The 143,731-nt window shown below is 40.5% G+C and overlaps 11 protein-coding genes across 15 annotated transcripts; 6 read left to right on the top strand and 5 right to left on the bottom strand.

The window, feature by feature from the left end:
* The first annotated feature begins 38,885 nt into the window (after positions 1-38,885).
* On the top strand, positions 38,886-52,209 carry LOC128740673 (gustatory and odorant receptor 22). Its single transcript, XM_053836234.1, has 7 exons — positions 38,886-39,009; positions 39,228-39,383; positions 39,442-39,910; positions 51,154-51,299; positions 51,558-51,754; positions 51,858-52,019; positions 52,081-52,209. The coding sequence occupies exons 1-7, from the start codon at positions 38,886-38,888 to the stop codon at positions 52,207-52,209; spliced, it is 1,383 nt and encodes a 460-aa protein (XP_053692209.1).
* An 87-nt stretch (positions 52,210-52,296) lies between these two features.
* LOC128743947 (40S ribosomal protein S11) lies at positions 52,297-54,047 on the bottom strand. Its single transcript, XM_053840659.1, has 4 exons — positions 54,017-54,047; positions 53,500-53,616; positions 53,096-53,301; positions 52,297-52,486 (listed from the first exon to the last, which is right to left on the bottom strand). The coding sequence occupies exons 1-4, from the start codon at positions 54,026-54,028 to the stop codon at positions 52,363-52,365; spliced, it is 459 nt and encodes a 152-aa protein (XP_053696634.1). The 5' UTR covers positions 54,029-54,047; the 3' UTR covers positions 52,297-52,362.
* Positions 54,048-56,726: 2,679 nt separating this feature from the next.
* Positions 56,727-57,936, top strand: LOC128743946 (uncharacterized). The gene is made up of 3 exons (XM_053840658.1): positions 56,727-56,944; positions 57,037-57,129; positions 57,183-57,936. Exons 1-3 carry the CDS (start codon positions 56,905-56,907, stop codon positions 57,929-57,931), a joined length of 882 nt encoding a protein of 293 aa, XP_053696633.1. The 5' UTR covers positions 56,727-56,904; the 3' UTR covers positions 57,932-57,936.
* A 5,726-nt stretch (positions 57,937-63,662) lies between these two features.
* LOC128743377 (uncharacterized) lies at positions 63,663-64,928 on the top strand. The gene is made up of 3 exons (XM_053839937.1): positions 63,663-63,876; positions 63,965-64,057; positions 64,111-64,928. The coding sequence occupies exons 1-3, from the start codon at positions 63,837-63,839 to the stop codon at positions 64,860-64,862; spliced, it is 885 nt and encodes a 294-aa protein (XP_053695912.1). The 5' UTR covers positions 63,663-63,836; the 3' UTR covers positions 64,863-64,928.
* Positions 64,922-66,138, bottom strand: LOC128743375 (uncharacterized). Its single transcript, XM_053839936.1, has 3 exons — positions 66,012-66,138; positions 65,821-65,958; positions 64,922-65,742 (listed from the first exon to the last, which is right to left on the bottom strand). The coding sequence occupies exons 1-3, from the start codon at positions 66,082-66,084 to the stop codon at positions 64,964-64,966; spliced, it is 990 nt and encodes a 329-aa protein (XP_053695911.1). The 5' UTR covers positions 66,085-66,138; the 3' UTR covers positions 64,922-64,963.
* A 607-nt stretch (positions 66,139-66,745) lies between these two features.
* On the bottom strand, positions 66,746-68,087 carry LOC128743649 (uncharacterized). The gene is made up of 3 exons (XM_053840266.1): positions 67,846-68,087; positions 67,648-67,779; positions 66,746-67,595 (listed from the first exon to the last, which is right to left on the bottom strand). The coding sequence occupies exons 1-3, from the start codon at positions 67,937-67,939 to the stop codon at positions 66,799-66,801; spliced, it is 1,023 nt and encodes a 340-aa protein (XP_053696241.1). The 5' UTR covers positions 67,940-68,087; the 3' UTR covers positions 66,746-66,798.
* Positions 68,088-72,862: 4,775 nt separating this feature from the next.
* LOC128740672 (uncharacterized) lies at positions 72,863-78,289 on the bottom strand. Its single transcript, XM_053836233.1, has one exon. The coding sequence runs from the start codon at positions 78,287-78,289 to the stop codon at positions 72,863-72,865; it is 5,427 nt and encodes a 1,808-aa protein (XP_053692208.1).
* A 2,846-nt stretch (positions 78,290-81,135) lies between these two features.
* LOC128742810 (cyclin-dependent kinase 9) lies at positions 81,136-82,629 on the top strand. Its single transcript, XM_053839281.1, has 3 exons — positions 81,136-81,401; positions 81,464-81,806; positions 81,866-82,629. The coding sequence occupies exons 1-3, from the start codon at positions 81,232-81,234 to the stop codon at positions 82,553-82,555; spliced, it is 1,203 nt and encodes a 400-aa protein (XP_053695256.1). The 5' UTR covers positions 81,136-81,231; the 3' UTR covers positions 82,556-82,629.
* Positions 82,630-82,937: 308 nt separating this feature from the next.
* LOC128740671 (potassium/sodium hyperpolarization-activated cyclic nucleotide-gated channel 2-like) lies at positions 82,938-88,840 on the top strand. Its single transcript, XM_053836232.1, has 8 exons — positions 82,938-83,031; positions 83,085-83,689; positions 83,745-83,858; positions 83,910-84,129; positions 84,185-84,376; positions 84,435-84,574; positions 84,634-84,777; positions 88,643-88,840. The coding sequence occupies exons 1-8, from the start codon at positions 82,938-82,940 to the stop codon at positions 88,838-88,840; spliced, it is 1,707 nt and encodes a 568-aa protein (XP_053692207.1).
* A 339-nt stretch (positions 88,841-89,179) lies between these two features.
* On the top strand, positions 89,180-98,421 carry LOC128741576 (uncharacterized). Of its 5 annotated transcripts, none has more exons than XM_053837500.1 (7): positions 89,180-89,285; positions 89,403-89,510; positions 89,602-89,722; positions 89,822-90,028; positions 97,520-97,645; positions 97,719-97,829; positions 97,888-98,421. In XM_053837500.1, exons 2-7 carry the CDS (start codon positions 89,468-89,470, stop codon positions 98,339-98,341), a joined length of 1,062 nt encoding a protein of 353 aa, XP_053693475.1. In that variant the 5' UTR covers positions 89,180-89,285; positions 89,403-89,467; the 3' UTR covers positions 98,342-98,421. The 5 variants fall into 5 exon arrangements, with proteins under 5 accessions (XP_053693475.1, XP_053693474.1, XP_053693476.1 ...); XM_053837499.1 differs by having other exon boundaries at positions 89,195-89,289; XM_053837501.1 differs by having other exon boundaries at positions 89,233-89,289; positions 89,345-89,510.
* Positions 98,422-98,511: 90 nt separating this feature from the next.
* LOC128741575 (abhydrolase domain-containing protein 2) lies at positions 98,512-122,127 on the bottom strand. Its single transcript, XM_053837498.1, has 6 exons — positions 121,420-122,127; positions 107,492-107,664; positions 107,253-107,420; positions 102,275-102,455; positions 101,855-102,204; positions 98,512-101,794 (listed from the first exon to the last, which is right to left on the bottom strand). The coding sequence occupies exons 1-6, from the start codon at positions 121,572-121,574 to the stop codon at positions 101,610-101,612; spliced, it is 1,212 nt and encodes a 403-aa protein (XP_053693473.1). The 5' UTR covers positions 121,575-122,127; the 3' UTR covers positions 98,512-101,609.
* Positions 122,128-143,731: the final 21,604 nt, after the last annotated feature.

The following is a 143,731-nucleotide window of genomic DNA, read 5'->3' as shown; positions in this document are numbered from 1 at the left end:
TGGCCTGGAGCACTAGAATGGCCTATAGAATCGGTTCTTCCTCCGAAGAAAAGAAGGGGAAAGCATTTCAAAACAACCCATTGCGGATTGCTCTTCCGTGCGCGTCCGCTTCGCCACGCGGGTGGTAGCGCGGCAAAAGCTGTAACTGTATACTGACAGACACTTGAGCAGTGAATTCTGAAGAGGACCTTAAGAGAACTTCCCATTCGGTGTGCTGGGGGGCATGAAATGAGCTCCGCATCATTCAGTCTAGGTTAAGTTGGCCAGGCCTGGGACCGGGCGGCCGGTTCAGTTAAAGATATCATCACGTCAAACCGTCGAGAGCAGGCGACATTGAGGGCCACGCGGTGACACGCGCTATGAGCTTGTTCTTTTTTCGGGCCGATTTGGTGAAAGAAGTGCACACAGAACAGAGTAAGATGTTTAAAAGTTACGTAAGAACTTTGGAACAATAGGTTTTTAGCCGAAAAAAATTTACCTATTTTTTTTATTTTTATTATTTATTTTTACTACTACTACTACTCAAATTAGATTGATAGAATAAATAACAATGACGTAGTCCGTTTTTCCATATAGAACAAAATTATATCTCGATTTGACATGATCAACCGCGAAATAAAAATCAAGAAATCAGAAATTCTGACTTCTTCAAACCCACAGTGCAGCAGTTGCTATTCCACGGTTCTCAGCTCAGTGTGCATTTACCGCGGCATTTCTGCTGACTTCTTGAGAAGTACAATCTGACCTCAAGTGTTTCAATAGATGTGACCGATCTGGGAACATATAAATCAAAATTATTAAAGAAATCACTTCCAAGCTTTTTTTTTTCATTGTACATAAGAGGCAATCTGCTTGCTGGAAAGTGAGTGAGCTTGATTTATAGAAGTTATTCCGAAATTAGCGCTTCTTCTTGTATGGATTGCCTCTGGTGAATTATAACAAAAATATGAGCTATTATGTATTGTTTCTGGTAACTACGGTTATAGAATTTGGCAGTAAAACAAATACCATTGTTATTCTGTCCAAAACAGCTGTTAAAATGACTAGCAAATTCTCTATTGGTAATAACGCTACATTTCGCTCATCCAATCTCATGAGTTTCCAATAGATAAAAAAAATATATAAAAATTAATACGAGATAAAGTCAAAAAATTCACACTTTGTAGTGCATCAGACCGTTTTTAAAAAAATGTTCAATATTTTCTTCAACAATCGGGTAAGAATAACTATGCGAAACATTTGCATACGTCTGTCCGACGTCGTGCGACAAATTCTTACTGGAACTTGATTTAGGGATAATTGATTAATGATTGAATATTTATAGCTTGCTACAAATTAACCGTCAACATCCGTCAGCGGCAACGTGACGGACCGGAACGTTAGTGATGGTCCAGCTCTTTGTTTACTAATTACTAAATACTTTGTATCTAATCGTACCACTTCATCCAAGGAAAATTTATAAGTATTATGTGTGGGGCACTTATAGAGCTAATCATTATCTACAAAATTGCAGAACAAAGTATTGTTCTATCTTTTGCATTAACGGGTCACTTCCGCTTTACATCATGCGATAACACAAAGCATCGGCTGTCTCTCGACTGCCCAAACAAATTCAGTACAAGCAGAGGACTACATGAAACACTAACGAAATCCAGAAATGGTGATCTTTTCTGGAAGAACAGCAGTGATCAATTTCCGGATAGAAAGGCTGGTGAACGGCTGGATAATACGTAAGATCGGTGCTTCGCGTACCTGCAGGTATAGGCCCCACAGTGGTCCTTTACCTCTTATCTAGCAACTTCTACCACTACCTTCTCATGGCACCAGTCGGAATACGAGCAACTTTATCGGAGACCGGGTAACCAACACAGGTGAAATCCTAAGGTCGTATACCGACGGGCAAAGAGGCACTCATGCGAATACTGAGTGTAACATCGAGGAATAGCCTTGTCAGCTGTCAGCCTTGAACGGTGGTTTTCATATCAGGCATGGCGCTAGATGGCTGGACGATTCCTCAATCCAGTGCACGGTTGTACTTAAGATTAGGAGCGGCTCACGGCAGCGTTTGACGCGAATTGCGTTATGAAATATGTTATCTCGGCACTATACCTAATATGGCAGGCCCATCACGAGACTCAGTAGCGTGACACTAGTAAGAAAGGTTGTGCGAGATTTCGAAATTTACCTTAGATCTTATGGTAGTTTACTACAGTTGATTTAATGGTAAACTAATTTAAGCTTTTGCTGGATTTCGGCAAAGACGAAAATCTTCTACTCATTGAGGAGTGAACAGAGCAACAAAATGTTAATACACTTTTTGGCTGCCCATGATGTGGGACACAAAAAACTGTTCCCACTAGGGAGAACTTACCCAAATACCGACGAACAAGAAACCAATTGACGACTATCCTGAAAAGTTAAAAGCGCCAGAATGAGATCAGAGATTATGGAAAATTAGACCTGCTATTCCAAGCTAAAGATACGTGCAAGTTTCACGAGAAGGTGAACCAAACTCGTAACGGCTACACACCGGAACCTGACATGTGTAGGGACGAGACAAAGAATCTTATCACAAACAAGTATGAGGTGGTCGACATGTGGAAGCAGATCTTCGATAACACCTTAATGGCGAAGTTGTAGAAGGAGGTGAAATGGAAGTAAACTTAGGAGTGCTCATGGAAGATAGTAATATCCCAGCACCTGATCTTCAAGAAGTCAATCAAGAAATCGGGTTGAATCGGGTTTGTTAGTCAAAGCCGGCGAGGCCCACTTACCGACAGAGCTTTGTAAACAGAGAAACAAAGCCGAGAAACGCTGGCTCTACATTATGTTATTTTCAAGATTTGGGAGGAAAAGAAGCTGCCGGAGGAATAGATGGAAGGAGTGTTTTATCCCATCTACAAAAGGGGCGATCAGCTTGACTGCTGATCCCAGATCCTGTTACGCCGGTTGTCACCGATAGCACCGGGTTTCGTAGAGCATTACCAGGGGGCTATGGCCCAGATTTTTATCATCCGACAGATTTCTTGCAGAAATGACGGGAGTACAACGTTTACCTGCCCATGTACCACATTTTTCTTGATTTTAAAGCAGCATACGATACAGTTGATCGGGACCAGCTATGGCAGATAATTCGAGATGCGACGAAGGTTGAAACAAGGTGACGGCTTATCCTGCATGCTGTTCAACATCGCTCGTAAGGGGCTGATCCGACGAGCGGCCATCGAAACGTGAGGCACATTTTTTACCAGGGCTGGCCAACTCCTACACTTTGCAGATGACTTTAATATCATAGCTAGGAACTTTGCAGCAGCGAAGGTAATCTACTGAATCTGACTGAAAGCGGAATTTAGGAGAATTGGTAAAGCTCAGCACAACAAATTCAAACACTTTTGACGTTGCAACACCGCGCAGCGCTTGAAATAGTGTATTATCTAAAACCATTTCTTTGACATTAAGGTGAAATTAGTCGTCATCAATTCTGCCAACTTCAAAAGCAGTTTTTTTGTTTGAAACAACAATTCTGTTCATGAAAATGTGTTCGCTGTGTTCAGATTGGCAAGAAGAATGCAGTATTTACATTTTTATAAGCAGAACCCCGCTTTTGGGTCCCAAAACTGCCTCCGAAATTGGGCTTTCGACGAAAAGTTAATGACTGCTAGTTTCCCGTTCAACAAATCGAAAACCAAGTAATTATCAAACTGCAAGAATAGTCGTATGCTTCTAGCTACGGCAAAATACAAACAGATTCGCTACGATTGCAAAAATCCTGAAAATACTAGAACCGAATTCCAGTAGAGCAGGCTTTAGGGTAAAAACAGTACAATTTTGTTGAAATAAATTGTCGCCGACTTGGGACTGTCCCTTAAAAGTAAAAACTCCCCCCGAAAGCTTCAACCACGGTGACGATGCTCCGAAACACAGGCTTGTTATGATTACGCTATTTCCTATCCACTTCTTTATTTGAAATGTTCACAAAACGGAAATTAAGTGGAAGTCGTGAAATAATTAGATCTTCTGGAAGTTTACAATTTTTCGTTTCAGCATCAAAATATCCAATTTGAATATTCTGGCTCTCTTTACCGCTTGAGTAGAACGTGAAATGAACATATCAAACCTGGCGAGACGATTGTGCACGTTTTTCCACTTTCCAGCTTCCGATATGACTTTCAAGCGAACGAGTTTCCAATCGCCCAAAAAGAGAACCACAATCATTGGATGCAGGATGCTACATACACCTATGTATATGTAGGTATATGACGATCCGACAACTTTTCGGCTGCAAAACAGTACTGCAGCCATCCCGGAGTTGGTGCACGTCGCAGTATTGTTTTGTCTAGGCGGAAAAATGGAGCGCAAATGTTGCTGAAAAATGGCCGGTACGTGATGTGGTTACTCGACCTTCCACAAGGCTGCAGAAGATAGAAGAACCAAAATGTCGACAGAACGTAATTAGAAATGTAAGTATCGAACTACCGAGCTGCTGTCGATGACAGTGCTCATCCCCTGATGATGGGTGACAAATAGAACTACCGAAAATTGCAATCGATATACGATTTAACACGGCCAAGTTTTCCACTGTCAATAAAACCATATAAATTTGTTCTATGATTTAGTTGATTACGGCTATCATACATTTTGCGCTATTTATAGTCAAATTTTTATATCATTGGATTGATCACAGATCCAATAAGGATTCCAATCCACGTTTAGAACGTATCATTCGTTGGCAGAATTTAGTAGGTTGCAGTCAAAATTAATTTAAATCTGCCCGATATCCAAACGATGTCAGCAACAGAACCTAACGCAAACGTTTCGTTTGCATACAAATATATCCTGTTAAATTTTGTTTGCATATTCCATGAATAAAGAAATTTATTCCTTTTCCTTTCATTGGAAAAATGCAGCATTTTGCTTCGTTCGTGTTAAGCAATGGCTGATACGACAAATTCGATTCCGATGATGATTTAGATCAATCTTGCCGATACGATTTGACGATATTCAAATTAAACAGCATGCTCTACCTGTATATTTTGTGAATTCTTCAAAGTCATACATATCCGATGAGAGCATAAAGTGTTACAGTTAAATACAAAAAATATAATTTATGCTAAAGCATACCAGCTTTGTGTCATGGATTCCATCAACATGCTATGCCATGCTGCGATGGATAGATATTTAATTATTTCTCGGTCAGAATTCCAAACATTAATTAAAATAGCGCGAAATTACGCACGCACACGTGTAGGTCCATTTAATTTATTTGGAGAGCCTAAAACAGACAGACCAATTTTGAAGGAATAAGTAATTGAAAACGAACTAACATTGTTGTTGACACAGTTTCCGAAGGGCACAAACAAGGGCTCTAAAACCAATCCGAGTATTTAAGGGAAGTTTAATTTTAAATCATCATCCTCCTGCCGAAATTCATCTGCATAAAAGCAAAGCTTCATCACACCAATTGGCGACCGCCATCATCGTAATGCAATTTGTCCGTCCGATGACACAATTCAAACGGTGATTAAATCCTATGTTTTGCATCGTTTCGGATGACCGCAAACCATTAGGTTGATATGGTTTGTTAAAAACCACCTGCCACCGCACAACCCCCCGCCAAGTGTGCCGGCCGCAATGTTTCCTGTTTTGCTCCGCAACAGTAAACATTCAAGTAATCAACATATAGTTTTACGGAAACCCTCATGGATCCATCGAAATTAATTATAATTATGTTTTAATGATTTTGACGAAAAATGCCGCACCACAACGCTCATTTAATTAGATTTTCAGCCCGTATGACTGTAGGTAAATACATGTAGTGTGTCCGTGTGGCAGGATTAAGCTGGAAAATAATTATCACTGCCTGCCACACGGATGCTGGTGACCGTCCAGAAAATCGTAATCGTAACATACACCGCAGAGGTCGTTAGCAAACCGTTTGGGACTGCTAAATGAAAAATATGCAATTCTATTCATTTTACTGACCGCAAAAAAAAAATAATCACACTAATCGCTAAGCTTGCTTTCGAACTGGATAATTGCAAACTTGTTTCAGTTTCCAATGAATAGGAAAATTAGAAGTATCATCCCCCGCTATGCCATAGAAAAATCAACGACGAGTTGGGTTCGTGAAGTAATGAAATACGTAAATGTGTTATTATTTTTCATCCACTTCACGTGGTCGGTTGGCTACAACATTAGTATCAAAATAATAAACGGAAAAGTCTGTAGAATAGAAATCCGAAAAACTCCGATTGTTTATCAATTACACAATTAACTTTATTATAGCAACACGTTATGAGTAAATGTTTGCTAAAAGTCGGGTTTTTCTAGGAATTTTGTCAAGACGTAAATTATCAAGAATTCAACAGGTATAAAATCATGAACAAGATTGCTAATGCTATGCCTAGTACCTACTGCCTAGATTGTAAATTCCCGGTCCAGTCACTCTTGTTTTTCGTATTCAGTGAGTAAAAAACTTGGGGCTGAAGTGGCTGTCAAACTCATACATTTTCGATGTACCACTCATAGGTACAAAAGATACTGCGCCATTAGATGCGAATTGTCGATAATTCTACTTAAAACTATCTATGTAGCTATTTAGGGTTTATTTCTAATTCCAGTCGTAGTAAGCAAAGCCATTCTAATTTTCATCATTTTTTGGATGGATTTAATGAATACTCCAAAAGTTCTTGTGCTGATTTGACTAAAACACACTTACCTTCCGATCCGTGAACTTTGAAATCACTGAAAAGCGATTATTAAAGCATATTATTGAAATTACGCAACTGACTTTATTGCTTAAATTCGTCGTACCGTTTTAAAATCCGTCCGTCAACATTTTTCATCGTCCGAACTAAAAATCATAACAATGTTTACAAAGCTAACGCGCATGTATTTGTGTAGGATTGCATGACAAATGTTATACTGCAAAATTTCTGCAGGTCAGGCAAGTTTTCCTGGCTGTAGAATAACGACAATGCCTTGCGTGAGTTATTTTCATTTATGAATGACGGAAATTAAAACGATTAGGCGACATTTTCTTCTTCGTCGCACGAAGAAAGGTAGGATATTGTGCTGGTAGGACTTCTTTAATGATAAAAAACATTTAAATAGATCTCAGCTCACTTTGAATGATCGCGTATGATAGACAACAAACAAAAATATTAGGGAATAACTAGTTTTGCATTATGTGTCATAAAAATACTGAAATTTTTAATAATTTGTGTTGGATAGGATGGGAATAGGTAATTACGACGAAGCAGCAACATACTCTTCCATGATAATTGTCATATAGTTCTGTTACATCTTTCATCGAAACAGCTGTTGGTTGATTACTGTCAAATCTCGGAAGCGAACCAAAACAAGTTTGACGTAAGTTGTTCAGCGAATATAACCGGTAAAAATCCAGTGATGCCAACGCCAATACTTGTCTAGTAGTCAGGTGTGTTATTTTCTCACACATTATGCACAAAGTGCAACTTTTACCTTTGTCATAATGAGCAGAACTGCTGTGAACAGTTCTTAAACCCTTCCACACAAAGAAAAAAAAAGATCAAAACTCAAAGAGAAGTACTCGAAAAAGATGAAATTTACCTATAGCAGTGCTAAACCACGAGTTGAACCATCGTACAAAATAGACCGAATGGTTGTAGAATTTCTTGAAATTTTGCTGGCTGGCATAGTCAGCAGCATCAGCGAAACCTTATTTACAATAATAGAGGTGACCTATTTTTCAGAAATTTTTCCGATTTTTCTGGCCGAAAAACTAATAATTAAACCTTTATACGCAATTTTCTTTGAATAGACAATTTAAAAAATATGTTCAGAACAATTTTTTTGACATTTTGACATTTTGACATTAATATTACAACATCCTAATCACAAACGAGCGCAAGGTGGTCGACAAGTGGAAGCAGTTCTTCGATGAGCATCTCAGTGGTGATATAAAAGAAGAAGACGTAACCGACATTAACCTAAGAGTGCCTACAAACGATAACAGTGTGCCGACTCTCGAACTCCAAGAGATCCTGCGTGAAATCGGTTAGCTGAAGAATAATAGAGCCGCTGGAAAGGACCGACTGCCGACAGAACTCTACAAAAATGGCCAAGTACCGCTAGCAACGGCACTTCACTGGACAATTTCAAGGATTTAGAAGGATGAGAAACTACCGGAGGAGTGGATGGAAGGTGTAGTCTGTCCCATCTACAAAAAAGGCGACCAGCTAGATTGCTGTAACTACCGCGGCATTACGCTGGTCAACGCCGCCTACAAGGTGCTCTCCCAGATTTTGTTGCGTCGGGTATCCCCAATAGCAAGAAAACTCGTAGGGCAGTATCAGGCGGGTTTTATGCGGCTCCGTGCTACTACAGATCAAATTTTTACTCACCGAAAACTCCTCCAGAAATGTCGAGAGTACAACATGCTCACGCATCATATTTTCGTGGACTTCTGAGCAGCATATCATACAGTTGAACGCGAACAGCTATAGCAGATAATGCACGAGTACAGTTTGCCGGACAAACTGGCATGACTTATCAAAGCGCAGAGGGTCCACTATTTTGAGGTATCAAAAGTATAATTCTTATTTTTTAACCATTTTCAACCAATTAAGCGCAAAAGTTCCATTATTTGAAGATCTCGTGTCAGTAGTGGCACCGTTTCAGCGAGAATTACTCAGTAACTTTGTTTACAGAAAACATTCGTGCACTTGCCGTATTTCAACGAAAGGTGTTACGGATTATTTTTGGTGGAATGCAAACAGAAAGCAGCGAGTGGCGGAGGCGTATGAATCACGAGCTACAGGCACTGCTTGGAGAGATTTCCATCGTACACCTGGCGAGAGTTGGGATACTACGGTGGGCCGGCCGCATCGCAAGGATGCCGGACGACTGTGCAGTAAAATCCATTCTCTTCAAAACCTCCGCCACCACCAGGAATAGAGAGGTCTAACGTGCTAGACGGCTCGCCCAGATTAAAGCCGACTTGCATATGTTGAGACGCGCACCGAATTGACGACGAGTACTCGAGTAGCCCAGGACAGAGTACAGTGGAGAGGAATTCTTGATACGGCAAAAGCCACCCCGGCTTTCGGCTGGTAGAAACCAATTCTTTCCTTGGCCAGCTCAGCTTTTTGTCCAACAGCCACTTGTCTGTTTTCTTTCAGGCAATCTCTATAAAAAAAGAAAATCAATGACCACCACACCCCTGTCTGTGTCCGTGTTTTCGATCTAGAATTTAACTTAGTGAAGGCAACAGTGCCATTTAAATCTCTCCCACCTTTGTCAATCGTTCTCCGCTGATTCCTTAATGTCAAGGAACATGTATGCCAAATTTGATCAAGAACCGTTCAAACGTTTGAGAGTTATAGCGGTACATACAAACATAGACCCCTCCCTCTTATCAGAGGAAGCCCCTTTTTGTATTCCAAACACTTGTGGTCCTGTTGCACATCTGTTTTCGTTTTCTAAATTTCCATAATGTAAGAAACGAAGCCTTTTCATCGCATTAGGCGTCCACGCAACAATCTCTTTTGTCGCACAGCCACTTATATATCTGTTTGTTCCCCGAAAATCGCTATACTAGAATCATTTCAGATCTTAGTTACCTTCATTTTAGATTTTAGTTACCTGGCAGCATGTATCACAGTTTGCCAGATGTTTCTCCACGAATACTTCCACTACTCGCAAAACAGCTACATTTTCTCTGGAGTTTTCTAAATAAATGGGACTGGTATGCGAGTAGCGGCGGAATAGGGCTTTAATTCGACCCAACAGTTCATAAAGTGTTTCCCCAATGACTAAATATGCAATTTTTACTAACTAGCAGTTGCTGTACAGGTTAGGAAAGGTCAGGATACAAACAATATTAATTGATGAAAATTTATTACTAACAAAAAAACTACTAGAAATGCACAATATCGCGAGATTACGTACCTTAACACCTTCATTTTTCACATCTATATATCAGCTCACTCCGGATTCTCCTGATGTTGTCATTCAACCGAATCTCGAACGGATGAAGGTATATGCGCTCAAATGCGGTTAACTTGTGTCACTTTTGATGCTGAATTTTTTATTCCATATTTTACCACGCAACTTCGCGTACGAAAATCTCTGCTTCCACTTCGCTTGCTACACAGGTACGTATAGACGGGCGGGCGGCCGGCTGCCCTGGATAGAACGAACACCTCACGGATTAAGTGATGACGGGATTCATTGTTTTAAGCTGAAGCATTTTCGGCTACCACAACCATTATCTCATTTCCACAGTTTGGCACCTTTCGCGGTGCTGTGCGTCGCTGACCCTCCACCGCACCATACGCTGCCGCACTCAGTAGTTACGGGATGAACTTCCGGTCAGTGGAGAGAAAATTGACGACGGTTTTTCACACTTTCACTCTGATGTTTGCATCCAGCAAACACATTTACACAATCTCCTTTGTTTCGAAACAATTTTTTTTCGCACGATGCTGTTTTCACAGGACCTTGGGTTAATTTGTGAATATGGGTTTATTTTTTTTGTTTGGCACATCCACGCAAAGTGGCACTAACGAGCGGGAAACTTTTGTTACTTTTTAGTCCGATTCTGGATGGTGATAGCTTGAGTGGGGTTTTTTCCTCTGTTTTTCGCTCAGAATGTTTTCGAATTTTCTTGTGCTGCGACTGTTCAACAACAGCTCGTCGAAACCTATCGATGCATTGAAAATAAAATCACTGTGAACATTAACATATTTTACTTCGCTAATGGTTCTGCTCATCAGATAGCACGAATTGCGGTTGGGTTCGCTTAGTGTGGTATTTCTATCAAAAAGAAGGGTGGTTGAAAAAGGGGGAAACGTTTAGACCTGTAGTAGTTATAGTTGGCACTCCCTGTCGTGCTCCAATTTTCCGACGACGAGCTGCTACTAGTTTTTATTGACCCAGAGAACAGCTTCCTATCGTTAACGGTCCCCCACGAACCCATTCCACGCGCGCCGGTCTAGAATTTGGCAAAACTCGACCATGCGTTACCAATCGAATAGAAGAGGCTCCAAACCACACACATAATCAAATGCTGATTGGATTCTAATCGGCCGCCGCTCTGTTGGGCATAGGGGAGACTGCTGCAAATTGAGACTAGCTCCAGGTTGAGAAAATTCGATTCAAACCTTAATCTAAACATCAAACCTAAACCTTTGCTTATATTTAAGTTGATTTAGAATACATATATTCTGTGACTCGGGTGAATAAAAAAAAATGGTAAAAAATAATATTAGAAACCTTCTTCTTCAGCTATTGATTAAGGTTTGTTTATGTGTTTAAAAAGTTTAAAAGTGCTTTTCATCATTTATATGTATTGTGATGATATCAAACATCGTTATGATAAAATGGTTTACCTATGTTTCAGGCTAAAAAATCTAGATTTTGTATGTCAAGTTTTCTACAGCGTTTTATCCATTTTTATGCTTATACTGAAGTATGAATACTAACCACTACGCCGGGATTGCCCCCATTTATTTATTTCTCTAAAATTAAATATTTTATCTGAAATTAAATTTTTCTAAAATTCAATTTTTCGTATACGGACAATAAAAATGCCTTTCCAATGATGTATGAAAACTTTCTGATTAAGTTTAATGAACCGCAAAGAAAATTAGTCTCAACCTGCAGCATGCTCCCCTACATATAGGTAGACACTAAAACGATGCGTTTGTCACGCTGCGTTAAAGCAATCATCTAACTTAGTGGCGTAGGCAGGGCATATTTTAGTGTTCGTTGTACAATAACCGAAAAATTTAGATATTTTATTTTTTGGCAAAATGCTCATAATTTTTCTAAATAATATCATACACACATACACTTATTCTGATCCCCAGTTACGCCCTCTGAAGTACCCTTTGAAGCAAATTCTAATTCACAATTTATTAGTTTGACAGGAAAACCACGCTGTTTTACTTGCCACTGATGCCGTATGTATGTTGGGTTTGCCGGTGATGGCACACAAAACAGTCATGCGGGAATATCAAACAATCTCGCGCTAGGTATGCGTATCTACCTGCCTGATGTGCATTCTTCCGTGATTTCTCCCCGGGAAGGGTTGTTTTTACCGCCATTGTTTGTCTGCCATGTCATTCATGGATATTGTTGGCAACGGTTGGCCAAGCTAATTGGATAGATCGATGAAATTAATCGTTGCACGGTCTATCGTTAACGGGTGAATCGTACATTACGCTTCATGAACATATTTGCTCGTAAGAGAGTAGCAGCGAACAGGACACAAATGTTGGCAATCAAAGCAAAACTGCAGAAAACTATAGTAAAAACACTACAAAGCAATGCATAAATGGTGTTTTTAACAGCCGAAATAACCATATCAATATTTGCGATTAATTAATTAAAATATTTTTTTAAAGAGTAGCTCGTTTTAGTGTAACACTTTATACTAAGATTCCGCTGTTTGTTAAAGGATGTCCCCGAGCAAAGTTCCATAACATAAAAATAGCAAAACTTGTTATCCTGTGATCAAGTTTTGATAACAGGATGTGGTAAAAGTTGCAGCGCTCCAGTAGCAAATGCTGATCGATTTTAATATACCCAAAACATCATGAACCAACCAAAGTTCTGGCGTATAACAAATGAACCGTCGATTCTCGTCTTTTATTCAAAGAAAACAGATCGATAACTCCAAATAGTTCACGGAGATGATGCTCTAAATGAAACAATGAGCCGTTATTTGTTCCATCACTTCTGAAACGAAAACGATGATTTCAGTGTTGATGATCATCCACATGAAAGAAGGTCAATAACTTTCAAAGGGCGCTGAATTGAAGACATTGCTCGATGAAAATCTGTGCCAAACGCAAGAATAGCTTGCTTCTTCATTAGGAGTTCCAAGCCGTTTCCAAGCGATTGCATGCGGTGGGATTGATTCAAAAACGACGAATTTATTATTATTATTATTATAATTTTTTCTTCAGTTATAAACAACTGCTCCAGTGGCAAAAATAAAAAGCTTTTTTCGTCGCATCATAAGTAGTCATGAAAAATGGATTCATTATATCCCAAAGAACCTAAACATAAATGTCATGGAAATTTCTCGGTTACGATTCCACGTCACCTCTCAGTTGGCCTCGAGGTACGACGCAGGTCTAACAAGCCAGTTGTCGTATGTTCGATTCTTGGCTGGGAAAGGCTGATAGAGTCAATAGGAACGTAGTACTTGCCCCACAATTATTCTGTACTCTAACAACTGGCTGCAAAGTCTGTCGTATAAAAAACAGAAGGTTAAGTTTCGTTAACGAAATGTTTAGGTGCTCCTTATAAACCATAATGACACTAATACAATTGTTCTCTAAAATATAATCTAAGGTTATGTCTAACACCGAACACTATGCGAAAAACGACCAAAATACAAACAGAGGCACATAAAGTGATTCTACAGCATGACAACGCTCGGCAACCTGGTTAAAATCTACTTCAGCGTCACCGCTCAGCATAGAGTTGGGAAGACTCGTGCAGTTTCGATTAGTCGTCTTCATTCAACTCGTTCTTTGGAAATTCGTCGCCAATTTCTTCTGGTCGAACTATTCCAGCTAGCACCAAATCGTACATCAATGTACTAGAATTATCATAAATATCTCCTAACATAGTCGGAATCGTAACTAAAGCTTAATAAAGTTCGCCCACGTTGATTTTCAGTCGTATATAATGATAATAACTGACACACATACAATTTCAGCATAGAGTTGTATGGAGCGTGTCGCGCTTAATCGGATATTATCGTATAATATTTATATTAGATGAAGCGCGTATAATTATTCCTCATCACGTAATCGCCTAAAAATAGTACGGATAAGCCAGTTTCGCGCATCACATGCGATTTGCTAGCATGTATATCTGTACGTAAGGCTGATTTTTTACTCTTATCTATACCTATAAAAACTCCCATCCAAATGAAATACAAATTTCCTCACAACTCGAGAACTAATCAAGCAAATGGAACCAAATTTGGCAAATGGGGTTCTTGGAGGCAGGGATTTTTGCTATGGTGAATTATGACCCCTCCCCCTTTTAAGAGGGGTGGCTCCCATACAAATGAAATACAAATTACATCATATCTCGAGAACTAAGCAAAGCAAATGGAACCAAATTTGGCATGTGGGGGTTTCTGGAGGCAGGAATTTATTTTATGATGGTTTGAAACCCTTCACTCCTGTGGGGATAAGGATTCTCATACAAATAAAACAGAAACGTTTGCATAACTCAAAAAATAATTGAACTCAAAAATTTTTAGACTCTTCCATAAAACAATAGTCAATAACCCTCTGTCTAGGTTTATTTGTTTTCCTACACCCCTGCTACTCATGGTACTTTCCACGTAAAGGTTTTCCGTGAAATGGTAAATTTCTCGTAAGGATTTTCGCGAAATGGTATTCCGCGAAACTCTATATTCCGCGCTAAGGTCAACCGAGAATTGGCTTTCTGCAAAATGGTATTCGGCGAAATGTTATGCAATCACGGCGAATATTTAAATGCTATCCACTTTATTTTATCTAGCTAAGCAATGGAGGTAGTTTTTTTTTGTACTTTTCTGTGAAAAAAAAATGCAAATTTGTATATTAACCCCTCTAAGGTCTATATCATTTTTAGCACCGCAAAATTCACTAAAATGGCCGTAACATTTTTATCTTTCAATATTTTTTCACCAAATGCGGGAATTTTGCCGAAAATATTTTCTATTTTCATAATATCTATAGATAATGGCCATATGTCATATGGTCCCGGAGTTATTCCGGAGTTCCTTGGGGGACCGAGATATGACTTTTTTAGATAAGGTTGCCAAATATCTAAAATTTGTTTGAAATCTGTTGATTTTTGTAAACATATCATCGACTGTGGACATATCAGTTACTTTGCCGCAGTTAGGAGCCATGGTGCGCGCCATCCGGTTCCGGGGGAAACCATAAATCCGGAACCGGTCCCTTAACGGGACATTTCAGCATCAGTAAAGCATGTCGTGTCGCATATCAAAAAACATCAGCATTCGACAAAATAGCGATTGGTGATCATCTCATGTCTCTCAGAGGCCGTATGACCGGTTCCGGGTTCGAGGAGGGTTTCTTTTCTGATTCAAGCACGAAACGGATTTCGGAGGAACTTGTCCGGGACCTGGAATCGGCCATATGGCGTCTGAGAGACATGAGATGATCACCAATCGCTATTTTGTCGAATGCTGATGTTTTTTGATATGCGACACGACATGCTTTACTGATGCTGAAATGTCCCGTTAAGGGACCGGTTCCGGATTTATGGTGTCCCCCCGGATCCGGATGGCGCGCACCATGGCTCCTAACTGCGGCAAAGTAACTGATATGTCCACAGTCGATGATATATTTACAAAAATCAACAGATTTCAAACAAATTTTAGATATTTGGCAACTTTATCTAAAAAAGTCATATCTCGGTCCCCCAAGGAACTCCGGAATAACTCCGGGACCATATGACATATGGCCATTATCTATAGATATTATGAAAATAGAAAATATTTTCGGCAAAATTCCCAAATTTGGTGAAAAAATATTGAAAGATAAAAAAGATACGGCCATTTTAGTGAATTTTGCGGTGCTAAAAATGATGTAGACCTTAGAGGGGTTAAACAACCCATGCTTTCATACGTAACTGCTTGAACTCCTCAGAAACTTGCAAAACTCGAGATTGTGACAAAGATCATCCGAGATTCACGATGTATGTACAACACAGTTTAATTTGTAGCAATACAATGTTTGTCGGGTCAGAATAAGTTTAAATTAAGAACTGTCTGTACGATATAGTCGAAGACCAGGAAATAAATTAAAGTTAAAGAATTTATATTTGCCCGACCCTTTTTTTGTATGGGCTTATCACTTTGACCACAACATTATTGATCTATTGTAATGTTGCCCGGGTGTATGCTGTATTCTGCACTGCATTTCTGTGCTTTATCGTTATTGAGTAAACGGTAAGCTTATATTTTTTGTTATGCGTGCTTAAGTGTGTGAGGGTTTTACCCTTGCTTCGATGCATGTCCTACTATACCAAACCTGTTTCGCCTCGTTATAGTTAGAACTGATGAGTCCTCATGAGGTTCAAAACCATTACCTCAATAGGTCCTCATACCAGTATACTAACCATAAAAAGCTTCTTCGGGATAATGTAGAACTCAGCATGAAGGAAGGGTGATGAGGGGCCTGAGAATATACCCATGCTAAAGTCACTTTGACATCGAATGGCCTGATTCTACTTAGATTCGAACCCACGACCATTCGCTTGTCAAAGCAGACTCGGTAACCTTGCGGCTACAGAGCCCCCCCTGCCCGACCCTTTGCTTTCAGTCTGTCGTAGATTGCCTTTAGCGTCTCAAAATTTATGACTATAATATAGAAGTCATCTACGAATCCTGTGAATCGACTGGTCTTGCCAAAAATCATAACTCTCGTTTCTATATCCGCTCGACCATTTTCCCACTCAAGAGCGACTGTGAATAGCATGCAGGAGTTTCCGGTAGCTTGTCTCAACCCTCACCGCAGTTCAAAGCGGTTCGAGGGTATAGACGCCATTTTCACTGATTATTTCACACGCATATATTTGGGATCCTTTCATTTCCTCCGCAATATTTAATTTTTCTAGTACATTTTTTTTGTAATATACATAGTTTATGAAGTACTTTAATTATCAGACACATTGGTAGAACCAGAACTCACAGGAACTGACATAGTTGCTGGGTCCCAAATTTATTCTTTTAAAAAAATCTGTAAAAATGGCATCTATGCTCGAGAATGCCCCTGAGACTAACATAAAACAGATCGCTCGATCCAAAGTTGGTTTGATCAGTCGACATAATTGGTGGCTCCCAAATTTATGCGTGTGAAAAAATCTGTAAAAATGGCATCTATGCTCGAGAGTGCCCCCGAGACTAACATAAAACAAATCACTCGATCCAAAGTTGGTTTGATCAGTCGCGTCAGTTCGTTCGTATTCCGTATCGGTATTCGTGCATTATTTGCCATAGCTGGTCTTGACCGACTGTATCGTATGCTGCTTTGAAGTCGACGATATGTGGGTCCGTTGTATTCCCGACGTAACTGTAAGACAAATCGGATGGTAAAAATTTGGTCCGAAATTACGTGAGCTTCCATGTAGACCTTGTACTCTCGGTGACAGCCAGCGTAACAGGTGATCTTGTTTAGGTGACGTTTATCATTTGTCGTATCCATAGAACCACTTAATCTCTTTGAATTTAAGGTAAGATGGTAAAGGTAAGGTAAGGTAAGGTAAGGTAAGACCCTTCTCAGGCGTTTAAACCTCATCATTCTTAAGTTTTTATTACAAACATTCAGTTATACATACCCAACCTAGTAGACCAACCTCGTGTTTGCTTTGCCCTTTATAATTTTTTAAAATGGTAGTTGATTGTAAAATCTACTACGATTGTAAAAAGACGGAGGGGACGGTAGAAAAAAGCAATGAAACAAAGGTGTTTATATATAGTATCCAGTAGATTGGAACAATACGTGAAGGGGATAGAGCAGAAGTTTAGGGAAGGGAGGGTCCTAGAAGAAATGCATACAAAGTATACGGTATACATTCTGGGGGATCTGCTGATCGAACCAATTTAAAATAGGAGCCAATTATAATCGAATTTAATCACAGGGCTTGGGAAGGAGGCAAAATAGCAAAAAAAAATCACTCCGATTTGGTTTCGATGAAATCTCGGAGATTTCTTAGAATACTTGTCGTCATATTTTGGACACTCTGCTGGCCAACTTGAACCAAGTGTCCCAGCCGTCTCTTCACCTCTGTCGCATCCCGAATCACCTTTCTACTATTCTTCAATTTCTGTTTGACAATTACTCAACATATCTCAATTGGGCGGAAACAATTCATCCCATTGTCTCGGTAACACTGTAATACTTCTTTGCTGTACTGGCCGCTTTCCAAATCAGGCCAAAACTAATACTGGTCCATTGTGAGCTATAATGTACCGAAGAATAGGTTTCTCCAGGCACTCCTGCTGGTACATTTTGAAATCCATAGTTTTTTTCTGTTTTACTTGTCTTTGACTCTGTCGCGGTCCAACGTAAGTAATTTTTTAATAAAGATTGAAGAGCGTTCGGTGAGGAAGAATGGTCGACTGAATGATATTGCGAAACTTCTATGTAAGGCCAAAATATATTGTCTAGTTCAATTACTGAGTGGGATTCTAACCCACACTCTTTCGGTCAAAATATTTGTCTTGTTTGTCTGGAAAACCTGTTTTATGTTGTCCGCAGTTGCAAATACCTTGTCAAATCATAAGCATCCTTGTGCATTAATCAACAGAAATGAATTTGAACTTGCTGGGCATACCACCTCGATCAGAGGCTTCATTTGTCCAGGAAGCTGCCCTTAAGTCTTAATCCATTTTCGCGAATGTTTCATTATCCATTGTTATACAACTTCCGGGCACGTCTTTTGGCATTAGATTTGGTTGCTTACTGGACCGAAAAGATCGAAATCCCTATAGCAGACGAGAAGTCCTTGTGCCAGTTCTTTTGTTAATATTTAATTTATACCAGAATCTGACAGCCCTCGGTTTGCCCTAGTCGTTCTTAACACTTTCAAATGCAGCTTCCGATTCTTAGTTTCACTACGATGCCTGTTATGAACTTACCGATCGATAGTATGCCGATCACGGAAATATTTGAAATCACTGCACACGGTCTGTTTAGCCAATTTCAACGTCTTCAGGATTTTCGAACCTGACTTGGTGGAATTTTCGAAATAGGTGTTCAAAATTAATTAGGGGTCCCCGATTTTAATCAGTTGAACATAAATGATCGTAAAATGCAGTTTTTTCATATTTGCAGAATTTTTTGATACGAACGTCATTTTGAATCAGTTAACCATATATATAATTTTTATAAACACAATTTACTGTGTTTTCGACAAGAAAAATGATAAAATACAAATTATTTTCAAACCCCTTGCATTTTTTCAACTACTCGCCACCTTGCTCTAGCTGAAAAGGAACCCCACCGCGCTACTTCGAGCACTGATTACAGCATTTCTAAAAGTCAAGCATTCAATTTTAACAAACCATATTGTAGTAGAAATGTGAGCGCTTGGGTCATTTGATTGACCATGGTCAAAAGCTTATAACAGTGATAATTTGGGACATGTCAGTAAAATTCAGGATTGCTCAAGAGAGCACATTGGTGATTAAGATGCGTTCGGACTGATTAAAATTAGTTCCAGAGCCACAATTTTTAATGTAAAATATAAGAATTTTACCTTAGCAGTAATGAATTTCAGTGGTAACAGCTTGAAGAATATAAGTTAACAAGCAGATTAACATGCTAATATCCCCCACTTAGTCAACCCATCGCGTAATATACAAGCAATCAGTGATATACGACTAGAGTGCTTAAAATAGGTTCCTTACCCTAGAACGTCCTTGAAGCAAAATTAATCGTGACGAACTTTTCAACACTGAATAAGAGGAAACATTTTAAAACAAACTACTGTCAAAATATTCCAGGTTCGACCACTAGGAGCGCTCCCGTAAAATAAACAATGCGTACAGAGATCAATATAAATAACTCGGTATCGGTATATCTCGACTATTTTTGATCGAGATGAAATTTTGCTGATATGTTGAATACCATAAAAGATTTCATTTTTCATTGAACATTACATATTTTTGACATAGGACTACGCCTTACGACAAGGTCTGGGATAGGATGTTATTCCAAAAAATCAAAAAATGCGAGCGTCACAAAAATATTAAAGATTTTGAATGCTCTGCCAATCATGAATGTATTTTCATGGCTTAGATACCGATCGACTCACAATAGATATAGCAATTATGTGATTTTATTTATAAGTTTCTTTTTCAATCACTGAAAAAGCTTAGCTACGCCTGCAGGTTTTCCGTCCTATTTAAGTTGAATGTTTCAAGTCATTTTAGATTGAAGTTGCAGAAAAAAATGTCGCCAATTAGGCGTATTTTCAGAAAAAATACACTGAAAGAATAAAATTGTAAATTTTCTCAAAACACCACCTCCGATTTGCCTTATTTTTCTTAAAAAGATAGCTTAATTATGTCCTAAAATCTGGTACAGGGCTACTTATAGACACTTTTTTTTCTGTAAAATTTTTAAAATTTGTTGGATAATTTTAAAAAGATCCTAATTTTATATTTTTTAGTAAAACTGTAGTAAAATCAAATTCTATATGACACATTCCGCCGTGACGTTACAACGTTTTGACTTTTCTTTGCACAGTATTTATGTTTTAGCTGGGAAAATCGTTGAGAAACCCCCAAATATTATTATATATTTGGAAAGAGCATAAAATTTCCTATTAAAAGTGAACAAATTAATAGCATTTGCTTTGCCCAGATTGTTTTGGAAAGCAAATATGTAGCGTGACGTTACAACGCGCCAGAAATACGTCTTTTGGTTCTTCTGTTAAAAAACATGAAAATTCTGCTCTCTTTCAAATTTTATCTAAAGATTTTCTTCTATGATTTGATAAGAGATGAATACTGAACAACTTGCCGTTTTCAGAATTCCGATAGTTAGTGAAGTTAATTTTTAAACAGCTTTTACTTTTCGTGACGTTACAACGCTCTGCTTTGCACAGAGAGGGTCGTAGCTCCGTTGTAACGTCACGAAAAATCTGTTCATTTAATATTCGTTAATTATCGCTGTTGCCGCCCTCTGTACATAAGGGATAATCCAAAAATGTGTTGTTAATTTGTCTTTCACTATTTCGCCTACGTAACTGTGGGGTTGTTCACAAATTACGTCGCGCTGTGGGAGGGATGCTAAGAAAGTGAGACATAAGTAATAGCAACGAAACCTTAAGACATAGCATAATAATTGCTTCAGAAAAGTTTCTTCATTTAAAAAGCACTTTCTAGTGGTGAAAAAATATTCGGACATTAGGGTGTCCTCAAGCAGATACAAAAAATATTTTCTCTATTTTAAGTCAGAAATGGTTGCTGTCTACAGAAAATTTGTAGAAAAACTAATTTTAAGAAACTTTGTCGGATACTTAAGATTTATATTTCTTACATAAAAAAAGTTATAGAGCCAAACTCTTAGGGACACCCCTAAAAAATTTTTTTCGATCTAGCTCTTTAATAACCCTTCGTATGGCTTACAAATGTTCTAAGAAATTGGTAATCTAATTAAATTGCACATTTTTGTCGAAAATAGTAGAGCACTATCTTTTTCCCTTTAGAAACTATCACTGGCTTTTTTATTTTTATATGTACTCTTTAAGAGGGAGAGCAGCTATGAGCAGCTAATCTCACTTGTTTTTTTTTTGAGTTAATTTATGCTGTATTCCACCATGTACAACTTAGGGTAGAAGACTGTGGAAAATCTAAAAAAAATATTATGAAGGCAACCGTAGGTGAACATGTATAAATAAAAGAAACAAGGGATAGCTCCTTAAGGAAAAAAGATAGATTTCTACTTTCTTCGACGAAAATGTGCAATTTAACTCGATTACCAATTTCTTAGAACATCTAAAAGGCGTACGAAGCGTTATTGGAGAACTAGATCGAAAAAAAATTCTTTTTAAGGGTGTCCCTAAGAGTTTTGCTCTATAACTTTTTTCATGTAAGAAATATAAATCTTCAGTATTCAACGAAGTTTCTTGAAATTAATTTTTCTACCAACTTTCTGTAGACAGCAATCATTTCTGAATTAAAATAGAGAAAATATTTTTTGTATCTGCTTGAGGACACCCTAATGTCCGAATATTTTTTCACCACTAGAAAGTGCTTTTTAAATGAAGAAACTTTCTTGAAGCAACTATAATGCTATGTCTTAAGGTTTCGATGCTATTACTTATGTCTCACTTGTTTTGAATCCGTCCGGCTGCCCGCCGTGACGTTACAACGCGAGCTTCAATCAGTTGTAACTTAGGTTCTACTTAACTTATCATCATTCTTTAGGCACCGTTTTAAAGGTATTTTTGAGTACAAAGAGAATACGGATTATTAGATTGTTCGAATTTATACTTTTCTGCGAAAGCGAAAAAGTACACCTTTTTCGTGACGTTACAACGCAAAAAAATGGCCCCATTTCATCCACTTGAAATACAAAATAACTGCAAAATTACATCCAAACTATTTTTGGAATGGATTCAGCATATATTCCTTTGTAAATTGGTCGAAAACAAATGATATTATGAAATGTTTTAGCGCACTGTAGCAGTATTTTTAAAAATATCACGAAAAATCATTTATTTCTTGTAAATTTCATTTATTTTCGATACACGTTTTATATAACTTCCGAAAATGCTAGAATACCAATTAAGGCAGTTTTGAAAGGTTCAAACATTGCCCAATCATGAAAAAATATTCAACAATGCTAAAAGCAACTTTTATAAAATGTCTGGTTGGTATACCGGCCCGCGGAATGTGTCATATATAATTTAGAACAAATTTCGTTACATGAGTTCATGTCATTCTCTTGAAAATTGAAAATCTAAAAATTATCTGTTGGGGTCATTCCACGCGAAGTGCCTGGAAAAAGGTACAAACGTGTAATCTAGCTTCTCTGATTTGAATCAAATTTTGTAAGATTGTTTGTTTTAGGTCCGAAAGTAACAATCTCAAATTTGGAGCCAGTTGAGCCTCCCCTCAAATTTACCAACGCAGTGCAGCTGCAATCAAACGTGATTTGACGAAGGATAAATTGATTTTTCTCGCAATGAAACAAATAAAGCGGAAGTGATATTTCGAATTCGGCATTCTCCGCTTTAATTCTAGCGGAAAATAAATATAAAATATTTCGCCTAATTAAAAACAGTGCAAAATTTTTTATTCAAGTCAAAACCGTCAAGTGAACCTGATGTAATATCATTATCGAAGATCAAGCAAAAGGATAGTAGCCTAAAACACTTATATTAACGCACATACATATTTAACTCTAATTTTCTCGATACTACTGTTAATCTTTCAAAAAAATCCCAAAAAATGTTAATTTTTTAGCCAATGTCGGTCAGATTTGATTCTGCATTTTTATTATAATTTAAGACCATATGACCTATCATTATGAACAATGTTGAATGTACATATTTTGCAAATGTGGATGTTACTGCAACAGCAATTATTTTAATAATAGAACCGGAATAGATTTTAGTCCACTCAATTGCTGACTATCAAGTTGTTTAGCTGACAGCTTTTTTACTGATATCGAAATTTAATCTGAGGTTGTCTATGCTAAGCTATATCGAAATTTAATCTGATGGGTACAGTATAAAACAATATTTTTACGTTTATAAATATACCGACGCTTACACAGATAACTAATGAAACCAGCTTATGCTCAAATACCACGATATCATCACGAACCATTCACTTGTAACTTAATTTACGATCGTAATATATTCCCAACAGCAATCCGTGCTCGCGTCAACAATAACATGTGTATTTAATTACCAAAACCTAATACTAAAATCCGCTCACTTTATGGCCCATTCCAAGTGGTAATTTGTAACGCTTTTACTGATAACTGTTTCGGCTACCAGTCTATGAAACACATCTAATCTTTGCACAAAATGTCTATTTTAACGCAATGAGCAGACATGCGAATTTCCACAACGGTTTTGCCTTATCACCATTCTACGCGCCGCATTAGAATACCTAAACAAGCAAGAAAACAAAAACACAGGAACTCCACCAGTCCAAATTGATTTCTGCTTCCTTTTAGACTAATTGTGCGCCTTCTAGCCAAAGATGACCACAACCGGACGGCATGCTCCAAACCAACGAAATTTCACGCCGACGACGACGACGACCGTGCTAAAACTCGCGCGCACGCCATGCACACTCTTTCTCTTCCCACTTTCGGCGTGTGACCGCTCGTTACAAAATTTGAAACATAACTAACGCCTCCGACAGTCATATTTGCGAACAGAACCAGCCGCCAGCCGCCAGCCAGCCGGGAAGTGGTGCGGCCACACCGCACACACAAAACAAACCAGCTGATATGATGAAGCATCGCATCATAAGCGCTCATCCTTGCTTCCTACAGTCGGCGGGCGCGGATTTTTTTTATGCTGCGCCACAACCACTCACGACAATCCTACAGTGCGTTACGAACGAGCGGATCAAACACGCACCGGATTTTCTTCTCGTCCAGCCCAGCCCAGCCACGGACGTTGTATCGCTGCCCACTTGCAAGAACTCAGAAGACGACACAGACAATGTTTTGGCTTTGTTTTGTTGCACGCCACACTGCCTCCCTCCCGAAAACATACAAACGCACATAGGCTTTCTATGCTGGCGCCGCAACGCACTGCTGTTTTGTTGCGTTCGTTCGTTCTGTTGTTGCATGCCAAACAACAAGTGTGTGCTACAAAAAGTTTTGCGCTTCGCGATGTCGTTAATTTTTGAGGAATGGTGTAAGCACCAGGAAGAAAATTAAACTGCTGTAACACAATTGATTTTTATGGTTCGAATAATTAACAAGCTTATTCATTGCAATATTTTTGCAATGACATCAGTGATCAGACATCGTTCGTTCGTTAGGCCTATTGACGATATAATTATCATGGCAAGAATTTTCATCAATTGTCAATTGTCATTTCTCCGATTAGAATAGTGCTGGGAAGTGAGTCAGCGGCTTCAGAGTATAGTACTTGCAACTAAGTAACCGATTGAATAAAATAGTTTTATCCTATGATAAGTGCAGGCTCAGCATGCTCTTTTTACATCATTTTGCCTCTTTTGACTACAGTGTCTAAGACATACAGAATTTTAACAATTGCTGCATAAGACATTTGTAGAGTTAATTGTTATCTACAATATTGTTGAAGAAAGTATAGTTTTATCTCTAGTATTTATGGCGCTACAGGACTGCATAATAGTTGGTAGTAAAAAGAGTGCAAATAGAAAAAAATAATCTACGCTATCTTTGGCAACATTGTAGACGATATTTAACTCTGCATTTGCTCTACACAATATTTTTTCGAATTCTGTTTAGCTAAGGTGGTGTAATCAAAAAAGAAAAATCGAAAAGTATGCCAAAGCCTGGACAACCCAGGTAACCAATAAGCATTAGCATAAGTAGTAAATCAGCCGTTTATTAGCATATCTGGCATTTTATACTGTCCGTTGCTGTTTATTAGCTTTGTGACTGCTTTGGATGAGGAACGTGATTATGAATGTATGCTCCGCCATTACTCCGGAACGCCTGGACGGTTCTTCAAACGTCGTTTGTACACGTTTTTTGACATAACAGAATCTGTACGGGGCGGTTGACAAAAGAAGGAGACGGTCTCTTACAAGGAGAAAGGTAGATTCAAATGGATAAAGGGGTGTTTTCTCTTGCATTTGGAACTATAGCAGTTGTACAAGACTGGATTTCTGAAAGCGGAAAATTGCCGTTAACAAGGGGCAGGTTCATGGGGCTTTGTGTCGGTTTATAGGGGTTACCGAGAAGACAGTTTTACAAGTGGGTTGGAGACAACTGGACAAGAACTGACAAAGGGAGTAGACACATTCAAATGAAGAACAAGGATTTTGTTTCCTATGACAATTTTCTTTATAATAACAGATGTACAAGTAACTGAGAGACAAAGGGGCCCCGAGTAAGATCGGATAATAAGGTAGTAAAACGTAATGTAAAAGAAATGCTCATACTGTTTGGAGTGACTTTTCCAGGCCAAAAGCAAGGGTTTTTTTAACGAGTAGGGAAATCTGCTATCACACACCTGAGAAGACAACTCAGAGCGTGGGGTTTGGTATCCCGACCCCCCCTACTGGGGCGTGAGGATCCAGACCCACTAAAACCCTACTCGGGTCTCCAGGCTCAATCCCCCCTGGCACCTCCTTATCGGTATTACTTCAGGGAGGGGTTATTGTGCTCAACGCACACTCTTAGATAACTACTGGACTATGGTAGTTAGGCTGTTTATTCGCCGTTGATCGGCTTTCCAGCGGTTTTGTAGCTCAAGTACGATCTGGGTAGCAGCCGCATTGACCGCTTCCCAGACGTCCGAGCTAGAACACATCCTTTGGACTAAGTTATCCGGAGTAGTGTCCTGGCCGCTCACTGCCATCATGTTGCTTCTCACGCCCGCGAAATGAGAGCATATGAAGAAAGCATGTTCTGCAGTTTCCTCAACGTCGCGGGGGACTCCGCATGCCCAAACTTGTGCAGATACTGTCTAAAACAACCATGCCCTGACAGAATTTGTGTCAGGTGGAAGTTGACTTCGCCGTGGCGCCTGTTGACCCACCCGGATAGTTCCAGGATAAGTCGATGTGTCCACCGGCCTTTTGTGGAATTAGACCATGCCCGCTGCCATGTGGTCACCGAGGCCGATCTTGTGGTACTCCGTATGCCTCTAGTTCTACGTTGGTTGAAGCACTCTACGTCCTCGCTGATGATGATACCAATAGGCATCATACCCGCTAAGACGCAGATTGCTTCATGTGAAACCGTGCGATACGCACTCGCCACTCTTAACCACATGAGACGATAGGTGCTTTCCAGCTTAGCTAGATAGCTTTTGGTACCTAACGCCGATGACCACACCGGCCCGCCATACCTGAGTATGGACTCGACCACGTTGGTTAATAGCCTTCGCTTGCTGCCATATACCGCAGAGCTATTAGACATCATACGTGACAATACCGAAATATCTGTGGAAGCCTTCTTGCAGGCATAGTCGACGTGGCTCCCGAACTTGAGCTTGTCGTCGACCAAGACTCCCAGGAGTTTTAAGGACCGCGTTGATGAAATAGTGCAGTCCCCGACGCTGAAATTTGCTTGCTGCACCGACTTGCGGTTGTTCACAACAATAACCTCCGTTTTATGATGCGCTAGGTCCAGTTTCCTGGATCGCATCCAATCTTCAACAATGCTTATAGAGTGGGCAGCCGTCAACTCGACCTCTCTGATAGATTCACCGTAGACTTTCAAGGTGATGTCATCCGCAAAGCCGACAATCACCACCCCAACCGGGAACTTTACCTTCAACGCCTCGTCATACATGACGTTCCACAACAGCGGGCCCAGTATGGAACCTTGGGGAACTCCTGCGGTGATTGGAATGTACTTCTGACCCTCCTCCGTGTTGTAGCATAGCACATGATTCTGGAAATAATTTTCCAGGATCCTGTACAGCGACACCGGCACTTGGACGTTCCGAAGCGAGTTGGCTATGGAGTCCCAGCTAGCGCTATTAAATGCATTTCTCACGTCGAGCGTGACAACTGCGCAATAGCGAATACCTGTCCTCTTGCGCTGGATCGCCAACTCGGCTGTCTTAGTGACAGACAAGATGGCATCCACCGTAGATAAAATAACCCTTTCCAGTACCTTGCCGGCAGTATCGAGCAGACAGATCGGCCTATATGACGAGAGGACACCCGGAGGTTTTCCCGGCTTCGGCAATAGCACCAGGTTCTGTCGCTTCCATCTGTCCGGGAAGTGGCCAGCTTCCAGGCATCTACTCATTACTGCCCCGAGTAATTCGGGAGCCTCCAGAATAGCCGCTTTAATGGCCATATTCGGGATTCCGTCTGGCCCCGGTGCCTTGCTCACCTTTAGGGATTTAGCGATCTCAATGAGTTCCTCGTTCGTAACCGTTACTTCCTCCCCGACCTCTACACCGCCGTCACCCACGTTACTTTGGATGTTCGGCACGGAGGCCGACCATCCAACGCTATAGTCTGAGATACTGGAACGTCGACCGTGGGACGACTCAGCGGCCTGAGGCCAGGGCCTTGGCTCGTGGCGCGGAAAGAGGCCCTCGATGATCCGCTCCAGCATTTCTGGCGATCGTTGTGCGGGCGCCATCACGTCCTTGGTCTTTGCCATTACGACCCTGTAGGCATCACCCAACGGGTTCGTATTGGCACTGGCACATAACCTTCAAAGCAGGCTCGCTTGCTAGCTATTATCCCACTCTTAAGCGCTGCGCGTGTAGCAACTAATGCTACTCGACATTCTGCTCTGCCCTCTGAGCACTTTGCATAATTCTCCTTGCACAAAAGCAGGCTCCGCGGAGTTCCGCAATTTCTTCTGTCCACCAGAAAACCGGTGAGCTACCATACCTAGGTCGGCTTTTCCTAGGCATGGTGGCGTCACACGCTCGCGACAGCACCTCGACCAAATGATCAGCGATCGGATGGGGCATATCGCGATCACCGCACTCTCTTCGGATCGCTTCCACAAATACTTCGGGATCGAAGTATGATGTCTTCCATCCACGGGTGGTTGGAGTGTTGGCTCTACCTGTTGCCTGCCGCTTCGTTATCTGACCAACACCATAGCGGACCGCCTGATGGTCACTGTGAGTGTAGCCGTTGTCTACCCTCCAGTCTCCTATCAGACCAGGACTGCCGAATGTCACGTCGATGATAGACTCTGCATCATTCCTACTGAAGGTACTTGTGGTGCCGACGTTGAGCTTTGCCAGAGCCTCAGCAGACTCCGACCCCGATGGTTCGTGCGACGACTTCTCCACTTAACCGCCCAAGCGTTAAAGTCGTCCGCCATAACCACCGGCCTTAGACCAGTCAGCACAACTGATACTCGGTCTACCATCCGTGTAAACTGCTTGATCGACCAACTCGGCGGAGCATAACAGCTGCAGTAGAACACTCCGCCCTCTTTGGCAACCGCAAATCCCTCGTCTGCAGTTGACACAACCTCTTGAACCGGGAACCTACTTGTCGTCCATATAGCCGCCATCTCGGACCTGTCCGAGACCAAGTTACCGTTTCCGGCAGGGATGCGGTATGGATCCGAGATGATGGCAATGTCCGTCAACGACTCAGTAACTGCTGGGCCGCGTGGCAGTGGTTCAAGTTTAGTTGCGTTACCTGCACTACGCCCGTGTTTTAGTCGCCATGGGCACTTTGGGCCTCCTGTTGTGTGCTTAGCGTCCCGTTGGCCTGTACATATCAGGCACTTGGGCGGCGCAGAATAGTCCCTCGCTATATGGCCCGCACCGCCACATCTTCTACACAGGTTGCTTCTGTCAGGCCCTTTACAGCTCCAGGACTTGTGCCCTCGCTCAAAGCACCGGAAGCAAGCCTCCGGCTGCTGGAATACGCTCAGTGGGCATACGGACCATCCCACCTTCAGCTTGGCCGCGTTCAGGGCTGTATTTCCGTCTACCAGTGGAAGTCTTATTGTAGCTACCTGGGTTCCCGTCGGTCCCTTCCGCAGACCACCACCACCACGTTACATTGCTCCTAGACAGCTCGTGTCAGTTCGAACGCTTCAGTGATCTCGTCCAGGTTTTTAAGCTGGTCATCTCAGGCGTTCGTGCGCGGAAAACAAGGGTTGATTGCTCATCTTCTGCTTATATTTGGACACGTCAGTGGTGGTCAAATGCATTTCTGATTTTCGAACAAACACACTGAGACAGACCAGATGATCCGTGATCGCATTTCCTTAATAATTCACGATTTCTTTAACCCAAATCAAAATTCTCTGATATTCCATGAATATCATTCATATTGCAAAATACTGTTAGTTCAATGTTCCAAATAATTTACAACAAAAATAAACAGAGAAAACATTGTAAGTAGTGATAAACGTATGAGCAAAAAATATTATCGCAAAATACATATAGTACGTTGCCTCTGGGGTTAATCGGCCCTACCAGGTGGTATCAAACATAATTTCTTCACACTCATCTACATAGACTCTGCTGAATGACTGAATTCTGAACGCAGGCAAAAGGTAACGCAGCATTTCATTTTAATTTACAATTCACAGGTAGGTACGTACAGAATCAGTTTTACGTTCACTTCCAACTGGGAGCTTTAATTTTTTACGCCGACGCGACTGACGGAAATGATGTGCGTGAAGATAGACAGACGCAAGTGCAAATAATGTCGCACCGTCAAGGAAACAAGATAAGAAATCTTGTCGGCTCTCGGAGCGGAGGTAGAATTTCATGTATTCATGTTTGAACACAACAGAATACATCCAGTTCATTCTGTTCTGTAATTTAGTGCATTTTGTATTAGAATATGGAGGATTAGTTGCAACTCGGTGGATATATTGAATACAAAATAGCATTTGTTGGTGAAAAACAGGATAACAACTCGACTATCATTATTATTCTCCCTATGCCGTATGCCATTTGCTAGAGTTCAAAAGTAAACTGTAAACAATAGCGATTATGCGCACCTTGGTCGTTTTATGACGAACAAGATCTTCAGTCTTATTGATGAATGGAGATAGAACGGATGAAAGCATCACTTAAGTACTGAATGATCGACCCGATTGATTGTTTTCTGTATTTCACAATTGAATAATGCAAATATTTTCTACTCCACGCTTGCCATCGGACTACAGCTCAATGAAATGTACCGCATCATGCTCAGTAGTAAGTATCATGCTCCACAGAATCAGCAGGTAAATTGGTAATTTGCTATCTCCAGCGCTAAATCACCGGTTACAAAACCATTATCACTTGGACGTGTCGAAAATGTCTTAATTTGACAACCATTGTTTCTGCTTTCCTTTCGTCACACATCGTCGTCGCGGCAATGTCGGAACAATCCTCATTAATTTTATCTTCTCATATCTGCAAGCTCCATTCCAGCATCTCTGTTTTTTTGTTGACTGCGACTTCTACATCCAGAGCGGTAGCAGAGTAGCAAAAGCCGTTTAATTTCCCATTTTAGTCCGTTTACAGCTGTCTGAATCAAATTTCTTTCACACCTTACCGGGGAAGAGGACATTTTTATTGCGCTTTCTTCCATGTTATCCTGCTTCACTCATCATCGCCACTGACCGCCGCCAGCCATTAGTAGCCGGTTCCTGTGTAGTGTTCACACTTTTATAAGGTGGGTGCAGCCCTTCTTTCGCAGTATCCTCCCGGCGGCGGTACATTTACCGGTAAAATCAAATGATAAAATACTGTTCGCTGGAGAACAATGATTTGGGAAATTTTGATAGCAATCACGGAGAAACAGCGCTACAAAGAGAAAAGAAAAACTTACCGGCAAACTTAGCTGGCTAAACAAGCTTTTGCTTCAAAATGTATCGTACGTTGACTATTTGGTTTCAATTATAACCAAGAAAAACAAGCATGTACGAAAATACATATCTTAAAAATTATATTTTTTTAATAGTAAGAGTTGGCTTGTTGCATTTCACCTGATTTTTGTGCTTTAATGGCAAAGATTAAAAGAAGTTGTCAGCCACAGAAATTCGTCTTATTGTAACGATATCGTATTACAGGCAAACTTCGATATAACGTACCCTCGTTATTACGTACAATTTACCACGATATTACGTACATTTGCGTATGAGCGCCACGCACCAAGCTAGCAAAAAAAGATTCTGGGCTTGTCGCTCAATCTGAATGACCCGCCAACATTTTATTCGTTTCCAATTCAACATATGCCTACGTGTATGGGGCCCTTAAGGCCGATGGAGGTCTAGAAGAGAACAGATTCAATGCACGGTCATCCGGTATTCTTGCGACGTGATCGACCCATCGTACTCTCCCAACTTTCCACAAGTGTACTTTGAGAATCACCAAGTAGTGCCTGCAGTGCATGGTTCATACGCCTACGCCATTCTTCGCTTTCCGTTTGCGCTCCACCTCCTCCTGATGAAAATCTATACGCAACAAAACACGACAATCAAAACACTCAGATAAACGTGGTGGGAAAATGGCATTGATAATATTAAATTATTTAGAAATTTTTCGGGACAGATTTTCGAATCGCTTCAGAATCCGCAATCAGCAGATTCATCTTCGATGAAGTAGCAAGGTATGAGGACGAAGTTTTTGAAGTAATAGGAAATATGAACCGAACGTTTTCGTTTTTGAAGGTTTATCATTCTAATAATGGGTTTCAAGAAACCGATAATTATTTATAAGAAATGGCGGTTGACTGTGACCAGTGTTGCGAAGCCCGCACTTGTGTGGGCTAATTTTTTCACAGTGCGTACTCGTTCTAATAAACACGCCGGCATAAGCATCCCCTTCGGACTCAAGCTCTTGTTTACTCATGCACTGTAATGACTTTTGCGAGTAGCTAACAGCCACGGTCGTCGCTCTCGCACGTTATTGTTGCTTGAGCAACTGATACCAATCACTCGCGAGGCCTCGCACTCCCACCCACGTGTAGAATCGAGGGCGTAACATGAAGAAAAAAAATAATGCAAAATTTGTATCCCAGCGTGGCGCTAGCCCAGACCGTGGGCAGCTGGCTGCTCACAAGTTGTTTGCCTCGTGAGTGCTTATGCAGAAAGACGCTACGAGACTGTGCGTTTACGAGTGTGTAGGTAGTAAAATGTCTGCCCACAGTAACGCCGGTTGTATTTCGTTTGTCCTGGGGGCGCCATTTTGAGAATTTGCGTGGAGCGATAAATTGGCTAGCGCCGGCCCTGAAAGTAACTATCTATCTCTTACTATTTGCGAAATATGATTTCTTTGAAAAGAGTAAGTACACAGGACTGTGTACAGGAAAAAACACGAAAAAAGTTTTTTTCCTGTTTGACTTGTCTTTGACTCTATCGCGGTCCAACGTAAATCATTTTTTATTAAAGGTGGTGGAGCGTTTGGTGAGGTAGAAGGTGGTAGAGGTGAGGCAGACTGGATAATATTTTTGCGAAACTTCGATGTGCGGCCAAATATATATTGTGTAGTTCAATTACTGAGTGGGACTCTAAACCACATTTTCTCGGTTTGCGGTTTGTCAAAACACTTGGACGAATGATTAGACTGGAATGATCGAAACTAGATGTGAGATTATCTAATATAGGGTGTCGTGTACTGATAGTTTAATTGTCAGAAGAACACTTGGGCGCAAACCGAGATAGTGTGGGTTAGAGTCCCACTCAGTAATTAAACTACACAATATATTTTTGGCCGCACATCGAAGTTTCGCAATATCATCCAGTCTACCATTCTTCCTCACCAAACGCACTGCAACAACCAATCTTCAATGGAACAATTTTTCTCCAATTCTAAACGTAGGCCTTCTACAACACTACAATAGATCAAAATAATGGTCGCAGTAGTCTAACGTTTCACAAAAAGCTTCCACAAAAATGCTTTGACGTCCTGCCGGGCGGCCTTACGGGAGTTGGCTGGAATCTTACTCATGGTCGATGCAAAGATGGACGTCGACATGTTCTTCAGTTCTTTCATAGCCTTAGCGATCATTTGCTTCTCCACTTTGGTTTCGAAATTATTGGAGTAGATCCTCCGTTTGAGATTCGCCCAAAAATTTTCTATCAGTCGCAGCTTGGGGACGGTGGGAGAGTAGACGGCCTTCGATATAATGTTTATCTTCAACCGGTTCATCTTCTCCAGTGATCTCTTGGCAAAAGGATCGAGGCCACATCCGGTCAAAATACCACATCCTCCCTAGCTTGATACTTCTTCGTTCACCACAACCCCCGAAGGAAAAAATCCGGCTTGAACATTCCCTTCTCGCTGATCATCAGCCACAGAAGGACCTTCTTGGTGGGGGACGTGAAGAACTCAGTCAAGTAGGTTCCGTCATCCATTATGACCGTCTTCAGGTGATTTTAATCAGCACCTTCAGCTACTCCTTCTGGGAGTCTGTCTATTGCTCAGAAAGTCGTTCGACATCCTTGCGACGAAGTCGGCCCACCGTCACTGATGTACCCAAGCTGATGCATACTGGAGCACCTGCCCCACCTTCTCCAAAAAAATATATAGAACAAAATAGTTCCTCACGGAATAACTCGGAGTTATCCGGAGTTATCATTTCAGTAGCCAGTATTTTTGCGATATGTAAATTAATTTGCGTAAAGGTAGATGCAGTCAGTCTCAACTCATATCCAAGTATAATTTGAGGTCAATTTAAGTCCAATTTCAAATCTAAGCGTGTAGGGCGCTATATCTCTGCATATTAACGTTCAACTTAGGAACCAGAGCCGGCGTTTAGGCCGGCAAACCTGTGCGGTCTCACCTAAATGTTTCAGGTGAGGTGACAATTTGCGATTCTCACAGTCACCTAGGTGACCCCGCCCAACCTGGGTGACTGTACAAATCAAACGGGGAGCCGTTAGGTGAGGTGAGGTGACTGTGACCAAACCAATGCCAAACGACTCGGCTCAGCTTGCACGCCGATTGTTTACGGAGGTTTCGATCAAATAGACACTTAGCTCTTTTGAACCAATGAAATCTCCAAGTCCGGATGGTATTATACCTATTTTTTACAGAAATTGGGCGACCTTATAATAGGCCGTATGAATAAAACAGTTTGCTTTGCTTTTCCCAGGTAAATCTTATGGAAGAAGAAATGCAAATTCTTTTATTCATATGGCCTAATGTCCGAGCTCATCAACCTGTTTCGAGCCAGTTTTGCTTCGGGATATGTTTCGGAGAATTGATGGAAAATAGAAGTGGTTTTCATACCTCAGCCAGATAAAAAAGAGAAAACCATGCATAAGGCTTTCAGACCAATAAGTCTGACATCAACGCTTCTTAATTGGATGAAAAAAATCACAGATAACTATATCCGAAACGAGTTTTTAAAGAGCTCTCCGTTGTATAGAAATCAACATACATGCCAACACGGCAAATCTACGGAAGTGACGTTAATTGAGAAATCACCCAAATATCAGGAGGCATTTTGTGTTTTCCTTGATATTGAAGGAGCCTTCGATTACACGTCCTCCATTTCAATTATTACGACTTTCTTACAAAACGGAATCGACCACACTGCAATGAGCTGGATTCAAACAATGCTTTCGAGTAAAGAAATTACAGTATCATTGGGAGATACGCCAGTCACGATTTCGGTGAGGATGTCCACAAAAGTTTTCTCCCCTTGCTTTGCTTTGATAACGCAGCTTGGTTTTGAGCCGTTTATTGCTTATGTCGTCGACGTAGAACTTATCGTCAGAGGAAAGTTTGACGCAGTAGTGAAAGTTGTTAAGCTCTAAACACCACCATGTTATGATGCTTACAAGACAGGCTTAATAAAAACGCCATAGAAACTAGACGAAGAAAACATACTATTGCTTCTCTTATACTGATTAGTGTTAGGCCGAGTATCAGTAATGAAGTATAACTCTCGATAAAAAACTTAACTGGGCTGCCCCCTGAATTATGCTGTTAAGAAAGCATCCCGTTGGAATCAAACACAGGATTGTGGACTAAACAGTTAAACAATTTATCTACCAAAATTCTACAGTAGCTCAAAAACTACTCAATTTAACTTGTAGTGAACTACGTACAATTACGGGAGTCCTAACTGGAAACTGTCTCGCTCTTTATCATTTAAAGAATATCGGATGATACCGAAACCTGCTACTTGAAATTTCAGCGCATTTGTTGTGCAACTACGGGGCTCTAGCTTTATCTAGGCCTAACTTTTCCGGAAGTTTCGTTTCTTTTTTAGATCCCAAATCCCAAATTAATAATAATAACCATAACAACCATTAACCAATTTATTAACCCTGTGTCACACAAAAAAGCCTCACTGCTTAATCTGTTGTAACGTTGTATCGCCGGCTCTGTTAGGAACTATATTGGCTCGTTTCATAATGCCTAATTTTTGTTTTCAGGTATAATAAGTTCAAGTTGTCATACGGTTTTCAAGCCGTAAATCTCGCATGTGCATAATATTTTTCGATATAAATTAACCAATTATGGTTGTTTATGAGTACCATTACCAATACATTAGATTTATAATAAAATATAATAAAATATATTTAGGGGAATGTCGTCGTGGTTGGGCCATCTTTTGGTCCACAAATCTCATTGCAAAAGAAACTTTGGAAATTTAACAAAGGTCTAATTAATAGTTCGTATTTAGACCTTTGTATTTAGACCTTCCAATTTAGAATTTCCAAGTTTCTTTTGAAATGAGATTTGTGGACCAAAAGATGGCCCAACCACAACGACATTCCCCTATAATTTTATATCTCAATTTTCGTACTTACCGGCTCTACAAGAAGTTTTTCAAATATCCAGATTAGATTAATGCAACTGGTGTTTACATACTTACATGGTTAATCTAGTTTCCCCCATCTACTAACAACAATTCCTTTCCCGAAATACTTGTGAAGATGCAGAGGATTCCCTGGTCCTTAGTAGCAACAAGTATTGGACTAACATTCCTTCCCACCCCACCAGGACCCGCATTTGGACGTAGCTGGCGTCGGTATTGATCAGCATGCAGGGATCTGATAAGGATGCACTATGAGGAATAGCATGCTGTCCCAAGTATGCTTTTTACAGCCACCATTTTGCAATTTTCATCGGTCCTGGTCAATAACGGAGTAGCAGCACACGAGCGGTATTCTATGCTTATGCTTATGCTTATGCTTATGCTTAATTTTAGTCCAATTTCAAATCTAATTTAAACTGTATTTAAAGTGAAATTACAAGTCCATTTTCAACAACGATTTCAACAAGTACAATTACATGTCATTATAAATCATATTTCAAGCTTATTTGTAAGTTTACTTTCAAGTAAATATTGACGAGCAATTTCATTGTCCCATTTCAAAAATAATTTGATTCCGATTTCAAGTTGAATACGAGTCCAATTTCAAGTCTAATTTAATTCTAATACCAACTCAGATTTAAAGTCCAACTGCAAGTTTGATTTAAAGTGCAATTTTACGTCTACTTTTTTTCTCTAATGCCAAATATATAGTGTGTGATGCCTTGAAACGATTTGGAGAACATCTGAAGAAATCCGGAAGCGAATAAAAAGGTCATAAAACTTATTCGAAAGCGATTCGAAACCAAAATTGTCGTCGAAAGAAAAGCAAAAGTTTCAAAACCCTGTACCCGAAAAGAATAAAAAGGGCTGGTCTGATATGTTTCAAGGCACAAGTTGTACCAAACTGTAACGCGACGCAAAATCTGAAAGCGAAGAAACATACCCGAATTTGCTGATGGCATACGAATGCGTCAATACAGATGATGAAACTTATCCCAAGGCCGTTTTGGAACAAAATCCTGGACAAAAACTTTAAACCTCTTTCCTTCTTCTTTATACCGATCTAATGTCTTGGAAGACTACCAACTAAAAAGTCGAAGTTTCCGAAAAAGTTCCATGCTTGGCAAACAATCTGGAGCTGCGGACTTAAAATTGCGTTCAGAATTAGTGCTCGTCTTGTAGCCAAGTGGTGATAAATTGTGAAAAAAAAAACTAAGCAAAAAGCGCGGAACTATACCAAACGAGAAATTCTAACGGAGTTCAAACAAAGGAGCCAGAGGGGGGGATCCGGAGTGCCTTTTTCGACTCCAGTTGTTTTATATTTATATATTTTTTCGTTTAGAACTACTACAATACATTAAATGAACTGTAATGTATTATAGCTCTAAGCGGCACACTATGTATATAAAGCAATTGGAGTCAAATAGGGCCTGGGGGTCTCCCTCTGGCTACGTGGCTGCAAAGGGACAAACTGCTTGGGAACAGTTCGAGGATAAATAGGACAATATAAACTAAAGCGCACAATTTATGCTAACAAATTTAATCCTAAGGAGTAAATAAACAAAAAGTGTCGCAAGGTAAATTTTCATGAGCTAATTCTGGGGCAAAAAAATATCAACAAGTGCAACGAAACACCCATAACGTCTTTCCAGCGCTCATCACTTTGTTCTAAAAGAAGAAATGTCGGCACAGATCAATCCGCCAAATGTTGCCCAATTCGTCAATTCACTATGAAGAGATCTAGATCAAGAACCGCTAAGCATATCAGCCGAATACCAGCAACGATAGTCTACTAATTCATTATATAACTGGCTCAACTAACCTACTGACCGTCGTAATGGATAGCATCGTTTAACCATGATCGGCCATAATGGCACATAACGAACCGCAACGCGCATATTCTTTTCACCAGCCATCCCGTTCCCATCCGCTTGCTTGCCATTTGTCATTCATCCATCAATAAAAGATAAAACGAGCGGGGATTAATTTTGAATCAAGAACAAACAAAAAACAACTCGCCGTCTCATAAATCTTTAATTACCCGCTTTTCAAGCCCTTGTTTTCGCTATAAAAGCATACCGCAATGGGAATGGTTTTTGTTGCCTTGACTATTCCTCTGGCACAGGCAAGTTGCGAATCCTCCTCCTCGGCAAAAGTGGCCCCGGTTGTGAAGCCAGAAGTGGGTGAATTGAGTACTGGTTACATTCCGCAGTGGTATTTCTTGGTGATCCAATTGATAATAATAAATAAAGGAGCTTAAGCGGATGTAAGACGATTACAAATTTTTCTAATTGGATCCGTGTTACTGTAATAAAAGTAGTCAAGTAATATGGTTTATTGTGGCTCAATGGTCATATGTTTGTCTACAATTGTATTAACTTGATGCTTTAAAACCGGAACCATTTCAGGTTTCAGGTATCGTGCCATGGCTGGCCTGTAATGATGCTCCAACATATAAAACGTTCATTAACAAAGACCATGCATTAAATTGAAACTAATTTGGTATGGCTCTTTTTTATTATTTTTAGTTTTAAATTTTTTTTAAATTCAAAAAAAAATTCGAAAAGCAATCAAAAGTTTCAATATTGTTGTGTGGGTTAATTGTTCATTGACGAATTAAAAGCAAAAATGTTCGAAATTATCATTATCATTTATTTAAGGTATTTTGAGCCTTCTATTGGTTATCGTTTCGTTTTCAACTGGAAACCATACGCTATCTACTTTTACGCCCGACAAAACTCATAAAATACTTACATAAAAATAAAAATGGTTCAATGCTTGAATCGATCGGTTCACAGGCGGCATCCATCATAAACAAGCCAGTGGATAAATGAAATATTAAAAACTGTCCAACTGGTGAAAAGTGAAAATTTATCATCACTTTGCACCGACACCCAGCCGGAGAATACGAAAAACGGGACGACCGACCGTACAATAATAGTGAACGAAAATGATTCATAACCAGATGGATGATAGCCAATATCGGATGCGAGAACAGATTTTCAATCCGAATCAGCGCCAACAGCTGGAAGATAAGCGACGGATTAAAGAGCAACTGCTGCAGTTGCAAAAAGGTATATAAATTAATTAATTAATTGAGCACGCGTGCTATTCGGTAACAGAGTAGAGCGATTATTTTTATTTCCAAACCAGTAGAATGAGATTAGTCTAGCCTTTAATTGGCAAATAAATTTTTCGTTTTATTACGGTCAATGGTTTTCATATGAATCCAGTTAGCAATTTCATGTATACCAAATTTCAAAACATACACATATGTATTGTTCTCTTACAGATAATGTTTCCCCAAGTCAGATATATCGTCGTCAGGTCAAAATTAATGCTGACGATGACCTGCTGGATTTGCATGATTCCTTTTATCATACCACCAAAAGCCTTCTGGTTTTGTTTCAAATCATGGGTGTAATGCCAATAATGCGCAGTCCCAAAGGTAAGATTTATACCGTAACTTAATGCTGAACTAAACGAAATCTAACAATCCAATCCAGGAGTCGGCATGCCTCGCACTACCTTCAATTGGTGCTCGAAGGTTTTCATGTGGGCGTACTTCATCTATGCCTGCGAAACGGTCGTGGTCGTCCTGGTAGCAAAGGAACGCATCCACAAGTTCATTTCGAACAGTGACAAACGATTTGATGAGATAATCTACAATATCATATTTATGAGCATTCTGGTGCCGCACTTTCTGCTGCCGATGGCATCCTGGCGCCACGGATCGGAAGTTGCCAAGTTTAAAAACATGTGGACCGACTATCAGTACAAATATTTGGTGATCACAGGAAAGCCGATCGTGTTTCCGAAGCTGTATCCAATCACCTGGGCTCTGTGCATCGTGTCGTGGTCACTGAGCATCGTGATCATTCTATCGCAATATTATTTGCAGTCTGACTTTCAGTTTAGTCATACCTTTGCCTACTATCACATCATTGCGATGTTAAATGGGTTCTGCAGTTTGTGGTAAGTAATTAGCACTGTTTGTGAAAATTTAGATCTATTTATTAGCGTTATTCAATGGTGCAAAACTTTCCATGAGCGAGAAAGACCGCACACTATTAGCTAATTCTAATAAAAAATATGACAATTTTATTCAAGAAAATTAATAAATTTATCTGCAATTCAAGCATTTAAAGAGAGAAGTCTAAATTTTCAATATTAGCAACGAGAACACATTACTCATTGAATAATTTGTGGAAATTAAGTATTTACCATTTTTATATTGAAAATTTGAATCATACACTACTAGGAAGACTTATTTCTCTGTATAAGCCTTCCAAACTTAATACTTTCAAGTGTTCTCTGGAATACGATCGGCAACATGTATTTTTTTCTTTAATTGCCCTAACGAAAATGTGCGTTTGGAAACAATTTAAGAAAATGTCCTGTTACCTTACAGAAACATTTCGATTCCTTTTTCTCAATTTCACATTCTTTGCACTACTCTTCCAATGAAATAGCAAATATGAACATATAGAATCATATTCAACCGAACAGTACAGGAGTACAGCTGTAGCACACTTCCCCAACACAGATATCAAATTGACCTAGATTTAATTGTCATATTTTTTTACATTTACATTACATTTTTACATTTACATTACATTAACCCCTCTAAGGTCTACATCATTTTTAGCACCGCAAAATTCACTAAAATGGCCGTAACTTTTTTATCTTTCAATATCTTTTCACCAAATTTGGGAATTTTGCCGAAAATATTTTCTATTTTCATAATATCTATAGATAATGGCCATATGTCATATGGTCCCGGAGTTATTCCGGAGTTCCTTGGGGGACCGAGATATGGCTTTTTTAGATAAAGTTGCTAAATATCCAAAATTCGTTTGAAATCTGTTGATTTTTGTAAACATATCATCGACTGTGGACATATCAGTTACTTTGCCGCAGTTAGGAGCCATGGTGCGCGCCATCCAGATCCGGGGGGACACTATAAATCCGGAACCGGTTCCCGTAACGGGACATTTCAGCATCAGTAAAGCATGTCGTGTCGCATATCAAAAAACATCAGCATTCGACAAAATAGCGATTGGCGATCATCTCATGTCTTTCAGAGGCCATATGGCCGATTACAGGTCCCGGACATGTTCCTCCGAAATCCGTTCCGTGGTTGAATCACAAAAGAAACCCTCCTCGGATCCGGAACCGGTCATACGGCCTCTGAGAGACATGAGATGATCACCAATCGCTATTTTGTCGAATGCTGTTGTTTTTTGATATGCGACACGACATGCTTTACTGATGCTGAAATGTCCCGTTACGGGAACCGGTTCCGGATTTATAGTGTCCCCCCGGATCTGGATGGCGCGCACCATGGCTCCTAACTGCGGCAAAGTAACTGATATGTCCACAGTCGATGATATGTTTACAAAAATCAACAGATTTCAAACGAATTTTAGATATTTGGCAACTTTATCTAAAAAAGCCATATCTCGGTCCCCCAAGGAACTCCGGAATAACTCCGGGACCATATGACATATGGTCATTATCTATAGATATTATGAAAATAAAAAATATTTTCGGCAAAGTTCCCAAATTTGGTGAAAAAATATTGAAAGATAAAAAAGTTACGGCCATTTTAGTAAATTTTGCGGTGCTAAAAATGATGTAGACCTTAGAGGGGTTAACGACAAGCCCGATGACGTAAAAGAGGCGTTCTGAGATCTTCTCGACAGGACATATGGAGAGTGCGCAAGACATGACATAAAGATAGTCATCGGAGATACAAATGCGCAGGTCGGACGTGAAGAGTTCTTTCGTCCCGTTATTGGTAGAGAAAGCCTCCACATCCTACCATAAACGACAATGGCCTGAGGCTAATCAACTTTGCTGCAGCCAGAGGAATGGTCATCTGTAGTACCCATTTTGCACGATGGAACATTCGGAAGCACACCTGGAAACACCCTAATGAAGAGGCCTGCTCTCAGATCGACCACGTTCTGGTTGATGGCCGGCACTTTTCTGATGTCGCAGACGTGCGATCCTTCCGGGGACCAAACTTTGACTCGGGTTGCTGCAGAGTACTCTCGGAAGACTGGTGAGCGGATCGGTGAACATCTCGGAGAGAATCTGAACGAACAGTGGAGACACATCCACGACGCGATCAGTACTATAGCGCGGGAAGTGTTGGGTACTACTGCTGCAGCCACTTCCAGTGAGTGGTTTGACGCAGAGTGCCAGCGAGTGAGTGACTGATGAGAAGAATCGAGCCAGAAGTCACATTTTGGCTGCAACTGTGACACGCCAGAGCAGAGAAAGATACCGAGATGCTAGAGCTGCCGAAAAGAGACTTCACCGTCGTTAGGAACGTCAGCACTAGGATCGCGTTCTTGCGGAGGTGGAGAACTGCTTTGAGAGGCACGATACGAGAAGCTTCTTTAATACGATCAACGGAATCAGGAACCGAACCGTGCCAACTCCTGTTATGTGCAACGACAAGGAGGGGAACCTGATTACCGAAAGATCGGAGGTGGCATTAGAAACAATATTTCGATGCATTGTTGAATGGTGAACAAAATGGAACGGTCAACAGAAGCAGCATAACGATTAAGGATGATGGACAAGCTGTGGATCCACCAACTTTGGACGAGGTTAGGAAAGCAGCGAGAAAGTTGAAAAACGGCAAAGCAGCTGGAAAGGACGGCATCCCCGCCGAACTTTTGAAAATCGGGAGCGAACGGCTGTATTGTGCAATCCATCAGGTTATACTAAAGGTATGGACTGAGGAGGAATTACCTATGGACTGGTTGGAAGGTCTCGTATGCCCAATTTACAAAAAGGGCCATCGACTCGAAAGCAGCAATTATCGAGGTATTACTCTCCTCAATTCTGCATACAAAATTCTCTCCCGCATTCTGTTTCTCAGACTGCGGCCGTTGCAGGAAACCTTTGTTGGCGAATACCAGGGCGGTTTTCGAGAGGGACGCTCCACGACGGACCAAATGTTCACCTTGCGACAGATCCTCGATAAATTCCGAGAAGTTAACTTGCAAACTTACCACTTTTTTATAGACTTCAAGGCGTACGATTCAGTTAAACGAAACGAGCTGTGGCAGATTATGCTTGAACATTTCCAACAAAACTGATTAGGCTGATGCGTGCTACCCTTGATGGTTCAAAATCAAGCGTCAGGATAGCGGGTGATACATCGGACTCGTTTGTGACGTTAGATGGTTTGAAGCAAGGTGACGGACTATCGAACTTGCTGTTCAACATTCCATTGGAAGGTACTATTCGAAGAACTATTCGAATTCGAAATCTCATATGCTCCTAGGGTTCGCGGACGACATCGATATCATCGGTGTCAATCGTAGAGCTGGGGAAGAAGCGTTCACGCATCTTAAGGAGGAAGCTGCGAGGATAGGGCTTATCATAAATTCTATCAAAACAAAGTATATGGTGGCTGGTAGAGAGCGTGGTAGCCCTTCGGATGTTGGAACTGCGGTGGTGATAGATGGAGATAGTTTTGAAGTGCTCGACGAATTTGTTTACCTTGATACGTTAGTGACATGTGACAACGATGTGAGCCGTGAAGTAAAAAGGCGGATAGCGGCTGCCAATAGGGCCTTCTACGGATTACGTAGCCAGCTGAGGTCCCGTGGCCTACAACTCCGTACCAAACTCGCGCTCTATAAGACGCCAATTCTCCCGGTGGTACTCTACGGCCACGGAGCGTGGACGTTGAAAGAGAGCGACCGACAAGCTCTTGGCGTTTTCGAGCGTAAGTTCCTGCGATCAATTCTTGGCGGCATATTAGACGAAGGAGTGTGGCGCAGGCGCTTGAAATATATGAAATAAGTGTACAAAGATGCGCATATTATGAAGCGACTAAAATACGGCAGGCTACAATGGGCTGACCATGTAGCAAGGATGCCAGATGAGAGACCAGCAAAAACAATATTTAGCACAGAACCCGACAGAGTCCAACGACTTCGAGGCAGATCCCGTATCCGTTGGATGAGCGCTGTTGACGAGGGTGCTAGAACAGCGGATGTTAGGGGAAAGTGGCAGCCCAAGACCGAGTAATGTGGAGACGGCTTCTGAATTCGGCATGGATTCGATAAGCGGATTCTCGCCCAAAAAGTAAAGTAAAGTAAGTATTTACGTCATTCAAGCGAGAAAATAGGCCTACTTTACCTTTCGCAAAACGCTACGATCAAGAAGCATACGCCAACGTACGAAGCTGATAATGTACGGAACCCTTGTTAAACCTCCAACCTCCTTATTAAACTCCATGTCCGTCAGAACAAAGGGACGAAATCAAAGATCTCCACTGCCAACGGTTACCCGCCATGGCTTTTATCGGTGACCAGGACAGGTTCTGGTCTACGGACCGGCTATCGTTGGCTAAACTGCGTCTCCATGAACCTCTGGGTCTGCCTCTTCCACGCTGTTCTTGCGGATTCCAGTCGAGTGCTTCTCTGTGCAGATCTCGTACGCTCTTTTCCTCAAGATGACAAGTTCAGAAATTCGTGAACGTGCGTTCGCGAATTTCTGTTGCTATCGGTCGTTGATGACATCGACGATGAAGTTCCTCATTCGATATCCAGTTGTCATACCATCAGGCGCAAATGATATATCGCAAGCAACGATTAATAAATACCTACGGTTTTGCATTGTCCCCGCTGAGATGCGCCACATTTCGCAGGCACAGAGCAGTATGCATTTGAGTTGAAAATTCGGGTTTTCGTATCGTACCTACAAGGCACCCACCGCTGGCCTTTCTAATCCGTGTAGCTATATCAGCTATACCAAGATATCGAAAGGCATCCATCCGCTCAACTTGTTCTCCTGCTATTGTGACGTTGGTGGGATTGTCAGGATGGCAACTAAAATTTTGGAATTTATTTCTCAAGCTGTCAAAACAAGACAAAGCTATTTGAAGAAGATCTGATTTACTGAAATTTAAGATACCTTGTTCATTGTTGAAAAAAATTAGTAAACATTAAAAAACACTCCGTAATCGGCTGTTCGGCGAAGCTTCCGTTTGCTGTCGGAACAAGAGCGTTGTACGGCCGTCAATCAACTGTTTGCAATTCGTGGCTCTTTAGTTATTTTTGTAGACCAAAGAGCTCAAAGCCCGAAGAAATCATCAATTGGGCGACACTGAGGCAGATTTGTCGGGTAGTGATTTTTGGGTACAAATGGGATTGAATTGTGTTCAGGAACGATCGTGTTTTAAAGGGTGTCCCACATCAAATTGCACCACGGAAGAAACGCTGTAGAAAATTACCCATTGGGTATATTCTCTTGAAAATTTGAGTAGAAGTAGTTTAGAGTGTATTGTTTACACACTATTTTTATCGCGGTCAGTTTTTCGAAGATTGGAAAAAATGACGTCACTCGAAAAGCAACGTCGCGAATTTATTTTGCGCAAACACCTGAAAAATCCTCAATTCTCTCATCATGAATGATGAGACTTAGTAGAATCAAAATATAGATAATGCCAGTGTCGCTGTTTTTCTACAGGACTCATTATGGTAAACATGGTGCTAACAATCGGTATTAAGTCTGTGAATCGGGAACCTCATTGTCAAAGTTGCTCATTGTTGTTTATCTGTTCTTTATCTATGCGCTGGTTGGTGCTGTCACTGTCATCAGTGCGCTCATCGCTGTGTTTTCATGCCAGTAAAATGTTTTTAAACGTTCTTTTTCTTTTCGTCCGGATGAATTGAATCCCACAACTGCGTCCTTTTGCACCGATTTTTCAGAAATTTGAAGCAAGCGAAGTTTCCAATCGCATTACTTGGCAGCCTTATTTGAAATTTTAAACTGGTTGTCAAAGTTTGACAAGGAGATTCCTCTTTTGATGTATCTCAGGCACACACACATATGCATATATAATGTAAATACATTATCTGAACATGTGTGATGTTTACCACGCGCACTGCAGCGACACTGGCATTCTATATATATTGATTATACTTGAGACTTACGTCAAGGTGGACTTCCGGCAGCTTCAAGGGCTACTGTACTTCACCGCCTAGCACAAGTTTGCTGTTCCGGAGGAAGTAAGGATGCAGAAACTTTCATAGTTTGCCAAGAAATACACGATTTGGCCAAGAAATATCACAAATCTCATGTGGCAAATGGAGTGTGCCGTTCGTGACTAGCGGAACTGTAAACGGGCAGACCTACCTCAAGGAGTGTTTACAGAAACATCTGCCTTCTCTGTCAAAGCATCACGAGGGCCCTGCGATCTGCTGGTCGGATCTACCTTCGCGTCAATATTCAAAGGATGTATTGGAGTGGTACGAAGCCAACGGAGTCACTTTCGTACCTAAGGACATGAACGCCTCCAACGCACCGGAACTAAGGCCCATGGAAAAATACTAGGCTATTATGAAGCAGGCACTACGGAGGCATCCCAAGGAGGTCAAGTCTGAGGAAGACATGAAGAAAAAGTAGATTTCCGTACAGATGAAGCTGCAGCTAGGTTGTACAAAACTTTTTGAATGGAGTTAAGCGTAAGGTGCGAGCATAACCGTATTGAAGTTAAATGAAACAAATATGTCAAAAGCTTACTGTCGTATCCGAGAACGAAATCAGAAATCACACATCTTTCCTTCTCAAAAGTAGCACACAGAATGTCCTTTGTCATTTTCTAAACGTCACTCACTCTTTCGGGAAAATGTTGCACTTGTGTCAATGTATTTGTGTCAATCCTATACATGGTTGCCAAATAAAATGTCTAACTTAGCCAACACTTGATCAGTGCTTTCTTTCAAAAGTATCGTTGTTTTCTTATATTTATGTTCTTTACTAATTATTTTACACTTTACGTACTATGAGTACTTCTATTTTAATTACATAACACAACCACGCTATTGCTGTTCACTACACTTACTAATGGGTTATATTTTGTTGTCTGAAAGTTTGAAAAGGATCGGTCAATTAGGTAATTTTCTACAGCATTTCTTCCGTCGTGCAATTTGATGTGGGACACCCTTTATTGGCATAATGCAATGAAGCTTTATCCGACCAAAACACGCATTGTCCATCTGCATGTTGTTTCTGTAGAAACGGGAACAAAATTTCCTTCACACATTCGCAGAGGGCTTGAACCATGGCTTAGAAATACCTCTCTCGGTAATGGCAATGTACAGCAACACTTTCTGTTAAAACTTATGTTTAAACTTAATTTAATGTTTTATGAACGCGCAGGTAGGACTGAAAGCTATATACAGACCGGTAATCGGGCCAAACAGCCTGCCTGCCGCAACGAACGACAACGATCGATGCCTAAATTTTGCAGCTTCCCGCGGTATGTTAGTACCGACCGCACCGAAGTATCTTCTTCCCCCGCAAAGATATCCACAAGGCCACCTGGAGATCACCAGACCAATGAATAGAAAACCAAATTGACCATATGGTAAATTCTTCTCTGATGTTATAAACGTTCGCACCTACCGCTGTGCGAATATAGAATCGGACCATTTCCTAGTTGCAGTCTGCATGCGCTCAAAACTCTCGACGGTGTATAACACGCGTCGAAGTCGTACGCCGCGACCCAACATCGAGCAGCTACGAGACACCGGAGTTGCCCAGGAATACGCGCGGCAGCTGGAAGCAGCGTTACCAATGGAAGAGCAACTTGGCGTAGCAACTCTTGAAGTCCCTTTGAGTCTCGAAGAAGGTTACGGCAAAGTGGGCTTTCATGTTTGCTGTTCAACATCGCTTTGGACGGTGTGATAAGAAGAGCGGGGATAGACACGAGTGGCACGATATTCACGAAGTAGTCCGTCGAGTTTCTTGGTTTCGCTGACGACGTTGACGTCATTACACGTACCTTTGAGGGGATGGCGGAAGCGTACATCGGACTGAAAGCTGAAGCCAAACGGATTGGACTTGTCATTAATCTATCCGAAAACAAAATACATGAAAGGTAGAGGTTCTAGAGAAGTGATTGCTGACCTCCCTCCCCGGTTTCATTTAGACGGTGATGAAATCGAGGTGGTAGAAGAGTTCATGTATCTGGGCTCACTGGTTACTGCAGACAACGACACCAGCAGAGAAATACAAAGACTTTCAGTTCTTTGAGTCCTTGTCTAGCTGCCTCCCGGTACGCCGCCGGAACATTGAAGTAAGCATGCCGAACTACCCAATAAACACCGAAGCTGAATTAAAATGCTACTGATTTGGTCACAGCTGATTTAACTCTGAATACAGGTGGCAGACGCTGAATAAATTGAAGTAAAGGCCTTTGTATTCTATAAGTGATTAAGCAGCCAACGAATGCGTTGTAAATCAGCTGCTTCACATAATAGTGTCACAAGCAGATAAGGCGCATCTTCAACCTCTCCACAAGCCGTCAATATTCTCAATAATTGTGCTATACTAGCTGAATAAACGATTTGTCATCTTAACAAACAGCCCTCCCACGAAACATTTATGCGCTGATTAAATATTTTAGCAGCCATTATTAATCAGCCATAGCTGAATATGCATCGAATATGTAAACAATTCTACAATACTTATCCAGCCGAAATTGGAGAACTTATACAACCTATTTCGTTTGAGGCAGTAAAAACACTTGTTAAGCAATTATATCGCCCTTTATATAACTTCTGTGTGCCTTGTTTCCTGCTTTGCGCAAATTGGTTATTTAAAAACTATTAAGCTACATTGCAGCTTCGAAGGCAGCTATTAGCAAGCCCGAAGCTTGATAAAATCACTAAATATACATGTTTAAGAGCTGAAAAAAGGTTTTTATTTCTAAAACTAAACCATAGTTCAGCCACAGGAAGAAAAAATTCAGCTATAAAAGCGTTTGATCAGCCTGAAATTGTTACTTGGGTAGCTTAATAGAGGCTTTTGCGTGTTTTGAAATAACCAATTTGCGCAATGCTGTCAATTCTATTTTTAGAACGAGAAATAGTTTTGCAATGCTTTTTCAGTCGCTTAATCAACGTCTCATCAACCTTTATGCAGCCAAAACATAATCTATTTTTAAATTTCAAAAATGGAACGCGTCAAATTTATTTTGCTTTGGTGTCATAAACCTTATTTTAAATTTCGAATAACTTGAATTCGTATATGCAAGCTAATTAAAAATGCAAGTCGTCAGCTTTCGGGAATTGAACCGGAATTGAAATCTTCTGAAATTAAAAACTTTCCAATTAAATTCTGCTATTTATATTTATTCGTGACAGACGTATTTGGGCTACGACATGCAGGCTTCTTCAGTGTCTTTTCGAAAAATCTTGTACACTGGATCGCCTTAAACCAACCCGTAAACAGCAAGAGCAATTGCTGTTTACGAGTTGGTTTAAGGCGATCCTAGCTGCATAAAGTAAGCACTCAAATGGTGTTTGACCAAGCGATGTTTTAGCTACTTTAAGTTTTTCCAAACCCGCTTTCCTCCAAAGCTGATAAACAAGCTTAATAGCAGATTTATCTGCTAAACAATTCGCTTCTAAACAGCCATAAACATAGAACCGTTTTACGGTTGATTTAAGGTGTTAAAATGGTTTTATAAACCAGTGGACGCTTTCATTAGGCTCACAGCTTTCAAACTTCTTTAAAGCAGCTTAAGGGTGTTAAAGTGGCTTTACAAACTAATACCAAGCTTTCATTCGGTTAACAGCACACATACTGTCAGATCATAGAGTTTCGCAATTCGACTGGCAGCAAAAATATGTCAGTTATCGACATTATCGACTGTTTTAAGTGTAATGATATTTTCACTGTCTGTTCTGCAGATGCAGATGGGGCGGATTATACGATGAGTAGAGTGCTTATGGATCAGAAGATGGCTGTTCAATACCCGAAAGATGACATGCAATTTGAATTAGCTTGCATATACGAATTCGAGTTATTCAAACTTTAAAACATAGCATACGACGCCATAGCAAAATAAATGTGACGCTTTCTATTCTTTTTTAAATTTAAAAATAGATCATTTTTTAGCTGCATAAAGGTTGATAAGACGTTGATTAAGCGACTGAAAAAGCATTGCAAAACTATTTCTCGTGCTAAAAATAGAATTGACAGCATTGCGCAAATTTGTTATTTAAAAACACGCAAAAGCCTCTATTAAGCTCCATTGCAGCTTTGAAAGCAGCTACCCAAGTAACAATTCCAGGCTGATCAAACGTTTTTTAGCTGAATTTATTCAACCTGTGGCTGAACTATGGTTTAGTATTAGAAATAAAAACCTGTTTTCAGCTCTTAAACATCTAAGTCAAGCTTCGGGCTTGCTAATAACTGCTGTGAAGCCTTAATGTAGCTTAATAGAGGCTTTTGCGCGTTTTTAAATAACCAATTTGCGCAAAGCTGGAAACAAGGCACACAGAGGCGATATAACTGCTTAACAAGTGTTTTTCCGCCTCGAAAAAAATAGGTTGTGTAAGTTCTCCAATTTCGACTGAATAAGTACAGTTGTTTATATAAATTTTATTCGTTGGATATTCAGCTATGGCTGAATAATTGTGGCTGCTAAAATGTTTATTCAGCGCATAAATGTTTCTTGGGTGGGTCAACCAACAAACTCATTGACTATTATGATATCAATGACCCGTATTCCACAACCATGTTGAAGCACAATCCGCCACAACTCATTGCGTTTAACTAAATCGGACGCCGCGTTGAAGTCTATAAATAAACGTTGAGACTGCAAATTGAATTCCCGAAATTCATCGAGGATTTGTCGCATCATCTGCGTTCACATTCGCTTTATTTTAAAATCATACGGCAGACAAATATGGATGCCGAATTTTGATTTTTTTCGAGAAAGGGTATTTGAAATTACTATAAGAAAGAAAACTGAACAAACAATTTCCTACCGACCATTTCTTTACACTGTTCCAGCCAGGGGCTTGCGATGGGTGCCATGTTTTTGTTGCCAACATCTCAGCACATCTCGACAAGGTTGGCAGCAAATCTACCTGTCAGACGGGCGCTATTTCTTGCATTTCTTGAAATAGCGCCCTTCGTTAAGTCGACTGTCAAACACCGTTCGTTAAGATAGGGATAGCACCCCGCTGGTTCCAGCAAAATCTGGATTTTCACTGGTAAACTTCTATTTCAAAAGTTAATCATACCCATCCCTCATTCGAAACAAATGTAACAGCCGTGCATTATGCGAATTCGTACAATTGCCGTTTGTTTAACTTATAATTCCATCAAATAAAATCAATACGGTCTAAATTTAAATAACGAAATTATTCTAAAAACGATTTTTCTTGTAGGTTTGTCAACTGCACTGCTTTCGGCACCGCTAGTAAAGCATTCTCAAACGAGCTTTCGAACATTCTTGCAACGGATCATCCAGCGGACAAATTGACCGAATACCGTCACCTATGGGTGGACCTCAGCCACATGATGCAACAGTTGGGTAGGTAAAGTGTATACGACAAACATCAATTAATCGCCCCGATCAGCGTGGTCGACAGTAACGTGCTTTAAATACTAATGGATTGTTTGTTTATTGTGTACATTCATTTGCTGGTATTTAATCTGTTAAGCTCTATAGAAACAAACTAGTGGAAGAACTTTGATATAAATCTGCATGCCCTTTTCTTTTTCGCCTTTCTCCCTATTGCCTGCCTGCCGCTATCAACGTCAACGATGATGACGAAAATGACGATGGAAGGGAAAGCATACTCGAACATGTACGGTATCTATTGTTTGGTGATTTTCTTCACCACAATTATCGCCACCTATGGAGCGCTGAGTGAAATCATTGAGCATGGGGCGACCTATAAGGAGGTCGGTTTATTTGTCATTGTTTTCTACTGTATGAGCCTGCTGTTCATCATCTGCAACGAGGCCCATCATGCCTCCAAAAGGGTAAGCGCTGTATACCTTACCTGCCTTCTAACCATCTTGATTTGATTGAACTCATTGTTTGGTTATAACTTAATTATTTATCCCGTTTCGGTATTCGCTCAAGGTGGGTCTCAAATTTCAAGAACGATTGCTAGACGTCAACCTCACGGCCGTGGATAAGGCAACGCAGAAAGAGGTCGAAATGTTTCTGGTCGCAATCAATAAAAATCCACCGACTATGAACCTGGATGGATATGCCAACATCAACCGGGGGCTCATAACTTCGGTATTCCAAAGTTTTCCTATATAAAGTAGAACATTTTCACCAGTTTAGATTTTTTACGCAGAATTTGTCCTTCATGGCTACCTATTTGGTTGTTCTGATGCAGTTCAAGCTAACTCTCCTGAGACAGAGTGCCAAAAAGGCACTTTTCACGGCATTGACAGCTAACATGACTCAAAACAGAACGACCTAAACACGCATATTAAAATAGACGACATCTCTGTACAACATAACTTGTAGAAAACGTAGATTCTTTCTCTTAATAAATGGCTTCAATTGCTTTCCGGATTTTAGTTTATTTTAAATTTTCTTCATTTCATCTTATCATCCAGTTTAAACACAGAACTTAGAACTTAGTAAACTTCTTCTTGGCACCAGCCAATTTGCTTACCTTCAGTACGTTGAAACGTACGGTCTTGGAAAGTGGCCGACACTCACCAACGGTGACGATATCACCGGCCTCAACGTCCCTGAAAGAGAAATGGAAAAATATCCGATTAGCTTGGGAGACACAGATCAAGTGCAGTTGCATTTCCGAATAAAATCCTATCGCACCCACCTATACAATTGACCAGATTTAAATAATGTTGTAGCAATCGTAAAATGTGGTTTTCTTCACTATTAACCTCAATTAAAAGGGAAAAAATAGTGGATTTAAAGCAGGCAGTGGTCAACTAGATTCTACTGTAGTATCGAAAATACTACTTTAAAAGCCAAAGGTCGACAAATCTTTTCAAAAGTTAACCATATTAATCTGAGATCCTCTAGACTGAGATTTATAAATCAATCCTTTATGCTGCCACGATCAATGTCAACGGCATCAGCAAAATGTAAACAAAATACACTGCCACTTTACACGACGAAAACTGTAACGACTACTTGCATCCAAGCACTGTTCGGTCCCCGAAGGAACCGTTCGAATGCTTCGAGAGTTAAGTCGTCTAAAGGTTTTTCTATTGCAAGATTAAATAGCAACACTCCACAGGGATTCAGAGTGCTACAGAGTGAACACTTGCGTTATGTTAGAAATTAGAATTTTCCCTAGCATAATCTGGACCTAGCTTGCGACCATCACTTACCTAAAGCACGGCGAAAGATGCACGCTCAAATTCCTGTGACGCTTCTCGAACCGGTCATATTTACGGATGAAATGTAGATAATCACGACGAATCACAATGGTCCGCTGCATCTTCATTTTACGCACCACCCCGGTCAGGATACGACCTCGGATGGAGATGTGTCCGGTGAAGGGGCATTTCTTGTCGATGTACGTTCCGGCGATCGCCTAAAACAGAGCATCAGATTAGCTTTCTGCAAATTTAGCACCTGAACTACGATTTGTTATTTTGTATCAGAAACAATAATTTGGGTTTAGCACAGAGTATCCTCATGTGGTATTCAGAAGACCATCGTGAGAGGGTATCATCATTTAGAACTCGTATTTATGGGTTCACTGGATATTCAATTGATCAATTATTCTTACCTCTTTCGGGGTCTTGAAACCAAGACCGATGCTACGGTGCAGCCGAAGTCCTTTTCTCTTGTTAACCTGTTTACGGTTCAGGTTGACACCGATTTGTTTCTGGAACGCACGCTCGTTCTGTCAATGAGAAAATATGGGTTAGAATCACTAAACAAAACACTATAAACAATTTTGAAGATGCGAAGCACTTCATAATAGGATAATTTCAGAAATGATTGTATTTGGGTTGGAATCTGACATTCTTCACGTTGGTGTCAGCAGACCGTCATGAAATTTTCATCATTATAAGCAAACTCCCGAAACAAAACGACATTCGGTTACCGGGTAAATTGAACGTTGTCGAACACTTCTGTGAAATGGTCAATTTTTCAGCAACACTAATTAAATTGAGACATATTTTTGGCACTTTGTAACATAACCGTTTATTTTCTAACAAATCATCAGAAAAATTAACCATTTCAATCGAAAATAACTAAATAAATTCACAATTTTTACGGCAGAAAAACAAAGACAATACCTGATCAGCCATGTTGACGTTGGGAAAGAAAGCCGGAAACTGAAAAACGCAAACTTTGACATACCGTCTTCGATTTGACAGCCGCTAAACGCAGTTTCCATTTCACGACCTCTACACGATAAGGAGAAACATCGAATAATTGAGTAAAATCTACTGCGATTACTATCGAAAACCAAACAAATGAAGATAGAATTAACAAAAGGGCGAATGTCGCAAGCGTAAACAAACCGAGTAAGAGTTGATTTTCCTATGCTGGTCCAGCAAAAAATAACTCTCACCCGTTTTGTTTACATTTGCGACATTCGCCCTTTCGTTAATTCTATCTAGAAATGTGCTTTTTACTCAAACCATTGCGGCGCTGATAATAATTCCTCCTGCTGCGGCGGTGGTAACGCACTTAGGACACAGAGAACAGATTTACAGGCTCGAAGGAAGTAATCGATTTTTTGTGTGTAAAATCTGTCGGTAGCGCCCTCCAGAAATAGTTCGCCAAACGCATCAAAAAATATGCTTGTACCTTTATCAATATTTCTTTGTGCTGGTTTTCTGGTTTGTGGTTCGACAAAAGATCAGTTGTGTAACATGTCTGTGGTGGAAAATAATTGATTTGGTAAATTTTCAAATACTTAATTATTGTGCTTTGCAGCTGTACCTGGATTAATCCAGATTATTTTCTCTAATGCCAATGTATATGACAAAACAAAACAGCAACATTGCACTTGTCATTCTTTCTCACTCACAACATTCGCATTGTCGCACTTTTTGTGCCAGTCGCATTTTTAGACTGCGGTGTCCAGTAAGGTGCAAAATGCGGGATAAAGTGCATTGCAAAGCTTTATCCACCTTTTCGCGTGCGTGATGGCGGCTGGTGGGTACAACTTTCGGAAAATATTTGCATGCCTTTGGCAAATTCATTCACGTCAAATTAACATTTCTACCCTTGATTGTTGTTGTAGAATTATCACGCGTACGTGAGCGGAGTTGCCAAAAGCAAATAAACAATCGGGTTATCAGTGTATTGCTAATAGCGGGGTTGAAACTGAAAAAACCTACTGTGTTACCTGACTCATAACGAACCCCTATTTCCGAAATCCTAAAAACTCTCATGCTTTTAGTTTTGGAGTAAACATGTAATTTCTTATGTTATATAGTTGATATTTATATGCTCTATTTGAATTTATGATCAATTAAACGAAAAACCACAAATGTCGAATTTGTTTATTCAATCCGGATTGAAACTGGATGACCTTTTTGTGTTCATTTGCTCCTATCTGACAGATAAAATTCATCCAGTTTCAACCCGGATTGAATAAACAAATTCGACAAAAGTTAGTGAGCTACAAGACCCTCCCCTGTATATAATGTATATTCGTATGAGTCAGGTAACACAGTAGAGCGAACCCGTCTGAAAAGTGCAACCCAAAGTGAAACTAATAGCGTTTTTGTTTTTCCTTAGATCCAACCCAGGTTCGCGCTAGTTCCAATCGAACGGCTGTCAAATCGTTTGTTTTTTCATTCAGGTTGAATTTAGTTTCGCTCTGGGTTGAACTTTTTAGACGGGTTCGGGCGGTTTTGCAGTTTCGGGCAAAAGGTAAGAGAATAATATGGAACATGACAAAGCAGGTATAATTTAATTGTTAACCTGTTTATTGGACGCTTCTTGCTGCTACAGTCCGATACTGCTACCCTACAAAAAGGTAGAGAAAGCTGAATCGGTACAAAACCGGTTAAGCGGGGCTTAGACGCGTCCGGCAGAAATCGAACAAAAATCTGGCAGCGAAAAACTTTTTCTGTCAGACATTCTGCCGGATTACTGGCCGCTGTCACCCGTGAAAACTAGCAGAAATGCAACATCCGATTCGGGCAGAAATTTCGCCTTACGGTTTTTCTGCCGGATTTCCGCCAGAGGTTCCCCTTCTGTTTTGGAGGGTAGCAGCAGCGGATTGTAGCAGCAAGAAGCGTGCAATAAACAGGTTAACAATTGAATTATACCTGCTTTATCATGTTCCATATTATTCTCTTACCTTTTGCCCGAAACTGCAAAACTGATGAACCACCGTGTGAACCACTTTTCTCCTGCCTCAAAGTGTCACATAAAGAGAATCGAGCGAAAAATAAAGACTGGTTCTGTTCGATTTCTGCCATGCATCCGGCTTTTTCGTAAGCGGGACACTGATTACCCGAAAACGTTTGATTATTCTCTCGAAAACGTTTGTTTATTCAGTGGTCGGGTTGGAACTAACTCAGGTTAAAATACAAAAACGCTATCGTTCGACTAACATTTAAAAAGGGCGGGTAAGCCAACTGTCAAATAGAACGAGTGAGAGTTCATTTTCCTATGCTGCTCCAGCAAAAACTAATGTCGAATTGGTTTATTCCATCCGGGTTGAAACTGGATAATTTTTTTCTGTCAGATAGGAGCAAATGAACACAAAAAGTTCATCCAGTTCCAATGGGGATTGAATAAACAAATTTGACATAACCCTCGCTCGGTCTGTTTGACAGTTGGCTTATCCGCCCTTTTCAAATGTTAGTCGACATTTGATTTGAGTAAAAACGCATATTTTTTTCTTTTTTAGAGTCCCTTTCTACAAACGTGTATGTGCTTTGTTTGTTTGTTGATAAAGTTGAGCTTACTTTCGTTTATCTAATCCGTACATTATTTTCGCTTTCGGCGATTTCATTATCCTTTACGTTCTAAGTAGTTCTTTACATTATTGCTCATGTTGGTTTTAATTGTTTGATTTAAGAAATAAACCATCTCATTGGATTACACAAACTAACATACAGCCGTTATTGGAAAATTAGTGTTCAAGTCCATTAAGCCCGATTAATTGTAGTTTGTATTACCTACATACATATAAACAAAAACCTGAATCTGAAAACCGATGCTGCTTCAAGACATGGAGAAAGTTTATACAACTGAAGGTAAAATATCAGCAAGATTAAGAAAATCTATATCTTATGAACTACTTGTTGCATTATTTTCGTTAAACAAAATGCACTGCATTCGTCTTCAGACAAATCAATCTCAACTCCACGGAAAAAAATGCCGATCATAAGAAAGCCGGGAGAAATCGTATTCCCAAAGCATATGCGGCCAACAAGTATAGGTAATTTTTCATCATCCTATCCAGAACCACTAGTTAATCATACAGTATTGCAGTGTCTACTGTTAGCTTGCAAGTTGAATGCGATCAGCAGAATGTTGCCGAACAAGAGATCACCGTACTACACTTAAGCGAAGTTAAACCTGAAATAAATATTCAAGGGCACTCAATACTGGACAAGCTCTGCGAACAACTGGATCGTGTGGAAAATAAGCTGGACCTAGCTATAGCTACTCTTCATCAGCACGAGGCATCGATGAGGACGCTAAAACGTAACGTCAAGGACATTCGGAACGAAGTGCGAAATAGAACTCGAACCCCAGCCCCAGGAACAACAGTCACTGAGGATAAGTCGTATCAGAAACGAAGACGCGAAGCACTTGTTATTTTCCCAGTCGCTGATGACAGCGCTCTACAGCAGCTTGAAGACGGTGTCAAGACAAATGAAGTAATGCGTAACGAACTGATTGATCTATTCAATGAGGCACCTTCGGTTGGCACTTATGAATATCTTAGAAGAAACGTACAATGTCTGTTCTTAAACACCGCGAAATATACCTGGACGGGCAAACAGGGGAATAATTCACCTTCCTTACCGCCATCCAACCCTGCTTGCGAGCTGCGTTCCATAGAGATTTTGATAGAATGCTGTTTGCAGAGATTTAGGAATTCGCAAAAGTTTGTAGGTAAGGAATTGCGACGAGCATTGCAAAACTTTAATGAGAATATGGTGCTCAGAATCAAGCGACAACAGGAAAAGATGATGAAGAACTGTGGAGCTTCAAAGTCTAGATCAAGTGAATAAGTTTAAACTCGTATTGATTAAAAAAATTATTTAGGAAAAAAAGTTTTTACTTGCTAGTTTATTATTGCTACTAGGTACAATGAATCCGAACCGAAAAAACGATTGGTTCGACGGCGAATGCGAGCAATTAGTGCAGGAGAAGAATGCAGCACGTGCGAGAATGCTGCAACACCGTACGAGGGCGAATGTGGAGCGATATAAACAAGCACGGAACAGGCAAAAATCGGTCTTCCGGAGGAAAAAGCGCCAACAGGAAGATCGAGATCGCGAGGCGATGGAAGAACTGTACCGTGCCAACGATAAACGGAAGTTCTACGATAAATTGAACCGTTCGCGCAAAGGCTATATGCCGCAGGCCGATATGTGTCGGGACTCAGACGGTAATGTTCTCACGAACGAACGTGAGGTGATGGAGAGGTGGAAGCAGTATAATGACGAGCACCTTAACAGCGATGTAGCTTAACATGGAGGTGACGGTATAGCAATAGATCTTGGAGCACGTGCAGAAGACGTCAGAATACCAGCCCCCGACCTCCAGGAGGTAGCAGAAGAGATCGGTCGGCTGAAGAACAATAAAGCGGCTGGGGCTGATCAGCTACCCAGCGAGCTGCTGAAATACGGTAATAACGCACTGGCTAGAGCGCTTCACTGGGTCATTGTCAAGATTTGGGAGGAGGAGTTACTTACTACCGGAGGAGTGGACGGAAGACATCGTGTGTCCGATCTACAAAAAGGGCGACAAGTTGGATTGTTGCAATTACCGCGCAATCACACTGTTTTGAACGCCGCCTGCAAGGTACTCTCCCAACTTTTATGTCGTCGATTATCACCACTTGCAAAGGAGTTCGTGGGGCAATATCAAGCGGGATTCATGGGTGGCCGTGCCACCACGGACCAGATTTTCGCGCTTCGGCAAGTGTTGCAGAAATGTCGCAAATACAACGTGCCCACGCATCATTTATTCATCGACTTGAAATCGACACGATGACACGATCGATCGAGATCAGCATTGGCAGTTGTTCGAGTATCAGGGGCAGTCTCGAGTCCCTTTGGATCTCGAAGAGGGCAAGGTGATGGGCTTTCATGTTTGCTGTCCAACATCGCTTTGGAGGGTGTGATAAGAAGAGCGGGTATAGACACGAGTGGCACGATATTCACGAAGTCCGTCCAGCTTCTTGGTTTCGCTGACGATGTTGACATCATTACACGTACCTTTGAGAGGATGGCGGAAACGTACATCGGACTGAAAGCTGAAGCCAAGCGGATTGGACTTGTCATTAATGTATCGAAAACAAAATACATGAAAGCAAGAGGTTCTATGTCAATGACATGTCAGTTTCTATGAGTAGATGGCCAACTGTGTTCCAAGCTGAAATTCAAGCAATTCTAGAGTGTTCTACTGTGTGTTTGCGCAGAAACTATAGACATTCAAATATATGCATAGTCCGATAGTCAAGCAGCTCTAAATGCTTTGAAGTCGGCGACATGCACATCAAAATACGTCTGGGAATGTATTCAATCACTCCAAAAATTATCTTGCCGTAACCAAGTCAACTTACATTGGGTCTCAGGTCACTGTGGAATTGATGGAAATGAAAGGGCTGATGCGCTTGCAAGACTCGGATCTTCTCATCAATTTATAGGACCTGAGCCCTTTTGCGGCCTATCTGCTTCTGCTTTAAAAATGGAGCTGAAGGCATGGGAATGTAGGAAACGGTTTATCTCTCCAAACATTTCTATGACTCGCAAAATACTGGAGCTTTCAAAGAAAGATCTGAGCATCCATACTGGTCTAATAACAGGACATTGTCCGAGCCGCTATCATCTGAAGCTTATGGGAATGGGAAAACTTCAAGATATATGTCGCTTATGTGGCATAGAAAAAGAAGACTCGGAACACCTGTTATGCCGATGTCCGGCAATTTTTAATAAAAGATTAAGGTTCTTCGACAGAGGGCTGTTAGAACCCTTTGATATTTGGAGAACAATTCCCAGTACGGTAGTGCACTTTTTCCGAAATGTATCACCGGACTGGACAAATGCTATTAGTCAAACAATGACGGTCGCTTCTAATAGTGGTGCGTCATCTTGACAACATAGCTATAGTAAAATGGGGGATATATCACAATAGATCAAACAAATGGTCGCAGTGATAAAAATACCCAACATGGAAAAAAAGAGGTTCTAGAGAAGTGAATGCTGACCTCCCTCCCCGGATTTATTTAGACGGTGATGAAATCGAGGTGGTAGAAGAGTAGAATCAATATATATAGAATGCCAGTGTCGCTGCAGTGCTCGTGGTAAACATCACACATTTGAAAATTATGTATTTACGTTGTCTGCGCATATGTGTGAGTGCTCGATTCGAAACGAGAATTTCATTGTCAAACTGAAAAGGCAACCCAATAAAAAATCCTGCTTTTCCGTAAATCACGTAGGATAAACCACCCGATTTGGTCGTTTTGGGGTATTTCGTCGGCAGGAAAATTTTCTATTGGGCAATTTGACAATGTTGTTCCCGTATCCAAGACACGAACCACCAACATGTTTGCCACCAAAATATCCATGAAACACCAGCGACACTGGCATTCTATATATATTGATTATACTGGTAGAAGAGTTCGTGTATCTGGGCTCACTGGTTACCGCAGACAACGACACCAGCAGAGAAATACAAAGACGCATTATGGCAGGAAATCGTGCCTACTTGTCGACTAACATTTGAAAGGGGCGGATAAGCCAACTGTCAAACAGAACGAGTGAGAGTTCATTTTCCTATGCTGCTCCCAAAGTAAATTGATATATACCAGGTATATGACAATGCGAGCTGTCATATACACTTTGCACTAACACATCTACACTAGTTCTGAGATTTCGAGCATTTTGTATGGAAAATTAGTTAATTTTTTAAAAAAATCGCTGGATACGCAAGATTTGTCTATTTTTTTCTCACAGTTTTTATGTTTATGCTTAGAACATTATTTCTAGTATGTATTTCCATGAATACAATGAAGTGCAACATTCCAAATTGCAAGCGGAAATTTTTTCGTCAAAACGGTATCAAGATGTCTCAAAGAAATGTCGTTTTATCGCTTTCCTACAAGTAGTAAAACAAAAAAGATTTTTTTAAATGCTCGGACATGATTGTTCAATAAGCAGCATGAGCAAAATTGTTATTCGCCCGCGATATTTTTCGTCTGATTCCTGGTAAGCTTTTAAAGTGTTAATTATCTTCTAAGACCGTTTTGTAGCAATCTAAGATTACTTTTTATGGTTTTCTACGTAGTGTTGAGACGGGTAAATTTATGATAAAAAGGTATCATCTTGGAACAGTGACTTCAACTTAAGGATTTTCAAGCAGTAGCACGAGCATCTATTCGAATAAAACTATTTTTTAAAAGAAGACATCAAAGGCAGATATTCAAGAGCATCATGCAAGCAAAATGTTGGATGGAACGTGTTTTAATTTAAGCAACCGTATACCGTATTGATCGTGAAGTATTAGAAACATTAATTCATTTTTCAATTGCACATCGAAATAGTTAGTCACCCATGTTCTCAAATTTTTTACGCATAATAAAGAAGGCTACAACTGTAAATGACTTTAAAATATATTCCTTACATTTCATTGTAAATGTTCAAATATTTCTCTGGAATAATATAGCTGCATTAATTAATTACAATTAATTTAGTTTTAATTTTCATGCAAGTTCCACCACATTTCAGAACTATTTCTTCTTCTTTCTACACACACTAATGCAACCCTCGATGGTCACATACCTGGTATATATCAATTTACTTTGTGCTGCTCCAGCAAAAAATAACTCTCACTCGTTCTGTTTGACAGTTGGCTTATCCGCCCCTTTCAAATGTTGGTCGACACTTTTGCCTACAAAATTCGCCACCGCAGGAAGTTAACAATCTACAAGACGCTGATTAGACCGGTAGTCCTTTACGGCTATGAGGCAGTTTTTAATTTGAACAACTGATAACCCTAAACATGCTGAAACTTGTGTGAACTGGCTACCCTGCTCTGTGTTATTGTTTTGGTGGTTTGATTCAGTTGGCAGTTGCAAGAGTAGAATCCAGGGGTTTGAAACGAACGTCAAATGCATATGATTGCAGTGTAACCGTTTTTTCTGACGTTTCGGTCCGAGTGACGGCTAACGCTTTATTCAATGGAAATTCTAATTGCCGGCGAACTAGTTGAAGGATGCTCTCTTCACTCCTACATGAGAAAGAGATAGCATGATTACATACCCTTGGTAGAATCAATATATGTCGACCAACATTTGAAAGGGGCGGATAAGCCAACTGTCAAACAGAACGAGTGAGAGTTATTTTTTGCTGGAGCAGCATAGGAAAATGAACTCTCACTCGTTCTGTTTGACAGTTGGCTTATCCGCCCTTTTCAAATGTTAGTCGACATATTGAGATTGCTGACGTTTGCCGCACGCACACATCGACGCGCGATTTGTTGTTGCTGTTGTTAGATTTTGCATTGATTTTACACGTTTGTTTTTGTTTTCCCCCAGTTATACCCCGGTAAAAAACATACGTTTGAGTGATAAACGATAAGTTTTTGTAGCCTTTTGCACTGGGTTTAGCAAGTTCTATAGGCTGTCAACCATTCCGCGAAATTTTTAACTTTTAAGTTAAAATTTGACAGTTCGATGGTTATTTCTGCTCGAGTGGTTAAAATCAGTTCTGATTGCGAACCATTTCATATTTGACAGATTGATACTTGCTCTCACGCAATGTGATATATACAGGTGTGACAATGTTGGTTCAGTGGTGTTGGTGCAATGAAGAAATTTCATCATGGTGTGGGTGGAATCGTAAATCGACCAATCACGATGAAGCGTGACGTCAAACTTCAAAAACAAACCCCATTGTCCGACGCGGTTTGTTTTTGAAGTTTGACGTCGTTTTTGGATTTTTCGCTACTAATATTGCGATTATTATCTAAAATTTTTCTTTCGTCGGTTTAGTTGTGCGCCTAACAGTTGCGCGCAGCTCTGTTCTGGTTGCTCGCAGTCAAAGTATCTCTTTTACATTCTTACGAAATCTCGTAAGAAACTGTCAACGCAAGAGTTATGAGAAAAACAACAATATTTCTCTCTCGCTCATCAGCTGAATGCTAGGGTAACTTGCTTCGTGTTTGCCCGTTCAAACATGGACAAATTTTTCACATACGCAATCAGCATTTAAATTTTATCATTTTCGGTTAACGTAAGACATTGTAACTGTGTTGTTTGTAAGTCTGTACGTAATAGGACAAAACAAATGTTATCTAAGCAAAGAATAAGAGCATAAACATAAAAAACTTACACGTGCTTACACTGTCAATAATATATGATTTACCTTTGCGCACAACTATTTTAAACTGGAAAACGAAATATTTTCTCGGGAAGCACAATACCATCAAATGTCTTAATCTGCCACACCTTTTTAAACGTCATTGGCTCTCACTCGTTCTGTTTGACAGTTGGCTTATCCGCCCTTTTCAAATGTTGGTCGACATTTGATTTGAGTAAAAAACGCATAAGTAAAACGCATTTTTTCTTTTTTAGAGTCCCTTTCTGCAAACGTGTAGGTATGTGTTTTGTTTGTTTGTTGATAGAGTTGAGCTTTCTTTTGTTTAACTAATATTTACGTTTTACGTACATTGTTTGTGTTTTCGGCGATTTCATATCCTTTACGTTCTAAGTAGTTCTTTACATTATTGCTCATGTTGGTCTTAATTGTTTGATTTGAGAAGTAAACCATCTCATTGAATGGATTACAAAAACTAACATACAGGATACAGCCGTTATTGGAAAATTAGTGGTCAAGTCCACTAAGCCCGATTAATTGAAGCTTGTAATACCTATAGCTATAAACAAAAACCTGAGGTCGAAAACCGATGCTGCTTCAAGACATGGAGGAAGTTTATACAACTGAAGGTAAAATATCAGAAAGATAAAGAAAAACCCTTATTAATTACTTGTTGCATTATTTTTGTTAAACAAAATGCACTGCATTCGTCTTCAGACAAATCATTCTTAACTCCACGGAAAAAAATGCCGATCATAAGAAAGCCGGGAGAAATCGTATTCCCAAAGCACATGCGGCCAACAAGTATAGGTAATTTTCCATCATCCTATCCAGAACCCTTAGTTAATCATACAGATTTGCAGTGTCTACTCCTGTTAGCTTGCAAGTTGAATGCGATCAGCAGAATGTTGCCGAACAAGAGATCACCGTACTACACTTAAGCGAAGTTAAACCTGAAATAGATATTCAAGGGCACTCAATACTGGACAAACTCTGCGAACAACTGGATCGTGTGGAAAATAAGCTGGACCTAGCTATAGCTACTCTTCATCAGCACGAGGCATCGATGAGGACGCTAAAACGTAACGTCAAGGACATTCGGAATGAAGTGCGAAATAGAACTCGAACCCCAGCCCCAGGGACAGCAGTCACTGGCGATAAACCGTATCAGAAGCGAAGACGCGAAGCACTTGTTGTTTTCCCAGTCGCTGACGACAGCGCTCTACAGCAGCTTGAAGACGGTGTCAAGACAAATGAAGTAGTGCGTAAAGAACTGATTGATCTATTCAATGAGGCACCTTCGGTTGGCTCCTATGAATATCTTAGAAGGAACGTACAATGTCTGTTCTTAAACACCGCGAAATATACCTGGACGGGCAAACAGGTACATAATTCACCTTCCATACCGCCGTCCAATCCTGCATGCGGACTGCGCTCAATTGAGATTTTGATAGAATGCTGTTTGCAGAGGTTCAGGAATTCGCCAAAGTTTGTAGGTAAGGAATTGCGACGAGCATTGCAAAACTTTAATGACAGTATGGTGGGCAGAATCAGGCGACAACAGGAAAAGATGATGAAGAACTGTGAAGCTTCAAATTCTGCATCAAATGAATAAGTTTAAACTCGTATGGTTCTTCTTCTATATCTAATTTCTGGTAAAAATTACCTGCTGTATTTAAAATATAACAAACAAAAATAATAAGAACAAGCAGGTTTCTACTCTCCTTCACCGTTCGTGTCCGAGGTTGTTTGAGCTTTAATCTTTGCCCGCTTTACCCATTTGATGTATTTGGTATCGTTAAAGTTTCCTAAGGCTCGTTTAAATTCTTTCTCCATGTAGTCTCTAGATATCTTGGGAAATTTTTCGCAACCCGTGGAAATAAGTAGATCCACCAGATGCAATCCTTGGGCAGGGTTTGAGGGAGCACCGCTCAGATCCCTATTGGAAACCTTTCCAGTCCAGGTGTACTTGGATGTATGAGTGAACAGAGCGTAAGTGTTCTTCCGCATCCACTCGTACACATTATCGGAAGCAACCTTATTGTAAAGTTCCACTAGATCTTCTCGCACTTCTTCATCACCTTGTACGAGCTCCTCTATACGCAAGAAATAGTCGTCATCCGGAACGGGGAATGTTATTAGATTTGTACGATGCTTCTTTATTTGCTTCTCTTTGGTGTCTTCTTTAGGTGTTTCAAATTTTGATTTTATTCTTGCATCTTCCAAAAGTTTTACGTTGTGTTTGACTTTCTTGAGAACAGATTCGTGTTGAGAAAGTATCAACAAAATATTGTCCAGTTTTGTTTCTATGCGATTCAGTTGCTCATTAGTATAATAGTTTGGTTTGTTCAATCCGTCTTCTATCATATCATCGTCACTGTCAGTAAAAGAGTGGACTGAAGATGATTCACATGATTCTGATTTTGTAAATGAACGCTTTAAGGTTGCTTTCAAAGCAGGAGAGACAATTTTCGTCCATTCCGCTTTACGTAGCCCTGTTCCATTTGAATATAAAGTCGAGAAAAAATTATCTTTATTCATTGTTATTGAAGCTTGTAATGAATTCAGCTTACTTTCAGCCGGCTCTTGCACCAACTTCACGGGACTCGATTTGTCCACTTCGTCTGGAACACGGGAAATTGCTTCCTTTTTTCGTTTTTTCCCAACAGGCAACGTTTCGTAAGCCTCCGTTGGTCCCGTTTCATCTGAAACTGAAGGAAGGTTTTTTTTCTTTTGACGATATCAAATAAAACAATTTTTTTACTTGAAGTATCCTCGTCGAGTAAAAACTCAATTTCTTCAATACTACATTCTTCATCTCTATCTTCGGTTTCCATAATTTCACTTTTGTTTTATTATAATTAAAAGAAAATTGAAACAATTATTGTACTATTTCCACAATATGCTAGAATCCCTGTTTTGTACAGCACGGCAAGTTTAACACCTTTATCACAGACTCACAGAGCCATGAAGAAGTTTAAAAGCTTGTAAACAAAAACAATAACAGACCGGAATTTGAGCATGCATAAATTTGGCAAAGGTTATGTTTTTTGGGAAAACTAAAAATGTGTCTAACTGTTTGAATAGTAAATATGCACAGATTTAATAATACTCGTTGTTATAAAAATCAATAATTCTGGCATTAGTTTTCAAAAGGTCGCATAATGCATGCAAAAGGATTGATTATGCGACCTTCTGAAAACTAAAGCCAGAATTAATGATAAACCAAAATTCCAAAATTGAGGTTTCTAAAAATAACCATAATTACAGGAAGTGGCATACAATGATGTCCAAAATTTTTAATAATTCGGTAAGTGGGCAATTTATAAGAAATTAAACGATCAAAAAATTTAAAGATCGAATGTTTAATGTTTCGATTCATACATACATATGAAGCAACTTCATTTATTTGGTCGGTTCCTTAATGTTAGATAGGAATAACACATTTATTTGATTTTATAAAGAAATATCTATTTAAATTAGAAAAAGTATGTACATTCAACGAAACGCAAAAAATACCCTATCCTATCACGTAAAGCTTTCCCGGGCAATCAATCGTCATTCGTGTCGGAGAACGTCGACTGTTCCTTAATTTTGGCCGCTCGTTTCACCCACTTAATGTACTTGGTATCATTGAAATTGCCCAGAGCTCGTCGAAATTCCTTCTCCATGTAATCCTTCGATATTTCGGGAAAGTTGTCGCAACCCGTAGAAATAAGCAAATGCACCACACTCAATGATTGAGCTCGGTTGGATGCAGTGCCGTTAATCACACTGTTGGACATCTTTCCAGTCCATGTGTATTTGGAAGTGTTAATAAAGAGCGCGTAAGTGTTTTTGCGCATCCATTCATACACACTCGTAGTGGGTGCTTGGTTGTAAAGATCAATTAAATCTTCATATATCTCCTTATCTGCTTGCACTAATTGCTCTAAACGCAACAGATAACAATCGTCGGGTACTGGAAACGTAATCAGTTTTTTATGTCGTTTTTTTGATGGACGTTTTACTTCCTGTTCAGAATGCTTTCCTTTTGAAGTGCTTGGAGTGTCTTGTAAAGCTTTTATGCTGTGTTTAAGACTTCTAAGGATTTTATCGTGATGAGAAATTCTCGACATAATTGTATCTAGTTTTAACTCGATGCGATTCAACTGCTCATTGGTGAAGGAATTGATGTTGTTTGTTTTATAATTTACCATACTGTCGCTGCTGTCCGAATCGGAACTGGTTGAAGGAGGTTCATATTTTGGAGTTTTTCGCTTTTTCCTGGATGCAGTGGGAAATTTTTTTCTAGATGCTTTTATATTAGACGTTTTATACAATTCTTGTGGTTTTTCATCACTGGAATCTAAGGTTTTCAAATTAGATTTTTTCGCTAATGAAATACTCGTGGAACTTACTTTCTATTGCTCGCTGCTTGGGTGTCATGGAGCTCGGAGTAACTACTTCACCTGGGTTACGAAAGATCGGAGTCTTTCTTTTTGTAGAAAGAGACTTATTTGGTGAAGGCCTTACAACCGTTTCGTATGACACTGTAAGAGCATTGCGTTTTAAAAGTATTTTCATTTATGTAATTAAAATGAGAATAATAAATTAACCTGATGCACTATCTTCGTTGTCGTCGTCCTCGAGAAATTCAACATCCCCAAAGTCATATTTTTCTTCGTCAACTAATACTTCTTCAATTTGCATTTTTCAACGATACAACTCTGAAAAATGCAGGCTCCAACAAAAATCCAATAGTGTCAATTAATTACAAATCAAACAGAATCAATTGCTTGAGTTAAATCTGTTTGAGCTAAGCCCGGTGGACTCATTCAAACATGATAGAAATAAACTACAGTTCAACGAATAAAGAAATGTTACAAACAAGAAACTACAAACTTTGTTTGCTTTGTACTGTTTTTGTTTAATGATGATGTCCGAGAGCCGCGGTGGAAGATTGGACACGATGTTTGCATCGATTTTACCAAGGATTTCACGTGTTTTCAGAAAAAGTGTAAAAACACGCTTGTTGAAAGTTACTCATATAGCGAATCTTTGTTTATTCCAAGGTTTATTCAATCCGGCTACGAACTGGGTGAATATTATCGGTCAGATTGGAAATACTGAACGTTTAAAGATTATCCAGTTCCAACCCGGATTGAAAAAACAAATTCACTATTGGGTGCTTTGCCCAAAGTTAAACGCGGTCTAAAGGAAACACCACGCTTGAAGCAAACACCGCGCTAGAACTGTTGCCAGAATGCTGTTACCGAATTACAATTACCGAAAAAATTTAAGTGTGTTTGACAGTAGCCAACATCTACTGCCGGCGTGGGTATTATTTGCAAAAATCTGGCTACTGTCGAATTTGTTTATTCAATCCGGATTGGAACTGGATGAACTTTTTGTATTCATTTGCTCCTATCTGACAGATAAAATTCATCCAGTTTCAACCCGGATTGAATAAACAAATTCGACATAAGATTTGAAAATAATATATATCTGCCAGCATACCGGCTTTGCAGAGTGAAATGAACAGAACGTATAGCCACAGAGAACAGACATATATGTTCATATAAAATATCGTTAAAATGGTGCTTTAAACAAAACACTAGCGACATCTCTCTTAGCGTGCGCCAAATAAACTACATCCAAGTTGCCATAATCAATATATTTTCCTGCTATGTTCCACATATTCGAGTTACTAGCAACTATAATGCCAGTTACTGTAGCAACGACGTTGGTTCGAATCTGTTTACTGAATTTCAATAATGTTCAACGACGAATATAAACATTCGACTGCCTATCCCAAAAATTACTCGGTGAGGTGTATAAATCAAATTATTTTGTTGAGGTATGTACAATTTAAAATAAAAATTGGAATAATCTAACAAGTGGTAATACCAGGTACAATTTTAACAAACATGCAGGCAGTACGCAGGGCAGACTTCTATCTCTACATCAATCGCTCGCTAAGGACAGCCAAGTCTCACAATTTTATCGAACATTTCAATGGCAAGGAATACATGCTGGTTATTAGTGAAGACATTGTCAAAATAAAGAGGAAGCTTCTAAGTATACATCGATAAATTACAAAAACCTTAAACCACAGTCTGTGCTTAAACGATGCTGTATTTCGAATTTTTATTTTTCCTTTGGTCATCCTTGCTGATTCTACCTACGATTGTTCTATTATTTAGTTAAATATTGGCTGAATAGGGCAGACTTCACCATGGCGTCATTCATTTTAAATAATTCATTCTCTGCAGCAATTTTTTTTATTAATTTACAGAAACATAATTAATCGGAAAGTTTAAAAACGAATAATTCAATAATAACCTGCTCCGGAAAATGTTGTTTACTTATATCCTATTCACATGTATAAACAAAATGGTAGTTACTGTAGCAACTGTGAAAAGCTTTGATGAGCATGTGACTAGACCTTTGGAAATATAGACTGGCACTGACAACACAGAGAACAGACAATTATGTTCATACAAAATTTCATGCAAATGGTGTGTAAACTTTTAACCAAGACACTAGCGACATCTCTCTTATGGTGCACTAGTTATCCAACATCCAAGTTGCCAAATTTATTATATATTCTTGTCATAAACAACATATTCGAAATACTAGCAACTCTATTATCAGTTTCTGTAGCAACGGTAGTAGCAACGGCTCGATTTTGTTTATGTTATTTGTTGAACAAGGCTAAACATGGAAAACAGAAACCGAACAGCATTTCAAATTTTTCATTGATTTTATTAAGTGTGACAAAAAGTCATCTTATTTTGAGTTTTTTCACGTCGGATCGTACCATTTAATCGTTTCACATAAAGTGCGATGGTACTAGCAATAGCCTTTTCGTCTTTGAGCACCGAAAAACCTGTACTACTTCATCAAGGTCCACCGTTGGTGCAGCATTTGGGTTTATTTCATCGCCCTCGATGGCGGCGGCCGCTAAAATCACAGCCTATTCTCGGTCTGTACATTCATCTGGTATGTTCGCTTTTCGAAATAGAAACACGGTTTCTCGATCGAATTAAAAACGTGATTAAAAAGAAATTATTTAATCGTTACTATTTTTGATAAATGTTTACTATTATTTTAAGCGGTAAACATCGCGTTAGTTACTGTAGAAACTGTTGAATGCTTTGAGGAAAATATGACGAAAGCTTTGATACGCGTTGACAGACATTAACAGCCAAAGCTCATTCTGTCAGTGATGTGAGCGCCACGTAGTGGAAGCATTACCACATACTTACAAATTGGCGGCTGAGCTTTTACACACGTGGCGAGTTCAAGATGAATGTCTGTTCTCTGTGCTGACAATGAAAGCTTGTTCTATTAGTGATATGAGCGCCGCCTAACGGGAGCATTACCACATACTTCCCAAATGGCGGATGAGCTCTTACACATCCTGCGCGATTGAGATGAATGTCTGTTCTCTGTGGTATAGCGGTGTCATGATGCTGTTTCATTTGCGCAAATGGTTAGATGTTGACTACAAAAACATGGCTGCCTAGCAGGACCGTGGTATAAACCCGACTCTCCGGCACGTTTCCGTGACTGAAATTAAAATACACTGGGCGAGAAATCCAGGAATTCACTTAGAAATAGAAATTGTACACTCTACCAGAAAGCCAGCGCTACGTAAGAATGACGAAAAAATAAATAGGTTGAATGTTTACATTTTTCGAGTGATTTTTGCTTAAAAATTTGTTTAAAAACAACGCATAGTCAGAGTAAAGCTGGAATCACACGGACCGTCAGCGAACATCATCGGCAACGTATCGTAACGGACCGCTCAGTTAAGGCCCACGCAGAATTAGTACTTTATGATAGCGTTTGCGTAGATCTGACAGATAATCTGTCTAATTATATGGGAGAACTGCCAGATTAACGCAAACGCAACCGTAAAGTACCAATTCTGTATGGGCCTTTAGCTTCGAAGTACGATGCTGGTCTAACAAGCCAGTCGTCGTATGTTCGAATCTCGGTTAGGCGGTGCTTGCTAGATAGAATCAGTAGGATCGTTACACTGGCCCCGTAATTTTCCTGTACTCTAACAGCCAACTGCGAAGTCTATCGATAAAGAAGGGTAATGTCTAAAATGACGGTTTAAGCCCACGGCTTTGCTTTGCAGTAATGGTCGCATGCATTTTCAATGAGCACATTCACACGAGTGTCTTGACGTTCCGTGATGTGAGGTTCTGGACGCGTGGCGGCCATCACTTACGTTCCGTTACGCAACGTTGCCGATGATGTTCGCTGACGGTCCGTGTGCTTCCAGCTTAAATCAACAATTGCTGTTATTGATGTTAATATTATTGATTCTATGCCATCAAAAAATTTACCTATTGGCGTTAAGGGTAGTGTAATTTTTTCCGTCTTCGACCTTCGCGCACTTGGTTCAAATCGTAATCTTCACGATGCACAGTCGAGGGGTTTTCTTTCACTGCACAGAACGGGCCGACGCTTGTTGAAGAGATAACACATTTATTGTGAGACGACAAAGTGGTTGTATATTGCACCTTCCTTATGTACGTACTTGGAGACAACTGACTCAACTCATGCAGGTCATTAGTTATCAGAGCTATCAGATGCTGATATCTGCTGTCCCTACTCTCCTATTTCCGAATGTTGGAGATCGGCTGAGACTAATGTATGGTAAGCCGAGAGTGAGTTCCTTTCTCGCGGTCATCAGTTAAGCTGATGATCGTTGTAGAGTGGGTTTGAAAACTACCAATAGCTAATAAATTATGCAATATTTTACATACCGGCCGCCTTGGAATACGCGGTATTTCGAACGAATTAATCTACAATTTAAATTCTACGCTTATATGCTACAACTAATGATTTTCTGCAATTAATGGTATTGTCAACAACACGTGGAATTCTCTGGTGTATGGGATGCGAATCAACTCGAGGCCCGCTGCGTGGAATGCTGTCACTGGATGTCTTAATGGTGTGAATTGAAGCCCTCTTTATCGTCATATCTTGGAATCGTCAGAGTTGGACATGCATGACCACCCAAGATCGAACGCATCGAATTCTGCTTGGTTGCGTACCCAGGTTGCCGCCCGGCAACGTGGGGGATGGATGACTGTAACGATGAAAAGCGATTTTTTACGAGTCAAAAACAAATCTAAAACGACTTCCCTGTCGCGGAGGCTTGCGCGCCTCCGCGGACGCTCCTGCGCCGATGGTGTTGAACGTGGTTCCATCATTCTACTAGACTCATTGATCCGTTGAGATGAATGAAGGTTTAATGGCAATGAACGTTGTGTAGTTCTTTGAACCGCTGTAGACTGATGGATGCTCTGGTAGTGACGAGGCGGACGTAAATAAACTTTGGTACTAATGAATAGTACCAGATCCCGTGACTCACGTGGTGTTGATCACAGAACCGACCCAGGATTCACCCGGATATAGACATGGTTGAAGTACGCTGGCGCTGGCAGGTTTCACAGAAGACATCGTGGATCGGCCGACCGCCGTGGTAGAAGGTGGCTACGTAGACAAAACATTCCTTGAGCTTTTTAGAAATTCAATAAAACATAAACACTTAACTGGTATGCGGGAGCCTCCTGGCTCCCGCAGGCGCCCTGCGCCTTCGTTGGGGGAGGCCTAGTTCTCCCCAGATGGTGGTTGCTCATTGTCGCTGATGGGTAGAATGCATATTTTGGAGATAGCACGTACGATCTCCCCATGTTTGGTTCTGACTCTAGCAACTCTGACGTTTCCGTCAGCTCCTGGAAGGACCTGCGTCACCCGCCCCAGAAGCCACTTGAGGGGTGGAAGATTATCTTCCCTGATCAGTACCATGGCGCCTACGGCTAGGTTATTCCTTTGTTTTGTCCACTTAGTCCTGTTATGAAGGTCGGACAAATATTGCGTGGACCACCTTGTCCACACTCGTTGTACGAAATCCTCAGTCTGCTGCCACCTGGCGAGTCTGTTCTCAGAGATATGCTGCAACCACGGTCCTGCCACTGCCGTTAGTGGTCGTTGAACCAGAAAGTGGCCTGGTGTTAACACATCAAGGTCACTAGGGTCGTTGCTCATTTGCGTAAGCGGTCTGGAATTAAGACACGCTTCGATTTGCGTCAAAACTGTATTCAGTTCGTCGGGTGCAACCGTCCGTAGACCAATCACCTTCTGCAAATGCTGTTTCATTGATTTGACCGCCGCCTCCCACAAACCTCCGAAATTGGGGGAGTTGGCAGGTATGAATTTGAATGCTATTCCATCGTCCGCTGCTCCAGAGGAAATGGAATGTTGACTCTCTTGATTCCTAAATAGTGCAGTCAGTTCATCCAGCTGTCGTCTTGCTCCAACGAGGTTGGTACCGTTGTCACACATAATGAGAGCGGGTTTTCCACGTCTTGCCACGAACCGTCTTAGAGCGGCCAAAAAACCTTGAGTGGTGAGATCAGCAACCATTTCAATATGCACTGCTTTCGTCACCAAGCAGACAAAGATTGCGGCGTAATGCTTGATGGGGATTTTCCTTCGATTGGGATAGTTAATCAAAAAAGGACCGCAGTAGTCAACGCCGACACGCAGAAATGGCGGCGCCGGAGTGACTCTCTCCGCGGGAAGGTCTGCCATGAGCTGCTCGTGCACGGTAGGCTTGCTCCGAAAACAGGTGATACATTTATGAACGATACTGCGAGCCAGACTTTTAGCGCTGAGAGGCCAAAACCGTTCGCGAACGCTAGCTACCAACAGCTGCGGTCCGGCGTGGAGATGTTCGAAATGATAACGACGCATTATCATGGTCGTCAACGGATGATTCTTATCCAATAGTATCGGGTGCTTTCTGTCCGTTGTAATATCCGCATTTTCTAACCGACCACCAACTCGCAACACGCCGTCAACCAACCTAGGATGTAGTGTTCTGATGCGAGATGTCAGTTTCACTTCTTTGTTTCTCGCAAGATCTTCAAGCTCCTGGGCGAAGCATTCCTGTTGCGAAAGCTTCACTAGATGCAGAAGGGCGGTTTCCCTTTCCCCAAGTGTCACCGGACCCGACATCTTGCAGTTCGTTTCGCGTACATGAAGGGCATTGTGCTTGAATCTCATCAATAATGCGACCAGCCTTTCCAAGCGATGAAGTGTAGATCTCAAACTAAAAATGTCACTTGGTGGGGAGACTGTGCATACAGATGACACTGTGGAATCTTCTTCGAGGTCGGGTCGATTCAACTCTTCCAATACTACTTCTTGCGCCTGTGGCCAGTAGAGTTTCTCCTGTTTTAACCAATTGGGACCTTCCCACCACAATGAACTATGTACTAGATCAGAAGGTGAAACTCCGCGTGATAGAAAATCTGCGGGATTATCTGTGCCGGCTATGTGTCTCCATGTTCCGTTTTTAGTGAGATGTTGCACTTCAGAAATCCTGTTAGCGACGAACATTTGGTAGCGGGATGGGTTTGATGACAACCAATACCTCACGATCATAGAATCGGTGTGGAAATATGCTTGAGCAGACACCGAAATACTTGCAGCCGTTTTCTCGTAAAGGTGAGCTAATAAAACGGCGGAAGACAGTTCCAATCGAGGAATTGTCAGTTGTTTCCTCTTCTTTTCCAGTTCTGCGAGTGGGGCAACTCGTGATTTGGCTACCAACAGATTAGACGTGATTGTTCCATCAGTATGTCTACATCGTACATATATACATGCTCCATAGGCTTTCGTTGACGCATCACAAAAGCCGTGGAGTTCTAGCGAGAGACAATCCTTCCGAAATTCGATCCATCTTGGAATCTGCAACATTTCTAGTTTTGATAAACTGGTTCGAAACTCGATCCATTGGGTTTGGAGATCGCCCTGCAGAGGTTCGTCCCAAGAAACTTTCTGCTTCCAGAGAGTTTGGACGAATATTTTAGCAGAAACGATCACGACAGCAATAAGTCCGATAGGATCGAATATTTTTGCTAAGTCGGAAATGACCGTTCGTTTGCATATTGCCGATGAAGTCCATTCCGGAGCTTTAAAACGAAATACATCTATTCTGGGCTCCCAGATCAGTCCTAGGGTTTTTATAGTGGCACTTGAATCATCGAGTTCGAAAGAGACGCGGTCGTCGTGTAACTCCGCAGGTATCTTTACCAGAACGGCGGGGCAATTGCTACTCCATTTTCGCAAATTAAACCCTCCACCTTTCATCAGTTGTTGCATATCACTACACAGCTTGACCCCATCTTCAACGCAATCAACGCCGGTCATCATGTCGTCGACATAAAAGTCCTTGGCTAAGATTCTCGCTGCGTTAGGATATTTATGTCCGTCCAGTTCTGCTAGTCGCTTGAGACATTTTGTTGCCAAGTAGGGTGCCGACGCTGTCCCGTATGTGACGGTATTTAACTGAAACACTCGAATGTCATCGCTTCGATGGTCTCGCCAGAAGATTTTATGCAATTTTCGGTCCGCCCATTGTTGCAATACCATGCGATACATTTTTTCGGCGTCCGCTACGATGGCAATCCGATGAAGTCGGAAACGAAGAACGATCGAGATGATGTCGTCCTGAACCGTAGGTCCAACCATTAACGCATTATTGAGGGATACCCCGGTCGACGTGATGCACGATGCGTCGAAAACGACTCGCAGTTTTGTGGTAGTACTATCGGCCTTAATAACGCAATGATGCGGGATGAAGTACTGTGGCAACGCAGCGTCCTCTTCGTCAGCAACTACCTCCTCCATATGTCCCATGCGAAGATATTCATGGATGAACTCACTATACATCAGCTTTAGTTCGGGATTTAGATCTAGGCGGCGTTCCAGAGACAAAAAGCGTCGCAACGCCGAAGATTTTGAATCTCCAAGTTGACGAATAAGAAAATCCTTCTTGGGAAGCGTAACAATGAACCGCCCAGTTGCGTCACGCACTGTCGTGCGGTCAAACAGTTTTTCACAAGCGTATTCCTCCAGAGACAATATACTATTCGTTTTACATGACTCTAATTCCCAGAATCGTGTCAATAAATCATCTAGTCGCTCGGTGCATGCGTTTGCGACATGTGGTCTGCGAGCGTCGGTCTCGACAGGAAGGTTTCCGCAAACAATCCAACCAAGCGTTGTGTTTTGTGCGATTGGTCCATCCTCACCCAATCTAATCTTTTCGTGGTGTAACAGATCGAAGAATAAACCTGCCCCGATGATAACATCAATGCCGCCAGGTTCCATAAAGTGTGGGTCTGCAAGGGCGATGCCGTCCGGAAGTTGTAGACTAGTGGAATCTATCCTCCGGATGGGAAGGTTCAACGTAACTTGTGGAAGCACATAGAAAATCTCCTCTCCAATGAACGATGAAATACGAGACCGAATCCGAGCAAAGATGGATTGTTTACATTGTTTTGAAACTTGACCAATGCCGCTTATCGAGAGTGTTTCACGCGAACGCTTGAATTTCAATCGTTGCGCTGCGCGTTCTGAAACAAAGCAGAGCTGAGAGCCGCTGTCAAGTAGTGCTCTAGCTTGCATAGTATTTCCAAAATTATCTTCAAGAATCAAGACCGCAGTTGCCAGCAAGACTGATCGCGATGACTTGATTTCTTGGGCAGTGAGTACAACATTAGGAGAGTCAGTATGGGGTGGCGTTTGCATGTTTGGGCCTGTAACAGGAACGTAAGGTTCGGGAGATTGGTAAAAGGATTGCTGGGAACTGGGTAGAGTTGGCTTCTGTTGTTGTGCGATTGAGAGTGTCTGATTTGATTGTGGGTTCTGTTCATTTTGTTGCGAGCGCTTATTCGATTCCAATGATTGCTGTTCATTAGTGCGAATGTTGATATGCAACAATGAATGATGCCGCTGTCCGCAAACACGACATGTGCCTCGCGAACAAAATTTGGAAGTGTGGCCGTGAGCAAGACAATTGAAGCACAAGTTGTTACTGTTCACTGCATTTCTTCGTTCATCCACCCTCATTGCTTTAAACCGTTTGCATTGGTACGCGAAATGTTGTTCATCGTCGCAGAAAGGGCACGATTGCTGCTGGACCGAATAACTGCTGCTGACCTTGAATTGTCTCTTTGGTTCTGCTGATACCCGATTTTCGCCCGAAATCGACAGCAACACTGTCCTGTGGTTCGACAGGAATTTGATCATATCATCGTATGTGGCAACATCGGTTGATCGATGCTCTGTTTCCCATAAACGTAGCGTTGTTGAATCAAGCTTGCTTGCGAGCATGTATGCCAAAAGCGTGCTCCAAGCGTTCGTGTTTTCTCCGAGTTTCTTTAACATCTGGAGATGTTTTTCAAACTCTCCAATGACATAATTGAGTGCTTCGAATGATTCCTTCTTCATTGAATTGACTGCAAAGAGAGCATCTAGGTGGGATTTAACCAGCAGCTTTTTGTTTTCGTAACGTGACTCAAGCGAATTCCACGCTACAGAGTAATTGTTTGCAGTGAGATCAATCGATGCGATTTGCTGGAGTGCCTCTCCTGCTAGCGAAGTGCGAAGGTAAGTGAACCGGTCGATGTCAGATAGATGCGGATTGTCACCTATCAGGTTTTTAAAGGTGTCCCTAAAGGTGATCCACTCCATATGAGCTCCTCGGAAGGTCGGTATCGTCAGTTCCGGTAGCTTGACTCGCAAGGCAGATGCTGTTGCCGGAGTGTTAGTCGGTGTAGATAAAGTATTCTGAACACCTGAACTAGCCTCGTGCAAAACCATTTCTAGTGATTGCTTTAACTTGAAGTAGCGGTTTACAAATGCTTTCAGAATCTTTGAATTCTGCGCTCTACTATCTGCTAGTTTAGCCGCAGTTCGCTGAGCCTTAGTTACGGCCGACAATGTTGCAGCTGCCTCATCCTTGCCGGTATCGTCATCGGTATCGCATTCTTCCAGTACAATTTCTATATCACCGCGCACGTCACAATACTCATCATATACTTGTTCCAACTTTTTCAATCTCGCCAGGACCGATCCTTTGTCACGCTCATCTTGATATTGTTGCACAAATTCTTCAATGGATTCTATCACATCTAGCAATTGACGTTCCCTTTTCGTCAGCTTTCGCAAGTCGGAGCGAGTCATATTAGCTACAAAATGGATTCTAACCACTGCACTTCACACAAATTCACGCCGCTTAATCGAACGTTTTCGCGCTTGACAGAACCCACAGATTGACAGGCTATCAGGGACTTTAATTCATTCAGAAAAAAACCAACTACCCACGGTGATCTTAAACCAGCGAACCAAATCTGTACCCAAATCAAGTGAAACACAGTCATGCAATAATTGAGTATTTTATTTTTCGATTTTTCTTTTTCGCCACATGCAATTAATCAGCGTAAGATCATGCGTTCTTAACGCCACCCTTGACTTTCTCCTTATTATTAGGTACTTAGCTTGGATTTCTTTGTAGAAACCGTATGCGGCAGGGAACAATTAACAGTCACCGCTGTAAATCCGTGTCCAATCAGCAACGCAACCACGTTTTCGTATATCAGCCGCAACCACACCGAGCAGCAAGCAAGCAGCAGAAAGCAGCACAATGCCGCCTTAGATTCTCCGCACAATAGCCGATCCACACCGTCGCACAGCGATTAGAATTATTCACTCCGGCTCACCGTGGTCCCTTGTCGCTTCGATCGAATCCGGTTCGAAGGACCAGTGTAATTTTTTCCGTCTTCGACCTTCGCGCACTTGGTTCAAATCGTAATCTTCACGATGCACAGTCGAGGGGTTTTCTTTCACTGCACAGAACGGGCCGACGCTTGTTGAAGAGATAACACATTTATTGTGAGACGACAAAGTGGTTGTATATTGCACCTTCCTTATGTACGTACTTGGAGACAACTGACTCAACTCATGCAGGTCATTAGTTATCAGAGCTATCAGATGCTGATATCTGCTGTCCCTACTCTCCTATTTCCGAATGTTGGAGATCGGCTGAGACTAATGTATGGTAAGCCGAGAGTGAGTTCCTTTCTCGCGGTCATCAGTTAAGCTGATGATCGTTGTAGAGTGGGTTTGAAAACTACCAATAGCTAATAAATTATGCAATATTTTACAGGTAGTAAAAAAGGTTTCGTATGCTGCTCGCACTTACAGCAAGCCTCGCTCCAAACTGTTACCGTATGAGCGATGACAAAAGCAATAATCCTTGCAATAATCATCTCTTTTTTTCTCTCACAGAACTCTGAACAATGTCACCAACATCGTCATCGCGAATAGTGACTTCTGCACTGGGGTTGGTACTCAAAAGTATCCAGCTTTTTACGCGGTATAATGATGGCCGCTATCCAGCTTTTTACGAGCCATAATGGCGGACGTGTTCATAATATTTGACCAGCATTTTTGACATTTCCCTAATACATCGCACGTTTTCTTTCCGTACATTCCTTAAGTTTTAAGCGGGGTACGCTGCTGAAAAGTAATGGGTAAAAAGATAGGACAAGAAATGCTCAAGAAATCGATTTCGTTTACGATTTCTTAAGCAGTACGCACTTCATAAGAAATATTATTTCACGTTCAGATGGCGCAGTTTTACATGCAGGTGAATTAAAACGTCACTTTTCCGTACGGAATAATATCCGGCGCAATTATTACCACAAGAAAAAATGACAGGTGGTTGCTTGCATTGGAGTTGTCAAAATTTCTTCGGTAAATAGCAAGATTTTTTCTTGAGCTGTTTTCTTTTCAGCAGCGTACCCCGCTTTACCGTGAACGCGCGGAAAGAAAATGTATTACGATGTATCCAGCTTTTTACGCGCTATAATGGCGGACGCTATAAATTGTGTTCGTAATATGTGATCAATCTTTTTGACAACTCTGCATCCATCAAAACTGGGCACTCTTCTCCTGTACGGCAGTGTTGCTCTTTCTTTCGTTTACGCAAAAGAAGGAAGGCAATAGTTTTGTTTACATTTCGCATAGAGTGACTATATACAGAGTGGCGACAAGTCATCCCAAATGTATGCAATGCGGTTTTTCCAATGTTTTTCTTTCTCTTTCCTGCATACGCGTTGGATAGGTCTTCTGCTCGATTGGAATGACACTGACAGATAATTATCATTCCAATTTTGACATTGTCGCTACTCTTTATATAGTCACTCTAATTTCGCACAGTTTTGCTTTCCTTCTTTGACGTAAACGAAAGAAAGAGAACGGTAGTGTTGCAAGAGAAGAGTGCCAGATTTGATGTATGCAGAGTTGTCAAAAAAATTGTTCGCATTTTACGAACACAATTTATCCAGCTTTTTACGCGCTATAATGGCGGACGCTATAAATTGTGTTCGTAATATGTGAACAATCTTTTTGACAACTCTGCATACATCAAAACTGGGTACTCTTCTCCTGTACGGCAGTGTTGCTTTTTCTTTCGTTTACGCAAAAGAAGGAAGGCAATATAGTTTTGTTTACATTTCGCACAGTTTTGCTTTCCTTCTTTGACGTAAACGAAAGAAAGAGCACGGTAGTGTTGCAAGAGAAGAGTGCCAGATTTGATGTATGCAGAGTTGTCAAAAAGATTGTTCGCATATTACGAACAGAATTTATAGCGGCCACCATTATAGCGCGTAAAAAGCTGGATAGCGGCCACCATTATAGCGCGTAAAAAGCTGGATAGGGAAATGTCAAAAATGCTGTTCGAATATTACGAAAACGTTCGCCATTATGGCTCGTAAAAAGCTGGATAAATTGTGTTCGTAATATGCGAACAATCTTTACCTTTTTACCTATTTACCTTTTTTACCTATTTATAGGTAAAAAAGCTATATTTTTACCTATTTATACGCAGGGAATTACCGACTTGAGCGAAAAGTAAGCACATTTGAGTATAATTATCTCCCTGTGTTACAATTTTTTTTTAGTGTGAAGAGTGTTGCTGTTAATGACACAAGCGAAAATTCTTTGTTAACCTGAGTTGTTGGCGAGTGCAAGTGCAGCGATTGTATTTCCGCGCTTCCTTTTGGTGCCCATTGTTTTCCGTGGCTACTGTTCGATCCTCGCAGTTATTTATCGTAATCGATAAAATGAGCTCCACCGGACGCGAGGGACATTCTGCCGGAATGCAAATGTCCACCTCAAGTACGGTTTTGAGTTTGGCAGAAAAGCAAAAATACATCGAAGATTACGACTTCCCGTATTGCGATGAGTCAAGCAAGTACGAAAAAGTTGCGAAAATTGGTCAAGGAACGTTTGGGTAAGTTTCATATTGCTATTTTGTTCGACGAATGTTTTTTAATCGCGCATATTTATCAACAGAGAGGTGTTTAAAGCTCGTGAGAAAAAGTCTAACAAGAAGTTCGTCGCCATGAAGAAAGTTCTGATGGATAACGAAAAGGAAGGCTTTCCAATCACTGCCTTGCGCGAGATCCGGATCTTGCAATTACTGAAGCACGAGAACGTAGTTAACCTAATCGAGATTTGTCGTACTAAAGCCACGGCCAATAATCGATACCGATCAACATTTTATCTGGTGTTCGACTTTTGTGAGCACGACCTTGCAGGATTGCTGTCCAACATCAATGTAAAGTTTAGTCTGGGTGAAATCAAGAAGGTGATGCAGCAACTGCTGAATGGATTATATTACATTCACAGCAATAAGGTAGGAACAGTTGTAAATATAAGATTTCCGATCAATAACCCTTTTTCTGATTTTTCTAGATTTTGCATCGTGATATGAAGGCTGCCAACGTACTGATAACTAAAAACGGTGTATTAAAATTGGCAGATTTTGGACTAGCGCGCGCGTTTAGCATTACTAAAAATGGCCAAGCAAATCGTTATACCAACCGAGTGGTCACACTTTGGTACCGACCGCCGGAATTGCTACTCGGCGACCGTAACTATGGACCTCCAGTGGATATGTGGGGTGCTGGCTGTATAATGGCAGAAATGTGGACACGTTCACCCATCATGCAGGGGGCCACTGAGCAGCAGCAACTGATATTTATCTCGCAGTTGTGCGGCTCATTCACGCCAGAGGTTTGGCCAGGAGTCGAAAGTTTAGAGCTGTACCAAAAAATGGAACTACCACAGGGCCACAAGCGCAAGGTACGCGACCGACTGCGACCATACGTAAAGGACACCAACGGTGTGGATCTTCTCGATAAGCTGCTGATTCTAGATCCGAAGGAGCGAATCGATGCTGATTCCGCCCTCAACCATGACTTCTTTTGGACTGATCCCATGCCTTGCGATCTGAGCAAGATGCTGTCGCAGCACACGCAAAGTATGTTCGAGTATTTGACACCGCCGAGGAGGACGTGCCATTTAAGGCAGTACCAGCAGCAGATGGTCAATCCAGTACAGGCTCGGCCACAGGATAATAGCTACCAAGATAGAGTTTACTAGGAAGTCTGTACGGCTCCTGTAACATTGTTGTTCGACTATATTTCTTAAGCTTTAGTATAAAATATCTTATATTAGTCGGTATGAATCATTTTCGAATTTCTATAAACGTTATTCTCATAGTTATTGTTTTTGAAAGTTACGATTTATCACAACCCCCGATGCAGGATAATTTTGCACTTTCAAGCTAAGCATAAAGTTGTGCATATTTAAAACAAATATTCTAGTTAAAACGCATGTTTTACTTTACACCATGGTGAGTATAGTATAGTATACATCATGCTTTACACAACTGAATCAAATTGCTAGTGCAAGTTTTGACCTTAAATAGTAGGCCGTTGAATAAAACTTTCCGACCCCCGACAGTTGTTTGTCGAGTAATAAAATGGTGTCAGCTAGCACTTCGAAAGATTCCGAATATTACCTGGATCAGGAGGCGACAAACTTGCTTTCCTACACTCACGAATGCAGCCTAAGAGGTAAACGAAATGGTTTCAATTATTCTGAAAATTAATCTACCCGCAATTGCCAGATGAACCTCACTACCTACAAAACCGGATCAAGTCTCCGAAGAGTCTATCGTTTCGGGTGCGACAGTGCTTTCTGATCGATTCCAACCACCCGCAGACGAAACGGTTCTTCCAATCCAGCTACATGTACCGCTCGGAATTGGTTCGTCATATCAAGAGCGACTACTGGTTCATCATACACCCGTTCAGCAGGTTTCGATTCTATTGGGAAATTTGGTTGATGTTCTACATGTATACCATAACCATCCTCATACCGTTGCAAGTTTCCTTTGCGACGGTGTTGCGCCATTCGGATCACCTTTACTACGTATCTTTTGTCCTTAATGTGATTGCAACGACCGAACTGGTTGTGAACTGTATTACCGGGTTTTCAAGGGATAAATATTACAGAAACATTCAATTTAGTCCTTGGGAGATTTTCAAAAACTATCTGAAGGGTAAATTTGTAATAGATTTTCTGTTTGCCTTTCCGGTGAGTTTGCTGGTGAAGGTTTCGGGTATAGAATCAAGATCGCTTGGCATATTTTTGGATGTATACAGTGTGGTAATGTTTCTCAAACTACTCACTGTGTCGGTAATCTGGAACTACCTAATCAACATTTTCGAGGTTCACTAATTACATTCATTTAATGGATAGTCATTTATCAACTGAATTTTTGCAGAAATTCAACCTCAGCATGATTTTCTACAACATTTTGCGGCTTTCGATGATATCTGTACTGTTTTTGCATTGGTGTGCTTGTTTTTACAAGTTGGCGGTAACTTTCATGGATGATGTAAGTTAAGTCAGCTGAAAATTTGCCTTTGAATAACGCAAATTTTAACAGCCAGAGCGCGGTTTAGATCCAAAATGGGATGAACAGCAGGATTTTCTTTTGAATATACACAACGGAATAGCGGCTCGCTATGGTTTTTGCTGTAGAGCTGCCTCGTATTACTTGTTTGTAAGAAGTTTCCCAAAATTGGAAGAACCGAGTACAATTTTTGCAAAAGTTTTGGTTTCAATCTGTATCATTGTTGGAATTTGCTTCAATTTCTATTTATTCTGTAAGTTTAAACTAGTGATTTTTGGGTATTGATTTTAACTGAAAAATGATTACAGTACAAATATATAAACTGATTACCATTATGAGCTCGACCAAGAGAAAATACGCTGAAGCCGTTAGTGAGTTGCAAGCATACATGAAAATAAAGCAGTTTCCAATGGAAGTGAAAAATCGGTTGTTATTTTACTATGAGAAAAAATTTGAAAAGTACTACTTTGCTGAAGACAAGATACTGGAGATGTTGTCAGGTATGAAAAATATTCCAGAGGCTTATTCAGTTTTATGATTGGTTCTAATTATTTCCAGAAACATTAAAAAATAGAATTTCTGAAAACAGCGCTCGACGATTCTACGAGCAAGTTCCAGTGTTCAAAGGCATCCCGAGCAATATTTTATTGGCATTGGTTCAAGGAATGGAAAAGGAAATTTATCTACCCAACGATATAGTAAGATCTGTTGAACCATCAGTATTTAGATCTTTAAACTCAACATCTACTAATTACAGCTCTTAAAAGCTGGAACAAAAGGTTCGAAAATGTATTTTATTTACACTGGCTCCGTTGCTATATACACACAATCTGGGAAAGAGATTGCACATATGTATGACGGCAACCATTGCGGTGAAGTTTCACTTTTCTTGAGAACAAAGGTATGTATTATACACTAGAATCTCTTTTTATGTCCATTCATTTTACGTGATCTCTTTTTACGTCCAAAATTTGAATTAACATCCTTTCGTTTGATGTCCAAAATTTGATTAAAGTGGAGGAGCTTTTGGTGAGAGGAATGGTAGACTGGACGAAACTGGGAAAATTTCGATATGAGGTCAAAAATATTTTGGGTAGTTTAATGGTAAATGGGACTCTAACCTACAATTTCTCGGTTGGTACCCGAGTTCTTTAGGCAAATTAACTATTGCCACACCCATGTATTAGTTAGCCGCAAATATAATTTTGTCCCTCCAGTCTAACCATTCACGCGAGCATACGCTTCTCTATCAACGATAATTATTTTTTGTATGATTGCTCTTTTGCTTCTACCACCGAGAAAAGATTTGGGACTAGTTTTGGGACAAAATACGAATGTTCTTCGCTTACCCTACATGCTGTTTACCATCACTTTTGAGAGGGTGATCCGACGAGCGGGCATCGAAAAGATAGGCAACTCTTAGGCTTTGTCTAAGGAACTTTGTAACGGCGGAGGCAATCAACGCCAGACTAAAAGAGGAGTCCAGGAGGATTGGGCTAAAAATAAATGCGTAGAAGGCCAAATATACGAAAGGAAGACTCTCGAAGGGAACAACGCGTGCATCCCACGGGCGGTAACCGTTGACAGGGACGAACTAGAAGTGGAAGCTGAGTCCGGGAAAACAGCCTTTATCAACGTAGTGGAGAACGGCCTAGGTCGTGTGGCACCGAATCGACGTAACGAATGGTTTGAGTAGGAATACCAGCAGATATTGGATGAGAAGAACGCAGCGCGGGTACAAATGCTGCGTAAAGTCACCCGTCAGAAAATGAAGTGATACAAACAGAAGCGGGGACAGCAAACCCGACTCTTCCAGGAGAAGAAGCGCCACCAGGAGGAGGAGGAGTATGAAGAACTCGAGCAGCTGTACCGCTTTCACGACACGCGGAAGTTCTATCAGAGACTCAACGAATCTCGCAAAGGCTTTGTGCCGCGGGCCGAAACCATGGACCATGACCATGATAGCGGAGGAAGTGACCACATTGGTGTAGCAAGCAACGAAGATGAGTGCCGACCTCATCGAAAAGGGAAGTTAAAGAAGCCATCCAGCGGCTGAAGAATATCAAAGCAGTGGGAAAGGATGGCATTGGAGCGAAAGTGGTTAAAATAAGCCCGGACAACTTTGCCGGCTGTCTGCGTCAACTGACTGTCAACTGAGAGATGGAACGACTACCGGAGTAGTGGAAAGACGGGGTTATTTGCCCTATCTACAAGAAAGGCGATAAGCTGGATTGTAAGAACTACCGAGCGATCACTTTCCTGAATGCCGCCTACAAAGTGCTGTCCCAAGTAATCTTCCATCAGCAATCGCCAATAGCCAATAGATTTGTGGGAAGTTATCAGGCCGGCTTCAAGGAGGATTGGTCCACAACGTACCAAATCTTCACCCTTCGGCAGATCCTTCAGAAGTGCCGTGAATTCCGAGTCCCCACGCATTTTCTGTTCATCGATTTCAAAGCCGTATATGATAGTGTAAAGCGACAAGTGCTATGGAAAATCTTAGACTAAAACGGCTTTCCGGATAAGCTTACTAGACTTATCATGGATACGATGGATGGGATTCAGTGCTGTGTGAGAATCTCGGGTGGATCGTCGGACCCATTCGAATCTCACAGGGGACTTCGATAAGGAGATGGTTTTTCCTGCCTGCTATTCAACATTGCGCTTGATGGTGTTATAAGACGAACGGCAATCAAAATGCGAGGCACGATTTTCAATAAATCCAGTCAATTTAACTGCTTTGCTGACGATTTGGAAGCTGCCGGCAGAACATTTGAGGTGGTCAAAGATCAGTACACCAGACTAAAACGCGAAACAGAGAAGAATGGGTTGAAGATAAATACGTTTAAAGCAAAGTACATGCTGGCTGGAGGGGCCGAGCGACACTTATGGTCGAACAATCTGAACCCCTGTACAAAGTGCACACTGTATAAAACGCTCTACGGGCACAAAGTGCGGACACTGCTAGAAGAGGACCTATGACCACTCAGAGTTTTCGGAGAACGACGGGTGCTAATCTTTGGCGGCGTGCAAGAGAACGGTGTATGAAGGTGAAGAATGAACCACGAGCTCGCGCGTTTCTACGGCGAACCAAGTATTCAGGAAGTGGTTAAAGCTGGACGGATACGTTGAGCAGGACGTGTTGCTAGAATGCCGGACAACTATATTCCACAAAAATGGTTTGCACTGCTGCACTGTTCGGAGGAATTTCCATCGTACATCTGGTGAAAGTCGATAGGCTACGGTGGGTCTGACACGTCGTTAGGATGCCGGACGACAGTGCACGGTAACAGTTCTCTTCAAAAACCCTGCCGGCGCCAGGAACAGCGGGCCTCAACGTACAAGATGGCTTGACCAGGTCGAAAGAGATTCCGTTAGTAAATGAATGTAACATTTTATTTTCATTTCATATTTTTTTGTTTTCTTCTTAATTTTTATTTTCTTTTATGGATTTTTCGAAGTGTTCGCAACCGGGGACACTTTTTTTTGGTCAAAACATTCTATGTCTCCCAATTTCGCTATAACTTTTTTGTTTCAAGCAAAAAATATATGCTGTCTTTAGCAAAAACATACGTATGTCTTCAATCTTTCATATGCTTTAAAAAGATTTGGAATTAAATCAAGCTATGACCAAAAAACAAAACCTCTTTCATAACCGGGTACATTCCCCTACCCCCATAGACAGGTACCTGTTGTTTCGATTCAATCATTTTATATGGGATATGCGATTACCTATAGGTAATTTCTACATAAAATTGCAATATTTGTAGGTCGCCCACCATGGCTGTCCTGCACTTAGTGCACCGATTTTTCTTATATAACTGTAACACCTCAGCCAAGCAAAATTCGAAAATGTTATGTATGCGGTATTTATAAAGCCAATTACTATCCATAAGATTGCTATAAACTAAGTATTGCTCTGTCTCAAGTATTTACGGCGCACTCCCAGTTCAAACCGGGTGGTGCACAGACCCTGGTCGTCCACAATCCACAACTTGGGACCCGTTTAATTCCTTGCAAGTAGCTTTACGTGAGTCACATTGAACAATGTGATAAGAATGACCTTCAATCTTGTGAGAATCACTCGGTGTTGATAGGTGAAAATATCCATTTGAAAAAAAAAAAACGCCTATAAAAGAGCGTTATAGGTGGATTCAAAGTCGTAAACAGTCATCGCGTGCCGCACTCAGCTAGAAGCACTAAGTAATTATCTTATTTGGGTTCTGTCTACATTTGGTATTGCTGGAAACGGCCTTGTGATTAAAATTTCCTTCTTTCCGCAAGTCACTGCAAATTTAGGTTTAACGTCGCTACAATACATTATATCATGTTGAGGTTTCTTGATGTACACTATATATAGTTCTACAGACATCATATAGCCTAGATGACTGGTTCTCCTTACATAAGTCAGCTTACCAAGGTTGACAGCATCCGCAAGGGGAAATGGTTATCACTCGATATCTATGTGGCAGTGTCATATAATATTCTCAATTCATTCCTTCATTATGCCTTGTATTTTCTTTATCCTCTTTATTCAGTAATAGATGATATGAGCAGAACAGACAACAGCCAAAGGACTTCCAATTCTTACGGACAGGTAACGGCGAATACTCAACGGATTTTCGGATAACAGATACCCATAACAAATAGAACTACTTTTTTGATTGTCATCAATGTTTTCAGCTTTGGCATACGTCTCATAAAATAACCAGAATAAATCGTTAATTAATTTTAGTGAAACTCAAAAAAAAATTAATTCCTTACAGCGCCTGGTCAACGTGATTGCTATCGAGTTTACCCAGGTCTTCGTGCTGCGGCGAAAGGTGTTTCTCGATCTGATTCCACCGGAAAGTTTGCTCTACCGGCGTCTGGAGGATATCGCCAAGGAACGGATGCAGCTCGTTTTACACGAGGAGGAACAGTACAAAAGTCACCTGCTAATGGTGAACGCCGGTAACGACTGAGCTGTGCAGGAAAGCTGAAAACATTCAATTGTATTTTGCCCTCTTATCGTGAGAGATGATAAATTGATAAAAGTACTTATAAAAAATATCGATTACCAATTTAAAAAATACAACGATGCTCCCTATAATACAAGCTTATACGCATCAAGTAGTAAACGCAAATAGCATTCCTCTATATTTCGCGGTTTGGTTATATCAGCTTCACATTGAATACATTGAATCGAATCGTAACAAGTGTATGTTTGGTTGTATATGCATCACATCTCTCCGATAGACATACAGGCAACTCTTAATTTTTTTTACTGCCTTGCTGCTAAACCTTGCTATTCGAATAAAAACAAAAAGCAAAATTCAAACGCGGTTATCAAAGAGAATGAACTAAACTAACAATAATATTAAATAATACTAGAGATTACGTTAGTGTAGAACTGCTTTCGTTCGTTGAGTGAGTAGGTATTTTCAGCATATAACAATAAATTCAGAAAATTAAGCTGAAATTATCAGAGTCAGATCTCTGCCGTTTACGTATAATATGATCCACTCATGTGTTAGTTGATTTTAGTATTGCGGCAGCTTACAAGGTGGATGGTCGGTGTAAAATCTGTGTGAGGCACAAAGTTGTGTACAATGGGACGCACTAGTGAAGAATCGGAACGAAAATCGGAGATGGGTAATTAAAATCACTTGTTTTAGAATTGCGTTACCATCTCTATCAAACAGTTTGTTTCGTTTTTCAATTTGTTCTTTACATGTATAAATAGATGCTGAAATGAATTACATCAAATGTCTGCTGAATGATGCAGCAAACGTTCCGATCGACGCAGATCCCCACAGTTATAAGATTCACCTACCTCCGTGGTATGACGAAGCGAAATTTAAACGGTAATAGTGTTTATCGTATAGAAAAAAAACGTTATCACGCCAAGATGTTACACAATTAGTAATGACCTATTTTCGTACCGATTTCATCTTGATGGCCAGCGGACAGAAATTTTTCCTCGACAACTTCGCGGCCGGCTTTCTGGCTTCACTGTGCGGTTTACTTGTCGTATTCGCTATACCGTCCATACTGGAGATCTTGATCTTCACCCAAAGGTCATCGACCCCGGCTACCGCCTATAGACGTTACATACTAACCATCCTGCACACCCTCAAATGGTACACTGCTGAGCTGAAACCGGGAACGGAGTAAGTAAAAGATTCACTCTTTTCATCGCAAACGAAAACACAATGGCTTTATAGTTTGAATTGTCAATCTTCAATAAGCTGCTGAGAGTAGCGATTTAAATTTGTGAAAGTGAACCCTACATTAAATACTTCTATTCGAATTCTAGCATTTTAATGTAGTCATTTGCTTTCAAGTTGAAATGTTTAGAGTTATAATATAACGGTCGAAACTGTCTGTTTTGGAAAACATTTTTGAACTAAATTTTAAGTTCATTTTTCCTACAAATTCGCCTGACATTCATTTCAATTTTTGTTTCATGTGAAAGAAATTGTTTTCGCCAGCAGTTCGAATTTAAAACATGAATTTTATTGCTATAGCACAACAAAATAAGCGGCAGTGCTCACACTTTGCTAAATATGTTTTGATCAGATTAAAATCTGATATTCAAGTATACTTAAATAAAACATTTTTGAGAAATTTTTTCTAACGATGTCTATTAGAAAGACAATAAACAGAGGAAATGGCAGAAGAAAGTAATGAATCATAGTTGTTTTTATAGTGTCCCCAAGGCGGAAGATGTAAAGGGGAAAACGCGAAATATTACACTCAAAATAATTTTCACGTCGAAATTATAGGAAAAGTTATGTGAATATTTTCCATCTAGCTTTTCCTGTACTATTTACGTGAATTTCAGGTAGTTCGCACGCATTCTAATGCGTTAAAGTGAAAATTATTTTTTCCTATAAGAATCAGCTGGAAATCACGTAACTCCCTGTAGAGAAATCTACGTGATTTTTCACGTGAAAAGGACGTGTGGATTATTTTGAGTTGAGATAAGGGGAGGGTCATTAAAGCAACACTTGCTGAGGCCCACGGGCTACTTTGCGGGATGCTGGATAGGAATAATTGGATAATTCTTTTAATAACTGCGGGTGCTTTCCGATATGGATGCCATAATGAGTCCTGGGAAATGATATTTGAAGCTGTCTCATGTTATGAGCTGAAATAGTCAGAAGTCATTGCGGCTCGCATATTTCATTGAGAAATCTGATTTGGTCCGCAACATGCCCACACGTAGACATCACGTAAGTTAGAAAATCTATCGCTTTAATCTGACTTGTTCAATGAGTCAACACCAATCTATGAGGGCGGTCTATTGCACAGAAGTTTTTTCGAAACTGTTTAAAAATCGTGTGACTTTACTATTTTACAAGTTAAAGTCAATTGTTGTTCATCTGTTTTTGGAAAAAATATGCGCAACAGGCAAATATTTTTTTTAAGCATTAAAATTGGAAAAATGTATTAACACATCACTCTAATCGCAAAGAATTTTGTCTAGGAAATGTAAATTCCATAAAGCAGTTAAAAGGATATACTTACTCTAGTTTACTTTACTTAAGTGACCAGGATCCGTTCCAATACTGCCGGTTTGGGCTGCCGTTCTCCAATCCCCTTGAACGTCAACTGAGCGTGCCTCGACAGCGCATTCATCGGGTGTGGCGTCTGCCCCGAAGTCTACGGCATCTTCCTGGTTCTTTATTGAAATTAGTTTTCGATACTCTTTCGTCGGGCATTCTGGCCAGCCTACCACAGCCTGTCATATTGTACTACCTTCACAAAATTAGCATATTTGTATACTTGATACAGCTCGTATTTCATGCGTGTGCGCCACACTCCATTTTCCCCAATTTTACATTCAAAAACCTTAAGTACCCGTCGTTAAACTTTCTTCAGCATGCATGTTTTATGTTCGTAAAGGGCCACCGGAAATATTAGTGGTCTGTAGAGCGCCACTTTGCGCGAATTTGCAAATTACGGGACTTCAGCTGGCTACGTGAGCCGTAGAAAGCCCGATTCGCAGCTGCAATCCGTAGTTTCACTTCGCGGCTTACATCGTTGTCACATTTCACGAACATACCAATGTATATGAATTCCTCCGCTACTTCATATCGTTCCTATCCAGGTCCACCTCGGCACCAACACCATTTGGTCCACTTCGTTTTGGCGGTGTTAATAGTAATTACCAATCTCGCAGTTTCCCATTTAAAAGGCACAAAGGCCCCTTCCACTTAAAGAAACTGACTAAAGAAATGACATTGGAGCTCAGTCACTCGTCAGTCACCTTACAGGCAGAATACTCTAGTCGATATTCGTTTTTAAAATTAGGGCAAATGAGGCCATCCAACCACTCCTCCGGCATTTGTTCTTCCTTCGAGGTTCTGTCAATGATGCAGTAGATTGCTTCGTACAGCCGCTCGCTGTCCGCTTTTAGAGGTTCAGCCTGTGAACGATCCTTCTCAGCAACCTTGCCGTTTTTCTGCTCACTGATTGCCTTCTTAGCCTCCTCCTGCGTTGGTGGCTCTACAGCTTTGCCATCGCTATAATTCTTATCCTGTTCCTGTTGGTCTCTGTGTTTAGCTCTCCATCCAACAGCTGCTGGAAGTGCTCCTTCCCGCTGGCTGTTACCGCCGTTTTGTCAATAAGCAGGTCGCCGTGTCATGTTGACGTGATAGCCGCAGTGAGCATACGACTCCTAGTCCGGTTCTTCTCATCTGTCAACCTCTGGCATTCGGCTTCAAGCCAGCTGTTACGCCATCTTCCACGGGACGTGCCTAACACCTCTCTCGCAATGGAGGTTTCTTCGTAGCCCACTTATATCTCCTTCCCTTTCAACCTGCTGTTTTGCGATTCGTTGATCAAGCTTTCTGGCATATTTCGCTGCCAAGTTATCTACCGTCAGCTGCTGGATTTTGAACCGTAGCGTACTCTCAGTGTGAGCCTTCGCCGGGTTTGACAGCCCTGCGCGAATCTCACACATGACGAGATAGCGGTTCGAGTCAATATTTGGTCCCCGAAAAGATTATACATCGATGACATTCGAAAAGTGTCGATCTCCAATCAGGACATGATCGTTATGAGAGCTACAGTTTCCATTTCGATGCCTGGTGCGTTTCCGAACATTCAGACGTGGAAAGTCCGCTGACGAAAGACGAGCTGTCGTCCAGTGATATACGACGGAAGAATTCCTCCCTCCCGATCTGTGCATTTGCATCTTCGATGATGATTTTCACGTCATGTTTTGGGCACTCTCGATAAGTCCTCTCGAGCCTGTCGTCGAACTTGTCCTTGGTATCAACGGATTTATCATTTGTCGGTGCATATACGTTGATTGGGCTGTAGTGGAAGAATTTGGTCCCATTTCTCAACACACATATACGATCATCTACGGGCCTCCACCGGATAACTCGTCGCTTCTGCTTTATCAAAACTATGATACCGATTTCATATTCCATACAATGCTAATCGATTAAGCGGTAATCAAATAATTGAAAATTTCAGACATCACTAACTGTGAGAATATAGCCCCCGGTATTCAGTCAAGCATTAGTCATAACATATGCCATTAAAAAACTGGATTGATTTTAGCAATTTTTCAAGCCGCGTTAACATTTGATCTGCATTCAACAGCCATGGTGAAAACGGTCAAACAACTGCGCTTGATACTTTGTTCGTTCTGCTAACTCCATCCCGTAGCGAAGAAATTGGACATGGTGAAGCCTTCGTATCCGTAATACTACTGCTAGATTTGTACCAGCCGCGAGAAAGCCGAAAGCGTTGAACGGAAACCTAGTTCCGGACACCCGATACTGCTGCGTGACCGTAGCGTGCAGCAAAAGCTGAAAATGAAGACTAAGAGCAAGATGGTCTCATCGTTCCGTGCCTTGGGCCGGGAGGCCGGAGTCACCGGCTAAACGGTGAAGAAGTACTTGGTCAAAATGAACATTTTTATGCGAATGCGCCAGTCGAGTCTGTCTGTATCTGAGTAGTAGGCAATCTCCCAGAGAACGGTTGAAGGTGCTGGTCTTTCCGGCGAAGCACGATATCGTATTCATGATGGTCGACGAAAACTACTTGAGGCTGGATGGCAATTACTGGCAGAGGACCGAGTACTTTACATCCCTCGCCAAGAAGGTAAGTGATGACGGCAAGTATATTTTCCGCCCAAAATTTCCGAGTAAGATCCTTCTGTGGCTGGCGGTCAGCGAGAAGAGAATGTTCAAACCGTTGTTCTTTCATTCGAGATTTACAGTGAACGAGGAGATACGAACATACAGTACGTAGTATCTACCGGAAGTTGCCAGCTTCATCAAGAAGTATCACGTAAAGGATGTGGTCTTTTGACTGGACCTGGCGACGGTCTATTCAGGGTGTCGACTCAAATCCAAAAATAAAATTCCCTGACTTTCCCTGATTTTCCCTGATGCTTCAAATATTTTTCCCTGACCCTCAAAACTCGAATGTCAAGCTTATTTGGGCGATTTCTGGCTTAAGTTTTTAACCCTTTAGCATGGCTTATGCGAGCTGCTGAAAACTAAAGCTAGATTTCTTCATGATTTAAGAACACATATCAAAGATTCTTAACCTATTTCTTACCAGCGTTTCGAAAACGCCCTCTTCTATCGAGTCTAGGGACAGTTATGTTTGAGGTATCAACTTGAATCAAAAGAAACAAAGATGGAGAAATAATCTAATCGACCTGTTTTTGCACAAAGCTTAGATGTTACATACAACAAAATTACAGCCGTGTAAACATAACAAATCTTGCTAATTTTCAGTCAGCTCAAACTAGTAACTTTGCCGCTGGAAGGTGGACACATGTCTGCGGGTTTTCAGTTAAACTAAAACAAAACTTTCCTGGAAGTTTCAGCTTGTTATCTTTGCTGCAAAAAGTATGGGGTTAAGGAGATGGTTCCTCAAAGATTTTTGGTACAAAAATGTGCGTTTTGCTGGCTTCGAGGTACGGCAAAACTTTAGCTAGATAATATTGTTAGAAAATGTCCAAATGGCAAATATTTTAACCCTCAATGGTGGACAATATGCGAAGTTAAGACTATAAGACTAAAGCTGTGTGTCATGATTTCGGATTGCAACTATCGAGACTTGAGAGCAACAATGACTCGAAGGTAGTTCGGTGGCCGGCCGTTCGATCCGATGACCGTATATGGGTGTTGAGAATTAAGGTAAATTCTTCAACTACAGCTTAATCAACGTATAGTCACAATCATAAATTCGATGATACTAGGAACGAATTGAATCGCCCACTTAGCTTCGAGGTACGATGCTGATCTAACAAGCCAGTTGTGTTCGAATCTCGGCTAGCCGGTTTTTGTTAGATAGAATCAGTAGGATGGTTGCACTGACCCCGTAATTTTCCTGTACTCTAACAGCCGGCTGCGAAGTCTGTCGATAAAGAAGGATAATGTCTAGTGACGGTTAATGCTCAAGACTTTGCTTTGCTTTGCTAGGGACGAATTCTATGACAGGTTCGAAAGGATTTATGGGGTGCGCACGACTTGAAAATTCAAGACTTTAGCTCCCAGATCGATCCTGTTTAACGGTCAATACTTTTTAGAAGTCACAATATACAGTCTTTTCTTAGCGACTTTGACCACTATCTCGTCGTAAGATCCACGCAGATCCACTCCACGTTGCAGTGGAGTACATCAGAAAGCTTGATCAACGAATCGCAGAACAGCATGACGAAAGGGAATAAGACGTAAGTAGGCTGTGGAGGATCTTCCATGGTGCCAACAACTACGAGGGAAGTGATAGGCACAACGTGTGGAAGACAGTGTAACAGCTTGTTTGATGTCGAATGCCAGAAAATGACAGATGAGAAGAACCAGGCCAAGAGTCGCATGCTGACTGCGGATCACGTCAGAACAGAGAAACATGTAAGCTTTCTGCGTAGTACGTAACCAGCTGAACCAGTCCCGAAGGTTGCCAACACGCATAAACGCAAATTCTACAGAACGTTAATGCTTCCGGTAACCCTTAACGGACATGAACCATGGACACTGAAGGAAGATGATCAATGCTTGGGGCTTCTGAGTGTAAAATTCTGCAATTGGTGAAAACGCTGTGGATCGCGTGTAAATAACAGTCTGTATCCCGGTTTGTGCTCTTGATGTCTGCACCGTGAAGTGCTTGGGGCCTCTGCCATTGCCGATTTCGAGCACTACAGCGAATGAAGTCTGACAATTGTACGTCGCAAAACAAATAGGAAATTAACGGCAAACTGAAAGATAATCGAATCGCCACTAGACATGTAACAAGTTTTAATTCAACCGATCAATCTGCGTATATTTTACACGAAAATTGATTTGATTCCAAAGTTGATCAACAATATTGCCGGGTAAACAAAATTTCCCTGATTGAATTTCGAAATTCCCTGATATTCCCTGATTTCCCTGATCCAAAAATGAATTCCCTGATATTCCCTGATTTTCCAGGTTTTCCCAGGAAATCGACACCCTGCTATTATTCCAAGAGATTACTGGAGGAGATGAACCGGCTGAAGATCAAAGTTGTACCGACGATCACCAACTCTTCCAACGTATCCCAAAATTTCCTAGTGATATTTTTGGGCAAAGCTAAAACGGAGCATTTAGTCGAATAATTTTGTTGCCAAAACGGAGAAGGCGCCAAGGCTACGAAAGAGTTGAATAATTTGCCGACGTCTATTTTTTGAGGAGGTTCCGGTGATCTGTTTTAAAGCCATTTGGCAGGGCGTCGAAGCATTGTTATAGAAGGCTTAATAAACATAAGATTTGAGGAAAATTTGTTTCATTGAATTATCTTTTGTATTATTTTTTCATCACCATCCGGAATTAGTCCATTTTGCAACACATACGTTAAGTATAGCGAAGAACTTATCGAATACACGAATACGATAATATAATATCGAATACGAATACAAAAACATTGAAAACACTGATTTAGAAAATGAGGGGGTGCCAAATGTTACGCTACGGTTCTGTATGGAACTCTGTATTCCGGAATTTGTCCACCGAACTTCATGAATAGCAGAAATCTCCACTCCGAGTCGATGTAGCTCTCGAGCAAACGAACCAGCTCGTCCCGATTCATGGAGAGCTCGGACATTCCAGGTACCAAGTTTTCGTTGTTCGTGGTAAATGACAACTTCGTTATACTACCTTACCGGGGTCGCGATACCTCCATCCCGCTGATGGATCTGCCTCCATCGCTCGCTCCGAGACAGACGCTGCTTGAACCGCCCCTCACTTGGGGAACAGGCGCACAAGTTTGCACCTCCTAGCTTAGTTGCTTCAGTATGTACATGAAGCATTTTCAAGTACGGCCATTGATCGTCATCGTTTAACTTAGATTATCGAGGAGGCGCTAGGCGGGGGCTTGAGAGAGCCAGAGCTGTATTTGACGCTCATGCTCCTTCCAGGTAGCTACGAATTATACAGGAGTTTATATCATTGCTTTAAAATTATATATGAAATCAGAGTGGTCTATGTACTTGGGTGTGGAAAAATCGAACATTTTAATAAAAATTACTATTGTGCAAACATCTAATCCGATTAAATTCACCTGTTTTTGCACAAATTTCCGATGTTTACCAAAATTACAGCCTATAGGATAGCAATATCCAAAACTATTATGAATTGTAGTGCAAATAATTTTGTTTTTTTATTTAACAGCTGCTGGAAATCCCTGGAATATGTTAGACGAATTCATGCTGTCAGTAGCAAACAGGCAAACGCAAGTAATTCCAAGATGCTGGTTTCCCAGAAGGATGTAGCTATCACGCAGTTCGGTTTCATCGGGTGCGTTAGTAATCTAACATAGCGTTCATTGTTGAATCAAATTGAATTGTGTTGATTTTTTCTGGTTTTGCAGATATGTCGTTATTAATCACTCCAAGCTGGGAATTCCTTACGACGAGGAAGGCTTAGACGCACTAGTGCACGTGTGGAGGACCATTGGTTATATGATAGGTCTCGAAGATCGGTAAATTGCTTTTGATACAAATCGGCGATGACGGAATGCAAATTTAGCATCTTTTCAGCTTCAACATATGCACGGATAGCTTTAGCACAACGAAGCGCCGCATGGTGACACTGAATGAGCAGATTATTCGTCCAGCGTTGCTGGCACCTAGTGCCGATTTTGTTCACATGTCCAAAGCAATGATTCATGGTTTGTGGTGCTTCAATACGCTGCTAAATTACGACGCATTCCTGTTTGTAACCAGACGACTGTCGGATGTTCCTGGACATTACTACTGGAAGGACGAACCACGGGATGGTAGCCGTGCGGAGTACCAACAGTTGGGTTGGTACAGCCGGGTCGTACTGTACATGATGATTGGTGTTCACGAAGTGCTATTCTCCTATGCATTGGTTCGGTGGTATTTCAATTGGCAGTCTACGTTGAATGTTTATGTCTTCAATCGGTTTTTCCCGTGGTTAGCTATCCTGATGCATGGTGTAAGGACTGCTTATGTACGCATAGTTTATTAGGGCGAGTGGAATTCATGATACCAGATTATTGACACGAATTAGAATTATATCAATTGGGTGAAGCGAATATGTAAGTAAAGTGACAGTATTTTAATTTTAAATACATTTTGTGATTTAAATGTGATATATCACAATTACTAATGGACTTTCTAACAATTCTTAAAGGTCATATTTTTACACAATTCGTCATTGCTTTATTCAAACTATAGCACTTCTTCATTGGTCACTATTTGAGAATATTTTTTTGCCATCTCAATTCCATAAAAAGCTAGTTGTACAAAAATGCCTTTACTTTTTGGAACATCTTTCTTCGGTCCTACATGCTTACCTAACTGAATCATTTTTGGTAAAATGTCACTTCTCTATGTGCGTTTTGAAAACAATACTTTTCCACTTGCGTTTGATGTCTGTGCTTCTGTGGACTCAACTCACACACTTGTTTTTTTTTTCAGTGTAATGATCAAATACTGGAATGTTATAAAATTCCTATTTCGCGTACTTTTGATTTATTGTTAGTGTTTTACTAAACAGGCGTACACCAACAGTCAATTAGGTATATAAACATCGAATTTCTGTTACCTATGGTACAGCGCTACATAAAGTTTTGTATTGATTCACCTAAGTGGGTTGTAAATGGTTATCCAAACATTTATATCGTTTTTCAAATTCGATAAAAGGCTTATGTTGCTATCCAAACGTTGTCCTATAATTGGTATAATACTTACTACATCAGACAGAAGTACCCTCGAAGTTCAGTTTTTGTATAGAAACATTCGATTACATTTTTGGTTGTGTGATGATTTAACTCCGGCAAACAATTGTTGAAGCTTACTGGATATGAGTATACGACTAATTTAATTCCTTAAGAGTAACGGATAAGGGGACAGGCGGATATACTATATATAGTTCGGTTAATACATAGACATATTTGAGAAGCATTTTGATGAAATACTTATAACAAAAGTTTAAAAGAATATTCCTAACAAAAAAGATTCAAATATCGGTGAAGTAATAAACCGATGATTGTAACGTGAATTCACATCCATAGTTTTGAGAGTTTAGTGTCGTCTCTCTCAATCAGCAACATTTTTTGTGTTTCCTGATAGCAGTGCTCGAGTTTTCTATGGAATGATTGTTGGCTAATGTTGAAAGCATGGAAAAACAACATTAACTTTAATCAGTATTTTTCAATATACGTTTGAAGTGAACAGCGACTAAGTCAATATTTCAAGTTACGTTTTTTGGCGTTGGAAAAATGCTAAATTGCTCAAAAGAACACACCGCGTGAGTGAGCTAACAGCTAACACAAAGTACAAAACAAGAAATAGTAATTATGATATACATCACGATAAACGTGATATAAATATTCGAGATATTTGTATTCGTTTCATGGAAAGAAAAAAATTATGTGTATATATATCGGTGGTCCTGGTTTCATGTCAATGACATGGATGTGACTAAGGAATCAAAAAGGTTTTCTGGTGTTAATGACGATTCAAGAACAAATTGAAGCTAAGGAAAAATAATAGTAATTTGGCAGTTTTCTGTGAAATAATTAGAAAAAAAGCTGCCATTCTGTCCTGCGTATTAAAGGACTGTTTATTGTGTACCAATTGGGAACATCTGCCATCAGTAATTTTAAGCACGAATACCGCGATTGGCCGTAATTCCGTGTACCTAATTGAGTGTCTTCCGAATTGTCAGCCACCCAAATTTTAAATTCTGCTAGTTATTTAATATGCTTCAGGAGAAAAATGTCAAAATAAACCCTAATCTTAGAAAATCTGATCGCGATGTTGATTCCCAATTCCGAGCGCGCTGAACCGAGCGTCGCTATTTTATTATGGATTGTATTTTGAATCACGTGTTTTTGCTTTCCTTTCAAAATGATGGCAGTTTTGGAGGTTCTTCTATCTCGTGAATTCAAACTTTGGCTTGGCAATGTGGGACACAACATTATTAGCAAATGCTGTTTTCGTTCGCTTTTTATAGCTTATAATATTTTAAATTGTTAAGCAATGGAAACACAAGAATATTAGAAAATGTTTTTCAAATGTGCACGAGATGGCACGGAATTAGGGCCATAAACCGTATTTGAATTGTGCATGCATGCCTTATTATTGTCTTATAATTTGTACCTTTAAAAGCACCATAATTGATACCGAAAAAGTTAATCGAATGAACAAAATGAGTCGTTTTTAATCCACTTTAAACGAAAAAAAAACTGACTGCATGCTCACAGAGTTTGGAAGAAAGTAAATCATATTAAACTATTGACTTTCCGATAATTTTCGTGCATCGCTTTACCATTTTGTTAACCATCAAATCAATTGGCGACAGAGTTTAGGTGATTCGATTTTTTTTCGTACCATTTTTTTGTACTCTGTAACTGTGAAGTAGCGGAATTTTAAGATCACATTGCTTTGTGCCAGATCAATTACACTTAACGCTTACACACGCACACAAGAATCGGACTAGGTCACGAATATATGCATATATGTATATGTAATAATTACTGCTGCGGTTACTGTAAGGCGCGTTACAGTAGAATGGTGTTAACTTATTCACAATTTTTTTGTCATTGAAAAGAGAATCGGCTGCCTTATAAGTTATTCGATAAATTACTTTTTATCACAATCTAAATTTTTACTTGCTGTTTTTTGAAACCTTCCATCTGGCATAAGGTTTATTACCGTTTATTTATTCAGCATACGAGCAAGAAACTTAGAATACATGTCATTAAATTATTGTTTAAAAAGCAGCAATTAAACCAGACTGCAAACACTGGTTTCGAAATTTAGGAAAATTAACAGAGTGCACGCGAAATAAAATTTAGCGACGTTGCGTCCGTCGAGGTCCTACCGAGGACCTACCTTTTATAATAGTGCGATAAAACCATTTTAATTATATTATTCTGTATTGAAAAATCCTTGATTTGTTTCATCATTCCCTTCGCCAAATAGATCCGCCGAGTTTTTAAAAGATGTTAAAAAAATGGAACATAAATCTAACCTGTCGTTGGAGATGGGGTCGACACAGTGGAGGATCCGGCAGGAATGAATTCGGTCTTTCGCCGGAATATGGTAGACAGCAGTAGTTTAAACAACGCAATTAGCACACCATGGATAGAAGGTGTCGACGGTATAGCCACCAGAGGCGATAGCCACTGGCGGCACCATCCGATGATGCCGTTGCTTCTGGAATAGTTGTAGTTGTTGTTGTTGTTATTATAGTAGCTGGATGCTGGCGAGGGGAATGATAGCGTATCTTAAATTATGGCTGCACTTTGTTTCGCCACTAGCAGATCATTGTGCGACATTACAATGCCACCGATCAGTGCTACCAAAGCCCTATCAAGCCAGGTCACGGGATTCGGGTAGATCAAACCACCCTCGTAGAAACCTAGATGACCGCCGTTTGCCAGCTCGATGTAAAGAGTGCGATTGTGCGTAGCTAAAAATAGTTAGTTTTGATAAGCATCTCATCGATCGGTTCAATTCGGCCATTACTTACTAGCAAATTCCTTGACCGGATCCAGCAAAATATCCGGAACTAGCGGATCGTCTCTAGCGTTAACGAATACCATCGGTCGTTTGATATTGGCAAGATAGTTAATCGAACTGCTCCAACTGTACATGTCTTTCACAGTCTTGAAATTGTGAACCCGTCGCGTGTAAGCCTCATCCAGCTCGGGCAGCGTGGCCGCCGCCGCAATGTCTCGCTCGTTCAGCATATGTCGCTGCTTAATGTCGTCTGCCAGTAGCACGTGCCGGTGCTTCATAATTATGCTTTTTACATTTTCCGTCAAAACGTACAAATAGAAGCGGTGGAAATTTTGCCATTTGAGCAACCATTGTGTACCTCTGGAAAGCGGAAATAACAACGATTGATTAATTTGCTCGCTACACGGGAAATCTCTTGATTGTAACTCACATGACAGCATTGTATCCCTGGCAAATGGAAACGCCTCCGATTATGTTTTTCGGTCGCACTGATTCGCCCAGATACTTGGAAATTAAATTACCACCCAGTGAGAAACCGACGGAAACGATGTTGGTTGTGGGATACTTTTTCACCAGGCTGTTAATCATCTCCGAGTAATCGTCCGTGTGGCCTATTGTCGGAGAAGAAGAAAGAAAACGATGTGATGACATAACGCAATTGTTGCAATCTATTCCAATTAAATAGGACAAATGCACTGGGGCAGGATGCCTCAATAGTTCAGCTCTTAACAATCGCTAGTTAGAGTGGGTGTTAAAACAGAAAAAATGACAAAACTGGTAGCAGTCATAAATTGCCGTAAATCGCATAATAGTCCCATTTTTTATGGAGTTTCCTATATAAATGGGAAGGTTATGCGATTCACGGCAGAAAATATCTAGATGATTTTTTTAGAATCTAGATCTGTTTTCATCTATTAAAGTTGAGTTGACTTTTATTTTATTCTGATTTTATTATTTTCAGGATAGTAACTTCATAGATTTATTAGAAAGAAAATGAATTCAAAAAATTTGTAAAAATAAAGAATTCAAAGGTTATGAAATTTTGAAATAGGCGATGCCAGGGAAAATCATAATTTGATGTTTACTGGGAAAATGAGAGATATTTTATAAATCGTCATAAAAATAAACGCGTTGATTAAAAAACCGTTAAAAAACTGCGTTAATTCAAAAACCATGAAAATAAAGTACGTTGAGGTATAACGTTGGTCAAAGAAGCCAGTCGTAATATGTTCGAAACTCGACTGGGAGAGGCTGTTAGAGTCAATAGGACCGTAACGCCACCCTTGCAACTTTCTTGCCATACCAAATATAGCACCAGATCAAGGGTAAGGGAAGACTGGTCAAGTTTTTATTGGAAGAGTAAATGATTTTTTTTATTTTTCGACGCCTTTATTTTTAGCCCAATCCTCCTAGACTCCCATTTCAGTCTGGCGAAGGTTGCCTCCGCCGTCGCAAACTTCTTGGCTATGATATCAAAGTCGTCTGCAAAGCCTAAAAGTTGGCTTCCCTAGGTAAAAACCGTGCCTCTCGTTTCGATGTCCGTGATCACCTCCTTAAATGTTGAACAACATGCAGGAAAAGACGTTACCTTGTCTTAATCCTCGCCGCGCATTCTGCAAGAGTGCAACATCTGTCGGATGGTGAAAATTTGAGTGGCGCGACTCCCCATGAAGCCCGCCTGAAAATTCTCTACGAAACCTTGTGTTATCGATGACAGCTGGCATAACAAGATTTGGGAAAGTACCTTGTAGGCGGCATTTACTAGCGTTTTGCCGCGATAGTTACAGGTGCCGAACCCTTTTTGAAGATGGGACAAATCGCTCCTTCCGTATATTCCTCCGATAGCTTCTCCTCCTCCCAATTCTCCCAGTGTCCATTGCCAGCGTTTCTCGACCATGTTCATAGAGCTCTACCGGTAGGCGTTCCTTACCAATGGCTTTGTTGGTCTTTAGCAACCCGATTTCTCATTTCGCTTCTTGGAGATCAGATGCTGGGACATTACTGTCTTCCATGGGCACTCCTGCCAGCCCAATTAGTTTCGAGGTGGGATGCTGGTCTCGCGCTTGTGATTAGATTCCCTCCCTCGTCCCTACACATGTCATGTGTCGGTGTGTAGGCCTTACGAGATTAGTTCACCTTCTTGTAAAACTTGCCTGTGCCATTAACTTCGAAACAGTTGCTCTGATTCTTTACGATCTAAGATACTTTTTACACCTCAGGATCATGATCAACTGGTCCCTTGCTTGTCGGTATTAGGCCAAGTTCTCCCTAGTGGCAATGTCAGATAATTTTTCTAAACAATTTTTTTTTCTCTCCACCGCTTTTTGGACCGCTTTTCCCGATCAAACCAATCATTTTGTACTATCCGGGGATTCCCACCTAGTGCGATAGCCAACCGCCTTCGAGGTTGGAAGAAAGAAGTGGTTCATCCAGTGTTCGCGCGTAACTCTCGGCAGATTGCGAGTTATCCAGCTGCCTTATGTTTAGCCGAGGACAGCTATATCGTCAATAGACACATTCTCTCGTTGATCGCCTTCAAATCTATCACGCAATCCTGCAATCTGTCCAACACTACACTATCCGTACCCAGTTCGTTGGTAGTGCCATCGCTCTGGCATAACTGGGCTTTTCCGCCGCGGATCTTCCAAGCCTTCTCTCCTTTGCGATAGATTTCCTGCAGGGCTACGATGCCAACTTCATGGGGTTCAAGCTGTTCGAGCAGCACCCGATTGCCACCTGCGAAATTCAGTGATCTGCAGTTCCAAGTACCTTGGAACAAGTAGGTAGGTCTCCTCTGACCTACTTGTTTAGAGGAGACCTACCTACTTGTTCCAAGTACCGAGTATCCATCCGTCGTCCATGTTTCGTCGTTTAGGTCGATACCGAATATTCCGTTCCGAGTTTAACTTTAAGAACTTAACAATTTCAATGATTGATAGCCATTCCGGAGTGTCTCCATTTGTCATCCAAAGCGTTTACATTGTTCCACAGTTCTATAGGTATTTTGTGTCCATGGATGCATTTTATTAAGTTCTCCCACAACTCGCGCTTTATCTGTCGAATTAATTGAGGAAACTCAGTTCTGATGTTTCGATCGCTAGACGCGACAATTACTTCGGTGATTTGCGGCTAGCCATTCTGGAACCTGCAGAATGTTGGGTCTCGCTTTATTGACTGTTGATTTTATCTCTAAGACCACCAGGATTTTCCACAACCACAAGTTGAGGACGGGTTTTTGGAATCGCGGATTCTGATGGTTTATTCAACATTTTTGCGAAATTATCAATTTGGCTCAGAGCTAGCATTAGCTTTGCTTACCAGTGACACATCGACGGTTGTTTCCAGGTTTCCCCCGATGTTTCAACCATTCTTTAAAATGGCTAGACCTTTCTAGCTTTCAAAATAAATATTAATAAGAGAAAAAAGGTCGAGTATGGGTCTGTCCTAGAGTCACTGTATGGTATACTGCCCATAAATGGAAGACAGTCACATATGCAAAAACTTGCAGCGGCGAAAAACGCATTTGAAACCGCTACATTTTTTCTTTAATATTGAGTAAATTTTGGAAACAAATCGTCCAAATCATCATAATATTACTTGAATATACATTATAGAATACTTTTACAAGCAATTTGTTCACAAGTGACCTACAATTTGTTCCAAAACTTATAAAAACTACCGAAGTTACTGATATGCGTTTATTTGTGCTTGAATAAGCAAGAATAAACGCATAACAGTCACATTCACAGCATGCCTTGATCCTTGCGTTGCTGGTGAGCCGGTGACTGCCGGCGGAGTATTTTCAAGACCACGTGTCGTTGTTATTTTGATAATTCACGTGCACGTTTAATTCAACTGTTTCAAATGTCTGTACTGAACTATTTGATATTTTACGGGAGTAAGGATAACTCTGAAGATAAACTTCCTATTCCTAGCTTTTTCTGCTTTTATTTGTAATTTGTTATCGTGGGTTCGCATAAGGGGTTTTGTTCAACTCAGAAACTGGTCCAGATATTCCGGAACTTGTTCCCACTGTAACTTCGGAATCGTACATCCGATCCAAATTCTTCTTAATAATGTTCTTCTAGGCCATAAAACCTTTCGTTTGGTAGTTGTTGCAGTCAAATCGGTTCAGGAATTTCCAAAATCAAATGCTTATTCATATATTTTCACTACTGTGACTGTTATGGGTTTATTTGTAATATGGGACTGACATAGTTTAATATTTTTTTCAACATTTTGGGAACAAACATAGCTTTTTTGTTTGAAATATTGAAAGAATAGGTAATTTAAAGACGATTCCCAGGTTTATCTCAAAAATGGTGAAAAGTCATATGGGACTGTTATGCGTTTATGGGCAGTATATATTTGTGTTTCACTTGCCAATACAGCAGTATTTGCCACCCACAGTGCGGTACATTGTTATCATTTATGATTGCGTCGGCATTACAGCTCCATTGCAGAGCAAAGAAATGTTATTTGCATCCATGATGATAATTATTGAACAAATGCTATAATTGGATTATTTTTGCGTTCTTCATAACTGTACATTAATCAGCTGATGTGAATGTCCATAGAAGGAAAATAATATACCGATAGCACGCAAATTAATTTTTTATTAGTCATGTCATTATTGTTAAAGCTTTCATGGAATCATTAATAAATGCGTTAAATTTTTATAGAGCATTTCAAAAACAATGTTTCACTTTGTAAAAACATCAGTTTGTAAACTGAAAACTATGGCAATTCTCAATATAAACCCGCCATAAAATGTAACAATTCAAAATTCAATAATATATATTTATCGTTGTCGTTGTCCATCTCTATTTCAGCGCAACGTAATCATTATTATCGGAAAACTATCAAACATGTAAATGTTTGCAGCAGAAATACTAGCCCTGGACACACATATCAACTCTTTCGCTACCATGTCAGCATTATTCATAAAGTTTCGCTTATGAAATAAAATCTTGATAAGAAACTAGCAGCGAATGAAAATGAATCGATAATTTATGTTTGTATTTTCATAACAGAGAAAGTGGGCAATATCAATGAAAATTGTATAAGATGTGCAACAAAACTTCAAACGAAGTTTTGACACTCAGCTTCGGAAAACAGTAAAAAACCATAAATTAGGTTAATTGAGTTAAAAGTTTCAAAGCGGCAATGCTGAGCGTCACTGTAGGTGAATCGGAAACTATTTCTCTGAAAGATAGTAAATGGTTTCGGCTAGACATGCGGGCGGTTGGCATACTCTTTGTGTTACCTTATCGTATGGAAAGGGAACACGAGTGTAAATTAACATAAAGGACGCTTGGCGTCATGCTGTTAGAAATTGTTATTGTCTCTACTTAAAAAAAACAGCATAGCGTGTTATAAATGGGTGTCTCAGTTGAAATATTACTCACCGTATGTGAAAATGCGACTAGACGTTACTTGAACACTATCCAGAACACCGATATGATTTAACACGGCACAACGGTAGCCGTGACATTGTGCGTAGTGAACGAACGTACGGATATACACCGACTCGGAAGAGTTACCTATTCCAGGACATATAGCAACTGTGATGTCGTCTGAAAAAGAAACGCGCGACAAAATTATTTGAATTTTTGTTCCAAAAAGTTCGGTATAGCACCCTACTCACCTTCAACGGTGGTTATCAGCGGTTGATACAGGTCGTAGGTGAGCGTTGAACCGTCCGCCAGCGCCAGATAGACCCGCTCGCCCAAAGGCCAAGGACATTTTACCCGGCCCACGATGCTGTGAATGATTGTTTGGATGTGCCCACTGAATCCCCACAAGCGCGTTGGAATGTATCTGTGGAATAGTGGAAGAAGAGGAGTTTCATTTAGCAATCAGTTTTATGCCGATATATGGGATAAATATATTGTTCTAGTTATATACTGTCCACTATAAATCTTTCTGACAACATTGCGAATCTGATAAGGCATTGAATAATTTGCTCGAGAATCGTTTTATGTAAAGGTCAAGTGATATTCAATTTGAATTATCGATCAAATCAGTCTATCTTTCCTAGTGATTGAATAATGGTATAACTAAAGCTAGACTGTGCTCTATCGAAGATTGCCCGATAGGAAGAGTCCCCCATAACACGTTTACTGGTTTACGGTTTACATCCTAGCGCCATTGCACTTCTTCACTCTTGTCGTGAGATTATTCTCGCTAGTATATGGCATAGTGATGGTGCACCAGCATCAACTATGCGGTAACTCAAGCCAAGATTGGATGCTTGTGGTAATACAAACTAATGGGTATGAAATTCAAACTGACACGAGCCAGTGCCGCTCAAGTGGTTACGGCCAGACGATAAAACACTACCTACTTGGTGAAGGTCAATAGTGATAACCTTTTAGGATGCACCTGTGAGTGATGGCATTATAATGCTTACGATATGAAAGAAATTGCACTTAAAATTTTATTAGTCTCTTTCTAGCGGGTTAATCTGTTTTGCGGCAAAATTAATTAAAATAATTACTTCAGACTTTTCAGACGTTAGTATGGCATAAGTGACAACACGGCCGTCATGCTGCCAAAGTCCAAATGAATTTTTATCACTAGCTTTCTAATAGTCACGCTTCGGATATTCAATTTATTATTTTATTTTCATACATTCCGCATTGTTGCAGTATTTCAGTGAAACCGTTCACCAGCATAAGATATTAAAATAAATGTGATCGAAACTAAAAACAGCATTAACTCAATGCGACAAGGTAACAACAATGAATTTATGACGTGATCACTACACAGTCGAATCAATGGTTGATGGTCAATAAAACATTCCAATTAAACGCTTCTGAACTAATACCGTTAGTTTTGCATTGTTTTTTTATCTTGTTTTGTATAAGCTTTAACAAAACTTAGTTTAAACGAAACCTGATGACTCATTTTTCGAGATACCTGTAACCGTAATGTAATATTAGTAGACTAGTTTTTTTTTCATAAGAACTAGTGTTTGGATTTTTTTTCCAAATTATTGATCGAAAAAAACAGATGAGTCATACCAATCATTGTAAACGAAAAGTTAAATCTTGAATGTAGTTTATAGAATCATAACAGCAATGTGACATCGCTACGCCCTTAAAAACCGGTTAGACACACACAATGTTGTTGGGTGCTATCGTTATTCAACTGTGACAATTTTATTTCGCATATCATGAAAAGCACGTAACGTAGAACGGTTTAACCCTCCCACTCAACAATAACAGGTGATTGCATTCTTTCCGTGAGTAACTGTCGTAAATGTATGTCAAGATATTTGAGACACTCTCTTTTAATGATAGAAGTCTGTAATAACATTATTGATTGAGCTAGTTGTTGTAGATAAACAATAAATGGTTTTATAGGGTGATGCATCTATTTTGGACAGTGCGTTATGCGTACTCTATTTTGAATATTCACGATAAAATCAAATGTGAGTGGCCAAAATAAAGTAGCGTAGCGCACAAACCTAAACATGTGGACCATATTTTGATAATTCAAATCAATGGAGGCGTCTTGCGACTAATAAAATTAAAATATTTTGTAATAATTTATGAAAAATACTTATTTGTTCAGCATTTCAGATCTTATGCGTACAGAATATTCGAAATCGAAAAGCTATATTATTATGCCTGAAATTATTTTTTCACCCCTTCGAATATGTATCATGACTATAAACTGAACACAATACCGGCACAATTTGCTGCATCAATGGATCAAGCACGAATCGTTTAATACGTAGTTTCTGTTCTTGACCTTTTGCTATGTTGCCCACAGGGAAAACTAAACAGAGCGCGCGACAACGTTAGTTACAACAGGTCGCAGCGGCAGCGGCAAGAATGGTTTTATCCGGTGTTCGTGCTGCCATTCATTAGAGAGCATTGTTTTGCCGGTGGTAATCCCATGGTGATTGCTTATCATAGGCGGAAAATCTGATTGTCACCTGGCGGTACCTTTAGAGCTATGACAAATTGTTTAGGCTTTATACTGTCGTTATAATCAAACATCGAACATTCATCACATTGGGAAATTCACTGTGAAACCTTAATAAGCAAGTGTTAGGGTTGCTTAACAAATTGTGCAAAATGCACTACGAACGTTACGTAAAATATACTCAAATTAAGACGCAATTACTCCAATACTTAGCGAAAGCTGTACTACGGTAGTAAAGGTTCATGCTGTGGAAAGCAACATACGATGTTGCAGTTTCTAGACCGTGATACTTCCACAGTTTTTACTTTTTCCCTCTGCATTTTAGTTGTAAAAGATATCGTTGAATACGTACCGTAAACTCTATTTTCAAGTTACTTCTTTATAATGAGGAAGTACGATAAACTTTAACTATTTCTCGACTATGGCATACTGACTTATAGTTATATAAGGTATTAGTTCTTCAGTTTACTTTTATTTTGGACATATTGTTTCTGTTCTCCATATCCTGGCGGGAACCGGGAACAACTATTACGTATTCTTACCAGTCAGACACCAACAAAACCAGAGCATGACGCCAATAGTTCGTCGCATGGATGAAGTTCAAGCAGCCATCAAAAGTATGAAATCCAACATAGCGCCATGGATAGATTGCATTTCAGCTGAAATGCTCAAACCTGACCATCTTTGTAAGTCCAGATGATGTATCAGTTCAGCAACCTATGGGAAACCGCAACTATTTCGGTGAACTGGACGCTATGACGTTGCTCTGTATTACTCTGAAAGTACTCTATAAGGTAATCCTTAGCCGGATCCAAGAGAAGAACGACGCCACTTTTCGGTGGCAGCAAGCTGGATTCCATGCTAACCGATCATAGACCATATGTCACAAGTTGATCCGCTCCAATATGATGTGGAGCGTTGTGACTCAACGAACTCTCTTCTACTGGTATTCGTTGACTTTGAAAAAGTATTTGACCGACTGAACCACGAAAACATCTGGGCGCATCTAGGCATACAGGAGTTCCAGCTAAGCACATTTCATCCGGGGTGGCTCTTGCCGTATCAAGAGTTCCTCTCTCCTACACTTGCTCTTGGGGAATCCGTCGCCAATTCGGTGAGCGTCTCGACACACGCAAGTCGGCTTCAACCTCGTCGTGCCGTCTAGCACATTGGACCCCTCTATTACTGGTGCCAGTGGCGTTGGGGTTGCTGAAGTGAACGGATTTCACTGCAAAGTCGACCGGCATGCTTGCGACGTGGTAGGCCCACTGACTTCTCGTAACTTTCGCCAGGTGTGCAATGGGAATCTCTCCCATTTAGCTTCAAGGTACGATACTGGGGTGACATTGCGATTCTCGTTTCGAGTGATTTTGGTTCGTTTCGACCACGTTAAACAAATGGGAAATCACTCGAAACGAGAATCGCAATGTCACCCCTGGTCTAACAAGCCAGTCGTCGAATGTTCGAATCTCGGCAAGGCGGTGCTGCTAGATTTTTTTTTCATGTGTGGACTCATTACTGCGACCAGTATAGTTGATCTATTGTAATATCGCCCGGGTGTTTGCTGTATGACCTGCACTGCATTTATTTTTGCTATAATCGCTATTGAGTGAGCGATATGCTTATTGAATTTTTTATGCGTGCTTGCGTGTATTAGGGTTTACCCTTCCTTCAAAGCTTGATCTACTTTACCCACTTATTCCTCGCTGCCAGCACTATCCCATATTATAGCCGTCCCTAGCGAGGACTCATTCGTACCTCTGACCAGTACACTTAACTAATAAGAGGGACATTTGCACTGTCAAGAGGCTTCAGAGGGTAAATATAGAATTCAGCATAAAGGAAGGATAAATGGAGGGGCCTGAGAATAAACCCATGCTAAAGTCACTTGACATCGAATGGCTTGATTCTACTAAGATTCGAACCCACGACCACTCGCTTGTCAGAGCAGACTCGGTAACCTTGCGGCTACGGAGCCCCCGGTGCTGCTAGATAGAGACAGTAGGATTTTTGCACTAGCCCCGTAACTGTCCTGTGGTCGGAACGTGCTGCTCAAGTCACAAATGCTGATACTTGCTGAACTATCCTGTACTCTAACCGGCCGCGAAGTCTGTCGATAAAGAAGAGTCAAGTCTTAGAAAAACGTTTGAGCCCAAGGTTTTGCTTTACTTTGTAATGACAATCTTTCCAAGTCACTAATGCAACTCGTGGCTCATTATGCCACTTCCCGCTATTCGTTTGAACTCCGCTATGCATAGTCCGCCCTTAGTTATACTTAGTTATAATACGGCAAGTACACGCATGTTTTCCGTAAACAAAGTTACTGTCTCAAATTCGTAGACGAGTACCGGTCAGATTAGCGTTCTGTACATCGTCAAGTTTGTGTGGCGTATGCTCTTTGATTGATGCGTCTTACGGAAGCAAAAATAGGATCGACTTCCAATTTGAATGCGTCGTTGAATCTCCTTACTCGTATTATTGACGGCGGTGACCAGAGATCCGAAATAAACGAACTCATCAACCACTTGCAGTAGGCTCACCCTACTCATTATTTTGATGATATATATTTCCATCTAAGTTGTAATCGAATGCAATTGGATATGAATAGCCTGCCATCTTTAACATACAAGTCGTACAAGTCGAAGAAGATCGGTTAAAAATTCAATAATTCCATTTTTCTGCCATTTGCCATAGATATCATAAAATAGTTAAAAATAAATTCTGGCTGTTCGGCTAGCTGCTGATATATTCACTGACAGAATCTCAACGGAAAGTGTGATAGACTTTCTTCGATACCGGATGGAGCTTTCGGGCTAGCTGCTGATGTTTGATGAAACAAGACCATCTAGGGTACAGGAGGGTATTTTCAGCAGGTTTCTAAGTTCAACCAGTTTGCCTTTTCTTTCGCCAATAGAAATACTTTGCCGACATACAATTTTGATATGAAAATAGTTATACTCAAGACTGTAAGTAATCTACTATTTTTTATTCAAAGAACGTCAAAACCATCTGTTCTTCCACTAGAACTAGGCCATAGGCCGAAAAAATAGATGCAATCGCTAAATGGGACGAAAATACCCTCCCGTGCCCTAGATATCTAGATCTAGTCTAGTATCTAGGTGTATCGAGTCAATCTCTCATAATTTTTGGTTTAGGCAAAATATCGAAACATTATCAAATAAAAAACAGTTGGTAACCGGAAGTAGATATGGCGAACATCGTTAATTCATATTGGGTGCACACACTCAGTGTTTTAGACCCGCCTCGAAATAATTGATAACGATTAGAAATGAGTTAGTAAAAATTGTAGCTCAAGGATAGGTTAGAGGCATGGTAAAGTGTCTGGTCTGGGTCGTAATCTAAACTTGAGTTGCTATCGCAAGTCGGAATACACACATTAGACATATGTATGATACTTTTACGTAAGCTAGCAATTTTTGTTACCAGTGACTCAGTACTATGGTAAGTTAGCGAACATTGTACCCTGCAGATATTGGGATAGGTTATAAGATTATACTGTATAAAACTAGAAGCTTTCCTGCTTGATGATAAGCTGTTGCTAATGAATGAATTTCTTCAGGCCTCCAATCCCATACCAAGTGATTTGCAAGTAGAAATATGAAAAAAAAACGTCTGCTTTAGAGTTTTATTGATTATCAATGGTTGTTCACGATTGGATAGGAAAAGTATGAAACAATTTCTGCAATGGCAACTGATGTATGAGAGGAAATTGCATCCAGATGATTTACACATTATACCGATTTGTTCTACAGTGGGTTACAAATTACATCGGACTTTCGGACGGAGTATTTTCGTGTGTCGCACAATGTTTTTCGTGTGGAAAACGCATTTCATTCAGTAGTCAATCTGGGAATATTGAGAAATAAATGCACGAATGACCAATCAATAATCGACATCGATTTTTTTTCTTGCAAAAGAAAATTTTTTGTTACTGATAAAATAGCGATTAACGATTCTCAGTTTTTTTTAAAGTCGCAAAAACCATCATTCTCTTCATACATTCTAATTGTGGTGTGACAAAATGGTGTTCCAATTAAGTACAATAAATAGTTCTTCATTATCACAAATTACTTGCTTGCGCACCCGCAAATCATCGTCTATCACAAACTATGAGTCACTCGGACTGTTAAATTTAATAGCAACAACAATAAGTTCAAGATAGCTAATTAATAAATTAAAACCCAATAAACGTTACAGCGGGGCGTTACGTTGCAATCAGTATCTTCCACTGCCCTAATTGCATGTGCTCACACTTGCAAACGAAATGCAATGAAATCAAAACAGCAACATAAAGGTTACCGACATTCGCCATAAGAGCTTCAATGTTGCGCAATCATCCCCTCCGTTATCACATCAGTGCGGCAGCGGACTTTGGCACACATTCATTCCGCGTGGTCGAAATTTTGACGGAGCTGTCAGTTTAAAATCAATCAAAATTTTTAATCAATTAATCAACATTAATAATCAATAACTGCTAACGCTCTACACTAATTGAAAAACTGCTTCTTCCATGGTGACGGTGGAAGGAAGTTAAGAAAGTTTACCTTGACAGTGGTAGTGTGGTTATGCCTGGCATTTTCACATTAGAAATTATACCGCAATTTGTCACGATTCAGCGCAAAAAGGAAAGGAAAACACCCGATTGATATGTGTATATCTAATTCGCAGAAAAGGCAGGGCATGGATAAGCCTGGCGGATTTTTGATAAGCTTCCATCTACCATTTCACATTGCTTATGATGCACAGTTTTTCATTGGTTGATGGTTCATCTGTCTAGGCATTCGCATTAACTTCGCCCAATCGGACTGGTGGTGTTGCGCCAATAAACTTTGCTATAAGGAGCAAAAAGCGAGTGAGAGTGAAATCATTTTCACTCTCATTCGTTTTGTTCCTTATACCGTCTATTGTCAATGATTAATGGCTCTGTTTGATTAGGTTAGGTTGTCCGTTTTGTGAAAGGAAACAACATTGTCGAGTTACATGTGGCTACCGGAGAAAATCGAAACTTTGTAAACAGTAGACTTGGTACATGGTTGGCTATTACGACATTGCTAATGTCCGTCGTTAAATATTCATCTTTGATAACATTGAGGGTACATTAACCCCTAATAGGCACATAATTCTTAGGCTACTCCACACCTTATATGAGTGGTGACTTCTGTTGTTCAACAATGGACCTTTATTTGGACCACTGTAAATTATAAAATTTTCCCAAGTTTAGGGGCGAATTTGATCTTCCATCAATAGGGTATGAAATGGAGAAGGCAACTAGGAAAAAGCGACCAACATAGCTCTAGCCATCTCAAGCCCGTACCTAACGCCTCCACGTGGCCATACCCGGAAAGACTTCAATTTGTATAATTGCGTAGCCAAATTAGGAGGTGCGGGGTCGTGTGATTTTCAGTTCCTAACCTTACAACTGTAGTTTTAGGCAACCATTGAGCTAATAACCGCTGGAGATTCGACTGAATCTTCCTCGATGGTATTGATAACAACCAGACGTGCATTTTACATTCCACGAAGTATAAAGTAATGATTGGTGCTTGACAAGAACGTACGTTTATAAGTTTGGAAGTATGTTGATTATTAATCAGAATGTGTTCGGTGGCAAAGCACTTCTTATTTTCGTACGAATCAGCTTAACTAGTTTCATCGGAAAACTATGCTCTAGCATTATTTGCCGCGGCTTATTTCGTTTGACTGTATCGTTCGCCGCCTTAAAGTCCATAAACAAGTGAATGATGAATGATGCAAGTTTTATGCCCGGAGCTTGTCTAGTAACTCTGGTGCAGGGTAAACAACTGATTCGTAGAGGACAAAGGACTCCGCTACCGTTCTCAGTCTACAGAACAGGATATCGGACAACACCCTATAGACGGAATTGAGCAATGTTATGCCTCGATTGTACACTCGAGTCGATATATTATTTTGAAATAGGGTGACTGAGGCCATCCAACCACTCCTCCGGCATTTATTTTTCCGTTCTGATCCTGACTAGAGATGGTCGGGTATGAAAATTTGAATACCCGAACCCGACCCGTACCCAAATAAGAAAGAAAATTTGAATACCCGTACCCGACCCGAACCCGCAAGTTTCTTATTTTTGATACCCGAACCCGACCGCAACCCGTCGGGTACGGGATGGGCTCGGGTACCCGACCCGACGTGTCAAACGTGGTCGATAGAGATACCCGACCCGACCCGTACCCGGTTCCAAAACCAAAAATTAAAAACCCGTACCCGACCCGAACCCGCAAATTATTTTTTTTTTCAATACCCGAAGCCGACCCGAACCCGGCGGGTACGGGCACGGGTGCGGGTTTCGGGCAAATTTTCCGCTACCCGACCATCTCTAATCCTGACGATGATCTGATGGATTACTGCGTACAGCCGTTAACACCACACTGTTAGAGGTTCAGCCGGCATACTGTCGTTTCCAGCAGCCTTGCTGTTTTTCATCTCAATGATTGCTTTCCTGTGTTGGTGGTTACACAGCTTAACCATCGCTCACAGTTCTTATCCTGTTCCTGCTATTCTCCGTGTTAACCTCTCCTCTGGAAGTCTGAAAGTACTTCTTCCACCTGTCCGCTACCACCGTTTTGTTAGTAAGCAGGTTGCCAGCACTATCATACTTTTACTTACTTATGTGTCCATATCCGCCGGTCTGGCAGAACAAAAGGATTAAATCAGATATCCACTGCTGACAGTGCTGACGGTTACCCGCCATGGCTTTTACCTGTCACCGGAAAAGGTTCACGTCTACAGCCCGGAAGTCGTTGGCTAAGCTGCGTCGCCATGAGCCTCTGGGTCTGCCGCTTCTCTGCAAACCTCGTTCGTTCCTTTCCTCCAGGTGTTTCCGATCCACCTCCATCTACGTTCACGAATTTCTGTGGCTATCGGCCGTTGCGTTGATGACACCGACGGTGGAGTTCCTCATTGGATATCTAGTTATCAGGCCACCCGGCACGAATGAATACTTGCAGTTTTTGCGTTGTCTTCGCTGAGACGCACCACGTTTCGCAGGCATACAGCAGTACGGAGCAGTTTACGGATTCGTACGTAGAGTGATCTGGTTTGAGCGCCGACCTGCAAAGGCACCCCTGCCCTTCCTGATCCACTACCATCTACCTATCTACCATCGGGCGTTGTCTGGCTACCAAGGCATTGAAGAGCGTCTTCTTGTTGTCCTGCTACTGTAAAGTTAGTGGAATTGTCAGTGTTCACTACCACAGACTTAGTTTTTGCTACATTGACTGTGAGACCTGCAGCCTGGGAGCTCTCGGAGAGGTCATCTAACTTGCTCTGTATATCGTGTCGGCGTTGTGCGAGCAAGACAATGTCGTCGGCAAAGGTCGAGGACATTTAGCTACTGCATCGTTAGAGGATTCCAAGGCAATCCACGATTTGGTCTACTGTCAGTTGCTTCAACTAATATCTCATCCATAACGATGAGAAACAGAAGCGGTGATAGAATGCAGCACTGTGTCACGCCAGTAATAACCCTTATGGGGTCGGACAAGACACCGTCGTGCAAAACCTTACCCGAGAACGCCTCGTACAGAGCCTTGATGAGATGGACTAGCTTATCTGGAACTCCTCTACGCCTAAGTGCGTCCCAGAGCACTATCATAGGAATGGAGAAATTCCTACTCCTTATCGTATTGTAGAAACTTGATGTACCGTTGTTGGCAAATCGCTTTTCTGACATGCTCCTCGTACTCTGTTCTAATGTGTAGCCGCAGGGAGTACTCCTGGCCTAGGTCTTCTTATCTGTCACCTTCTGGCATTCGACATCGCATCAGCTGTTACTCTAGTTTTCACGCGTCGTGCCTATCATCTTTCTCCACACCCCACTTTTATCGTTTTCCCAGTCTGCCACGCCACCTGCCTAACATCCGGTGGATGTGGAAACACAGTTCACAGTATACTTTCAGTGCGTCCATCAACCCGTTTGGTCCCCGAAAAGACTGTATATCGATGACATCCGAAGAATGTCGACAGTTGATAAGAATCTGATCGATCTGGGAGCTAGAATCTCCATGTGGATACTTTCAGGTGGCATTGGTAAAGTTTGTGAGGTTCAGAGCATTATAATCAGATGAAGGGTACGTCTTCCAATGATAGGACAGTATTTCTCCCTGGCGATTTGCATCTTCGATGACAATTCTCACGTCATGATTTGAGCTCTCTGCATACGTCCACTCGAACCTGTCGTAGAACTTATCCTTACCGGATTTATCGTTTGTTCGTGCATAAACGTTGAAGAACTTAACCTTAATTCTTAACACAAATACACCGTCATCAGTGGGCCTCCACCTTATTTGTGGTATGTAAGAATTTCGGTTTATTATTTTACCGGAGTCGCGCTACCTACATCTCGCTGATGAGTCTGCCATATTAGGTATAGCTGTAACGTGTATACAGTATATGCTACGGATATCCATAGATGCTACAGACTGTTGCAAAATTTATGGGTCACAAGCATTGTGGTCTATAGTGGAATAAAAGCTTTCTCTATACATTATGCAGCGAAAGATATCCTTCCGCTTAACGTGTCTCCGATGATGAGCTTGATGTTCGTATATCTTTTCAAGAAGCGTATAGGGTTCCCCCTTATATCATCAGGTTTATCGCTTGTCGGTACGTACATTAAATAATTAGACTATAGTTGTAGTATGTGCGGTTAATGCTCTATACGCGTACGAATATTTATTCAGCTTTTGGCCAGAAACAGATAAATCAAAATACGAACAAGTTGTGCGAAATAATGGTTAAATGTGTTGAAATTATATAACAGTAAACAGGTTAGCTACAGCAAAAGTTTTGATTACTATGTTATTTCAAAATCAAGGATTGATTGATCACAGAAAACCGGTTGCCTGGGAGGTACATTAGATCAGATTGTTCGTTCAATTACTTGTACACGCTGAGAAAACCATCGATGCATTTAACCGTGAACAACAGTTTGTCGGTTGGCAGTAAATATTTTGCTGTTTATTTGTTTTCATTTTAGCTACAACCACAGCCTTATAATAAAGGCTCCATTCAAGCATTCAAACGCATTTGTCAGTTATAAAAAAAATATGTTGAAAGTTCTGTAGTAGTTATTTTACCAGAAAGTGACGCAGATGTAATTCAGTTTACATTGCTATTAGATCTTCTTCATCGGCCACATCACTTCATGCGCTAGTGTTCATTTGCAAAACCACAGAAGCCTCACAATATGATTAGATTGTATTAACATATTCGATATGCTTGCCGCCTTTCGTTTCATTATGCGCCTAATGGACTCCAGATCAATCAATGCTGATGTTTACGGACGCCTGTTACTTTCATCCTTAATTAAGTACAGTTGAGTTAGTTGAGGATACGACAAGTTTCCAGCAGCGTACGAATTTTGTTGTAATTAATTTCATTTTCTCCTAACTGATTTTCCTAACGATGAGCTCCTCTGGCACCTACCCAATGAGAAAGCGTAAATCATAAAACTGTTCCACTTCTCGTGTGCTTCCTTTGGTATCGCGTGATGTCTTCTGCGACACGTGGCGACGGTTTGTTATTATTTTTTTTTCGTTGCAGGCGCTCCTGGGCGTTGGGTTTTAACGAACTGGATAATACTAGTTTCAGCGCAATTCAGGGCAATCTAGATTACACCAGCGTAGAAAATACGAAACCGGGGGCGTACTCATTCAACAGTTTGTGCCGTATGAAACGAGAATTAATGAAATGACAAAAATCTAACAAGACGATGAGATTTTTTACTAATTGAACAGATGGCATTGCGCCAGCAGCATTTAGCAGATAATTATACCACAGAGAAATTTACTACGGCTACTATTCCCAATTAAAGATGTCACAATTAACTACTCCAATTTGAAGTGAATTTTTAATGGTTTGGAATATTTTTATTTCCCATTTGAGAGGGATTTTTGGACGACGTTAAAACTATTCCGAGTAATGCGAAATTAAATTAAAAAAATTTACGGCCTATCAGCCGTTAAAAAGGATGAATATAACCGTCGTACGATGTAGTTGACTAATAGGATGTCAAAGACATATTATTATAAATGGATGGAGCAGATTTCCAAGTTGTTAATTAGCCTGGTTCCTTATATTCTTTGCACAGCACGGTTAAAGCAAAGGTATGATAAAGCAGGTATTTTTTTAGAATAATTTTGAATCAGAAACATTACGTTGTACATTATGTTGTTGGCAACTCCATCCTAGACCCTTAAATTATTCGCTAGAACAAACGAAAAAATATTCATTACATTTCCGGAAAGTGAGAATGCTTTATTCATGCAAACTTGGACTAAATACCAAACAAACGGTCGGAATATTCCAGTGCTATGCACACAATACACCTCAAACACGTTACTGCGAGTTATAAAAATATCCTCAATTGACGAGAAATATGGCAACGCCTCGGCACCCGCACTTGACTAAGAAAGTATTTCTATTTGCCGAACAACTGCTATAGGTATGGTTGGCAAACGGTGAATGGTAGTAGGGCTTGCCACTGCAAAGCAGTAAAACTCTACGAAGATGATTCATCTTCGTATAGCCATGACCATTGAACTATGCGTTCCAAAGGCACTACAAAACCGAGTACCCGGTTTTGTCTACTAGTATCTGCTTCAACACAGCTATGGCTAGATTTTCATCAAACAGTCGGTTAAGGTGAGTTACACTTTTCTGAACGAAATATGAAAAAACAGGAAAATACCTGCTTGGAGTAGTTTACCTAGAGCTGGAAAATGCGGGTTTGTCGGGTATGAAAGCCATTTTTAAAACAGCTGCGATATCACATTTTACGACCCATGCTAAAGATGACTAATGAGAGTTTTGTCCTGAAAACCAAATCATAAAAATGTTTTCTTTTGGAAATCTCCCAAAACAAAAGTTAGACAACCAATTTCCAACAGAAAACTGATACTTCCATCGCTGTTTTATTAAGCTTAACAAGGCGTCCCCATCGAATCGAAAGAAAACAAGGAGCGCATGGTAGTTTATTTTCAAATTCTCAGCATTTTCCGATCAGCTTACTTAGAAGCTTAGTTAGAAATATTACCAATTCCTTATTTTGGTAGACTACTTAAGTAACTAAATATTGCATTGTATAAAACGCAAAAACTTCCAGCAGAAAATTTAATCTTTATGAGGGCTGAAGCGAATTTGTTTTGCCTTATGCTGTTGCTGGCTGTGCTGATTCCAATGATACCTATACATATCGCTATGAAATTCCATTTGCTTTCGTGGGTCTTTTTCTTGTTTTCTTTTTTCGTTGAGGCGTGCTGGTTTTCCGTTCCGACACCAGCAAGGCCAACAAACTGTTGTATGGCGAAAAAAAAGCTGTACGGTTACAAAAATAGAAAGAAAGGAAACTCCCTTTTAGTGTTTCACCCGTCAATGGGGTGTTCTATTATTACTTCATTTCTACGTATCCATCGGTTTGTTTGGCATCTAAAGCAGCCGTATTTCTTACAGATAAGGTACCCCGTGCCCGTGTTCTTTTTTGCGTTTGTTTCCAAGCGGCAGTTCTAATTGGGTATTGGTATGCGTTTCATATGCTTAATCCGAAACTTTCCTTCATAGGAAAAAACAAAAACAAATACTTACGGATCTCGCAGCATCGGGGCGATTTTGTTGAAGCACTCCATGAACTGGCCATCACAGCAAAGTAGATGCGGAATCTGTGGTTGACTGTTAACATTCAGAAGACGGAATAAAATGCATAAGATAACGGCGATCACCGCCAGGAATGCTGGGGACATTTTTCGACAGGTTGTCACAGACTCGTTTGTTGAATGTAATCGGTCTAACGGAATGAAAGGAGATTTTTCTTCACACGATGGCTAATTTTTTGCTGCTTTCGAAAACGACAGCATAGTTTGCTCCACTTTGATTGAAATTTGATCTTTGCTTCAGGAACAACACATATTTCTTCCACAACCTAACTAAACTGCTACACAGTGACCGGCTGCACAATCCAAATAGCACGATATGAAAAATCAATGGAATATCGTAAAACTTTCATCCAGAGTTATTCATCCATTCGAAAAATCACCATTTTCCACGGGGAACGTTCAATCGAATCTGCCTACTTTGTGTCTTCGAGGTTCGGACGGTAAAGCCCGCTGGCAAACTGGTGTGTTCCGTCCGAGGAAACCACTCGCTAATTAGACCGTATGTGTACTACATCCGAAACGCTCCATTAGACTGCTGACTGGCACACACCGCTGCTGGCTGAACTGTATCACATCACAGCACAGGGACAGTCAAATAATCGTCTCCGTTGTCACAGTCACGAACACTACTTCGCATCAACGATTCAAACGCGCTCTGTAAACTATCCGATCCGCAACATCTGGTCGTGCCACCCGCCGCCCTGTTTAGAGTTTTCTTCTGGCGTTTTCGAAAACATTGTTGTCAAGCTGCGACCGCGACTGTCAAATTGGCATTTCGAAAAATGTGTCAATGAACTTTTAACCAAGGTAAATAACCTTTATATTGCAAATTGCATCAAAAACGCGAAATGCAAGAAACTTGCAAACATTTTGCAAGCAAAATTCCAGCAGTGAGCCGTCAATTATTCATGTCAATTTATTGGGATTGACACTTGCAATAAGTTGACATAAATATTTGACAGCTCGCTGCTAGCATTTTGCTTGTAAACTGTTTGCAAGATTTTTGCATTTCGCGTTTTTGATGCAATTTGCAATACTGCTCTGATATACACTGAAACAAGAAACATACGGTATATCGTATATCGCACCATTTTTCTGAAATGACAATTTCAAGCTGATGTAATGCTTCTTAAAGGTCCAAACCGTATGCTGCGTCAGCGCGTCCGTCAGCCCCGGACTGAATAAAAAAATGCTATTACAGAAACATATCTTCATCCTCACTTTATATGCTTTCATTGCGCAAAACAACAATCAATCTGTTAAAATACGAAATGGTTCGCATTCAAAGCTGATTTTAACCTGAGAGAGATTCGCGGATAGGAAAAAATCGTACGTCAAATGCAGCCAGTTCGAACTGTCAAATGCAGCCAGTTGTTATTATTGGTCAGAAATGGAAAAGTATTGGTAACTCATACAAGTTTTCGGCTGATAGTTCTTTAGGAAAACCCAAATAAGTAATTAAATTGATCTTATTTTTTTCGTTGTAAATTAGCTGCTAACTAAAAAAAATGTTTGATAATATTTTACGCTAAGGATACTTTCGAATATCTCACCATAGTACTCATAACGTGTCATTTTACATGCAATAAACTATGCGCTTCCGATTTATCGTATGTTGCATACAGTATTTTTGCAAAAGCTGATTTCCCATACACACAGAAAAATTTCATGGTAAATTCTACCATTTTAGGGGTAAGCTTGACCAGAAAAGTATGGTGGTTTTCAACCGACTGGGAAAACTGGTCTAGACAACATTTTCATGGTTATTTCGACTATAAGCTTGAACAATGGACGCATGGTACGGTTGACCACGCATAGTAGGCATAACTATAATCTGTATACCATAAAATTGTCATCATTACAATGCTTTAGTTATCTTAACCACTTTTTGTATAGTTTTACTGACAAGAAAATAGTCATCTTGGACAAAAAAATAAACGGAACTAGCTGGTTGCAGTGACAATTTTATGGTAAAAATGACCATGTATGGTTGGGACAACTATAATTTAAAACTATACAATTGTCATCATGACAATGGTTTTGTTATCATGACCAGGTTTTGTATGATATTGCTGACAAGAAAATAGTCATCTTAAACACGCAATGAACGGGACGAGTTGTTTGTCGTGACAATTTCGTGGTAAAAATGACGTTATTAACTATTGTTGAAATAACCATGAACGTAGTCATCTCAACTATAAATTTTATAGTTTTTATGATCATTCACGTTATACTTACTCCGAATAAATCAAACGAATCTTTTGCAATAAATGAATGTGGTGCACCTGCAGGTATACTTGCAGAGAAACTTTCAAGTATACTTGCAGATGCACCACATTCAATTATTGCAAAAGATTCATATGATTCTTTCGAAGTAAGCATAATGTGAACGGTAATATATAAATAAATTAGACGGATTTCTCATTATTTCACAATCCAAATAACAAACAATCGGTTATGTCTATACATATATATCGTAGATTACTATAATTTTAACAGGAATTTTACGTACGTTTTTGGTGTGGCTCTGCAGTGTAGGTTTGCTGACTGTGGTTACCTGCATTCCGAGTATAGATTCATCCGCGGCTAAAACCACAATTTGCGATGTTCAGCCTGCAGCAGAGCCGGTCAGATCTGGCATATTTAGCTGGAATATACTGAAGTGAAACCACTGGCTACCTATTAGTTTGAACTGCCTGAACATTAATCGAATGTGGCATAGACTTCACGTTATCCTATTTGGGATGAGAAGCGGTTTTAGACGTGTGCTAAACTAACACATACCAATATTTACCTCAAAGTTGTCGAGCCCGTGTAGCTACTACTCTAAAAATCCTTATCATGATGGCACATCCAATGACGATCATCGGTTATTGGGACTTCGAATAAATTGGAAACATCTCCCGGGGGCATTATGCAGCAGAATCCTGTACGGATGGGAAAATCGATAATCCTGGAAAGAGTTTTCTGGACATATGCCGTATTCTTGACTGCAGACAACACGTCTAACTTAAGCCTATCCATGATGCCAATTAACTACAGGATAAGATTCTCCACCGTGCACCATGCATTGAAAATATTGTTATTTCAACTGTTATAAACGGCAAGCAAAGGTGATCTCCGTCAAGTGATTTAACAATTGGTTTCTGATCAATTTCATCAGAACAGGTTGGTACAACCGACATAATTAGCATTTTATATATGTTCGGTTCTAAGGGAAAGTCTGTCATACGGCAATCTAATCATGCCGGCTGTCTTTCGTTGTCTAATGCAGATAAAGAGTGCAATAGGTCTGAAGCAGGCAACAGTAATTCAACTAGCGGAGCATCCATAAAATCAAACTGCAGGAAATCGGTAATTCCCAGCTGAAATATCATTGTGGTCAAATCGGTACGCTAAATTTTTGGAACCAGCATCGGAAGCGTTTTACGTTCCATTCTAGTTTTTGAGATGAAGACTTTTTGCTCAACAAATCCTGGATTAACAACATAATAAATACCATCGACTGTGAGCGATGTTTTCGTTATGTCCGTTCGTAGTGTGTCAGCAACTTGAATAACAGACGACTGAAATGAACAAAATTGAATAAACATTGAAATACGACAAAAATTAAATACTCACTTCGTTCGTTCGTTGGATATGCCGTAGTTTCGGGGTAGTTTAAAGGCCGGCCGAAATCTTCCGATCAAGTAGGACGTCATAACTGCTGGTAGAAGTAGATTTTACGATTGAAATATTTCAAAGTCTCGGAGTTGCTAATTGTGACTCTGATCGGTTTTAGAAGTCTATTGTGCTCCAGTGTCTGCTGACGGAAATAGTTTGACGATGGTCTAGCTCAGCGGTGGCCACGGTACAAGCATATTGCGGGCTAAATCAGATCTCCCCAATAGATCCGCGGCCCTAAATGACTTCTGACATTAATAAATTCAACCTATAGTGTCCGTCCGCCATCTATCAAACCAGTTCGCGGGCCGCAAAGGCCAAATTCAAGAGCCGCAGTTTGGCCATCACTGGTCTAGCTGGTGTTACATAGGATGTCATTTTGAATTATTCGATTGAAGGTACCGAAAGTGTAATCCTCAATTCCCGACACGAATCAGCCATCGTTGGCAGTTCCAGAACCTGCTTTTTGTTTGTACGTGTGGCAGGATGTTCGAACTGGTTTGTCTGATCATCTGGATGCTACGCTTGTTCCGCTCCTGCCACTCTACCGGTCAGGAAAAATATGTACTAACTTTTGATTCCTGTCGGTCTACTATATTGCCGCTTTCCTCTGTCGAAACGTATTTACTTCTGTTTTTTTTGCTGAAATATCCAGTAAAACACTGTACCTGGAAAACAACATATTAGCCTCAACCGTTTGAAACAGTCCTAATTGAGTTCATTGCTGGTCCTAAAAAGAGTTATTATGGTGTATTTGAAGATAATAAAAGATGATTTTTCTATTTCTTTACCTAAAGCACAAATGGTGCTTCCTGTAGTCCGTACGGTATGGAGTTATGATGACGGCGATTAAAACTTTGGATTGATTCTTTTTTTTTCACTGGCCTAATAAAATAAAAAGTTTCACTGGCCTGTGGATTCCGATATAAAACATCTGTTGGTGAGCAAACCGTGATCATTGTATTGTATTTACGACGAATCAAGAAGATCTATGACGTGGATCTTGGACCCGGCAACAATACCGTTCGCACAATAGAGGCTAAATGTTGTGATTGCTGGATGGTGTTGGCTCATTCCTAGTTTTTGTAAAGAGCTGCAATCCGGTTATGTTCGATATTTCGGAAGCAAGTAACAGATGCAAATTTTCTTAAAAATATGTTGCGGAAAATATAAAGAAAAAGAAAATATTGTACCCAACAAATATTTTTGTTATATAACAACTTATCAGGCGTTTGCTACTCGGTATTAGCTATACAATGGTTTTAATAAGGTATACTATTAAACAAAAATGTTTGTTGGGTATACAGAAAAATGAATTTTGTCTGTTCTGCATGTGCCTTATAGACTAGGAAACTACTAAACCGATCGGAGTGAAAATTTGTATGCGGTTTTTAGGGCCAGGGAAGGTTCTTATTGTACTAGCTAGTGCTGCTAATGAAAATACGTCTGTGCCGCCCAGTTGTAAAGTTTGTACTTCCCAGTATGTATATTAAATAGCATATCCAAGAATCTATGTTTACTAGATCAACGGATAATAGAGTTTATAAATATTTTACTATACTACACAGGGTGGCTCCCATACAAATAAAACCCAAATTTTACATATCTCGAGAACCAATCAAGCAAATTGAACCAAATTTTGGATGAGGTGGGGTTTTCCCTTCTCTGGAAGGGGTTGTACTCACACAAATAAAGCGGATATTTTTGCAAAACTCAAAAACTAATTGAACTCGAGAAAAATTCTTCCATAAACATTAGTCAATATCAAGATCACTAAAAACTGCTTATATACACTAGATGATTCAGGGCGAGACGGCCGTAGGTCGCGAGTACTGCCGGCGGAAGCGCTGATCACTACGAGGGGGGGGCAGTCCCCAGAGAAAACACCTCTGTCTAGGTTTATTTGTTTTCCTAGGTCTACTGCCCTCTATTACTTTCCTTCAGTTGGGTCCGAACGAGCGACGGCGGGTAAGTGAGGATCGCACCCGCGAAATAGTACTTTTCGCTAAAAGGGTTTTCGCGAAATGGTATTCCGCTAACACTATATTCCGCATTATGGTCAACTGAGAATTGGTTTTCCGCGAAAATTCGGCGAAATGTTATATAATCACGGTGAATATTTAAATACTATTAGCTTTATTTTATCTGCCGTAATAATAATGGTGGGAGCAGCCACGTAGCCAGGGGGGCCTGGCGGCCTTGGCCCATCCCCCGAAATATTTTGGCTCACATTTTTATCGCGGCACTGCAAGAGATCTGTCGCAAAGGCGAGAAGGTGTGGAGGATCCGTGGTGGTAAAGCCAAATTTTTCCAGAGCGGTGGAGCGATCGACGAGCTGGGAACGGGCTTCGTAGTATTGGGAAAAATGCAGGATCACGTAATGGACTGGAAAGCGATCAACGAGAGGATGTGTGTGTTGAGGATAAAAGGCCGTTTCTTCAACTACACCATCATAAACGAGCATTGTCCATACGAAGGTAGACCCGACGACGAGAAGGAAGCGTTCTATGTGCAGCTGCAGGCAACGTACGACAGCTGCACACGACAGGACATCAAGATCGTCATCGGCGATATGAACGCCCAGGTCGGCAGGGAAGCAATGTATAGACCGGTGATCGGGTCCCATAGCCTGCACACCGATACGAACGACAACGGCCAGCGATGCATGATCACCAGCGATGGTGATCAGAAGCACTTTCTTTTCCCACAAAGATATCCAAAAAGCCACCTGGAGATCACCTGACCAATGAACTTCGAACCAAATCGACCATATTCACATCGAGGGCCGGTTTTTCTCGAATATCACCAACGTACACTCCCTACGGGGTACGGATACCGACTCGGACAATTACCTAATAGCAGTACACGTGCGCTTAAAGCTAGATGCTTCGACCCTCGAAAACGGGTGGAGTATGATACGCTCGGCCGTCAACGGGGTCGCAACCTCGGCGCTAGGAGTGGAAACCTTGAGCGGAACCAAAAAAGTGGTCTCTAGGAAACTCCGGTAATATACGTGGGAAAGGCGAGACCACACGAAGCCAGCTCCCCCTCGATCCAAAATGTGTTCGGCTACTGGTAGTAAGAAAACTACGGCCTCCATGAGGCCAAACCTCCGGTAATTCCGTCTCTCCTAAATGCCAGTGAGCGGAAAAATCACAAAAATACAGTGCAGATAAACCTTCCACTTGCGAAAGCTGTTTCGGGCGTAATTTTCAGGAGGTTTATCGAACACGGTGTGGACCTGGCCCTGGGGTGACATTGCGATTCTCGTTTCGAGTGATTTTGGTTCGTTTCGACCACGTTAAATGAATGGGCGAAACGAACTAAAATCACTCGAAACGAAAATCGCAATACCACCCCTGATTCAAGAGCCCTGGGTCTACAAAGGAAGAATACAAGGTATTCAAACAAGAACATGTAAGTTCTTCTATGATGACAAATATGATCCTCCGAGAGCTGCTGTCTTGGCCAACGCAAACATTAATTGTTTGCCCATTACAGAGTTCATCAAACGAGACATAGTGGCGATCAGAGTTGAGGTATCAATCGCCAAGGGAAATCCGATATTATCGTAGCATCGCCCCATTTTCCTGGAGACGTTCCTAAGGTTGCAACTCAAGAGGTTGCGGCGTTCGTCAAATTCTGCATAGAAGTCAACAAAGACTGTATTATCGGCTGCGATACCAACGCTATCGCATTTTGTGGGGAAGCAGCGACCAGGGGTGTGAAATTGTCAAAATTTTGCGGACTAAACATCCATGAATGGCGACAATTTGGAACCAGCCAGCGTATCGAAAATAACAGCTAATAATAGTTAAATTATAACTAAAAGGCTACGTTTAACTGCTTTCTAATTAATTTCAGATGTTTTAAAACGAATCAACCTTTAAGTAGGTCCCAGCACCAAAGGTATTAAAACCAATGAGTGGGACATGGACAATGTATGTGATTTGACAGCCACACCACCTCGCTGGCACCGACATCAACAATCGAGATGAGTGCATTTTAGAATTTCTCTCGTTAAACAATATCGACATTGCTAATAAAAACAATGAACCTACATTCATGAATGCTATGAGGCAGGAAGTCTTGGACCTGATCTTGTGAGAAGCTAAGAGGCAAAAGGTTTCGAATTTGTGGGTTTTGCTGATGATTTGGTCATCATGGTTCTTTGAAAATTCGACGACGTGATATCGGATAGAATGCAGAAGGCCTTGGTGTAGTAAAGAAGGCCTGGGCATCAGGGATACCACAAATAATTCTGTGTTTTTTGTTGGAAAAATCTGACAATCTGTTCGGCGAGGAAAAATATCTGTGTAAAAATCTGTCCACTACAAAACAATGAGAGTGAAAGAGACAGAGAGTCATTTTGCTGACTATTTCCGTCTCTTTCACTCTCATGTAAAAGCTCAAAAATCTTTAATCTGTGTAATTTGGCGAAAATCTGTATTCTATGCATACAGATTCTGTACAGGCGATTTCTTTCAAATATCTGTTAAACACAGAATAATCTGTGCATGTGGCAACCCTGCTGGGCATCAATCCCTCTATAACAACAATTGTTTGTGTTGTTTCACTAGGAAGAAGAAACTGAAATTACAATCTCTACACCTTAAGGAAGAAATTAAATGTAGAGTCTCGTCTCAGGAGTAATCCTATACGCTAAACTATCTTGGCACGCACACTTAGATTTAATAATTAGCAAGGCAGACTGCCTTATGGGTATGTTCTAGACTGGTAGGAAAAAATGGGTCCTCAAACCAAAAATGGTGATGTGGGTCTATACCGCCGTTGTGAGACCTAAGATAGCTTATGCCTCGTAGGTATGGTGGCCAAAAACTAATAAAAGCCACAGCTATTGAAAATTTGAACAAACTTCAACGATTATCATGCATGGCCGTAACTGGAGCAATGAAAAGCACACTTTCAAAGGTTCTAGAAGCTATCCTCCACTTACTACCCCTGAACCAACATGTTCAGTTAGAGGCTAAGAAAAGTGTCCTAACACTTAAACGATTGAAGACAATACTCGACGGAGATAAAACCGGTCACTTGAGTATCCTGAATCTTCTACCTGTTTGTCGGTCCAGCTGCGGAAATGAATAGTGATTGGATGGAAGCTAGAACCAACTATGACATCCCATACACATTAAACGAACCCTCACGTTCGGTATGAGTTGGGGAGGGACCTAGCCTCCACAGTGGTTCAATCAAGTTCTATACCGACAGGTCAAAAATGGAAGTCAAAATGGGTGTTGGAGTGTACGGTCCCAGAACAAGAATATCTGTAGCTATGGGAGACTGGCCCACAGTCGTCCAGGCAGCGATAACAGCTATAATAGAATATAGGGTCAGGTGGAGCAAGACTGGTCACCTAAGGAAAGTACCCGATGCGTTTTTCTACGAATTCAATTTTAAGCAGCTTATCATTTATTTAGATAAATCACTAATAATATAAATCCAAAAATAACCAAAATAAATAAAACGAAACAAAATAAAAGTTATATCAGACAAAAAGTGAAATGTCGGAAAACTACCCTTTTGCCGCATTAACTGTTTTGTGGATAAAATATATGCCGGGCCAGCTAAAAACTTATTTAATAACAACAATAAATAAACTCAAAAATATAGATATATGGACAAACATAGAGTGCCACACAAGTCTTTTTCAGTCTAACCCATCTTGCCCCTATTGAGCTGGTAGAACAAAATACATGTTTATTTAAAACTTTGTAGTATATAACAAACTAGCTGACCCGACAAACTTCCCCCATTGCTTAGCCTGATAAAATAAAGCGGATAGCATTTAGATATTCGCCATCATTGCAAACCATTTAGCCGAATACCATTTTGCGGAACACTAATTCTCGGTTGACTATAACGCGGAATATAGAGTTTCGCAAAATACTATTTCGCGAAAAACCTTACGCGGGATGTACCATTTCACGGAAAATCTTTTCGTAGAAAGTACCATTTCGCAGGGGTGACCCAACTGAAGGAAAGTAATAGAGGTCAGTAGATCTAGGAAAATAAATAAACCTAGATAGAGGTAATCTCTACGGGGGGCTGCCCATCACAGTGGCCGGCGCTTCCGACTGCAGGTCGCCGGCAACACTCGCGGCGTGTGGCCGTCGCACGCTGAATTATCTAATGTTACTATTGATAGTTTTTGGTGGTTAATCAATAACAAGATTAATGTTTTATGAAAGAATCTAAAATTGCTCGAATTCGATTAGTTTTTGAGTTACGCAAAAATTTCTGTTTTATTTGTATGAGAGTCCTTATCCCCCTACCACAGGGGTGAGGGGTCTCAAACCATCATTAAAAGAATGCTGGCTCCAAAACCCCCCCACATGCCAAATTTGGTTCCATTTGCTTGATTACTTCTCGAGTTATAAGGAAATTTGTATTTCATTTGCATGGGAGCCCCCCCCCCCCTCCTAAAAACCGAGAGGGGTCCAATTTCATCATAGAAAAAATTCATGCCTCCAAAAACACCCACATGCCAAATATGGTTCCATTTGATTAACTAGTTCTCGAGTTATAAGGAAATTTGTATTTTATTTGTATAGGAGCACCCTCTCCTGAAGCGGGGAAAGGTTTCAATTCATCATAGAAAACATTCTTGTCTCCAAAAACACCCATATGTCATATTTTGTTCCACTTGCTTGATTAGTTCACGAGTTACGAGGAAATTTGTGTTTCATTGGTATGGGAGCGGCACTAAAAGCCTTTAAAGTTTTTAAGTGCTCCTCAAAAATTGTCTGGGATTGCAATTGCTTCTTACGGCAACTAAGCCAAGTGAACTCGGTAAAATTGTACTAGGTTCCTGGTCATTGCGCTATAGAGTGGAATGAACTTGCAGACGAACCAGCCAGATGTGGATCTAACCCTCCATTCACGGTTCCAAATCCATTTCGCTGCATCCCTGACTGTGTGCTGAAAAGTGAGCTGACACAACGGGAGAGCCGAACAGGCATGGCCAATTGGATGGCCGTACAATCCCTCAAACAATCAAAATAATTATAACGCCGTGTATTAGGGTTACTCAAAAGTTGACATCAAGAAATCTCAGCACGCTTACCGGTCTTGTGACAGGACATTGTGCGAGTAAATACCATCTTCGGAATCTCGGTTTCGTACAAGATAACATTTGTCGCTTGTGTAATGCCGAGCGTGATACCTTGGAACACTTGCTCTGCAATTGTGGAGCACTAATAGGACGTAGAGTGCAGTATCCCAAAAATTGTCTACCAGAGCCAAGGGAGATCTGCTTTGCGTCGCCGATCAAGGTAACAACGTTCAAAAACCAAATCATCCCTGATTGGTACCTGTCTCGCTCCAGCTACGAGCCTATTACTTACTTAACAAGTGATAGGTAAGCTTGAAGCGTACAGTAAAAGAAATAAACGGGGCATAGCACAATAGTTCAAAATAATGGACGCAGTGGTAAGAGTACTCAACAGAAGAGGGAGTTTCATAACGCAATTCTTGACAGTTATTCAAGATCAGTGTTATCGCTCAGAAGTACGAAAAATCGAGCAGATATAGTATAATGGGGACATGGCAATCGTTCGCATTATTCCAATTTTTCTCGGTGACGGTAATTGCGGCTTTTAAAAGTAGAGAGTGTTGGTTATTGGGTTATTAGGTTAGGTTACATGCTATACATGAAACTAAAACTGGCGGTTGCTGAAGGACTCAACAAACCACCTACTCATGGAAGAGAAATTAATGTATCTAAAGTAATTGCTCAGATTGAGTAATTTTTATAAAAGAGAATTTGAAATCAAAGCATATTAATAGCTAATACAATAAAAACATTAAATGCATACCTGTCTGCAAGATTCTTGTGTTTCGCAACTTTTGATGCAATTTGCAATCTATGTTCAGTAATGATTCTCTGCTCAATCGCTTGCGATAGTGCTTTTCCACTCGCGCCTCCACATATTGCGATCTCTCTAAGGCCTAACTCAAGAGCATGTTTGTCGCTTAAGGATTACTCGATCTGTATAAAACATTTCAATTAAATTATGACTATTAAATTTTCAACCGTTACTCACCAGGTCATTGACTAATTCACAAGGGTATATTTTACGCTCAAGGATTGCAATTGGCAATCGTAAAGCCATAGCTTAGCCAGTACATTTCCTAAAAAAGTTATTTATCACAATTTGCTCCTAGTAGTTTGCGTCTCATGTGTAGTAATCCAAATATACCTGACGAATATTAAAGAAAAGATAATACCAATAATTCATACAATCAAAAAATATCGAATACTACCTATAGATGATGGTCTGCATGCAGATAGGATATATAAATTGCCTTTATTACGGTTCCAAATATACGTTTCCAACAGTCTATCCCGCAGCTCCCTCGCCGCAGTCAAGTTAAATGGAAATATTTGGACATCATTTCGCGTTTTATCCAAAAACACTTCACGGTCACGTCTAAACCACCGATTGAACTGTTTAGAGCGGAAGTCCAGCACCATCCGCAATTAAAAAAATAAAACAGACAAGCTATAAATAACACCGATTACACCATAACAGTTTAGCAGTTTGTTTTTGTTAGTACACTACACAGTAAAATAATTCAACCTGTTTTCACGTACACAGAAAATAATTTAATACAATTTGTCACTTAAAGATTAGATTTTTTTTATTATTTGTTTTGCACTAACAAACTGTTCATAATATCAAAAAAATTTTAATAAAAACAAAAAAACTCACAACTAAGCACATCACTCGTGACTCAAATTTTTCGTAATGGCGGTGCGGTTTCAAATGACAGAAAGAAAAAGGGCAAAATAAACATAAAATTGTCATCAAGAAACGCGTTTCCATAGTCGGTTGAAAAGCACTAAACTTATACTGTTACGATAACCCATAAAAATGTTAAAACTACCATGATATTCTTACAGTTAGTAAGTTACCAATTTTATGGTCCTGTTGACAATTCAATATTGTTATATCAAGCTGCAAAAATATTGTCATTAGAAGTATGAGAGAAAAGTCAATTTAACCACGGAAATAGTCAGCGATTTGCTTGTTGTCATAGTAGTTTTAACCACGAAACTTCTCAACTTGACAATAATCATGGTAAGCGCTACAATATTGCAATATAGTTAAGATGACCATGCATACATGTTTCGCATTACCATGGTTTTTTTCTCAGTGTAGACCAACTAGCACAAAAAAATGTGACTGCAAGACACGCACTTTTCACGTCCAATGTAGAGTTCACGCACGCGCTTGAACAGCCAACCCGAAAATGAACACAAGCATAATAAGAAGAATAATAACTGCCAAAGAATGAGAAAAAGAAAACCGTCTTCGCGACTCTCTCTCAGATTTTAACCACTCGAGGAGAAATAACTATCAAACTGTAAAATTTTAACTAAAAAGTTAAAAATTTCGAGAAATGGTTCACAGCCTGAAAACTTTGCCGGTTTATAAAGCCGCGTTAAGGGGAAATAAGCAGTCATTAACTTTTCAAATTTTGGAAGCTGATTTTGGCCCAAAACAAAAGCTTTGCATTCACTGCTTTCTTCTTGCCAATCTGAACACAGAGAATATATTTTTTTGAATAGAATTTTTGTTTCAAACAAAAAAAAAAACCGCTTTTGAATTTCACAAAATCATTGACATTCATCGATTCTGTAAATTTCAAAAGCATTTTTTTATTTGAAATAAAAGTTCTGTTCATGAAAATATATTCTCTGTGTTCAGATTGGCAAGAAGAATGCAGTGAATATATTTCTAATGTCGCGTCGCGTCGCATGTCGCTTGCACTCAGGCGGTACCCTTACTCGCGCTGTTGTATTTTGTACAACACCTGTGAACCGTTAACTTGATCTCAGTATATCTCGGGATTCCAGTAATAAAGAAAATTACTGTCACCTGTTTTCAGCAAAATTGATCCGTAGACCAAGATCTTTCAAACTGTGAAAAAAATTTCATAAGTTTTTCACCAAGTGGCATTTGTTTCCGTGTGCTCTTGCAATTCAGCTGCGGTTGTCACTTGATGCTATTCGGAAAGCTATCGGAGGTACTCCGAGCTTGACAAGCTTAATGAGAGCTTTTTTAAGAAAGCATATTCATGATGTTATGGCTGTAAATTATTGCATGCAAGTAGATGCAAGAAGTTCAAAGCTGTTCTTCTATAGTTGCTTTAGAAACTTTTAAAGCTTTAGTTCGGATGAGCGTAAGGTAAACAAAGAAGTTTTGGCAGAACTGATCAAATGTTAGCAGTGAATTTCAATGAAATTAAATTTAGGATACTAATAGTTTGAATGCAGTAACATCATTCAACGTCAAATCGCACGTTAAATAGTCAAATATACAGTGTTTCGAATCGATAATCTTCCAGTTTTATTCATATAAATTCATTTTAAGTTGAATCACTTTGTGTAAGTAAGAGTCGTTGAGATTGCGGGATAAGGAGCCCTCAGGATTCGACTTTCGAATATTTTCATTCTTTATTCGTTTACTAGCTGACCCGACAAACTTCGTATTGCCACAAAATAACCTATGTTGTACATAAATCATGAATCTCGGGTGATCTTTGTCACAATCTCTAGTTTTGCAAGTTTCTGAGGAGTTCAACCTTAGATGATTCATTTTGGCAGTTACGTAACTATGAAAGCATCCTAGGTAACCAATAATCATCACCAATGCTATTCAAATGTAGGCCAATAAATCGCCTTAAATGCTACTTAAATGCTATTTTGGCAAAATATACAGCTACTTTACTGATAACCTTTTTATAGTGCTGACAATGCTAATTTACAGCTAATTACCGACACGAAGAATTTGAATACAATTTTAGATGCCAATTTACAACACCTATGCAGTCAACAAGCTAATATACAACAACGTGCAGTATAAAATGCCAGATACGCTGATTTGCTGCTTATGTTAATGCTTATTAGTTACCAGGAATGGGTAGTTTAATATACAAATTTGAAATTTTATCTCACAGTAAAGTAGAAAACAACTCCCCTGTCCCCTCATTGTATAGCCAGAAAGCGGATAGTAATATTTTCCATGATTGTACAACATTTCGCCGAATATCATTTTGCGAAAAACCTTAAGCGGAATGTACCATTTCACGGAAACCTTTTTATGGAAAGTACCATTTCGCGATCCTCTCCTTACTCGCTGTCGCTCGTTCCAGGAAACCCAGGTAGACCTAGGAAAACAAATAAACCATGACAGTAATGATTCTGCTTTCGAGTAGTGATGGGGGCGGCGCTTCCGACGGCGGGTCACCGGCAACACTCGCGGCCGTCTCTTCCTGAATGATCTAGTGTTACTATAGATAGCTTTTGTGGTCCTGTTATTGACTAATGTTTTATGGAAGAGTCTCGAATTTCTCGAGTTCAATTAGTTTTTGAATTTCGTAAAAAAATCTGTTTTATTTGTATGAGAGTCCATGTCCCCCTACCACAGGGGTGAGAGCTCTCTAACTATCATAAAATAAATTCAAGACTCCAAAATCTCCCACATGCCAAATTTGGTTCCAATTGCTTGATTAGTTCTCGAATTATGAGGAAATTTGTATTTCATTTGTGTAGAAGCCCCCCTCTTAAAAGGGAGATGGGTCATAACTCGCTTTCTAAAGAGGAGAGGGGTCTCAATTCACCATAGAAAAAAATCTTGCCTCCAAACCCACTTACTTGTCAAATTTGGTTCCATTTACTTGATTAGTTCTCGAGTTATGAGGAAATTTGTTTTTTTATTTGTATAGGAGCCCCCCCTCCTAAAGTGGGGAGGGGTCCTAATTCGCCATAGAAAATATTCTTGGCTTCGAAAACACCCACATGCTAAATTTGGTTCCATTTGCTTGATTAGTTCTAGAGTTATGAGGAATTTTGTATTTCATTTGTATAGGAGCCCCCCTCCTAAAGTGGGGAGGAGTTCCAATTCATCATAGAAAAAAATGTTGTCTCTAAAAACACCCACATGCCAAATTTGGTTCCATTTGCTTGATTAGTTCTTGAATTATGAAGAAATTTGTATTTCATTGATACAGGAGCCCCCCTCCTAAAGTGGGGAGGAGTTCCAATTCATCATAGAAAAAATTTTTGTCTCCAAAAACACCCACATGCCAAATTTGGTTCCATTTGCTTGATTAGTTCTTGAATTATGAGAAAATTTGAATTTCATTGATACAGGAGCCCCCCTCCTAAAGTGGGGAGGAGTTCCAATTCATCATAGAAAAAAATTTTGTCTCCAAAAACACCCAAATGCCAAATGTGGTTCCATTTGCTTGATTAGTTCTCGAGTTATGAGGAAATTTGTATTTCGTTTGTATAGGAGCCCTCCCTCTTAAAGCGGGGAGGGGTCCTAATTCGACATAGAAAATATTCTTGCTCTCGAAAACTTTCACATGCCAAATTTTGTTCCATTTGCTTGATTAGTTCTCGAGTTATAACTATGAGGAAATTTGTATTTCATTTGTATGGAAGCCCCCCCTCTTAAAAGGGAGAGGAGTCATAATTCCCCTTCTAAAGAGGGGATGGGTCCCAATTCTTGTTACCAAAAACAGCCACATGCCAAATTTTGTTCTATTTGCCTGATTAGTTCTCGATTTATGCAGAAATATGTGTTTCATTTGTATGGGAGCCCCCCGCTTAGTGGGGGGGGGGGGGGGTCGCTAACCATCACTTAAACCTTTCCTGGCCCCAAAAACCGCTACATGCGAATTTTCACGCCGATCGGTTCAGTAGTTTTAGATTCTATAAGGAACATACGGACAGACAGACAGAAATCCTTTTTATAGGTATAGATTAAGTCTTGTAGCGTAAAACTAATGTCATTTATTTTGCTACAATTGGCGACAGATATGGTGGAATAATACTAACATTTATTACTTGCAACCTACGTAATTACTTTTTCACAATTAGTGCTTGACTAATTCGTGCGGCAAAGCTGCAGTCAGTAGGTCCCATTTAATATTCATTCGATTATCTTGTCTAATTTGTAGACAATATCGTACGGTAGTTAACGTAAAACTTTTTACCAGCCAATAATCTTGTTGAAAGGTAATTACTTCTAAACTGTCCATCGTTTAATCCGAACATATTGTCTAAACGATTAATAAAGTGCAATCAAATACGTATAATGCGTCGAATCGCGGAATAAACAAAAGCTAATAGCGTTATATAAAATAAAAGATAGAAACTGCCGTACAACTCGTACTGCGCCCTCTGGAAGAGATTAAAACGAAATAAAAGAAAATTGAATGAGGAAAACGAGGAAAAGGTATATGGATTGCCAGATGGAAGCGGAGATACACCTGTAGCCCAACCTGTACTGATTTGCTGTTTGCGCAGACGCATTATACTGGTAAGCAATCATGGATATAATGGTGAATCAATAATCACTCAATTTGTTCAACTTGCTCGCGGTAATTTCTGTAGGTATTATATCGAATGGAAGGAAGCGGAGCAAATTGCACCTAGGGTATATTATAGTAATTTTTCTAACGATAATTCGGGCCTTAATGAGCTTCCAGCTAAAATGCGCAGGGCGGCGGAGCATGTAACACCAAAGTTTTATGAAGTTGTTTCAGTAATGCATGGCGGGATGCTACCCCTATGGTTGGTGGCATGAAAAAAAAAAATAAAACAGAAATGTTTCACAATATTCCGTGACATCATCTTATTTGTAAGTTAAATTCATATAGTTCTTATCTGCAGGCGACGTACACATTTTTCTTCATAAACCCGCCGAAGCGAATCTCCTGTTTTGATCCAGCACTACACCATCTCCCCTTTTTAATTAATATTATCTCATGCGTACGTTCAAATCACAAAATAAAAAACCATGAGATACAGCCTTCCGGTTGAGAGAAAAAAAAAGATTGTATAAAATCAAAAAGGCACACGGAAAGTAAAGCACATCAGCCTTTAAGTGCAGTGCGGCAATCTTTTTCACAACGATGGTCACCATTAGCGTGCCGAGGGTTGAACTTTTTTCTATGCATTTATAAAATATCATAGAAAGTTTAAGAGAGTTGAGCACACTGATGAGTAAACCTGTAAATACGGGTGCGTAAACTTTGACTAATGCAGCGCTGCTAAGTAGCGCACTATTCGCAAGCGTCCCAAAACAGGTGAGCAAAAAAAAAATTGCCCTGTTCAATTTGAACCGCGAAATCTAGTTTTACTGATGTGTTCAGCACCGATCATAATTTAAGAAATCAATCGACCGTATTGTTAATGGTAAAAGCTATGCAAAAAGCATTTAGCATTTACAGTTACTTCCAATATAATCAATCAGCTTTGATTCACTCCAATTTTTAATTGTTTGCTTCATTAGTTTGCTTTCCTCGACCGTTCTGCAACACATATTTCCCGTTATCAATCTAAGCTAAGCCTCAGCCTCGGCAATAAGCACAACAGTACATGAAAAAGTAAGCTTTGATTCGTGTGAAAGAAAAACATTATGGTGCATAAATTGTGTTAACACCAGCTATCCGCACATATGGACGTGAAAGGAACAATTGAATGATTAATTTTATTTGGCCGAACTTTTCGCTTGGCTTTGGTTTCCCATAGAAAGTTGCGATCATGCGTGATTGTAAAATCGATAATCACTTCGGATGCATCCTGAGATGAGCTTGATTTTTAAAGAAAACAACACTTTTCGTTTTGTTTCATAAATAGCTTTAGTTTATTGCTGTTGTACTAATAGTGATTGATTTGATAGCGTTAGCATCAAACTTTTGAGACATGCAGTAGACTAGTTTTTATAATTGTCCTAAATCGAATTTTAATGAAACAAGATTAGGCGCGCAATCGAAATGCGATTCAACCAAACTAAGGTACAACTATTATAGCGGGTATACGAAGGAACATTTTTGAGTATGATAACTTATTCAATTCCTGTTTCACGGTTACTTATAATTTACGCATGTTTCACGGCGTTTGCTACTTTTAAACAAAAATGTCGAATGAAAGACCGCAGAAATACCGAAAAATTGCATGTGAAAAGCCGCTTGCCAAGTACAAAAAGAAGTCATCACTTCATCGGATTGTGACTGTTGATGAAAAATTGATTTATTTCAAGAATCCTAAGCTTCAGAGATCTTGGACAGACCCAGGGAAACCATCAACATAGGTTGTACGAACAAATCATTATGGACGAAAGACAACGTTTTGTGTTTGGTGGAATCAGAAGAGTTTAATCATTTATGGAATACTTAAACCTGGCGAAGCAGTTAATACCGAACGCTACCGATAGCAAATGATCAATTTATTTGGATCTAACTTAGGGTGAAAAACGACTAAAATACCAAAGAAGGCAATACAAAATGATTTTGTCGCATGATAATGCTCCACCACATACAGCAAAACCGGTCGAGCAACGATTAATTAATTAGATATTCATTTGGTTGGGAAGTTCTTTCACATCCGTCACTCACCAGTACCAAGTAGGGTTGCCAAGTGGCCGGTTTTTGGCCGGCCCGACCGGTTTTTCACATGCAAAGCCGATGGCCGGTTCATATGATAGATGGTTAGGGTGGCTCCAACATCTCCCCGCTAATAAAGGAGGTAGGGCTGATATCGCTGAGACGCCTTCCGATTGCGCGAAGTGCGGCGTGTAGCTTTGGTTGTTGGATCAGACTCGCTAGTAGGCTGGATATTCGGAGCGACTGAGTTTGCCGAAGATTCTACGACTTCCGAAGAGCACGACGGATGCACCGGTGACACAACCTGGGCAGGTATCAAGGATATTAAGCATGGTGGACTGCCTAGTAGTCCTGGTGATCAGATGCGGCACGATCCTTGAGCTGATTGATATGAGACCGCTCAAATTTCCGGTTGTCAACCCAGACGTTGTATATTACTACACCAACCTACAACTCCAGGTACCTAGTGCCAGTTGGATGGATGGAGCTCGATAGATCTCCGCATACAGAAGTATTCAAACTTTCCGGACGGAAGGAACATTGGACTGCGGCGCATTGTCGCTGACCAACGTTAGAGGATTACCAAAACGAGCGAGTACGTTCTTCAAGATTTCAATCGTGGCTTCGCTTGTCGTACTGCGAGTTTCGAAGGTTTCGGGCCACTTTGAGTACGAATCCACTATGACGAGATTTGTATTCTCCAGAGATGGGTCCAGAATAGTCTATGTGGACGCGTTCCCATGGCCCGCTAGCTCTTGGCCACGGTACCGGAGCACAATTCGGTGGAGGATTTGCAGCGGTGGCGCAATGTTGACATGACATGACGTAGTCGACGATTTCGCTGTCCAGGAAAGGGCAGTAGACGTAGGACCTGGCAATCGCTTTCATCCGTTGGATGCCAGGGTGACCATGGTGAAGCTGCTCCAGGCAGCGCCGGCGGTACATTGAAGGAATGACCAGACGCTCGCCGAATAGGATGCAGCCTTGGACAATGGTGAGGGACTCCTGACGGTCGCAGAAACGCTTCAGCTCAGGGTCAGAAATTTGCTTCGATGCTGGCCAGCAAAAGGGGTGCATGGTCGGTCTGCAGATGGAATCGCCGACCAACAGCATTCGGTGGAACTTTGTCACCGCGAATATGATCGCTAAGCCTTCGCGATCGGGTTGGCTGTAATTCCGCTCAGCCGGTGTGAGTGCCCGTGATGCATGTTGCACGACCTTCAAGGTGCCATTGGGGAATTTATGGCTGATAGTGGCACCAACACCGACAGAAGAAGCGTCTGCCGATACGATGATGTCGAGGTTCGGATTGTAATGCGTGGAGCAAATCCGAAGTTAGAATTTCCTTGAAGTTTGTAAACGCTTGCTGACATTTTGTTCACCAACGGAATTCGGTGTCAGCCTTGAGTAGCTCATCCAACGGGTTCTGAAGAGTTCTCATCCCGGGGACGCAGGGCTGTCCTGCACTCAGTGCACCTATTTTGCTTTCTTGGCTATAACACCTCAGCCTAATAAAATAAAAAATAAAAAATAAGAAAACTTATCCAATTTAATTCTGCTATGTGTATTTAATTCACGACAGATACGTATTTCGCCTACGACTTGCAGGCTTCCTCAGTGTCTGTTTTCGAACTCGAACTTGTTTTCGAAAACAGACACTGAGGAAGCCTGCAAGTCGTAGGCGAAATACGTATCTGTCGTGAATAAAATACACATAGTAGAATTAAATTGGATAAGTTTTCTTATTTTTTATTTATAAGTTTCGTATTCTACTAAGACGCTCCAAAAACTAATAAAATTCAGCTAATAAAATTCTAAAATGCTATGTATGGTGCATTTATAGAGTCGATTATTATCCATAAGATTGCTGAACTAAGTATTGCTCTAGCTTAAGTATTTATGGCGCACTCTCACTTCACACTGGGTGGTGCGCAGAGAGCGCTCTGCCTAGCTTGGCGAAAATGTCTTCCGGCAACGGGAGAGGGTACCATGTCAAACTGAAAGAAACTGTCGAGATACAGCGATTTGAGCGATGATTGAAACAAATGCCTAAATCTTTTTCAAAAAATATCAATGGTAAGTAACTTAGAGGAGGTTTTCCAACTGTTCTCGATAAAATTCTTCGGTGTGTCATCATCATCATCATCATCATCATCATCATCATCATCATCATCATCATCATCATCATCATCATCATCATCATCATCATCGTACTTTAATCGACTTGCTTCATCAAATCCGAAACACGCACTAATTAACGTAAATAAACGGGTGATATTAGGCATTTATCATTTTTATTTCCACCAAAAACCCTACTACTATTAAAATATGAGTTCTAATGGAGACCATCACCATCACCAAATACACCATCTGTTTACCATGTTTCAATTAATTTTCTTTTTAGAAAAAAAGTGACAGAATGTCCTCATCCCAACAGGTCAAAGATTCTTTGTGACGATTAAAGTTTAAACATTACATACATCAATTTGACGTCTGTGCTTAGAAAGTACGCCCGGGTCAGGCAATTTGACAGTATCTGTTCGTCTCAACAGATTGAAGAATTTTTACGTACAATGGTTAACCCATAGATGGTTAACCCCCTAGATCAATTTGATGTCTCTGTTGGGGAGGCGCACCAGAAAAAGCAACAAAATCTCCTTGTCCCAACTGGTCGAAATTTTTTTACTACAATTAAACTTAAGCTAACTTGATATTTCTGCTAGGGAAGTACGCTAGAAAAAGTGATAAATCTCGTCGTCCCAACAGATTGAAGAATTTTTATACATAATAAACCTAGGCCAATTTGATATCTATGTTAGGGAAGTGCGCTACAGCTAGATTGTTCGGTTGAATATGATTCTATATGTTTACATCTCTGTATGCGCATGTTTTCCATTTCGTTGGAAGAAAAAAGAATCTAGGGTAAGGAACGAGTTAAGCAGTGTCACCTATTTTAATCAGTTGAAAATAAATGAGCCGAAAATGCACTTTTTTATTCATATTTTCAAAATCTTTTGATGGGATCATCTTCACAAATCACTTAACCATACATTTGATTCACACAAACACAATTTACTGGGTTTCCGACAAGAAATATGATGAATTAAAAATTGTTGTCCAAAAACGTACATTTTTCAGCTGCTGAAGGCAATCGCCACCTC

Source organism: Sabethes cyaneus, chromosome 3 (assembly GCF_943734655.1).
Source record: "Sabethes cyaneus chromosome 3, idSabCyanKW18_F2, whole genome shotgun sequence".
NCBI classification, from domain to species: domain Eukaryota; kingdom Metazoa; phylum Arthropoda; class Insecta; order Diptera; family Culicidae; genus Sabethes; species Sabethes cyaneus.
The sequence above is the reverse complement of the archived record's forward strand: the minus strand, read 5'-3'. Positions and strand labels throughout refer to the sequence as shown.

Excerpts from the sequence above, each read along its gene's own strand:
- LOC128740673 (XM_053836234.1), top strand. The coding sequence starts at position 38,886 with ATGATTCATAACCAGATGGATGATAGCCAATATCGGATGCGAGAACAG. Across the intron at positions 39,911-51,153 it reads AATGGGTTCTGCAGTTTGTG|GTTTGTCAACTGCACTGCTT; the intron begins GTAAGTAATTAG and ends TTTTTCTTGTAG. Across the intron at positions 51,755-51,857 it reads CCCATCATGCCTCCAAAAGG|GTGGGTCTCAAATTTCAAGA; the intron begins GTAAGCGCTGTA and ends TATTCGCTCAAG.
- LOC128743947 (XM_053840659.1), bottom strand. Across the intron at positions 53,302-53,499 it reads GTTTCAAGACCCCGAAAGAG|GCGATCGCCGGAACGTACAT; the intron begins GTAAGAATAATT and ends GCTCTGTTTTAG. Across the intron at positions 52,487-53,095 it reads CATCTTTCGCCGTGCTTTAG|GGACGTTGAGGCCGGTGATA; the intron begins GTAAGTGATGGT and ends TTTCTCTTTCAG.
- LOC128743946 (XM_053840658.1), top strand. The coding sequence starts at position 56,905 with ATGCTGCTTCAAGACATGGAGAAAGTTTATACAACTGAAG. Across the intron at positions 56,945-57,036 it reads GAAAGTTTATACAACTGAAG|ACAAATCAATCTCAACTCCA; the intron begins GTAAAATATCAG and ends ATTCGTCTTCAG. Across the intron at positions 57,130-57,182 it reads TATGCGGCCAACAAGTATAG|TGTCTACTGTTAGCTTGCAA; the intron begins GTAATTTTTCAT and ends ACAGTATTGCAG.
- LOC128743377 (XM_053839937.1), top strand. The coding sequence starts at position 63,837 with ATGCTGCTTCAAGACATGGAGGAAGTTTATACAACTGAAG. Across the intron at positions 63,877-63,964 it reads GGAAGTTTATACAACTGAAG|ACAAATCATTCTTAACTCCA; the intron begins GTAAAATATCAG and ends ATTCGTCTTCAG. Across the intron at positions 64,058-64,110 it reads CATGCGGCCAACAAGTATAG|TGTCTACTCCTGTTAGCTTG; the intron begins GTAATTTTCCAT and ends ACAGATTTGCAG.
- LOC128743375 (XM_053839936.1), bottom strand. The coding sequence starts at position 66,084 with ATGGAAACCGAAGATAGAGATGAAGAATGTAGTATTGAAGAAATTGAG. Across the intron at positions 65,959-66,011 it reads ACTCGACGAGGATACTTCAA|TTTCAGATGAAACGGGACCA; the intron begins GTAAAAAAATTG and ends ACCTTCCTTCAG. Across the intron at positions 65,743-65,820 it reads GGTGCAAGAGCCGGCTGAAA|GGCTACGTAAAGCGGAATGG; the intron begins GTAAGCTGAATT and ends CAAATGGAACAG.
- LOC128743649 (XM_053840266.1), bottom strand. The coding sequence starts at position 67,939 with ATGCAAATTGAAGAAGTATTAGTTGACGAAGAAAAATATGACTTTGGG. Across the intron at positions 67,780-67,845 it reads CAACGAAGATAGTGCATCAG|TGTCATACGAAACGGTTGTA; the intron begins GTTAATTTATTA and ends ATGCTCTTACAG. Across the intron at positions 67,596-67,647 it reads CAAGCAGCGAGCAATAGAAA|ATTCCAGTGATGAAAAACCA; the intron begins GTAAGTTCCACG and ends TGAAAACCTTAG.
- LOC128740672 (XM_053836233.1), bottom strand. The coding sequence starts at position 78,289 with ATGACTCGCTCCGACTTGCGAAAGCTGACGAAAAGGGAACGTCAATTG.
- LOC128742810 (XM_053839281.1), top strand. The coding sequence starts at position 81,232 with ATGAGCTCCACCGGACGCGAGGGACATTCTGCCGGAATGCAAATGTCC. Across the intron at positions 81,402-81,463 it reads ATTGGTCAAGGAACGTTTGG|AGAGGTGTTTAAAGCTCGTG; the intron begins GTAAGTTTCATA and ends ATTTATCAACAG. Across the intron at positions 81,807-81,865 it reads ATTACATTCACAGCAATAAG|ATTTTGCATCGTGATATGAA; the intron begins GTAGGAACAGTT and ends TGATTTTTCTAG.
- LOC128740671 (XM_053836232.1), top strand. The coding sequence starts at position 82,938 with ATGGTGTCAGCTAGCACTTCGAAAGATTCCGAATATTACCTGGATCAG. Across the intron at positions 84,130-84,184 it reads CTTCAATTTCTATTTATTCT|TACAAATATATAAACTGATT; the intron begins GTAAGTTTAAAC and ends AAATGATTACAG. Across the intron at positions 84,377-84,434 it reads GATACTGGAGATGTTGTCAG|AAACATTAAAAAATAGAATT; the intron begins GTATGAAAAATA and ends AATTATTTCCAG.
- LOC128741576 (XM_053837500.1), top strand. The coding sequence starts at position 89,468 with ATGGGACGCACTAGTGAAGAATCGGAACGAAAATCGGAGATGG. Across the intron at positions 89,511-89,601 it reads GGAACGAAAATCGGAGATGG|ATGCTGAAATGAATTACATC; the intron begins GTAATTAAAATC and ends ATGTATAAATAG. Across the intron at positions 89,723-89,821 it reads GACGAAGCGAAATTTAAACG|CGGACAGAAATTTTTCCTCG; the intron begins GTAATAGTGTTT and ends CTTGATGGCCAG.
- LOC128741575 (XM_053837498.1), bottom strand. The coding sequence starts at position 121,574 with ATGTCCCCAGCATTCCTGGCGGTGATCGCCGTTATCTTATGCATTTTA. Across the intron at positions 107,665-121,419 it reads GCCCCGATGCTGCGAGATCC|ATACATTCCAACGCGCTTGT; the intron begins GTAAGTATTTGT and ends ACTATTCCACAG. Across the intron at positions 102,205-102,274 it reads CAGGGATACAATGCTGTCAT|AGGTACACAATGGTTGCTCA; the intron begins GTGAGTTACAAT and ends TCCGCTTTCCAG.